Source organism: Haliotis cracherodii, unplaced genomic scaffold (genome assembly GCF_022045235.1).
Source record: "Haliotis cracherodii isolate W230 unplaced genomic scaffold, xgHalCrac1.p SCAF_2, whole genome shotgun sequence".
NCBI lineage: Eukaryota > Metazoa > Mollusca > Gastropoda > Lepetellida > Haliotidae > Haliotis > Haliotis cracherodii.
This window is the reverse complement of record NW_027266275.1, coordinates 18395664-18539842: the sequence shown is the minus strand read 5'-3', so window position 1 is coordinate 18539842 and position 144179 is coordinate 18395664. Positions and strand designations below refer to the sequence as shown.

General features: G+C 38.9%; 2 protein-coding genes and 1 pseudogene across 3 annotated transcripts; all 3 read left to right on the top strand.

The window, feature by feature from the left end:
• The first annotated feature begins 36971 nt into the window (after positions 1-36971).
• On the top strand, positions 36972-40663 carry LOC139469187 (integrase/recombinase xerD homolog). Its single transcript, XM_071251320.1, has 2 exons — positions 36972-37071; positions 39687-40663. Exons 1-2 carry the CDS (start codon positions 36972-36974, stop codon positions 40661-40663), a joined length of 1077 nt encoding a protein of 358 aa, XP_071107421.1.
• LOC139468851 (uncharacterized) lies at positions 37159-38322 on the top strand (annotated as a pseudogene).
• A 16824-nt stretch (positions 40664-57487) lies between the features above and the next one.
• On the top strand, positions 57488-137740 carry LOC139468933 (neuropeptide SIFamide receptor-like). 2 transcript variants are annotated; one of them, XM_071251075.1, is made up of 3 exons: positions 57488-57785; positions 131793-131892; positions 136484-137740. In XM_071251075.1, exons 1-3 carry the CDS (start codon positions 57488-57490, stop codon positions 137175-137177), a joined length of 1092 nt encoding a protein of 363 aa, XP_071107176.1. In that variant the 3' UTR covers positions 137178-137740. The 2 variants fall into 2 exon arrangements, with proteins under 2 accessions (XP_071107176.1, XP_071107175.1); XM_071251074.1 differs by lacking the exon at positions 57488-57785 and adding an exon at positions 112274-112828.
• Positions 137741-144179: the final 6439 nt, after the last annotated feature.

The following is a 144179-nucleotide window of genomic DNA, read 5'->3' as shown; positions in this document are numbered from 1 at the left end:
GTAAATACATTTCGCATCATTCCTTTTCTCCTCCCACTGTTAAGGCTACTGGGGGATGTTCTATTCTGGTGAGGCAGGATGTGATCCACAATCCTGTTCCTCTGAATGTCAATCTACAGGCTGTTGCAGTTCGACTCACACTGCACGTTGTTTTTACTTTGTGCTCATTGTTTATTCCACCCTCTTCAGCTCTTCAGCGATCTGACCTACAATCGTTATATGACCAGCTCCCGAAACCCTGTATCATCATGGGCGACCTGAATGGTCACAATCCTCTATGGGGAAGTGATAGCACAAATTCAAAGGAAAAAGTCATTGAAGATTTTATCACTGATGATAATCTTTGTATATTTAATGATGGCACAAAAACGTACTTACATCCTGCTAGTGGTACTTATTCTGTTTTGGATCTTTCAATCTCAGATTCAAATATGTTATCCGAATTTACATGGTCAGTCCACGATTACATGTGTGGGAGTGACCATTTCCCTTCTCTTCTTACTGCAAACAACCCAGCTGATGAGCCACCTTCAACGAGATGGAATTTTTCAAAGGCAAATTGGCCTTTATATAAATCATTATGTGAGGAAATGTTGACAACTGACATTTTGATAAATGTCCCTGATCCCATTCAGGTGTTCTCTGATAAACTGAATGAAATTGCTGACGAAGCTATTCCTAAGTCCTCTGTAATACCCCACATTCGTAAACCATGGTTTGATACAGACTGTAAAAAGGCCAGAAAGATTAGGAAGAAGGCGGAAAAGTATTTCCATCGACATCCTACGGTACATAATCTTAATAATGTTAAAATAACAAACACCAAGGCACGCCGTACATTTAAACAAACAAAACGCCAATTGTGAAGAAGATATGTATCAAAAATCAATTCCCGAACTCCTATTTTAAAGGTGTGGAACATGATACAAAAAAATCAAAGGTAAAGGTTCAAAGTCTGCTATTCATCATCTTGAAGATGGAGATAGATTACTGACTGATAAGACTGACATTGCAAATAAACTGGGCGAAACTTTGGCCAAACACTCTTCATCATCCAATTACGAACCTAAATTTCAAAAATACAAACAACAAGTAAAGAAAAGTATTTATTTTAGTTCCGACAATGGTGAAGATTATAACGAAATATTTCAATTCATGAGCTATACACTGCACTGGGACAGTCCCATGATACTGCAACGGGTGCTGATAACATCCATTATCAACTTCTAAAACACTTGCCTGAATCATGTTTAGAAGTTCTGCTTTGTATCTTTGATGAAATATGGACTTCAGGGAATTTTCCATCTTCTTGGCATAATGCCATTGTCATACCTATACCAAAGCCTGGCCGGGATCATTCAGATCCTTCAAATTATCGACCTATCTCATTAACAAGCTGTGTCTGTAAAACCATGGAACGTATGGTAAACAATAGATTGGTTTGGTACTTGGAAACCAACAATTTAATCACTAACATTCAATGTGGTTTCCGAAAGAACCGAAGTACCATAGATCATAATTAGTCCGTTTGGATTCATTTATCAAAAATGCCATTAAAAATAAGCAGCATGCGGTATCAATATTTTTTTACCTAGAAAAAGCATATGATACCACATGGAAACATGGTATTTTGACTGATTTACATGACTTTGGTTTGAGAGGCCGTTTGCCTCAATTTGTATCTCAGTTTTTAACTGACAGGCAATTTCAAGTCCGCTAGGGCTCTACCCTGTCTGATCATTATAATCAGGATCAGGGTGTCCCACAGGGCAGTATATTGTCTGTCACTTTGTTTAGTATTAAGATTAACAGTTTAGCAACTGTATTAAATGACTCGATTGATAGGTGATTATTTGTTGACGATTTTAACATTTCGTGTCGTGGCAAAAATATGCGCACTATTGAAAGACAATTGCAGCTTTGCTTAAATAAAATTCAGAATTGGTGTGAAAAAAATGGTTTCAAATTTTCAAAATCCAAAACAAATTGTATTCATTTTTGTCGAAGTTATTAACCTCATAAAGATCCTGAATCGTTTCTTGACTATACTCCAATCAAGGTTGTTGAGGAGGCCAAATTTTTGGGACTTGTTTTTGACCATCATTTGACCTATTTGCCTCATATTAAGTATCTGAAGAATAAATGCCTGAAAGCCTTCGATCTACTGAAAGTCGTATCAAATTCTAAGTGGGGAGGGGATCAGACAACCCTCCTTCACTTATATAGATCTCTTATTCGCTCCAAATTAGATTATGGCTCGATTGTATATGGTTGAGCCTGTAAGAGTAATCTCGAAAAATTAGATACAGTCCACCATCAAGGCGCCTTCAGGACATCTCCTATTGACAGCCTTTATGTAGAAGCTGATGAGCCTTCTCTTCACCAACGCTGTATTAAATTGTCTCTTCAGTATATTGCCAAACTCCGTTCAAATCTATCAAATCCTGATTATGATACAGTTTTTCATCCACAATATGAAGAACTGTTTCAGAAGAAACCCAAACATAGTACTGCTGCCAGGATAGAACTTGATATATACGTATCTCCACACAGACTTTTATCATCTCCTCCATGGCAATTGGTTCGACCGACAGTGGATTTAACGCTTTCTAATAACAAAAAATCAGACACTAATGACTTACACTATCAACAGGATTACATACAGTTGAGGAGCAATTATGATTCTCACCGTTCTATTTTCACTGACGGATCCAAGGACGGTAGCAATGTGTCTAGTGTCACTGTGATTGGATCAAAAACTATCTCTTCCCGATTACCCGACAATAGCTCCATATTCACAGCCGAATCTAAGGCAATACTCACAGCTTTGGAATACATTCAACAGCAGTCCATCCACAAACAATTTATAATATTTTCTGATTCACTGTCCTGTCTTCAGGCGATTAAAAACGTGTCTCCGGGTCATCCATTCATCTTGGATATATTAGAAATGTACAATGACCTTGCCACTGGCCAATACGACATTGTCTTCTGTTGGTTGCCCAGTCATGTCTGCATTGTGTGTAACACAATGGCTGATGCTGCTGCAAAGGCAGCACTCAACAAATCTGTGACACCACTTCTTATTCCATACAGTGATATTAAACCTGTTATTAGATGTTACATCCGGGACCTTATGCAAAAGAAGTGGGACACCCAAGTAGGTGTAAATAAACTACATGCAATAAAACAAACCATCGGTTACACTTACTTGGGTTGTCAGTCCAGATTTGAAGAGCTCATTCTGCGACGATGTCGTATTGGCCATTCTTGTTATACGCACGAATATTTGTTAAAAGCTGAAGATCCTCCATTCTGTATCCCTTGTGATGAGAGAATGACCGTCAAGCATGTTTTGCTTGATTGTGTCGATTTCTCTCTCACAAGGGATAAATATTATCATTGATCTTCATTGAAGGATCTTTTTAATAATGTCAGTACTCATTTAATTCTTGACTTTTTAAGAGAAATAGAACTAATAGATAAATTTTGATAGATGATATACATTTTAAATAAGTTAAATATTAACATCAACTGAGATTGTTGTTGGTGGTGCCACTCGGGTGGTTAAAGTAGCGTAAAAATATTGTCCTCCTGCTAGTGCCACGTAAATCTGTTCTCGATCAAGGTAAGTAATATTGACTTGCGTTTTAGAACTTTAATTGTATTGTCAATTTGTTTTGTGTTTTTTAATATTGGCTAGCATACGGTACACCCACTGGTAACCAAAGTGATGGCATAAATCCTGCTGGGGAGTCATGCAGGAAGCATAGGTACTGTAAGTCCCCATGATCTCCAGTAAGGTGGTCTAACTTTGGTTGTTGGTGGTCTATAGCCTTGTTTTAATTGATAGGACTTAATCTCTTATTACTATATGTTTTTAAAGGAAATTATGATATAACTTGCTATTCTACTGTCCTTTGTTGGCAGATATTTTAGATTAAATACCTAGTTCACATCGCTATATGGCTGGAATATTGCCGATGCGATGTAAAATTTAACTCACTCACGCACTCAAAGTTATGTCATGATGCAGCTGCATGTCATCGGTGTGCTGGATCATGCAAAGACAGTGCTCTCTGTAACAAACCACCTCACTGTGTCAACTGCGCTGGCAACCATCCATCTTCTTCCAAGGAATGTCCTACTTGGAAACTTCAGTCTAAAATTTCAAGGGTAAAACATGAGCAGAACATCTCTTTTTTCGAAGCAAAGAAAGTTGTTCTTGCTCATGAACAACCAGGACCATCTTTTGCTTCTGCTGTTTCTGCTTCTCTGCAGGTCCCTAAGACCAAACCTGTTACCTCTCATCCACAGGTTGTCAGACGGATTACACGTGGACAAAACCCTCTGGCCCTACTTTACTATCTGCAGCAGCCCAGGTGAGACACCCACAAGAGAACTCCAGCTCTCAAACATCACTAGTAATGAAGCAATCCTTGGCCCCCGTGATGAAGATGCAGTTATATCTCAGGACCAGTCATCAGAAAACGTTTCAATCTAAATCAGAAATACCTGTCTCACAACTTGCAAAGAACAAATCTCGACCCAAAACAGAACCTTCTAAAAAGTATCACAGTGGCAGAGCCTCAAAAGGAGCCAATAACAAGATCCAACTTTTTAATAAGTTTGGATCCCTTTAGGACATGGATGTGTCCGACATGAGCCATTACAGGACACATAGCTTGTCGCCCTCAAGGAAGGTGAGGGGCAGGTCCCCAGTCAATCCCCCCAAAAGATAGTTTCTTCAACAAATATTGTACAGTGGAATTGTAGAGGAATTAAGACTAATTTTAATGAATTACATCTATTCAGCAGTCTGACCTTCAAACTATCTATGATCAGCTCCCTCAGCCCTGTATAATCATGGGTGATTTGAATGGCCACAATCCTCTTTGGGGTGGTACAAACACTAATACTAAAGGTAAAGTACTTGAGGATTTTATAACCAATAATGATCTATGTATCTTTAATGATGACACCCATACTTATCTGCATCCAGCAACCGGGAATTACTCTTCTTTGGATTTGTCCCTTACTGATTCAAATCTACTAAACGATTTCAATTGGGCTGTCCACAATGATCTTTGTGGAAGGGACCACTTCCCAACTGTTCTATCAACTGTTAATCCGACTGATGTTCCTCCTTCTACAAGATGGCAAACTGGTCTTTCAAACATTATGCACTGAAAGACTAAAACCTGAATTATTTCTAAATGATAATGATCCTATTCAGGTTTTTGCTGATGAATTGAATATAATGGTTGAATAATGTATCCCAAAGTCCGCTACGGTTCCACATATCCGTAAACTATGGTTTACCATGGACTGCAAACAAGCTAGAAAGGTTAGAAAAAAGGCAGAAAAATATTTTCATCGCCATCCAACAGTCCATAACTTGAATCAATTTAAAATTTCAAATGTCAAGGCTCGTCGCACTTTTAAGCAAAATAAACGACAGTCATGGCAAACATATGTTTCTAAAATTAATTCACGAACGCCTATTTCAAAGGTTTGGAATATGGTTCAGAAAATTAAAGGAAAAGGGTCCAAATCCAGTGTTCGCCATCTCAAGGAGGGTGACCTTCTTATAACAGATAAATCTGATATTGCTAATAAATTAGGTGAAACATTAGCTCCACATTCCTCATCATCCAATTATGAACCTAACTTTCAGTAATATAAGGAACAAGAAGAAAAAAAGAAACTTAATTTTCACTCAGATAACGGTGAGGATCATCATGAAGTATTTTCCATTCATGAGCTCCATACTGCCCTTAGGCAAGCTCACGATACTGCTTCAGGGCCTGATAATATTCATTATCAGCTCCTTAAACATCTACCTGAATCGTGTTTAGAAACAATGCTAAATATCTTTGACACTATTTGGACTTCTGGAAATTATCCATCATCATGGCGAAATGCTACTGTCATTCCTATACCTAAGCCTGGTCGAGATCATACCGATCCCTCGAGTTATAGACCAATATACCTTACTAGCTGTGTTTGTAAGACTATGGAACGTATGATAAATAATCGTTTAGTTTGGTACTTGGAAACCAACAATCTCATCACTAACATTCAATGTGGTTTCCGCAAAAAACGTAGTACCATCGATCATTTAGTACGTTTAGAATCTTTTTATTAAAAATTCCATAATAAATAAACAACATGCTGTATCAATATTTTTCAATCACGAAAAGGTATATGATACCACATGGAAGTATGGTATTTTAAAATCTACATGATTTTGGTTTAAGGGGCCGTTTGCCTCTATTTATATCTCATTTTTTTTAAAATAGACAATTTCAAGTTCGTGTGGGTTCAACCGTGTTTGACCATTACAATCAGGATCAGGGTGTCCCACAAGGCAGTATATTGTCTGTAACGTTGTTTAGCATAAAGATTAACAGTTTGTCGAAGATTTTAAACGATTCACTTGATGGATCATTATTTGTGGATGATTTTAATGTTTCTTGTTGCGGTAAAAACATGCATACCATTGAAAGGCAACTGCAATTGTGTTTAAACAAAATCCATAAATGGTGTATTGAAAATGGCTTTAAATTTTCAAAAGCCAAGACCAACTGCATTCATTTTTGTAGAAAGTATAAGCCGCATAAGGACCCTGATTTAGTTTTGGATGGTGCTCCGATCAAAGTTGTCAACGTTTCTTGGTATTATTTTTGACCATCACTTGACCTTTCTGCCACACATAAATTATTTGAAAACTAAATGCCTGAAGGCTCTTGATATCGTCAAAGTAATTTCAAACGCAAAATGGGGAGGGGATCAGAAAACCCTCCTCCAACTGTACAGAGCACTCATCCGCTCTAAACTTGATTACGGCTCCATCGTCTATGGTGGAGCATGTAAAAGCAATTTGAAAAAAATGGATTCTGTTCTTCATCAGGGCCTGAGGCTTTGCCTTGGAGCCTTTAGAACTAGTACTTCTCCAATTCATAGTTTGTACGTGGAAGCTGATGAGCCTTCACTTAAACAACGTCGCGTTAAATTATCTTTACAATATGTTTCTAAATTACGTTCTTTGAAATCCAATCCAGCCTATGACTGTGTTTTTAACCCTCTTTACGAAGACCTCTATACTAAAAAATCATCACTCACTCCACCCCTCTGCATAAGAATACAATCGTCAATTTCGGCTGCTAAAATAAATCTCGAAAATATAGCCCCAACCCAACTTTTGACTTCCCCTCCATGGCAGTTAGTGAAACCAGAGGTGGATCTAACCTTAACTAAATTTTAAAAATCTGAAACAAATCAACTAATTTTTCAACAAGAGTATAATCAGTTAAGTAACAAATATGATACTTATAAATCTATATTTACCGATGGATCAAAGGATGGTGACGCAGTTTCCAGCGCCACCATCATTGGATCAAGGACAATATCATCTAGAATACCAGCTAACTGTTCCATTTTTACAGCCGAATCAAAGGCCATATTAACAGCTCTAGAATACATTCGTACACAATCAAAGCATAAACAATTCATTATATTTCCCGACTCTCTTTCCTGTCTTCAGGCAATTACAAATCAATCTACCAAACTTTTAATCGAAATACTTGAATTATATAATGAACTTGCTACTGGCCAATACGACATCGTTTTTTCCTGGTTACCAAGCCATGTTGGCATCAAAGGTAACACAATGGCCGATGCTGCTGCTAAAGCAGCACTCAACAACTCTGTGACACCACTTCTTGTTCCATACACTGATTACAGACCTGTGATTGGATCATATATACGAGATCTGATGCAAAAGAAGTGGGACACCCATGTAGGTATCAATAAATTACATGACATTAAACCAAATATCGGTTACACCTACTTGGGTTGTAAGTCCAGATTTGAAGAGGTCATTTTACGACGATGTCGTATTGGCCATTCGCGTTACACACCAATGAATATTTATTGAAAGGTAGGATCCTCCGTTCTGCATCCCTTGTGATGAAATGTCACGGTCAAGCATGTCCTGCTTGACTGTGTTGATTTTTCCATCACAAGGGATAACTATTTCAAGGTTAAATCTATGAAGGATCTTTTTAACACTATTAGTTCTCATTTAATTATTGTTTTTTTTAAAGAAATTAATTTTGATTATTATGTTGTATATATATAATATAGAGTTTTTATAATTGGCAGAATAAATGTGGTAACCGAGATTGTTAGTGGCTGTGTCCTCGAAGGGGATTGAAGTAGTGTAAAATTAGTGTCCCCCTGAGAGGGTATGTAAGACCACGTCTTTCAAAGGATATATTTATTTCGGCCACGTTTTTAATAGTAGTATATATGTTCGTTTAACTTTGGCTAAATTTATCATAATCGCCAACAGCTGACGGGATGATGTAAATCCGGCTGGGGTCCATGCAGGAAGCAAAAGTACTGTAAGTCCCCATGGTGATCTACCTTCAAATGCTGGCGATCTGTAGCCCATTTTTATATTGTATCGTTATTTATAGTGATATCTTTTTATAGTTGTATGCTAGTTTTAAATATTTATATGTGCTATTCTAGTGATTTTACTGTCCATCGATGACAGATTTTAATTTAGTTAAAACATATGTATTTGAAAATGTATAATTTCTCGTCACGATATGGCTGAAATATTGCCGATGTGACGTAAAGCATTAACTCACTCACTCACTCACTCACTCACTCACTCTAATCTAGCAAGCATTCTTATCAAAGTAAGAATTCTTGACAAAAAGAAGTCTATGAACAGAGAATTATCGAATCTGCGTACCAGTGTTTGTTCACTAAATCATGTTGCGACGAGACGGTGTTGCTCTAAGGAGGATGATCACCGGGTATGACGCAAGTTTGTGGCAAATCAGACCCGTGAATAGGTCTTCAGCAACCCATGCTTGGTTTAAAAGGCGACAGTGCTTGTCGTTAAAGGCGACTAACGGGATCGGGTGGTCAGGCTCGCTGACTTGGTTGATGGATGTCATCGTATCCCAATTACGTGGATCGATGCTCATGATATCAATCACTGGATTGTCTGATCCAGACTCGATTATTGATAGACCGCCGTCATAAAGCTGGAATATTGCTGAGTGTGGCGTTAAACAACAAACAACCAACCAACACCCTTTCCATATTGAAAAGAAATCACTGCTCGAAACCGAGTCGATTGTACGATTCAGACTGTATAATGAGCATGTGTAAATGACACTATCACATAGTAATGATACCAGGGGTTCGTGAAATGGTGAACGTACCCTGCCCTACCTGTGGCACCCGTCACACACACACACACACACACACACACACACATGCTAAAGCAAGTCAGTTATTCATCTGATAGAAACATGGGAGTACAGGTAGAAGTCAAAATATGGAATTGCACCGGATATAATTTTTGTCACTGATGCGTTTCATATGTCCTCTACATGTTTAATTTTGAAAGCTTTACAGAGGCCTTATAACCTTGATCAAAGAACTTTTGAACAAGAGTCGTACGACGTTCTTTAAATACGTAGGAGGAGCATGCTCGATTGTACCTGATCAAAAGTGGTCAGATGTTGACACCAAAGACTAGAGTAGCTAGAATATTGCTCGACATGAAGGTAAAGTTGAAGTCATCACTCTTGTCATACAGTCTAGAGGAGAGCTTTTTGTCACTCAGAATCTGTATGCATACATAGATATTGTTATGAAACAGACGAGGCTGTCTCTCTAGTCGCCTGTATTTCTAATTCAGGTGGGTAAATCAGTGGAAGGGAAGTGGGTATTTTATTGTATATCAGGTCATGGATATACCTGAAACTTTTTTTGTACCTTAACCTTAAATCACTTAAACCAGCTTAAACCTGATATTTTAATCTTAAACCTTAAACCACTGAACTAATGAAGCTGATACAGGGGCATACGTCATCCCTGTTTTTAATCACGTTGTTAAATCACGATTCCGCTTAATGTTATAAATCTACGGAAACAGTGTTGGAAGCAGGCAGCAAGTTGATGTTTTCCCAGTATCCCGGGTAAGGTAGCATTGGGTGAGCGGCTTAGTGGGTCAGTTAGTCAGATCATAGGATATCTCGAATTGCCCTCTTCTCGCTCTTACAGGTACAGTCTGCCTTCTGGAACCAGTTACCCGCTGCACTCAGCAATATTCCAGCTATATGACGGCAGTCTGTAAATAAACGAGTCTGGACCAAACAGTCCAGTGATTGATATCATGAGCATCGATTCACGCAATTGGAATCGATGACAAGCAATTCTGTAAGGAGGATGAGTGATATCATGAGCATCGATTTAAGTAATTGGGATCGATGACATGCATCAACCAAGTCAGCGAGTCTGACCACCCGATCTCTGAGACCTGCATCACTTCGGGCTTTCCTCCCACATCAAGCTGACACGCCGCGATATAACTGGAATATTATTAAAAGCGGCGTTAAACCCAACTCACTCACTCACTCACTCACCACCCGATCCCGTTAGTCGCCTTTTACGACAAGCATAAAATACTGGGTTGCTGAAGGTCTATTCTACCGCGATCTTCACGGGTCTTATTACTAACTACACAACTACCAAATTGTATTACAGTTGGAGTATACATGAATGAGAAATTGTGATTATAATCACGATGTCAGTTTGCAAAACAAATCTTTTCCCGCGTTATATATCTATCAAAGAACGACTAGCCAAAGCAATAGGTTTTGATGTTCCACCGCATCTGTAATCACAAATGTTGGTGCTTCCAGATCACAGAGGCAGTTACGTGACGAGAGAACCGAGAAATAGTCCTCTGGATTTTGTAATTACTCCAATGAACCTTTAGGTCTATACAAACATAATAATTGGGTTCCTAAGCTGCAACCAACCACACTATTAATCATGCATACATGTCCCAGAGATGGAAATATATTATGTGAAGTTTATAATTGGTTTCAATCATAGGATATAAGTTTGCAACCGGTACCCGCACCACCATCTATTTGTGTTAAAGTGTCGTTGTTTAACAACTTTTTCTCTATATTTGAGATATGGTAATGGAATATGTTCTTGCTGTAAGAGAATCAAAAAATAGGGATTGGATGTGAATTGGATTATTTGTAATCTTTAATATTTGAGTATCACTATTAATTGCGACTTGAAGACGTTTTCACTCACCAAGGACAACTAGGGCGACAATCAGTCTCTCCGACATCTTATCACAGTGTCCACTGAGAAATTGTAATGGTACAAAATATCATCATCAGTTGATTTCGTTTTACCTCGGTTCGAACACATGCGAGAGTGTTGAAAAAGAGCTAATGGAATGTCATCAAGGTTATATTTTATTTCCCAGTCAGCAGCCAGATGCGAAAGAAGGTGTCGGCATCATGTCTAGTCCAAATTTCCAGTCCGGCTACTTCAGTAATTCCAGAAGTTTTAAGGAAGACATTCAGAGGAATTTACTAAATATGATACGTTTTACTCACATAAGTCAGGAGGTTAGCCTAAGGTATTGGAATGAATTATATGTATTTATAGACACGATTATGCGTACAGAAAACATTATGGATCACAGGAATGTTATGTAACTTTTATGTGTTCCAGAAATGAAGTTAACGATTGTGTCCCCATGGACCCGGACAACTGCCTTTCATCGCGTGTGCATGCTCTGAATAAGGGTAATCATTATGGCCACTGCACTTGCAGAGCCAAAAAGAGAGTTGTCCAGAGTGTTAGTCGCTGTTTATCCCAAAGATGTTAAATGATGTTGAGGTTTATATACACATGTATATAGCTGGCCAAGGCAGTATCTCGATGTTCCAATTCCTATTCCTCCGTGCAAGGGGTACCTCATCCAAATAAGTCCCGATGACAGCCGTATCATCATTGGGAAACCACCATATTGGATGTACTTTCCAGACACGACTGGCCATTGTTAGAAGGAACTTTTTAGCGCAGATGACACACAATTGCCTTGCGCACTGATCTAGTGCCCACTTCATTATTAAGCGTGTGTGATTAGCGGTCTCATACAATGTATATCTTAAATCCTGCAGCTTTACCGATCGCACACATTTCGATTATGTAATCGCCTGTGACTATGATTGGTTGTTCTAATTTTAATAAGTCTCGTCAAAACCAAGCCGCATTTTCACATCACTGGTTTTTACCCAACAGAAGGCAAACTCCAAAACAGTGACATCATCAGCAACTTGTCGAAGTTGAGGTCCCTGTCCATAGCAGTTCTATTCATAGTGTGCAATGTATATCAATATGGGTACCCGTTACGTACACCGACAGACATGCTTTAACATTCAACAATACAGCCCTGAATACTATCGAAAGGAACTGCAATAAAATCCCATTATGTTACTGAGTGAGATAACAATAATCAATCAATCAACATGTAAAAGGGCATTCATTTGATCACTATTTTTACAGCATGTACACGAAATGTATCTGCACTTCACACCAGGAGTATGGTGTATTCCGTCTCTTAAAGTATAACTGGTGGTCAGGCTCGCTGAATTGATTGAAGCATGTCATCGATCCCAATTGCGTGGATCGATGCTTATGATATCAATCACTGGATTGTCTGGTCCAGACTCGATTATTTATATAGCTGGACTATTGCTGAGTGCGGCGTAAAACAACCAACCAACCAACCAACTAAAAGTATAACCATGTATATATACCAACAGTACAACTACGTCGGTTCTAGAAACCATTTACTAATCTCGAATGTCGATCATTGGTTTAGTTCGTGACTGATTCTATTTTCATATTGACGTTTGATATATTTCAATATCGATTGAGCAGATTCAGACTTTACAATTGCAACTGGTGTGATCATTCCCCTCTTGCTACGACGCCACGAGTATATTACCTAATTTGTACTACATTCCCCACATCAGACCTGGATGAAACCCAATCATTCATTGAATTATTAGCCCAGGCAAGGGTTTCAGAAAGTTTCAGTATCTTATTCTTTGTTAGTCTTCCGTAAATCAACTAATTCATTACCCACTGAAGTTAAGAGGAGGTTCAATACACGTGTCAGTGAAAGCGTGTGTCATCTATGTAAATAGAAGCGACACAAACCATTTCCATATTCATAAGAAATGTCTGATAAAAGCAGAACTCATTACACGATTCCGAGCATGTGTGAATGAATCACTCTCAAAGTGTGATTGTAACAAGCTATGTGTTCGTGAAAAGGTGAGCGTATCCTGCCTCACGTGTACCTGTGGCATCCACCACAAACACATGCTAATGCGGGCAAATATGGTCCGAGTTAAAATAGGGAATTGCATCGGACATTATTTTGGTCATCTATGCCTAACATTTGGAAATGTATTCCAAAAGTCCACGATAAAACTTCTTGAAAGCTTTGCTGATGTCCTGTATATAAACAACAGGATCCGTGTGACGATCTTTGAAATCTTCGAATAAAGAGCATTTTCGATTGTACTTCATAAAGTTGTGAAAAGTTGACACCAACGGTTGGAACTGCTGGAATATTGCTCGACGTGAAGGGAATATAGACGTTTGGAAAGTTGAAGTCATTATCGCTCTTGCCATGCGGTCTTCTGAAGAGTTGTTGTTTGTCACTCTAAATTTTCATTCATACATGTAGATACATCTAGATATGAAAGAGATTAGATGCTTTCACTGGTTTCTTTTAATGCTAGTTCAGGTGGTTAAACAGAGAATTGGCTTTTTGACAATCATTAAACGATATCAGAGCCGTGATATACCTGAAGCTTAAATTAAACTTCTTGTCCAAATAAATATTAGTTTTGCCAATCCGAGCAGAAACTGCTATTCATATGCATAAAGAAAAAGATTAGAAAAAAGGGCACGATTTGTGTTCATTGGGATGCCTACTTCTTGTATAAATGCTTTATCCCAAATTTCACATTGATGTTATTAATCAATGATGATAAAGTCCAGCATTTTACAGATTGTTTTCTCAGTGAACCTTCATATGACACTTGGTTTCATTTTTTACAAATTGTCCTGAACCTCTAAAGATAGATATGTACATGTAACTATATTTGTTATCTCCATGTTCAATGACAAATGCAACATGGATGATGGAAATAATGAAAGTTTGTTTGGTTTTTGTTTGTTTGTTGTTTAACGCCGCACTCAGCAATATGACGGCGGTCTGTAAATAATCGCGTCTGGACCAGACAATCCAGTGGTTGATATCATGAGCATCGATCCACGCAATTACGTTGGTTGGTTGTTGTTTAAAATTCCAGCTATACGACGGCGGTCTGCAAGTAATCGAGTCTGGACCCGTGCATTTCACTACTCAAGAATGGGTATAAAAACATGTGCGGGATTCCATATGCATTGTTTAGCATCGTGCTGACAACAACCACTCAGAAAAACAACAAAATTACGCAATTATTCAACATTACGAAATGCCATGCCTGTGAAAATGAGCCTCTGCGAGCCATTGGTTTACTTGAAGCAGGATCGAGTCAACGTGATGTTGCAAGACAATTTAACGTCCACAGAAACACCATTTGGTGTTTATGGCAACGTTGGCAACAGACGAATGCAGTCAGAGACCATCCTCGGAGTGGCAGGCCACGCGTAACCAATAATCGAGAAGACAACTGGATTCGAACAACACACCTACGAAATCGATTCTATCCAGCAACAGTGACTGCAAGAATTTGACAGGAAGCCACCGTCAGGCAAGTCTACGCTGGTGCAAACAGCGTCTACGCTGGACGGCTATGCAGTTCCATTCACTGACGAGTCCCGTTTTCACCTTAGCCACTGCGATGGACGGATTCGAGGGTACAGACGTCGAGGTGAACGTTACGTCAATCATTGTGTCATGGAAGAAGATCGGTTCGGGGGCGGCAGAGTTATGGTATGGATTGGGATTACAGCAAGACAAGAGGACCCGTTTGATAGTGGTAGAGGGAAATCTCGACGAGATCATCGGCCCTGTTGTTCTACCGTTTTGCGTCGTCATGGCCTAGGCATTACCTTTCAACATGACAACGCCCGGCCTCATATTGCTCGACTTATGTTCTCTTAAACAAAACAACGTGAATGTCATCCCCTGGCCGGCTCGCTCCCTTGATATCTCACCAATCGAGCACATGTGGGATTAGATGGATCGGCGCCTTCGACGTCAACCACGTGTTCCACAGACACTCCAGGAACTTCGAAACATGCCCCAGCAGATATGGACATATATCCCACAGGACTTTGTGCGACGCCTGGTCCATTCCATGAGACGAAGATGTGTTGCTTGCATCGCAACCAGAGGTGGACACACAAGCTATTGATTTGTATATTTTTTTTTATGAAATCACGCATTTTCTGAGGTCAGTATGGCAAATTAAACCATTTGAACACTTACAGGAGTCTTGTATCTGTTGCAAACCGAAACTGCTTCAGATTTGGTAAAAAACATAACTTTGCATTCAATCTTATTCAATGTCATAGGAACTTTTGTTGTTCAGTATATATATCCTCGCTGGAACTTTGATTGAAATTGCGTTCCTCAGGGCAATCCGTGTCAAAACGCCAAAAATAAAAAAGACAACAAAAGGTAAAATTCTAAATCTAATTCTTGATTCTCTGAAGGCAAAATGTTAGGTTTGAACAGAAAGAAAAGAAAGTTGGACAAGAAAAATAATTTCATAAAACAAATGAAACTGTTCAAATCTAATGAAAAACAGTTTATTCTCTTTATTAATCAATTAGTTTCTGAAATTGAGGCAAGTGAATGCCGGGGCGTTTTTGAAAGTCAAGTTATTGAAACAATTAAGCTGCTACTCTTTGCAGATGATGTTGTCCTACTTGCAGACTCCGTGATAGAATTGCAAAGAAAATTAGATATATTAGATATATTTATTTTGCAATAAATGGGCAATGGAGGTAAGTATGGAAAAGTCAAATATCATTGTTTTCAGAAATGGTTGGTATCTAAAAAAAAGTGGAAAAATGTTTTTATAAATCTATGGAAATGTCAACAACATTATAAATACCTGGGCATTATATTTTCTTCCAGGTTATTCTGGTCTAAAGCTTGTGAGACTATTTCATTACAAGGTGGAAAGTCATGTTTTCCGTTATTTCAACTTATGAAAACTTATTCAGATATATCTGGGAAGACAATTGTTGCTTTGTTTGATTCAAAAATTGCACCCATTCTATATTATGGTTGTGACATTTGGGGATATACATACAGAGGACCTATAGAAAGAGTACAAAGTTTATTCTTCAAACGATTTTTTAAAACTGGGACAACAAGCACCTTCAAATGCCGTTTTGGGCGAAGTTGGCCTCTATAATCTATGTATGAATTATCTTAGCAGGTGTCTAAAATATTGGTCTAGACTTATTCGTATGAATCCGAAGCGTAACCCCTATGCCTGTTATAAAATGTTGTTACACGATGCGATTGGGGCTTTGAAGTGGGTTTCAAATGTCAGGATGTTGTTATTTCAAACAGGTTTTGCTTATGTCGGACTGCTCGGGATTGTGGTTTAAACAGAGATGTGTAGATATGGAGATACAGAAATGGTTTCAAAAGATTTCCAGCTCACATTTCCTGTCACACTGTAATCCACACAAGTCATTACTAGCGCCAGAGATGAATATCAATCACATCGGATGTGTTAGATAAAGGCTTGATCTGTGTTTTAGCTAAGTTCCGCACATTTTCTCATAGTTTGAAAATACAAAAAACTGCGTTATAGAAAAAAATAATGCGAAAACAAATGTCGATCAGCTGCTGCTATACTGTGACCATTGTGATGAATTAGTTGTTGAGGACGAGTACCATTTTGTACTTGTCTGTTCATATTATAAGCAAAGCAAAAAAAACGTGAACTAATGTCCTCAACAACACATTCAACGATCAAAGGCCTTCAAGAGAAACTTGAAAAAAACAAAAACAAAACAAACATGATGATGTATTATATATTACGTCACACATCATGGAATAATTCTAAATCAATTGTGTGAGATCCACAAATAAATTAGATATAAATGTATTATACTCTGGGCCATGATGCCTCCAATACTGAAATAAAGAATCTTGAAAAACAGTCGAACCAATGGTAGTGATGAGAAACATTAGAAACAGTTGTGGTCTAAACCCGGCAACTACAACCTCGAGGAACCAAGGGAAGCATGTTCCGCCTTGGTTGTGCAAAGGTCGACCTAAACCGTTTCCAAAAGTAAGAGGATATGACTGACCTAAAACCCTTCCGCCCAATTTTTACTTACTAGTATCTGAATGCACAATACAGCATATTTACAGGGTGTCTTACAGATCTTGTGTCATCATACTGCGCTTTCAATGACAATAGACCCTGTGAATGGAATGCATGCTTTTCTGTAGCAGTTGGGTTGTTGTGACTTGATTCCTTACATGTACTACAATATTGAAAACTAAACCTTACTTGTTTGCAAATTACACAAAAATATTGGTGTCACAGGAACTTTTGTTGTTGAGTATATATCTATGTTGGTGATGCTGATTGGACGAAACAAGAAATTCAGAGTATTGACAGCCTCACACGGAAGAATCATGTCAGACAATAGGTCCCTCCATCTTCAATCGCTTATGTTTACCAATTATAATGGGATGACGAGATTTAACGTGGAGGCTTTTCATGATTGAATTGTATCGTGCACATTTTACAAATTTGCTTGTCTGATGACCTTCTTGTGAAGCATGTCATGACTCATGATGAAAAAAGGGCATTCCACAGTGTCCTCAAACGAGCCAAGGATGTGGGACATAATCTCAAAGTCAATGTTTATTTTGTTGATGGTTCTGTACTAGTTTGACAGTACAGTAAATAGAGTCAACCAAGCGTAGTGCCAAATCAGATCGGCCCAGATACCAGGTTTTCAAGGACAGGCTATCTGAATGACCACTGAATTGAGTTTCACGTGCAGTGTGTTCAGAAGATCAGTAACCCTGGGGAGTCCTTCGCTTGAACGAAGTCGGCTGGCCTGAAAAGTGAAACAGAAGGTTTTGTGTTTTCTGCTCAGGACCAGTCAATTCAAACTCGAAACAGCCAGTGTGTGATTTTGCATCAAAATGTAAATACGGAATGTAGATTATGCAATGAATTTAATGGGACAGCCCAACACATTGTCAGTGGATGCCCAGCTTTGGCACAAACACAGTATCTTAAGCAACATGATTAGGATAAAACATGGCCAATATGTCGAAATGTCACGCTCGCATTCCAAATACCAAGTATCCGACTCCCCACTCTCGGTGCCTTAAGTTTGGTACCTCCAATCTGTTGACTGACATTGGGAGAGTACCCGGGTTGGCTGCCAGGAATACAGTCTTTCTGACAATATGGATTATGAAGAAGGCTGCAGTTTTGGAGAGTTTTCACATTCTCCGAAAAGTTCTGGATGGGTTCGACTAGGCAGCGCTGCCCTGGGAGAAGTCCCATCGCTGTCTGGGCTGCGTTTAGAGGGGGCAAGGGCCGTTAGCTCATAATGAGCCTAACAAACCTGACTGTGCCAGGATCACTCAAAACCTCTTTGCACCCCATTATAACTCCGGAGTATACAACCTAAGCTGTCTGTGAGGGACCAGAAGATTTACAGTCATAATCATTTCATCCTGCCGGGTACCGATTACTCCTAGGTGAACAGAAATCATTTGATCAGGAGATACCACGTGCTTCAGTGTGGGACGAATAGGTCTTCAGCAATCCATACTTGCCGTAAAAGGCGACTATGTTTGTCGTAAAAGGCGACTATGTTTGCCGTAAAAGGCGACTATGTTTGTCTTAAAAGGCGACTTACGGGATCAGGTGGTCAGGCTCGCTGACTTGGTTGATACATGTCATTGATCCCAATTGAGTGGATCGATGCTCATGATGTCAATCACTGGATTGTCTGATCCAGACTCGATTATTTTACAGACCGCCGTCATATAGCTGGAATATTGCTGAGTGCGGCGTTAAACAACAAACCAACCAACCTAATTGCGTGGATCGATGCTCATGATGTCAATCACTCGATTGTCTGGTCCAGACTCGATTATTTACAGGCCGCCATAATATCGCTTGAATATTGTTGATTCCGGCGTTAAACATCGAACAAACACTTCAATGAAATTTCCAAAATGGTACAACAATGTTTACTTCAGTATGACATCACCGACTTTTACTAAATGGTGTGTTCACTGACAACAATACCCGGCATTTTCAGAGGAGGATTTTCAATATATGTCATGTAAGTAATCAGTAACAATCAGACAAACTGCGTACTGTTATTTATTTAATGTTTTCCAATGTAACCAAGAGAATTAGTCAGAAATACTGACGTTGATGCGCGTGACTTCGCGTCACACGGGACGGAAACTTTTACGATTTCTGTTGAATGTACCTGAGAATGGTAATGTATATATTTTGGTTAACGACGTGAATTGTGATTTAGTAACGTATCAAAAATGGCGAGATATACCATGTACCCAATGTTCATAGGTCATTCTTAGGAATTTTGCTTCGCCTAAAATGACAATGGATGATATCATCCAATATATATCGGCGTGTGTGTGTGTATGTAAATGAAAGCTGATGCATGTATTATCTTTTACGCTTACGTATATACAATATAGGCAGCTGTATGCCATGGCGTCGCTGATACATTGACGTGTATCAGTAATCATCATCAATTTACTTGACTGACTTATACATCTCCTAATCGTGTTTATTAGTGGCAGACACATAGTAATATGACTCAATATATTAACCCTATTAAATACATTTTTGATACACCTTCTCATGTTCGAGATCCATTAACTGAATTGGCATTCTCATTCTCAGTGACATTGTGTATTTGCTCTAGGTAAGGCAAATCAAAATAACCTGCAAAGGGTCAGTAGTTAATTCAGTTAGTAACAGGAAGACGAAACTGGTTTATGTCTGGGTCATCGTAACTTTACTGATGATGTTCATTCCTTTGGGGTTACTTTTCGCATATATCGGGGTAAACATTACAGTATTATAAAGTCCAATTTGTTATTCTTGTTGCACCTGTATTGGTATTTATTATATACGTACACGTATTCCGTTGAGATGTTTCTTCGGTGGTGATTATTTCTAACGAACGTTAACGTTTGTCCTGCCTACATTGAGAAGGAGGTATGAAAATTCCACGTAGAGGTCACACATGTACCCGGGGATAACATGGCGCATCATCCCAACAAGCGACAATGTCATTTCTAGTATATTTCTCTGTTTACCATATTTGTCAGCACCATACCCGTGCTCGTGGGTTTCACCGAAGTGGTAAACGTCTGAGACATGCATCACTTCGGGCTTTCCTTCCACACTAAGCTGACAAGCCGCAATATAACTGGACTAGTGTTAAAAGCGGTGTTAAACCCAACTCACTCACTCACTCTGTTTACCATGTAATTTATTGAATGATTTGTTGTGGTGAAACCTTGATTGACAAGCTTAAATGTAAGCAACATTTGATACATGGAATGTAAATAACATATACATGTTCTGAAGTGCCTAAGCAACTGAGAAATGTAGACGTCATGGTTGGAGAATATGGTATATTGCTCGGTATAGAAAGGAAATTTACGATTGGAAAATTTAAGAAAAGTAGTAAACAAATCCGATTCGGATGCTAAGAGAAACAGGTCAGCTGGAACAGTGGCACAGTTAGTATCCATGAAAATACCTACTACGTATTTACATTTCTATATAAAGATATTGTCAAGGAGTCTTCAACAAACTGACCACACCCGTCACAAACAATATTAAAACAAAACGAACTCCTTTCTTGGAAACGAAAGCCTTATTCCTTAGAGAATGTAATTTCTCTTTCAGTCTATCACGAGGGTGACAATGAAGTTGCCCTGGAATAATCGATCGTTTTAAAACAAGTGGATTCATCAAAACGTTACTCAAAAATACTTGATGTTGAACTACAAAGAAACGTTTTACATTTTTGAAGATCAACACGAGATGAACCCCACCTATCTCGTACATTCCCTGCCAGTATATACTTCGGTCTTGCTTGATTATTGTCATAATTATTGTTGGTAGTTTAGACAAGGATTTGGTGGTGTATTTGGTAGATCCTGCAGTCCGTCTCTCTTTGATTAGGAATCCAGTATAAAGCTGGAATTGATTTTTGTCCGATCTGTTATAGGAATTCCAAGAAAACGCAGTGAAAATAATGTCACATATTTTTTAATTTCCTTGTCAGACAAAGGGCTTGTTGTATACCTTGTATTATTAGATACCAAATCATTACCAAGTTCCTTCTATAGGTCATACAATGCTACGTATTATGCCCATGTTTGTATGAACTGTTTAGAGGCTTAGAAGCTCAGTATAAATCTGGAATGGGTTTACTCAGACAGACATTCATGCTTTCGTTTCGCCCACGTTTAGGCATCCACTTCAACAGCATCCATACTTAATTGGAATGACAGTGCCAATTGATTTTTCAATTTTGACGGTATTTTGTGTCACTCTGAAATAATTGTTGAGGGGAGTAATGTCAATTATCGAGAGATCTCCAAGCACTGATAATATGTCCAGCAGGTGCATCCTATAAGTAATGAGTTCAAAAGTCGTGAGGTCGAAACTATGTAAGGAGAGTGAGTTAGTGAGTTAGTTTTGTTGTACGCCGCTTTTAGCAATATTCCAGCAATATCAAGGCGGGGAACACCAGAAATGGGCTTCACACATTGTACCCATGTCGGGAATCGAAACCGGGTCTTCGGTGTGACGAGCGAACGCTTTTTAACCACTTGGCTACCCGACCGCTCTATGTCAGAAGAGTACTTGAAACATATTTGTTTCTGATGATATTGCCTACATATATTTAAAGGCAAATTCCAATTGTATGGATGCTTTCACATTATTATAGGTTAACTCATTATTAACCTTGTTTTAGCGCGTACATAGAGTCACATCTAGTATGATGGTCTGAAGTCGATATTGTTTAGTCCCAGAATACGTTTTAATCTGCAGGCATGTAAAGAATAGATGGTTTCATTGGGTAGCCTTAGCATGAAAGTTTGATTTGGCCAATGTACCATAATGTCATTTGTAATCACAAGATTTATAGTTAATCTTAATATTGATTAGCACAATGGGTACAATTTGTTCTAAATTTCGAAATACGTACTAATGTCTCCTACTTACCTAGAACATATGTGGCAAACAAGCAATGAGCTGATCTATTTGACTTAACACAATCCGGACAAAGGGTTTCTGTGGATAACTTTAAACATTGAGGTAAACAGTCATGAGCAGAATGTTTGATATCTTGATTGAAGCCATTTTGGATATTTCTGTTAAAATAGGCTGGTAGTGCAAAAAAAAAATGTATTCAGAGCTGATATTCTTATAGACATCTTATTTTGCTTATTTATGTGCATACGTGTCAACGAGGGTACTTTCTAGAGTCCAGACTTATCTCGACAGACATGCCTGTAGCCATAGACACGTGCAATGTACTAACAAGAAAGGACGAGTTAGAACATCACATTGGTTGGACGGAGAGCCTTACTAAAATAAATACAAGCTGAAATGAACACCGGTTGTCGTGCCCATGATTTACCTATACTCTCCGACCTGTATTATTGCATACATTTAAGTGTGGTAAAAACCAGGACAATGACGTACGTTATCTTCTCTGAAAATGATTTGATACTTACAAAAAGTGAGTTAAGATTTATAGTCACATCGGCAATATTTCAGCCATATCGTGACTAGATACTTAAAGAACATCCTCATTAAGGTATACGAGGGAGGGTCAAAAAGTTCATAGAACTTAATATAAAAACAAGATGTAAGTGGAGTTTCATGTTTTTATTTTTCAATATAATCTCCCTTCACTTGAATACATTTTTTCCATTTATGCTGTAGACTCTCAATTCCCTGAAAATAGAAGTCTTCTGCTTGCCCCCCAAACCAAGCTTCTGTAGCAGCAATGAGGTCGTCATCATTGGCGAATCTCGTTCCACGCAGGTGTGACTTGAGATTTCGAAGCGTCACATCCCTAAGAGTAAACTAGCGATGACCTAGTTAGGGCAATGTAGGTAAGTATGTGCGCAACAGACACACTGAATTCAAAATCATTATGCATGATCCACTTCCAGACAGATCCTCCTCAACTATGACAGGGGCACAGCATAAAGACTGGTGATAACGTTTATAATATGTGCCGGAAACTAAATTTTGAAAAAAATAGGATTATAAGTATTATCTATTTCAGAGAGATGCACACGTAACTGATGAGTATCCAATATTTAGATCCATGCGTTTTATCGCTAATTGCCATGACAGTTTGTTGACATAGTACACGTGTGTTTTGAAGAAAAAATATCTATGAAGCTGAACAGATAATATCAAACAGGGGCGAGATGATAATATATCAGTGTGTGAGTGAGTTGGGTTAAACGCCGTTTTTACAATATTCCTGTTTTATCAGAGAGTGCAGATCTCAGACGTTTTTTTCAGTTTGGTTAAACCCACGAGCACGGGTATGGTGCTGCCAAACCTAGAAACATATTAGAGGCGAACCGGGATTCGACCCCACACTTTCTGCGTGCCCAAGGGGCGCAACTCTGCCCAACGTAAACTCTCCAACATGGTTGGTTTAGAGCTTTAAAAAAATAGGAAGCAGTTCAAAAGTTCAATATCGAGTGAAAATCTCAATTCCTTATTTTAGGGAGGGGTATTAACTCTGCACTGAAAATTGCGACAAGAAACATTAACCTTCTTAGGTTTGTTTGTGTTTGGTGCAGAGAATTGAGGATGTATGTCTGAAAACTTAAGGAATTAATTTTTCCGACATCGAACTGTTCCTGTATGATACAGTTATTATACACAATGAAGGGGAAATTCTAGAATCGGATCTATGGATGTGCAGACATGAACCATCTCTCTTGGTACTTCGGTCATTGTTTGTACCAGGAAGTTCCAATGCATTTTCATATTTGTCTGTGGTGTTTATGAACAACGTTATATTTCACAAAACAGGATGTGATAGGAATCGGATAAAATACAGTAGGATGTTTTCTAGACAGTCATTCCTCAGCGACGAACAGAGACAAAATATGTCATTTTATCAATAAAGTTAAAGAAGCGAGGAAGATGAGGAAGCCATTTTACTGATTGTTGCCCATTATCTGGACAGACGTTTTATATTTCAATGTTGTATAAATGGATGTTATATTAGACTGCAGATAGGAGTACATGTGTACCGGACATTTGTCTAACATCGGACAAATAAAAGGTTAGTCGATACATGCCAACATGTTTCAAGACAAAATATCCTTCAATATCAGATTTCAGTCTTCACACAGTGATGAGATATTTCCAAACAGCGCCATCCGAATAGCGACGGTGATTTCCCCGAGGAAATTGTTTGCATACCTGTTAACGAGACGCTCTGCCACGATACCACGAAGGTACACTAACAGAAGGTGGAGCCAGACCATTTTTTATATTAAAGCAAGCCTTCGAGATATGGAGAGATATAAAGGAGAGGCGCTTGTTGTTACCTTACTTATTTTTATTCGTCAGTCAAAAGGGGTTGCTACTTGCCTTATTCTTCACAGGCTGAGTCCTGACGTATTTTTACAGAAGAGCTACTACATGAATAAAGTTGATTGCCCAAACTCTTTTAATTTGATATTTTGTTCACAGTCCAGAAAAGGATTCCAAAGGTAAAATCATTTTTGATGTAATATTGCATAAACCTGTTCCTGTCTGAGGGGCGGTCGGGTAGCCTAGTGGTTAAAGTGTTCGCTCGGCACGCCGAAGACCAGGGTTCGATTCCCGACATGGGTACAATGTGTGAAGCCCATTTCTGGTGTCCCCCGCCGTGATATTGCACGAATATTGCTGAAAGAGGCGTTAAACCATACTCACTCACTCACTCACTTCTGCCTCCGTGGTCGAGCGTCATACCGAAAAGCGTAAACACACGGTACTCTTTGTTACCTTGCTTGTCGTTAGGACAGGTACCGAAGTGATTATGCAGGACAGAGCCAACATGGTGATGGTGTAATTGATGCACTGTTGCAGAAATAGACACGTGGGTGCAAAACTAGATTTACATAAGAACAAGAATGGAATGAGTTGGGACAAAGCGTCACGCGTATACATTTAGTCTTGCCGAAATACAATACTGAGATCCTCTGTAACTGGATACTAGAAATTAGACCTATTTCAAGGGAATCTCTGGGTACTTCCGATAAGACCCTAATTCCAAAATTGATTGTTGTAGCCCCCGGCTATTACCTGCTGTAGTAACTTCCCCAAAAACGTTCCTTTAGAAACGCCGTTAGTAGCACTGTTCCAGATATATCAAAGGTGCGTGTAGGCTGCCGTCTGTTGAGTCGAACCCGAATCCTCTGCGAGACGTGTGAACGATTTAACCACCAAGCTACCGACACGTTTGTAAAGGATCAGGTACGTAATTGCACGTGGAATTGATATCATGCACTTCAGTATATTTTCTTCCAGTTATGTATTAAGTATAACGTAAAATGTGGATTAAGCTGAGCCGACAGCTAAAAGTATCACTAGTTTTCGGAAATGACATGCGTGACAGTCCCAGGGGAAAACAGCCGACGGCGTCATATTCGGAGTTATGCATGAATATGACCTTTTATAAGCTTGATCAGCTACTTATCATTGTCTAGGAGGTAAATACAACATTCACATGTGCAATGTTTCCATGCCTTTTTAACCAGATGAATCTCAAAATACTTCTTTTCATTAATCGGTTATTATTTCTGTCAAACAAATGTCCAAACAAACTGGAAGAGACAAGCATATCATTGAAACGTTCATGGATGAAACCGGTGAGCATTATATTACGCCTGCCGACAAGTAGCACATGTTATGGGTAAAAGTCGTAGTTCTAGTACAGTTGCCCCTGGAGCCTTTAAAGGACAACCAAACCAAAGAAATCGTTTTAAGCCTTCAGCTTAGAATACAACTGTGCCTAAAATGATGTATTTCTATCCACCTGTGTGGTCTTTTAATATCAAAAGAAAAACTCGACTGTAGTTAATTACAGAAGGAATTTAACATCATAATCGGGTTCTTAATAACACTTCTTTGTACGACACTTCCAATAACACTCTCATCAATCAACATAGTTTGGAGCTTCTGTCCGTGTACAATTGTCATTTAGTGTGTCGAGCACAACAATCGAACTAAAACCGTTGTCAATCATGGTGGCTCTTTTCATCTTTTCGTGGATCAATCTTCGCCCAAGACACATGGCTTACTTGTAAAGCATCTTATGCCTACTATGAGCACCTGATGACAGAAACAGATCATGACGTAAATGTCATCAGTTACATGTCACTGAAAACTGAAAACAGACAGGTTATCGCCAGCCAAGGATGTACGGAAAGGGCGTGTGTGTCAGATATTCGAGCGCAGATATATTTAGGCCTAGGGCTAGCAATCGGATCAATATTCTATATTCAAAATACGTCTTCGGCATCTTCCTCGGAAAGACAAACCTGTTTGCAAGATGGAATCTTCCATATTCATAAGAAATCTTTGGCACAAGAAGAGTCCATTGTGCAATTCAATCTATATCATGAGCATGTGTTAATGAATCACTAAAGTGATGATACCAGGTGTTCGCGAAACGGTGACCATATCCTTCCACACCGGTGACCCCGAATCCTTTTCGTACGTATATATACTCACTTACAAATTTAACAGAGCTTCATATAAAGTTTAAAAAAATATTTTGAAATGAGATAATGCATCTTTCAATAAGTATTCATGAAGACATCTACTGGACAATTCACAAATTGCATGTTCATGTTCATGCACAATTTGTATGTTTGCGTGTTTGTAGAGAGCATTCTACTCATGCACGTGATTTTTTTAATGTGAAAGGCACACAATGGTTGTTTAGCTATCAGATGCTCATTAAAACACTTTGTTGAACCGCAGATAACGCTTACGCAATGGCACTGCATGCTGAACATCAACGTCTACGCAGCGTGGCGTCTACGGGAACATTTGGTAACTCTGTATTAACGAGATGTCATCAACGTTTTTATGTCACTGTGCTATTAACGTTTTTTTCAGGATCTTTAAGACGCTGGCGTTATTTTACCAGTATAGTACGAATGTCATGTTACTATTTACTTTGAGTCACATGTTTATGAAATCGCTTCCCAGCTACCAAGGTGATATCAATAATAATACAACTGCAATTAGCAAACTCGCCATGCAAACACTCACGAGATAAACATTCTGTGTTTTCAATGTAGAGCAAGGTTACCTATAGATTTAACCGCGCTAAATTGAATTTGGAGCTGAAAGCGAAGCGTGAGGTTTCAAATGTTTAATTCTACCATGCCAAATAAAACGCTAACTCTTTGCTGTTAGCAAATGCGTGAAGCGGTATGTTGAGTGGGTTGTCGATCTAAATTACAGAATCACCGACACGAGTCTTTAAACAAAATATGGCGCTGTATATGCTCAAGTTGTTTTCTAACACCGTAATACTTCACTCGAATATATGATAGCATGTGGCACAGCAGCTTTCTAGGCTTACATGAAGTGGGCACCCTTAAAGACTTTCGCATATACAAAAGCGCCAAATTCTGAGCACAGCTGTTGTCCCCAATACTTGAAATACATTCCTTTTGTAGATATCCTTCGTGTTTTCTGAGCAAAATACATTGCTACACATCCTTTGAAAATTATAAAAACCGCAACTGTGCATTTTGTAACCTATAATTGTACATCGTTATTTAAATATGCTTACCGACAATGACTTAAACAGAAGAACTATTTAATAAATATTAGCTTCGCGGGGTTTTCTGCCCAAATTGTTTGCCACATATCCTTTGAAAATTATAATAACCGCAACTGTGCTCTTTGTAACCTATAATTGTACAAATCGTTATCTAAATAAGCTTACCGACAATGACTGAAACAGAAGCACCATGTAATAAATATTATCTTCGCGGTGATGCGGCCGTCAAATCGGCGGTTTCAATCAGAGGGGGTTTATTGTGATTTGATAATCTATGATTAATCTGTCAGAATCGAGTAATTTCCAAATTCATTGTAGATGCACGTAAAAAGTCTGCAGGGCGTGGTCACCCAGTGTACACACCGTGTCAGCATTGTCAGTGTAATAAACTAGTGTCCAAAAGAAACGATACCAACTTATTTTCAAAATTGTTTTTTACTAAGTGAATTGTCTAGTATGAAAGCATGCCAATTCGTATTGCACATCCCAAACACAGCATAGTCGATACAAAATACCGGGAACACGTGATCACTTCCGGGAAAAAACGTAAATTTCGTGAAAGTGACATTTCCCTCTCTAGCATATTCTGCACGTGCATAAAAACTGTATAAAACGGCTGATCAGACACGTTGATATCACAGCAACAAAAAGAACACAAGAAATGCCACGTTTGACAGCCATCGAGAGAGAGAGAGAGCCGTTGGAATGGTCCAACAAGGAGCGTCACACGTCGACGTCGCCAGAAGGTTGGGCTGCGCACGCATCACTATCACAAGGTTGATGCAGCGGTTACGTCAGACAGGTCAGACGTCAGACAGGCCCAGGAGTGGAAGACCACGAGTAACCACGCCCCGTGAAGATCGTTACATCCGGGTATTACACCTGAGGAACCGCACCGTAACAGCGACGTCCACGGCGGCTACAGCACTGGGACACAGGATCAGTCGACAGACCGTCTACAGGAGACTACGGCAGTATGGTATCCGGCCACGTCATCCCTACCGCGGACCGCTCCTGACGCCTCGACACCGGAACAACAGACTGATCTGGGCCAGGCGAGTTCGACGTTGGAAACGGCGGGACTGGGCACGTGTTATGTTCTCTGATGAGAGCAGATTCCTCATCTTCAGAAACGATGGACGGCAGCTTGTATACCAACGATTTGGTGAATCGTATCCAACAGATCCGGCCGTTTGGAGGTGGAGGGTTAATGGTTTGGGGTGGCATATGTGGTGACGTCAAAACGATGCTTGTCGTAATTCGTGGAAACCTGAATGCACAGCGTTATCTTGATGACATCCTACGGCCTGTTGTGGTGCCCTTTATTCAGCAACAGCCTCGTGGACTCCTTCTCCAACATGACAATGCAAGGCCACACACAGCAATATTGACACAGAACTTCCTTGCCAACGCCAACGTACAGGTTTTGCCATGGCCCGCATGTTCACCGGACATGAATCCCATCGAACACTTATGGGACCACCTCCATCGGCAAATCCGACGTCGCCGTGTGCCTCCAGTCAACGTCCAGGACTTGGAACGATGTCTCCTCGAGGAATGGCAACGCATCACTCCCAACGTCATCAGACGTTTGACGTCATCAGTCTGAGGCGTGTTCTGGCATGTATTGATGCTCACGGTGGACATACCCGCTACTGACTTGACTTTGAGACGTGTGGTGTGACATTTCCCGTTGTTTCTGTGATCAGTGCTCTAACGAAATGTTCATTTTTCGACCCCACCCATCTTTAAAGGCTTGTCATATTGGTTGTACAGATTTTATTGAAATGAAATTTTTGTACAGATGTTGTGAAAGGATTTCTCAAAGGCAAAACACCAATCCTAAACTTCTGCATTGTTTAGTTTTTCTTTTATGTCGTTGCAAACAGGTGGTATCGTTTCTTTTGGACACTAGTTTAATTTGAAAAGAGTTTATTATGTTTCGCTTCAGTTTTGTTTGTACTATTATATATATACCAGTCCTGTAGGCATAATTGAAGGATGTACGTCCTTTAATAAATGTCAATGAAATTATAGTAAGTAACCGTAAACAAGATGTTTCGCCATGTGTATATATAGTTAATTTAGAGCATTTTCAGAATTTTCAGAGATCGTGTGGCCTTGCCTATGTATCCGTATATTATGTTTTCAAGATTGCATAAGACCTCTAGAAATGTGAAAACATGATTTCTTGGTATTTCAGAGGAAAATGGCACCTGTGTTAATTTTTGTATTATCGTATTGAAGTTACATTTTGGGTGTATAATTGTGTGATTACAGGCCATTTTCTTCACAATGTAATCATCGACATGCATCTTGGTAATGTTGACTTTGATACCATCATGTAGAAACACAGACTATTAGAACTCCCCCATAAAGGTGTCAGTGTTGGTGCGTAATTCAACCTGAAGGTTGACTACATTTATAATTCATGATCAATTACTGCAATTTTGCAGACGAAGGCACTCGCGTCATTAAGACTCACTAAGCATAAGCCCACTTAATCAGTTTCAGAACCACACCATACATGAAGTATATTCGACACCAAGAGGAACGCTTTGTGTAATATACAATCACTGTTAAGCTTATGTTTGCATCCTTATGTGAAACACCGTATTCCAAAAGTATTCCTCCCTTGTTTGTATCCGTGCACGTCTAATTGTATTCATATGTTACAGTACATAACTTAAACGACCGTCTTCAGCACATAGGCGTTACGCGTATCCGTTAAAAGAAACACTTAACACATACTCGCATACATTTATGTTAACAATCTTAGACTTAAGTGATTGAGAAACGGTAATTTTGTGGCACCAAATGAAGTAAGACTCATCTATTAGACAACTCCAAATATGCCTCAAGATCGTGTTTCTTCATTAAGCTGATAACCTTGACCAGCATTTAAATGGTTTAAACTTTTAGTCTATAGAACTCAAGCAACGAGAAGACTCATTTTCATTTCATCTCACGAAAGTCAGTTGATTTCCTGTCTCATTAAGCAGCTGTGGTTGGTCATTCTGTGGGCCACTAAGGACAAGCTTAAGGTTAAATGTAGGTGTCATCCTGGTAATTTTATCCCAATGAAAGGTCCGCGACTCTTCACACCGTGCCACCAAGGCCTAATTTACAATACAGTGCATTCACAACATCTGCTCAATTCTCATTTCGTGTGAGAGTTAGTGAGTGATTTATATTTAGACAACAACATAATGCCATCTTCGCAGTCTGCTGTGGCATGTTAAAGCTGGATACACATATTACAAGAAACAGTACGGAAAGCAACTTACTGTATTCACATACATGATGTTTCAGAACTACTTCTTTACTCTTCATCAGGTGATATTCCTTGAGGCTTTCTTTCATTTCGTCTGACGAGACACTACTCGTGATCACGTGTTACGAACGATGGTGCGATAACCAAAGGGAGATAATGTAGTCTTCTGTCGATAGATACCTTGGAGACAGCTTTAGACTGCATGCGAGTACAGGCGTGTGTTGTCAGTCGCTTTGTTTATTTATTGTTTTATTTGTTTTTTTGGTTTTGTGTGGGGGGTGGGGGTGGGGAGTAAGGCGGCGGGTGGGGGGGGTGGGGGGTGGGTGGGGGTTAAAATTCCATTCTTTAACGTTTTATCAGGACCCGATATCAAGGTAGGTCTAAATTACTGTCGTCATGAAATATTGGCTCACTCTGTTGCCCTATTTGCTCCCGTTTGGTGTGTGTGTTGTAGCACGTTTCAGTTTTCGTGTGTGTTGTTTTAGCGAGTTTGTTGTCGGGTGTAAACCCCTACTTCAATATGGATTGGAAAATGAGGGGAAAGGGGATGAGGATATTGCAAATGCATTTGACTTGGAAGAAACATCTACTGACGCTGAATTTGATGAAATATTATGAGATAATGGTATATAAAAACGCAAGCACCAAGACATTACTCCGACCAACCAACTCTATTTCTTGTGTTCCAATAAAATTAATGGTGGTGTATTGTTTTCGCCTGTTGACCCGAGATTAAGACTCACAAACTTAAGTCTAATTTCGTTGGCTCGTGATGTTCAGAAAATAACATTTGTGAAGTCGATTTCATGAAAAAAATTTAAAAAGGTGACTTAATGATACATTACAAATCGTTTGATCAATTGAATGTAGCTCCAAGAGTATCCACGATTTGTAACATCCGTGCCAGTGGTTGTGTCCCAAAGAGCTTCAGTTGAATCAAAGGCGTGATATATAACGTTGAATATGGTGTTGATGTTACTTAAATTGTTTATCACAGTAAAGGTCAGAACGTCATACACGCTGAGGGATTATTAAGAGGAAAAGGACAAAATTCTCTACATCTGTTTTGTTGACGTTTGACACTCCCCGTCTTCCTTAAGGCATTAAGATGTAATTTCAATTGTATCGCCTTTACGTGCCACCAGCTACTAGGTCTTACAATTGTCAACAGTTTGTTCATGTGTCTTCGCGATGTATCAATAATAATCTGGTATGGCTGGTGGTGTGTGCAAGTCGAAATTGTGGAGAAAATTACAGTGTTGCTTACCGAAGCTGTAAAAGCGGTAAAGCAGTGTCTTTTCCGCGAGCTCGAGTTGAAAAAAGCCTCGTATGCGGAAGCAACTCGCATTGTTTAGGTCACCCCTGCTTACTCTCACGCGTCTGTCTTTGCGAGCCGTAGTGTTACTTCGCCTCCACTAAATAAGGAGCGCGGTCGGGTAGCCTAGTGGTTAAAGCGTTCGCTCGTCACGCCGAAGACCTGGGTTCGATTCCCGACATGGGTACAATGTGTGAAGCCCGTTTCTGGTGTCCCCCGCCGTCATATTGCTGGAATATTGCTAAAAGCGGCGTAAAACCATACTAACTCATACACTCACCAAATAAGGCTTCAGTAGAGATACGTACTACAACGAGCTGGGTTCCCAAACCACCTACTGTTCCACCTGCTGTTCCTGTATGTTCTTATCAAGTGCATGGGTCAAGTACTGAGCATGCACAGTCAACTCCCCTGTTCCAAAAGGCTGCTGATCCCTTGGTTCAGACCCGTATACTACATTTTGGTACTTCCCCGCAGACCTTCTTGTTCGAGGTCAGAGCTCGAACAGGGGCGGTCGGGTAGCCTAGTGGTTAAAGCATTCGATCGTCACGCCCGGGTTCGATTCGATTCCCGACATGGGTACAATGTGTGAAGCCCATTTCTGGTGTCCCCCACCGTGATATTGCTGGAATATTGCTAAAAGCGGCGTAAAACCATACTCAGTCAGTCAGTCAGTCAGTCAGAGCTCGAACAAATAAATCAAACAAATAAATGGAATAGTCACAGCTGCTAAAACTTATCTCCTGCTTGGTGTCTTAAAAGGTATGTTGAACAGTTTACATGTTGAAAACGAATAATGGATAAAACTCTTGTCTTCCTAACTATCTGCTCTGGAATGATCAAAGTAAGGATCAAAGCTCTCTGCGATAATCTTAAAACATTTCATGTAAACAATTCTCAGCTGTTCTGCCATGGACTTGTCGATTATGTCCTACCCACCAGCTGCTAAATGTAACTGGGATGTATTACAAGACGATGCCCTAGGTAGTGATCACTTTCCAGTATTAACTGAAATTCTTTGTCACACTTTACTTCAATGTGACATAAATGTGTTCAGGAAGAAACGTGTCGCGTTTCTATTTGATAGATAGACTGATATTGTATTTGGTAGTTAAGGCCACATTGTCCATTCTACAGTTGACATTTTTAGTTCTATTTGTATAGGCACGATATATACATGATATATAAACGCTATTTGACAGAAAATATATGTCAATAATATGGATAATGAACGTAAAACAGAAGAAATTTAAATAAGACTGATCATTAACATCTTGCTTTTATGCATATTATTAAACATCAGAATGTACTATCTCTCAGATGTTCATACTTATCACATACAAACAAAACATGAAATTCATCTTCAATCTCTCCTATTTGGCAGTTTTTACAGATACCCATTTCAACTTCCCTTTTTTCACGTCAAGAATTTACATCGAAATTGTGTAATGACACTCTGAATTTTCGTAATCCTCTAGCAAGCGATTTATCTTCTAGCATTCTTGTTTACTTTTTCTGGTTCTACAGCAGTTAGCCTTGTAATGGCTTAGGAATAGTTTACAAGATATATATTATATATGATATATTATATGTTATATTATCATGCCAGTTTTGTCTACATGTCCTGTAACAAAAAAATATACATATACAGACTAGGTATTTGCCCACATTAACATAACATAACACCTGCATAACTGTTTATTCGCGCGTGGTGTGGTAGATCGTAATTGACCGAGAGCAGGTATTGTAGAATCACCTGTAAATAATGTCGACACTGTAATTAGATACAACGTACTAATGAGAATTATCATAAGAAGGCTGTTGTTTTTAACTGAACTGTTACCATTTTCATACCAAAAGTGACGATGCATTTAAAAGTTGCTTTAGAGTCATAATATTCACTCAATCGCCTGTAAACATCGCACCGCATATAATGAAATAATTATTTCGAGATTTCGTTAGAATGTGAGATATTCAGCTAGACGTTATGCAATGAAAGACGAATCGGTTTTTTTCCCCATTAAAATACGCGCACGTGTACCTGTATATTGCATATCTATTGTCACCTAATTTACCAGTGTGATGTATTAACGAGACATAAAATGGGAAGTGAAAAAGAAACAAACTAAACTTTAATTCGTTGAAAAATAACGCCAATGAATTGGAGTACACGCGCATGAATTTGTATGATAAACTGTCAAAACGTTTTGAGAGATAAGGCCGGGTTCATTAAAGATCGTTGCAATATGTAAAAAAGGTAAAATTTGTAAAACTTCTTCAAAGGAAACATCCAACCAAAAGCCCTTTTAAAATAGTAATGTAATGATATAATACAAAGTGTGTTTCACATGATACAATATACTTTGTAAAGAATTAGTTAATTCTTTAAAGGGACTGACGAAAACATGGGCGAAATATTTAAATAACGCCAAAAATTAGTTGAATTAAGTAAAAATGAGTTGAATCATATGTCATGCTTATAATCCCTTAATGTATTTGCGAAACTAAAACTGTTGAGCAAAGGAAAATATGCTCGCCCATGGGCCAAACCTTTTACTCGCCCATGGGCGAAATATTTCAATATCGCTATAAAATCGTTGAATTAAATCGTTGAAATGAGTTAAATTTTGTGTCATGATACTTGATGGAATACAAGTTAAGTATTTGCGAAACAAAAACATGAGTTTTCTGTAAAGGAAAATATTCTCGCCCATGGGCAAAATATTTCAATATCGCTATAAAATCGTTAAATTAAGTTAAAATGAGTTATATTCTGTGTATAATACTTGAAGGAATACAAGTTAAGTATTTGCGAAACAAAAACATGAGTTTTAAGTAAAGGAAAATATTCTGTAAATATTGAGTTTTTAAACTTTTTTTTCATTTTTTCTTCCTTAGTATGTTCCGATGAAAACAGCATGTTTATTCTTGTAAATATCTTTGACCGAGACTGGGAAAAGACCGTAGAGTTTCTGGACTTTTGGGTTTCCAGAATTAAAATGGGACGTGTTCTTCCAATTCCCATTTGTTGCAAAAAGAATGATATGCATTCAATTGTTAATTGTAGACCATTAACAGAGTATGAAAACATTTATAATATCATCAGCAAAATAATAGAAGTAACATTTAATCTCTGATATCTTGTGTGACAAACACAACATAATGAAATTCGTTATTTTTTTCTATGACGACCTCATTAATGAAAAATATAAACAAAATGGACTTAATATACATCCCTGGCGGACATCACTTGATGTTAAGAAGCAGATTCTACCAGATTGTCAACTGTTGAACACTAGTAGTTTGGGCGAAAACCAACCTGACATTCAGATGGAAGATTATTCACATCAAACCAAATTCTAAGACCATTTTCTATGATAAAAAAGTAAACAGCTTTCCAGTTACATATAAAACAGAAATACCCCAGTAATTACTGAGCTCAAACCTTGTTCCCGGTTTGTACAATGGTAATATCATACTAACGTTCCACTACTCCGGAAACACTCCGGTATTTATAAATTTATTAAATAATAATTATAAATATGGCACAAGAATTTTGCCTGATAACGTAAACAGTTAAGGTGGTTAAGATTTTGTAATGCACACTCAGTATCTTTTACAAATTGCGTTACATGACAATGAAAGGGTTTGGATTCTATGTTATTAAATGAGCGGTGAAGTAGATCTTTAAATTAAGTGAACAAGATATCTGGTGGCAAGAGTAACTATATGTATTACCTTTTTAATGAACGCAAGAAAACGTTTACAGTCTCCATGTTCAGGTGCCATCTCTATATATCATCACACAGTTTAACATCGTACGCATTCTTCGTTTTTACAGCAGTTCTTATTCTCAGATTTCGCATTAAGATAAAGGTGTAAATTGACATCACATTTTCTAAAATTGTTTTCTGGATTTTAGATTAGTACAGTCTATATCAAACCAGGTCGGGGGTTCGATCACGGCCGCGTCATACCAAAAGACGTTAAAAGATGGTACTTATTCTTACCCTGTCTGGCGCTCGGCATTAAGGGGCTAAAACAAGGACTGGTCGGCTTGGAGTCAGTATACTGTCTGAGTGGGGTATTCATGTTAAACTGCGGCATGGTATCTCAGTGAGCTAGCACTATAAATCGGCATCAGTCCGGACTAGTACAAGCAGCCACACAAACACACACACGTACATGCACGTCGCTATATAAGTGCAATAATCTTGGACGGGACGCTAATCCCCATTTCACCTCACCTATATCAAACCAGGGGTGGTTGTTGCTTATCGTGTTTTGTAGCTACTGTAACATATGCTTCTGCCTTTTTACCACAGTGAAATAATAGCATTTAGTGATTAGAACTAAATGCCTTTATGTTAGGCTTGGCACAGTTGCTAATATTATTACAGCGAAATACCTTCATTCCGGGCGGCTACGTGCCGTTTTGCATGGTGCCATCGTCTCTGGCCTAGATCCGCTCTTGGCACGTCCGGTACAGGAGCGTTTGTTTGTATTTTCTATGACCTGTTGTAGCGTGACATCAGCTCACGCAGCACTTGCTCTCCAGCTTTCAGCCGTACAACACATAGATATATTCGCGCATTCATCTATAGTTCGTTACCATTAAGAATGCCACCAAAAAGACGGACCGCCTTAAATCACCGTCTCGTAAGGAGCGGGAAAATAGCCAGGAGGGAACCAAGTGCCCGGCAAGCGACATCGGCTACTGGTAAGTCACGGAGATCAGCTAGATCTCCATTGCACGGATCCCCCTTGCCAAGTGTACAAATAGCTACTAACTTGCTAGTTGAAGCAGATGATTCGGACAATTCAAACGTTCTCCCGAGTCGATCACGGAGACATCGAAGAGCCCCAACAAGTAGTGTCGCCCGTTCCGTCGATGCTAGCTATATCGAGCCAACTCAACAGCATACTGGATATGCTAGGCAAACGGATGGCCCAAGATACTTCTCAGAGCTTTACTGGCATGCAAGGGGTAAGTACAAATGATCTGGGGGTAACGGTGTCGGTGGTGTCAAGAAATCCCGATGTGTTGTCATTTAGCAGTGCACACTCGGGCGAGCCGGTAGTTTCCCGTGACGTCACACGAAGTGCAGAGTCAGGAGCGGGGTCAACCAATCAGGGAACAGGGGATTCCCTGACCTTCCAGGCGGATGCTATCAGCGCTCACGTCCGTCAAGTTGTACGGGAGAGAGTATGGAGAGGGGAGTTTGTGGAGTTGACTACATTGTTGCCAGGCGCACAGTCGCATGATGATGACGATGCATTTAAGATGCAGATGCATTCGTCGGGTAATCTGCGATTCTCGCCGGCCAAGCCGGCTAACGCCAGGGCACTAAGCATAGGTCAATGGACGTCAGCTTTCCACATATATATGAGCATTTATGTGGTGAAACATTTTTGTCAGTCCACCATACAGGGCATGTTGGCATACATGGAAACAATCCGTAATGCCGCACTCCGCTCCGGGGTTTTGGGCTGGTCAAACTACGACCAGCAATTCCGACACCGTATGGCACGAGACCCAATACGGGAGTGTCAAGATAGACGATGAATTGTGGTTGAAGCACATGACACCGACTATGTCCCGTGTTCAAGAAAATAAGACTGAACGCTTTACAGTGCCTTTCAGCAGGGGCCGTGACTTAACAGTCAACGCATGCTGGGACTACAACAGGTCAAGGTGAGCCAGGCCAGAATGCAAGTTTATTCATAAATGCTCCAATTGTGGCGAAAAACATCCCGCCTATTCTTGTCTTCGCGCAAAGGGGGGTCGTAGACCCTCCAAACAACTTAACTACACACAGACAACCCATGCTAAAGGCACTGGCCCCAACTCCGCTCATACTCACTAGATTAAAGCCACATTTAAAAATTTGCAACTGTACAAGCATTCTAACCATGCCCATTCCATTTATTTATTACAAGGTTTGGAATCAGGTTTTCAACTCGAATATAGTGGGGCACGCCTAAGTCGTTGGTCTGACAATCTACGCTCAGCCAGGGATCCCATTTTACAAGAGATAGTAGCTGCCAAATTGGAAAAGGAAGTAAAATTAGGTAGGGTGGCAGGTCCTTTCGAAACGCCGCCCCTGCTGAACCTACAAGTTTCACTCATCGGTCTCGTACCCAAAAAGCAAACGGGTAAGAGTCAGTCCTTGCTGGGGACAGACGATTTTCGTTTAATACACCACCTTTCTTATCCTCAAGGCAGATCAATCAACGACAACATAGACTGCGAAGCATGCTCCGTGTCATATGCACGGTTCGACGAGGCTGTCAGTATGGTACAGCAACTTGGTCCAAATGCTCTACTTGCAAAATTTGATGTGAAATCGGCTTTCAGGATTATGCCAGTACACCCTCAGGACTTTGAGTTGCTAGGCTTGTGCTTTCAAGGTAAATACTACTTTGATAAATGCTTGCCGTTTGGCTGATCCATATCATGCTCAGTGTTTGAAAAATTCAGCACCTTTTTGCAATGGTGTGTCCAGCAACTGGAGGAACGAAAGACTGTGGTGACAACCTTGATACATGTCTCAGTACTTTCCATGAGCTGGGCGTACCCGTAGCACATGAGAAGACAGTAGGTCCTGCATCCTGCTTAACATTCCTAGGTCTTGAAATCGACACAGTCAGGATGCAGGTTAGAATACCACAGGAACAGTTTGTAAATATCAACGCAATCATACACGATATGCTGGCCTCAGGTAAGCACAAAGTGACCCGTAAAGCTTTGCAGTCTCTGGTGGGTAAGCTAAATATCATGTGCCGGGCAATACCCATGGGTAGACCGTTTTGACGCAGACTGATTGATGCCTATACAAAAGTAAGTCATCAAGCACACCTTGTTCGCATCACGCGGGGAGTTCGGGAGGACCTAGAGGTTTGGCTTGGGTTCTTGGGGGAATTTAACGGTGTGTCGGTTTTTCAGAATCAAAAGTGGGCTGACAATACATGTCTGCAGCTGTTTACTGACGCAGCCAGCACTGTGGGGTTCGGCGCATACTATAACGGGAACTGGGCAAACGGGCTCTGGCCCCGTGAGTGGGTGGAGGACGGCTCGACTCGTGACATGACACTGCTGGAGTTGTTTCCGATTGTGCTGTCAGTTTGTCTGTGGGGGACAGCCTTTGCTAACAAGAAAGTACTTTTCTTTTGTGATAACCAAGCTTTAGTGTCAATAATAAATAAACAGTCTTCAAAGTCATGTCACTGATTAGGCAGCTAGTGCTGCAGTGCCTCAAACACAACATTTTGTTCAAGGCCAGCTATATAACAACACACGACAATATTATCGCAGATGCACTGTCCAGATTTCAGTGGGAATGATTCCGCAATGCAGCTCCATCAGCCAACCTGCATCCCACACCACTTCCAGACAATATTTGGCAGGGCTAACAATCGAGGCAGAGAGGCTCCTTCAGCGATCATTGGCGGCAAACACGTGGGCAACTTACCAGGCAGGAACCCAAGCGTTGCAAGCATTCAGGGCGTCACAAAACCTGGGAGACGTCTGGCCGGTTCCAATCACTCATCTGGTACATTTCATTGCTCACCTGTCAGTGTCAGGACATGCACCGAGTACGGTAAGGACGTATATGGCTGGTATCTCAACGTACCATAGGCTACACAGCATGGAAGACCGCACCGGCCACTTTCTTATTCCTAAAATGATTACCGGGATGCAAAAGTGTCAGGTGAGGCAGGATCACAGAAAATCAATAACAATAGACCTGCTCAAAGTAATTGTAAACAACCTGCAATTTGTCTGCTCTTCTACCTATGAAGTAAGATTGTTCAAAGCAGTATATTGCTTGGCCTTCTTTGGTTTCTTTCGGGTGAGTGAACTCGTGCAAACAAAACTTTCTCAGCCAGGGTGCGCTTTCTTAGATCTAGCAGTCCAAGACACGACTAAGACAGTAACGGTCGCTCTAAGGCTTTTAAAAACGGACAGGCAGTCACATGGCATAGTTGTTTCCATTTCCGCCATACCTGGCCACCATCTGTGTCCAGTGGCTGCAGTTAAAGCATACCTAACAGTTCGATCACAGGGTCAGACTCAAGCTTTCGTACACTTTGATAAATCTCCCCTGACCAGGTATCAATTTCAGGCCGTGCTAAAAAGAGCACTGGCGCATAGCGGCATCTGCACAGCAACATACTCCTCGCATTCCTTCAGGATTGGCGCAGCAACGACAGCAGCCGGTAACGGAGCGAGTTCAGATTTGATACAGCACTTTGGTAGGTGGGGGTCAGAATGTTATAAAAGCTATATACGCATACCTGCAAACATTTAAATCGCCAACCATGCAAGAACAGTTTTCTCCCTATTGATTCATGTTTTCAGTATGGTTGGTTGGGTCCAGGACAGTGACTTCGGTATTCCAGGGGGATGTCTCTGTTTGGCAAGGGGCGGCATGAGGTGGGAGGAGCTGACCAAGCTTATAGATGCCCAGGTCAAAGCAATGCAGACACCACCAAAGGCGGTGGTGATTCACCTTGGTTCGAACGACCTGGGTTAGGTAATCACGTGTCAGCTATATCATGAGATCAAGCTGGCACTCCTGAGGGTACACCTCCTCTTACCTGGTGCTGTCATTCTGTGGTCAGACATGCTGCCACGGAGGTACTGGCATGTAGCCAGCCGTGCCCGGGACCTGGACGGGGCCAGGCAGAAGCTGAACAGACGAGTGGGGAACAGGGCCCATGAGCTTGGGGGGATACGGGTTCCCCACACAGTATTCAACCGGCAGGGGCAGCAACTGTACCTGCGTGACGGGGTTCATTTGTCACCGGCCGGACTTGATTTATTCACACAAAACATTGGCAGCTCCCTTTCCGCAGTATGCTTGTAGGAAACATTTTCAGTATAGGATAACACGGTGGGTGTACATGAACGCGAATGGTCGTGGTTGTGGGGAAGCACCTTGGTGCTTGTGGCGGGGTGCTGGTGGACTGCATTACAAGTTACATTTGGCGTCATGGGATACATCCCAAATTATAAATTATTTAGGATAGGGTTGCCGCTTTACGGCAGGAACCAATTTATCCATTCTGCTTTACAGCAGATGGCTTAGTGTCCGCTTTAGAGCGGATGGTCAGCTTGGTTTGGCAATGGTACTTGCCTGGCAGAGATAGCTGCATAGCAACATGGGTTGCTTGGCAACGGTAGTTGCGGGGCAGCGGATGCTGCATCGGTAAGCAACATGGGTTGCTTGGCAACGGTTGTTGCAGGGCAGCGGTTGCTGTAGTTGGGGTTGCTTAACAGGGGTTAAGCTCATTTCTGCAGTCCACCAGTACCTCCACATCCGCGACCATTTCATCCAATAATATCTCTTGTCTTAATTTGAAGTTCCGCCATAATGCATGATAGCGGAGCCTGTCATAATGGAGCCATGTCCTTATATAAAACATCATTATTTTGTCATACAGCAGTATCAACGTTATGTCGTAATAACATAGAAAAGTCATTAAACATATCCTTACTAGCATTGCTGTAAAAATCCTTACTAGCATTGCTCAGTTTGCTGAAGAACCGACATATCTATTATATATGTAAAATATCAGAAGAAATGAAAAAATAGTCAACAACGCTAGCTGCGTCCAGAATGTGATACATAATTCATATTGACTATGATATCTGATTTAAATTTCTATTAACTATATGGTTGTCAAATATCTTACACATATCTACATGTAGTTTATTTAAGACATAGGTGTTTATGCCTTTGTCTAAAGATTTCGAGGACGAGAGAAGTTATTTGCTTGATAGTATAATCAATCTGATTTCTAGTCCTGGCATTGAAATCTGAACATCATCATTTACTGTTAAATCAACCTGATTTCCAGTCCTGGGATTGAAATCTCCACATAAAATAAATTGGTAGAATAGGTTTTCAGCAACCCATGCTTGCCGTAAAAGGCGACTTTGCTTGTCGTAAGAGGCGACTAACGGGATCGGGTGGTCAGGCTCGATGGCTTGGTTGATGCATGTCATCGTATCCCAATTGCGAGGATAGATGCTGATGATCGATGCTCGTGATGCTCATGATGTCAATCACTGGTCAATGACTGGATTGTCTGGTCCAGACTCGATTATTTACAGACCGCCATCATCATAGCTTGAATATTGCTGAGTGCGGCGTTAAACAACAAACAGCCACATTCGCATGAATCGCCATAATCATGAAGAATGTTCATAAGTTACCCATCAAGCATGTCAATTCCACTCTGTTCCCTGTTTGCATATACTGGTGAACCCTTAAGGTTGATGTAAACAAACATAAGGAAACTATGTACGGGAGACAACTCATTCTTCAACCTGAAAAATAGAGCATAATCGGACTGGCCGTAAACTCTCTCAAGAAAAGGGGATATATTATGTTGAATAATACTGATATTCCTCCTGAAAACTTCCACGGGATTATAACGTTTTGGATGGCAATTAAAGATATCATAGTTGTTAAATAGATTTTGCTATCTTGTATAACTAATGCACTGTTGTCACTCATAATATCAGTTAAATTCATGTCTGATATTGAGACAGTGTTTACACTAAGTTTTGCCTGATGAAAGTATTGAGTGCTATCTTCATGGCTAATAAACGTGGTTGCATCTGGGATTCGATTTAAGTTCTGTTTAGTTGCACTACAATCTGTAGAATAAAGGTTGGTATCTATATTGATAAACACACCACCACATTTATGTGCTGTTCCAGAATCTATTGTGCAGAGATCTGGTTGTCAAATCTATCACAGTGTGTTAGAATTCGCGTTTGGGTACATATACATGTCCGTTTGTCCATAATTATTGTCTGTGACAATGTAATCATCAGCGCTAGATTTAGTATCTGGGACCATTTTCATATCACTGTACTGATGACTGACTTGGGTCAGCTGGTGATTTGCTAGTCTCTCAGAGGTGGCCCAGTTGCGACGTCTTCCAACACAGTGAATATCAGAGATTTCGTTGTCGTATATAAAACACCGTACCATCAATAACCATATGTTACCTTTCGGCACATTCAATCCGAACTGTTTTCGCGGAGCTAGTGTTCAGTGACGAAGTCATAAAATCCCTTACCGTGTTCTCTGTTTCCCTCAATTTCTCACGCTTTCTTCTGACAGCCCATGAAAAATCATGTTGCAGCACCGGAACTAAGCCTCTAGATTATCAGTTTTTATTTCCATCTCTGACATGTGTTTTTTCAACCTGTCGTTTTCATCCTGTAATAAATCCAGTCTCTCACTTACTCCCTTAAGACAATGATCGAAGCTCGTTTTGAAGGATGTCATTTGTGATTGAATAGTCTAACGTTTAAGTGAGGTCACTAAGTGTGATACCCGTGAAGATCCGGGATAGAATAGGTCTTCAGCAACAAATGCTTGCCGTAAAAAACGACTATACTTGTAGTAAGAGGCGACTAACCGGATCGAGTGGTCAGGCTCGCTGTCTTGGTTGATGCATGTCATCGACCCCAATTGCGTGGATCGATGCTCTTAATGTATATCACTGGATTGTCTGGTCCAGACTGGATTATTTACATACCGCCCTCATATAGCTGAAATCTTTTGCAATGACGATAACGAGACGTAAAATTCCTTCAAAAATAGAACTAGCCATTGGTGACCACAAATTAAAAATTGCATGCGAGTTGGCGAGACTAACAGGGGGTTCTAACATATCTCATCTGTTGAAATCCATAGCCAAAAGGAAGTGGGATATAGATCAATCCTCTATGTTATTGTTTTATAAAGCATTAATAATTCCAAGGTTTGACTATGGCTGCCAGGTATTGATGTCTGCCTGAAAATGACATCTTTCAAAACTTGACCGCATTCAGTCAAAGGCTTTGCAATTACCCAAGTTTCAGCTATCCAGGTTAAATGCTGAGAAATGCCCCGAGGCCTTCGCCATTACCTAATGTCTCACACATATTATCTCAAACTGAAATCTAAAAGCAATCCTTGGTTGCTTCTGAAACCAGGCCTTTGTTATTATTCAACCAATAACAAAAGAATGAGTTCAAATTTTATTAAATCTGTATCTCAGGATTTCATAAATGAAAATTAGGCCAACTTCATACACATTTTTCTGATGCCTCAAAGGATTCGGCCTTGTTCGAACTGCTGGGACAGTGTGTTCAGGCTTAATGACCAGCAAAACCCGAAGGTGGGTTAATGGATTTGATCGCGAGGCAGCTATATATATTTGCTGGTTATGCTAGTTATGCTGACCGACATATGAACACAGTTTGTCCTGTAAAATTATATTGTACATTTCGTTGACGAAAAAACGCGAAGTCTTGGGAACTGTTATGAAAATACTCCCGAGACAGTGAAACATTATTTAATTAAATGCCCAGGCCATAATCTTATCAGATTAAATAAAAGAAATGCAGTACTTGAGAAAGAAAGCTCATTTTACTCTTTTGGGCCTAAACATATTTTATGGTTAAATTTGAATAAAAACTATATCACGAATAAGCTTGGTTAATCATCCCATTTCTATTGCATTTGATGTGATGGGCGCAAATAGACCTTTAATGTTCCAAGTCGCCCTGAAACAGAATACCACACCGTGCGATTAAGATATCATGAAACTAATGAATTTATATTAATGTTTCCTTTTCAAGAAGCATTTTAGTCAGCTTGGTCTTGTTTGTCATCAAACGAGAGAACGCTGGCATCATATGTGTGTGAACTTACCCTCTTATGAATTATATGTGTGAACCATAATGAGATCTTTTAGGGGCAATATAGGTGAAAATTTACATTTTGACTTTTCATTTTATTGTAAAACTAGAGGATCTTCGACACATAAAAATACAATTCAATTCATATTTATTACAGAGATACATGCCATCAAACATTTTGGACTTCTTTTTAGAAATGTTCATGCAATAATTACAGTTTTTAGGCATAATGTCTAATGAATGGAAGGTAAATATGTATGCTCAAAGGTTTTGAAATAATGTTTTTATTACATAACGAACTAACGAGAGAAAAATAAGATATTTTGTACAGTCAGCACACATATGACTTCACAGCAATTGTTGTATCCTAGCACCCATAACGTCACTTTTCTCTTGGTTGGTCACATATATTGTTTCCAATTAAACTTGTTGTAAACCTGATTCATATCACGCCACAGTATGTATTCCTACACATGGAATGTTAATCAATCTCGTCATTTTTGTCTGCGTTGATAAGTACAACCGTTTAGGTTAAACTATTGTAAATTAAACATGCTTTGTTGTCAAATTTAATTTTAAGGATGGAATGTGTATTTTCTTCGGTTCATTGAGATATGAATCGAAAACCTTGAATCAAACTACATAACGAATTGAATGCGAACAGACCAGTGAAAGAATCATTGTAGTGAAAAATATTTTCATTTTGTTACTTTTGTTTCTTTTTATTATATAGGAATGGTCTATCCTGGACTGACCAAGCCGTATTATCGATTACATGTAAACACACACCACTGACATAGTGTTGAATAAGCTTCGGTATGGTGTACTTGACGTTTCGTGTTGGTTAGGCGCCTTGGAGAATGCCAGACATCCTTAATCGAACGTCCTAGGAATAATATTAACATTCCAGGCAGACCTGCTTGTGTTACCTTTTGAGATGAAGTGCTCATGACTCAGTCACTAAACGTTGAATTGTACAATCAGATCCTATGAGCAACGTAACACAACCACGATTGCTCACACCCTATACATTAACTGATAACTTAAAAGACAGCACTGATACAAAATCGGAAGAAACCATCCTGCACGGGTTGTGAGGTTGTCGTCTTGGTATGTGTAGTTGCAGAGATTACTGGTTAAAATAAGTTACTTTTTAAATTGTCACACATCTCTCCTGCACAACGAGGACAACATTAATGCAATCTTCATGGAGTTGTCCTGCTGACCTACAACAATAGTTATGCAATACTCCCGCCTAGCAGTACTACCTTAACAGTGAGAGTCCTACCTGGAATTGTCACTCCTTTAATTGTCCTGCAGACCTACAGCAACAGTCCTGCAGCACTCCTCTAATTGTCCTGCAGAACAACAGCAACAGTCCTGCAGCATTCATGGAATTGTCCTGCAGAACTACAGCAACAGTCCTGCAGCACTCCTCTAATCGTCCTGCAGAACAACAGCAACAGTCCTGCAGCATTCATGGAATTGTCCTGCAGAACTACAGCAACAATCCTGCAGCACTCATGGAATTGTCACGCATACACGTAACTACCATACATTCCTCAGTACCGCCACAGTGTTGAGTACACCCGAAGATGTCCTGCATAACTGTCCAAAAAGTGACGCAATACTACCGCAGAACTCCATGTACGAAAGTCCCGTGGGAATTTATATCGAATGACTTTTCTCTCTAGAAGCCACCATAATATTTTGTAAAAACAGTAGTGGAAAGACTTAAAAAGTAATGCATATGAAAGAGAATCGATACATAAAATTTTCATTTCTGGCTATGAAACTCTTAAGACTAGCGTTAACGTTCTGATATTTTATATCAATTATGAAGATCAATTTCACGCATATATTATTCTGAATTGAATCACTTTCCATTGAACACAAACACGTGGTATCTAAACTTCGAACTTAAAGATAACTTCTTTGAGAGGCATTAAGAAGTTGGTGTAGTAAGTAAGGATAAGATATATGGGATGAACGACGTCCTTATTACAATTAGAACCGACGTTTTGGTGTAGGTTTCAACACCTATATCAAGCAAGTGATGCAACATCACTTGCATTTAGCAATATTCCAGCAATATCGCGGCAGGGGACAACAGAAATAGGCTTCACACATTGTGCCCATTTGGGGAATCAGCGTGACTAGCGAACGCTTCAACCACATGCCTACCCCACCGCCCCTCATTTTGCGTTGATGAATACAGCAGCATGCTGCAAAAGTGATGGAAGTTAGAGATGTACTTAGTTTTCACTTGGAAGCCCTTGAGGTTGATGCAGTCCTTTTGAATTAATTTTATTTGCTTTCTACATTTTCGCAAAATGACTATGCCAGGAAAACATGTCCACATGCCAGTTAAGAATCCATAGATTCTGAACACGCATTGGTTCGAAACACTTTTAGAAATTAGGATTCCTTGACCCAATGATGGGAAAACCAAATTAAGGATCTAAAGACATTTTTAAAGTATATTAAAAAAACACTTTTGTGTTGTCAATTGCCATAGCAATATGTTCAATAGACAATATAATGCTGCCGTCAAGACCTCAATAAATGATGCTAGTATGACGTTATTATGCTGTCTTTAGAGAGAGATTTTTGGTTCTGTCAGAAGACCAAACTTAATAGATAAAATATATACATTCTGACTACGTTCGAAAACCGTTCGTGGGTGTGACGATATCAACATCAGACTCTTGATGAGATAAACAGTTCAGTGGAGAAGATTAACCTAGCTACATATCTGACGTCTGTTCAGATATCATGGCACATTGTTGGCATATATTGGCATATCATGGCATGGAAGTCCGTTGATTACGTAAAAAGTATTCTTGCAAAATTGTCTGAGATGACAAACGTTATACATGTATTTCAGGTAGCCATGAGTGATTAACCATCTTGCAAATAACAAGTACAACTTATAATGTATGTGTATTTTCTAACTTGGACAATATACTTGGATTTGTAATACGGTTTTATTTTAATGAATTTTATGTGATCTCGGTGGTATGATAAAGAACTCACATTTGAATGTTGGTATATCCCGATTACTTACGTCTGCAGTGAGACATTGGTTGTGTGTATATGTGCGTGCGTCCGGCGTTTAACGACGCTTTCTTGTCTAATCCAGGTTAATGATACCCTGTCAACCAAGTCACAGAATCTGAACATCCATCGAGTCGCCAAAAACGATCAACAGGTTGCTGGAGATCAAGTCTAACCCGGAATCCACAGATGTTAAAGTTACTTTGAAATATCGTGATTAGGTGATGCGATGGCACCAGAATAATGTGTAACTGACACTGCTTGAACAAATTCAGATGTAAAGGTTCCATTTTTAAATATCGCGATTAGATGACGAGATGGCTCCGCAATAATTCGTAACTGATACTTAAAAATGTTTTTATTGTTTTGTAAACGAATATGATTGTGTGTAGGTGCCTCAAAGAATAATTATTCTGTCCGTGGTATTTTTCGGTCCTCATGTTACCAAACGTCAATAGAAACATGAACGCATTAGATTGCATCACGTTTCTCTTTAAGGGTAAATGATTATTAACAGTCTAAACGTTTGCATATAAAATCTTACTTTTACGGATTATGAACATTACTATAAATATACTAGTAATTACATTTTATTAAGATTTGTCTGTAAAATCTCCTTCTTGAGGTCATTACAAGATTGTAGCGCAAAACAATTAGAGGTTGTTAAAGTCATGATATATGAAAAGCTTGCTTAAATAAAATTAAATATGTTATAAACATGAAACAAAACGTGCAATTTAAAAGAAATGTGCTTCGGAAGGCAAGCATTTTAAAGTGTCAACCCTTAAAATAGAAAAAAAACGTTCAAATGCTACAACACCGCGTCAAAGTCATTACCAACACAATTGAAGCATAATTATTTAGAATTAGGTGTACACGTAGGGAGTGTTCAACGGACTGTACTTTAAGCAAAGACACTTATGTGTCATTACTCAATGATCAATTACTATAATTTTTACCAATGTTTTGCCTTATACGCCCAGTGGAATCTGTTTCGGCAGATAATCGAGACTGATTAATCTCTGGCGTTGACATTTTATATTTATGTTCATAGAAGTGGTTTCTCGCTTTTATTCTCAGTAAACTTCAGATCAAATTTGCTGTCATTTTTAACAAAGTGTCTTGATCATTTGACTCGATAGAATTCTAAGTATATCTAAGGTCACCGCGCGTTGGACAAACGCCCCATGGATCGATGACCTTTTTTTTCCCATTGTAGGTTTCTCAAGTGGAATAGTGGTGTATAGTGTAGAAGAATTTGGCTGTCCAATGGCGTCACTGATAAGCGTTTCCTTCTATTCTGTTCTTTCATTCTGTGTCTTTTTTTCAACTGATGTCGTTAATGTATTTGGTACAAATCTAAACGCTAATTGTACCATCTTTTAAATTCGTTTAGTGTTCTTGAGTTGTGTTGAAAGTCTGAACATGTTAATATTTACACGTTGTAAATCTAAATGTGGTCTTAATCAAAACGTGTTCGAAATAAGTAATTTTTTGTTTGGTATGTTTAGCAGTTGCGGCAACACGTTTTCCAGGTGGTACAGCTTTTTATGCGATTGCTTTAAGGTAAGACACCAAGGGCTGGATCTGCTGGAATATTGCTCGGCATGAAGGGTAAGTTGACTGTTGGAAAGTTGAAGTTATCTCTCTTTTCTCTTCTCACCTCCAGGGGTAAAAGCCACTGGTGGTTCTTCAATCTTGGTGAGACAGGACATAATCCATAGAGAAATTCCTCTTACCACCAATCTTCAAGCTGTTGCAGTCCGGCTAACATTTCACATCGCCTTCACACTTTGCTCTTTGTATATTCCACCATCTTCTCCGCTTCAGCTGGCTGATCTTCAGTCTTTATTTGACCAACTCCCTCAACCCTGTGTCATCATGGGTGACCTAAATGGACATAACCCTCTGTGGGGAAGTGTTGATACCAACGCTAAGGGCACGGTCCTTGAAGATTTTATAACAAACAATAATTTATGTATATTTAATGATGGTTCAAACACGTACTTACATCCTGCAACAGGAACTTATTCAGCATTGGATCTGTCACTTACAGATGCCAATTTACTGAATGAATTTGATTGGTCAGTTCATGATGACCTGTGTGGAAGTGACCATTTTCCCACATTCCTAAAAACTATTCTTCCAACTGATGAGCCACCTTCAACAAGGTGGAATTTTAATAGAGCAAATTGGCCCTTATTTCATACCCGTTGTTTTGAAACACTGAAACCTGAAATTTTTCAAAACATTCCAGACCCTATTCAGATGTTCTCTGAACAGTTGAAATACATAGCTGATGAAACCATTCCTAAATCCTCTGTGAACACGCACATTCGCAAACCATGGTTTAGCGATGATTGCAAACAGGCCAGAAAGCGTAGGAAAAAGGCAGAAAAGTTTTTCCGCCGACACCCAACGGTCCATAATCTAAATAATTTAAAAATAAATAGTGCAAAGGCTAGACGTACATTTAAACAGACTAAACGTCAGTCTTGGAGAAATTATGTCTCTAGAATCAATTCACGCACACCTATATCTAAGGTGTGGAATATGATTCAAAGAATTAAAGGCAAGGGTTCTAAATCCAGCATTAAACATATCAAAGATGGAAATAATATATTAACGGATAAATCCGACATAGCAAATAAATTAGGTGAAACTTTAGCCAAGCACTCTTCATCATCCAACTACGATCCCAAATTTCAGAAATTTAAGCAACAACAGGAAAAGAAAAAGGTTCATTTTCACTCTGATAATGGTGAAGATTACAATGAAGTATTTTCACTACATGAGCTCAATACCGCCCTTGGGCAAGCTCATGATACTGCAACTGGAAGTGATAATATTCATTATCAGCTGTTAAAACACTTGCCTGATTCATGTCTCCAGACACTTTTAACTATATTTGATGATATTTGGACATCAGGGATTTTTCCTCCTTCATGGCATGATGCAATTGTAGTCCCTATACCAAAACCTGGACGGGATCTTACAGATCCATCAAATTACCGTCCCATATCTCTCACGAGCTGCGTTTGCAAAACTATGGAGCGTATGGTGAACAATCGATTAGTTTGGTATTTGGAAACCAATCATCTCATTACAGATATACAATGTGGTTTCCGGAAAAATAGAAGTACCATTGATCATCTTGTGCGTTTAGAATCATTCATAAAAAATTCCATTGTAAATAAACAACATGCTGTATCTATCTTTTTCGATTTAGAAAAAGCTTATGATACAACTTGGAAGCATGGCATTTTAAAAGATCTTCATGATTTTGGTTTGCGAGGTCGTTTACCTCAGTTTATATCCAGTTTTTTAACCGACAGACAATTTCAAGTCCGTGTGGGTTCAACCCTGTCTGATCATTACAATCAGGATCAGGGTGTCCCACAAGGCAGTATCTTGTCTGTCACTTTATTCAGCATTAAAATTAACAGTCTCTCCAAGGTATTGAATGACTCAATTGATGGGTCACTCTTTGTAGATGACTTCAACATAGCTTATCGTGGCAAAAACATGCGTACAATAGAAAGGCAACTGCAGCTTTGCCTAAATAAAATCCAAAAGTGGTCGCTTGAAAATGGCTTTAGATTTTCTAAAGCAAAGACTAATTGTATTCATTTTTGTCGAAATTATAGACCGCATAAAGACCCAGAACTATTGTTAAACGGTGCTCCCATCAAGGTTGTTGAGGAGACCAAGTTCTTGGGTCTTATTTTTGATCGCCACTTGACGTTTGTCCCTCATATTAAATATCTTAAAACTAAATGCTTGAAGGCTCTTGATCTACTAAAAGTTGTTGCAAATACTAAGTGGGGTGGGGATCAGGCAACCTTACTTCACCTGTATAGATCCCTTATTAGATCTAAACTAGATTATGGTTCAATTGTATATGGTGGAGCTGCTAAAAGTAATTTAGAGAAATTAGATACCATACATCATCAAGGACTGCGGCTCTGTCTTGGGGCATTTAGAACCTCTCCTGTAGATAGTCTGTATGTGGAGGCCGATGAGCCTTCACTTGCACAACGCCGACTAAAATTATCCCTTCAGTATATAACTAAATTACGTACAAACCCATCAAATCCAGCTTATAACTGTGTCTTCCATCCTCTTAATGAGGACCTGTTTCACAACAAACCAAAACTTGTACCGCCACTTGGCATTTGGATCAAGTCTCACATTGCAGATGCAAATATTGACTTAGATTTAATATCTCCATGCCGTCTTTCGTCTACTCCCCCTTGGCAACTAGTGAGGCCTGAAGTAGACCTTTCTCTCACTAATTTTAAAAAATCTGAAACAAATCCACTAATGTATCTGCAAGAATATAATCAACTTCGATCCTCATACAATACCTACAAATCTATATTTACAGATGGATCCAAGGATGGTGACGCTGTTGCCAGCGCCACTGTCATTGGATCCAGGACTATATTAAACCGATTACCAGATAACTGTTCCATATTTACGGCCGAAGCAAAGGCCATATTCACAGCATTAGAATATATCAATAACCAATCAAAACATAAACAATTCATTATATTTTCAGACTCACTCTCTTGCCTTCAAGCTATTAACAATCTATCTTGTACACATCCGCTTTTAATCAAAATTATTGAATTGTTTAATGATCTTGCTACTGGCCAATATGACATCGTTTTCTGTTGGTTACCCAGCCATGTTGGAATCATTGGTAACACAATGGCTGATGCTGCTGCAAAAGCAGCTCTCAACAAATCTGTGACACCACTTCTGATACCATACAGTGATTATAAACCTGTTATTAGAGCTTACATAAGGGATCTCATGCAGAAGAAGTGGGACGTCCAAGTAGGTATCAATAAATTAAATGAAATTAAACCAACTATCGGTTATACCTACTTGGGCTGTCAGTCCAGATTTGAAGAGGTCATTATGCGACGATGTCGTATTGGCCATAGCAGATATACACATGAGTATTTGTTGAAAGGTGAAGATCCTCCGTTTTGCATCCCTTGTGATGAAAGAATCACAGTCAAGCATGTCCTGCTTGACTGTATTGATTTTGCCATCACAAGGGATAACTATTTCAAAGTTTCAGGACTCAAGGATCTTTTTAATCTTAGTTCTCATTTAGTCATCGGGTTTTTAAAGGAAATTGAATTATTGCATAAATTTTGAATTATATATTCTGTACATAATCAGTGTTTTTTATAATTGGTTGAATAAAATTAATAACTGAGATTGCTAGTGGCTGTATCCTCAAAGGGGGTTAAAGTAGTGTAAAATTATTGTCCCCTGAGAGGATATGTAAGTCCATGACTTTCAAAGTCTATTTATTTCAGCCACGTTTTTAATCGCAGCATATATGTTCCTTTAAATTGTGGCTAGATTTGTCAATAATCGCCAACAGCTGAAGGGATGATGTAAATCCGGCTGGGGTCCATGCAGGTAGCAAAAGTACTGTAAGTCCCCATGGACCCTAGCATGGTGATCACTCTTCAGTGGCTGGCGATCTATAGCTCATTTTTATCTTGTATTGTTTCGTATGATGTTCTTATTTATGGCTAACTACTAGTTTTAGATATAATCTGTGATAAATCTAGTTATTTTACTGTCCTTCGTTGACAGGTTTTTATTTCGTATAAATATGTGTATTCTTAATGTACTTCTCGTCACGATATGGCTGAAATACTGCCGATGTGACGTTAAATGTTAACTCACTCACTCACTCACTATCTCTCTTTTCATGGTATTGTGGATATTTTTGGCAACTCTGAATCTTTATGCTCAGATCTAAATATTATAACAGCGGTTTCACAGGTCTCTTTCATTTCTAGTTCATGTGGTTAAATCAGTGGACGGGAATCGTTTTTTTTAAGTTTAGTGAACGATATCAGATAATCGATATACATGAAGCTCAAGTTCCAAGCAGGTGCAACATTTGCTCCTTTAGGATTTAAACACAATTATCAACACTTTCAGAGTGCAGTGTCAAGTGTAATAATTTCATATTCGATAAGAAATCTATGTATTCCATAGCCATGTGTGGACGAAGGTCGAATTGTCATAAAGGAAGAATGTCAACATTCATTCAACTAGATTGTCTACATGACTTGGGGCATCCAGCGCAGTTATTCACTTACATACATGTCCATCTAAGACCCTGTTTGATAACCACGTTCCACCCCTGAAGATAACTGCCCATCTACTCGCCATCACAGGCCTAGTTACATCTTCCTAACCCTTAGCGGTAATTAGAGAGTCTGGACCCAGAGTCTATGCAAGCACCAGACAGTCGAGACTGATCTCTTCATAACCATCCAAATTGCTTGAAGCGCATTCAAAGATAAGCCATTAGCTTTAGACATGGCATTCTTACAAGTATGTGTTTTATGTTCTTTTACACACATACATGTTACATGTGTATTTACACACACGTGTTAAATACCATCATACATAAAGGTACATATACAAGTACTGAAATAACACTTCTGTAGGCTCTGATTAAAGAAGCGCGTTCCTGAAAATGCTTGTAATATGCGATTGACAACCTGGATGTTCTAATACGTAATGCTCGGTGGGGTCCCCAAGAATTGTGTGCCCTTCATGTCAGAGAAGAGATTGCATATTTCGGAGCACTGACGCTAGAAAATATTCAGCCACAAACGCAAATGGTTGACAGCTTATTGCAATAAGACATTTGATTACTCAGAATCCAATGTACCGCCACATTCCCCTGTTATCAATAATTCTAACTTTGCTGAAGGCTTGACCAGATATAGATAATCACGGCTGTCCCTCGTTATCTGACAAGCGATAATCCTAATAAATTACTTGCAGACAATAACATATAAGCTAAATTGTCATCATCAAAAACGTTTAAGATAAAAATGCCTGTATGTATGTTGATTGTTTGTTTGTTGTTTAACGCCGCACTTAGAAATATTCCGGCTATATGACTTCGGTCTGTTAATAATCGAGTCTGGACCAGACAATCCAGTGACTGATATCATGAACATCGATCTTCGCAATAGGGATACGGTGGCGTGCATCAACCAAGTCAGCGAGACGCGACCACCTGATCATGTTAGTCGCCTCTTTCGACAAGCATAGTCGCCTCTATACTAAACCCGTTTCTTCACTGGGCACGCATGTTGTTTTACAGCTACCATCCGGGTAGGGGTAAAGTGCATAGTTGCGTTATATAGTCTTGATTTCATTCTTTAACCCGACATCGTCTTTTGCTGGTAACCAAGTCATGTAGGCATAACAGGTAACTCAAAAGCCGATGCTGCAGCTAAAACAGCTCTTGACAAACCGTTATCTCCACTTCTGATCCCGTACAGTGATTTCAAACCAACCATCAAATCTTACTTGGATCTCATGCAAAAGAGGTGGGACACCCAAGTAGGAAGCAATAAACTACACGAATTGAAACCAACAATCGGTCATACCTACTTGGGTTGTCAGTCAAGACATGACGAGGTCGTTTTACGACGATGTCGTATTGGCCACAGTCGGTTTACACACGAATATCTGCTTAAGACAGATGAGGACGAACATCCTAAGCGTATCCCTTGTGATGAAAGGTTCACCGTCAAGCATATATTGCTTGATTGTGTGGACTTTGCAGTCGCAAGGGATTCACATTATCCAAACGTAAATCTGAAAGATCTCTTTTCCCGTGTCAGCGGGCATCTCATTATCAGCTATTTGAAGGAAATCGGTCTGTATAAGAAATTTTAAATATGTATGTGAATACTTAAATGCTTGTTCTTAAATTTGGTGTGATGCTATTATCAACGGACATTATTGAAGGCTCTATCCAGGAGGTTAACGTAGCGTAAACATATTGTCCCCCTGTGTGACACTCAATCCTATCATAATCGATGTTACTATCATCAACCAGTGTTTTTAAGCCAACTCATTGCTGACAATATTTTGACATTGGCTAGTATTGTTCACAACCACCAGTGGCTAAAGTGATGACGTAAATCCTGATGGGGTATCATGCAGGAAGCCGAGGTACTGTAAGTCCCCATGATCCACAGCGAGGTGGCCCAGCTTTGGTTGCTGGTGGCCTATGGCCCGTGTTTTAAAACTGTATGATATTGTTGTGCTCAAGTATGTTTCGTGAATTGTTTTTAAATTTGGTATGCATGAATTGATTTTAAATTTTCCTTTGCTTAAATGACTCAATTGTTAACATATTAAACTTGGTCTCGTCGCTATATGGCTGAAATAATGCCCATGCGACGTTAAGTTTTAACTCACTCACTCTTTTAACCCACCATTTCTGTAAAAGCACACGTCACTTGATTGTCTAGCTGGTCCCTTGTAGGCGGCTATCGTACGGCAAAGGTACTGCTGTGCCGAGTCAGGCAACAAAAACTAAAAATTGTGTCAAATTTGTGTGCGTGTCGGGTGCTACGGGTAGAGGAAGACATGCTAGCCCGTATCGGGAACACCGAGTGTCATCACCTATTTCTAGTGATCCATTAATATAACTTTCACCACTATGTTGCCTGTTACGCCCAATATCCACAATGGAAGGATGTTTCGGCTGATAGTTCGACTTATTCGTCTCTGGCGTTGACATTATATATAGGTTGAAGACAAGTGAACACTTTCATTCTCTGAATTACCTATTTATTCAGAGACTTAAGATAAAATTCTTCTTTACATGACATGAAAACAGGATTATCGGATCATAGGTGCACAGAAAGTTATTTTAAATAAATAATTAAATTTCCAACAGTTAACATCCGGAGGGGTTTTCGGACTAACCGAGTTACAATCACGCCCAGAAGCCAACGGAATGCATCCATGTATTTATGCAAATAAGCTATGTTATATTTCAGCAGAAGTTTCTCATCAAAGACTTAAGACGGTAATTTTAGACAATCTTGATAGAATACTCATATAGATATTCATATCCTCAAGTTCAGTTCTTCTAAGGTCCGCTAATCTAACATGTGTCCATTATACAACGAAGCCCCATTTGAGACATTTGTTAATTCTGAAGATTTCTTGACCTTTTCAGTAGAGAAGTGCTTAATCGGTTACATTCTCCTGTTTCTCACGAACGCCCGATGTTTGCCCTCAGATAGAACCGCGCCGATGGTGGAGCACGCGGCACATTTATCGAACGCCACTGCTTGCTGATATTCATTATCCTCTTTTGTGTTGCGATGAACTTAAGAATGCCCTGAAGATGGCTTCAAGTTTAGTTAACTTATTCGTTGCCAACAGACATATGTCATGACAAGGGGAAATTAGAAACACGACTGCGCCACCTTCTGGTACCAACCCTGCACAGTGTAACAGGCACGTTCGTGTTTAACAGAACCTTTTCAACGTAGACTGGAGCATCAAAATGTCAGAAAGCAAGTGGGATGAGAACTCTTCATCGGAATATCCCCTGCATAACTATAGTTTGGAATACGCCTACCTCAATCTTGATAGATCCCCGGAATTTAAAAGTGTTTTGTTTTGTCTCTATAGTGCAGTGTTTTGTATTGCAATAGTTGGCAATGCTTTGGTTGTAAGTATCGTTTGTCGCCGACGAAGCATGCGATCTGTAACTAACTATTTCCTCGTCAATAAGGCTCTTGCTGACGTACTCGTTGTCGTCTTTTGTGTGCCTGTCAACGTCCTACAGATTGCTTTTACAGGTAGGTACATTACGAATACAGTCACTTCACTTGCTGTAATATATAGATATTTAGTCAATCATCAGACCCGGTGATGTCTCTGGGACCTTTTTATTCATGTGGACTAACGAACGTTACAGATGTGGTCTCGGAACATTACAATGCTGTTGAGTACTTTTCGCTGTGTGCACATTTTCATCCTTAAATCAAACACACTTATGAAATTATCAGGGGCTGGTGTTAGCAATGTACCTGTTATTTCCATTTATATGGTTCATAAAAAGGTTATTTTTCTAGAGAAAACATGAGCTTAAAGAAAAACTAAGATATAAACATATCTTTATTGAGTATATTGACATTTGTAAAACAAACATAAAATACCTGATGCCGGGCAATATAAAAATCTCAAAAACGTTTTTCAAAAGCAAATGATAAGTATTTATGTCCATTTAATTATTTCTTCTCCACAAAGAACCAGTGAGAGGTAATTATTTGGTAACATCATATTTGTTTCTAACCAGAAAGTAATACATTTCGTATAGGAAGTAAGTAGCACTTTATTCGCAAGATGCACATGTATATAAAGTGAAAAATTAGTTGTTTATACGTTAATAACAGCTAATATGATATCAATACAGTTGGTGTAAATAACATACATGTGCATTACATGTTTTCAGTTACTAGTATATGTACATCTTTATCTACGTTGGAATAAATGAAAATACAATAGTTTGGTTTACTTGATAAATGCATAATTAGATATATGGGCACAACATGTTTACTTTCATGTGACAGTGTTGTGTCACACATCGCCGTCAAAACAGCTCATTTCACCTGTCGGAAGTCATGCTAAACATATATTTCTCGATTGATCACGCTTTAAGCAATCATGTTTCTGCAGACGTTGAGCGAATAATTGCTACAGAGACACAGCTTCTGTTCGTTCATTGCCAACGTTCGTGCCCAGCGTAACTGTTGGTATTCAAATTATGTCTGTACGGTATCCTGATGGTCATGCCAAAAATAGGTCGCATTGTCGAAATCAATTCATCATCTGCTGTTAATATGTAAACCGAGCTTTTGTCTTGATGACACAATGGAAATGTATAGTTCGCTCCTTTCAAACCCCCGACACAAACTATAGAAGATAGGACGTAATATACATATTTGTTTATCGAGCAATGATGAGAATTTACTGATGATCATTGAGCCAATGAAACGAATCGATCGCGATCGGCGATCGATTCTTTCAAAAGGACCAATCCTATACCAGAAAGAGCTTAAACATCATTATCAAAATCGAGATTTAGATATAAGACGAAATGCCTTGAGACGAAAACGTAACAAAAATTAGAATTAGGAAATAGAATTAATATGTGTGAATATTATTTAACCACTAGTCAACTTTATTACAACTATATTGAAACATGGGTTGTTAAGTCGTCTAAGGCGCCCAATGTCACCTTGCAGAGTTAATTTCAACTTAAAATTAATTGTGTCATGATCCGCAGATCGTGAGGCCAGAGTTCGATCCTTCACATGGGTACAATGTGTGGCGGCTATTTTTGGTGTCCCAAGCCGTGATATGGCTTGAATATTGTGGCACAAAACCACATTAACGCTCTTTAACACTCGTTTGAGATACTGAGTATGAATTGTGCCCCAGCATTACACCCAGGCATAATGATTACAATGTATCTACACCCATGTGCTCATAGGTGTATGTCGTCATGTTTAAATGGCAGCAGTGTAAGGTTCGCAACACAGTTGGTTGACTTAAATTCGACTTTTACAGGTACAGATTTGTTTTACATTTGTGTTAGAAATGAAGACACACAACGAATCCCATTAGTACGGAAACTACCTTCCGGATAATTACAATTTTGAATATCTTCATATTCACATTTCTACATTAGGGACATTACTTCATACCTGTGATGCGTTATCCGGGCATATTCGTAGTGAACGATACTGTCCGTATTACCTGCGTGTCACTGCAGACATTGGTTACACTCCCTGGTTAACATCATTTGTGTATGTATAACAGGATGGATGTCAGCCGACATATAAACTAATATCACTGACAATGTATGATTGAAGCATTATAGTTTAATCAAGTTTGAGAGCATATATTTCACCATTATTCAATAATTAATATATATAAATATAAGCGAGGAAAACACTTAATCACAAGAAATATCTGCTAAAAGCTGAGTCCATTATATGATACCAACTTTGTCATAAGCATGTGTTCATGAATAACTATCACATGAATACAAACATGTATGTCGCAAGAAATGACGAAAGAAAACATCGAACGCTCATCGCTGACATGCTTGCTCATATTATCATCTTCTGGTTTAGCCTCGATCAGACTTGATATTTAAGGGTAATCCATTATCTCAGTCACTCACACTTCAGCTATATTTTGTAAGCACAGAAGACAGGATAAGACCCCGAAACACTTTGACGAAACGTTGTCTTTCATTGTTTGATTCCTACCCCTCATAACAAGTGGCACATGCCTCAGTTGGTAATATTGCCTAGGCGAGGGAGTGCCTTGGGCTAACAAGGATCGATGAGATGTAAGAACCGGTCGTTACCAAGACGTGCACTGATTAAAGGCATTTGAAATTACCTCATGATATAATAGGGTCGCAGGAGAACATGTCACCTCTTTGAAATCTACACCAATTACATGTTATAGAAGTTTCTATAACTTTGATGTGAAGATTGGAATTGCTTTCATAAGATTTCTATAAAACCCTAGCTAAAAGTACCAATTAGGACACGAACATTAGGAGACGTTAGTGAAAGTTCAAAATATATCCGTCCTACATTAATCACAAAGGTGGGACTCTGGACGTTCTAATGAAGGAAATGATCATAATGAAAAATTACCCTAAGGGAAAGTAAACTGGATATGATGATACAGTTTGAAAGAAACAGAAAAAATCAAAGTCATATCACTAATTGCGTTGCTTGTGATCAAGTATAACAGATAATCTCATAACAATGTGAAAAAACAACTCATCGTATTCAGGCTACATCCTAATAATTTGGCTCGTAACGACACTGGGATTGCTAAAATATTAAACCGAGGACCCCATATCGTTTCCAGGTTTTAATTTACTTTTTTCAACTTTACGTAATAGGAACTGCTCGTATTAGATATTTGGTAAAGGTCTTGACATCAAGATGGGTTGGACGTACATGTAATTATGCTTTTACTTGACAAAATGGATCTTATTGCAAAAAGATGAATGTGTACATGTATATGTACATTTTCAAAAGTACATACACTTTAAAGCAAGCGACACTTTCCTTTCCATATTTCATAAGAAATCACTGCTACAGTTTTGTCCGGCATTGCATTCAAAGTGCATTATTTGAAGCAGCGACATGGTCTATACGTTAACAATTTCGAATTCCTGCTACAATGTACACTTGCTGAAACTATTGTTATGAAGTTATAAACAAATGAAATTTAACGCCAATATTTAATTGTTTGGGCTTGTACAGGACACGTTGCCGTTTTACGATAGAGTATTAGTCCTGATTCTTTCGCAAATACAGTTTCAAATAACTGATGTATATATTTTGCGGAAGGTAATATACATGCGTTTTCAATTACTCAAATACACACTCCAGTGCAATCAGTCTGAATGAAAGAGTGCTCACAAAAACGTATGCATATCCTGTTTGGAGGAACATTTGAAACGAAATTCCGGAGAACTTTTAAACTAATTATTGACATCACCGACATATTGTGTACAAAATACAGAAAGCGATGCGTGTAGCTTGCAAAGAACTTCCAATGGTTCATCCCTTTAGGAATAGACTAGCAAAAGTCATATATCTCTATTTTCGTTCCCTGTGATATCGATACCCTCGTTGTTAAGTTAAGAAATTATGAGCGTATATGTTCTAAATATATGTTTGTCTGTTGATGATGTGTGTAGAGAAGTATCACGTTCGTATACTTTAACGCATTTCTACAAGTACTATTTTAATGTCAATTTGATCAAGAACTTTGGAGTATGTAACAACAAACGTCAATGATATAACGTTTCAAACTGTAGAAATATACCACTGTTTTGCAGCAGCACCAGATGCTGCAAGTCTGTTCATCCAAGTCCGGAAATAAGGACGATGTCGTTACCTAATCTGATGGCGCTTAACTTGTGATTATGTCATTAAAACATACATTATACAACATTACTTCAATGTACTGCAGCCTACATATATGATACTCAAAATAAGACGTTTCAAGTTTTATATCAATCTACCTGAGCGAAAAACGTATGGTTAGACTTACAGATGTTACAGTCAATGTCTAAATCCAGTCAGTTTGTCGAATGTAACAACGTTCACTCAGTCAAACGATAAATTGCCGGGAAATGTCATTGATTTATTTTACAGATCGATTCACTGTCTTGTGCTACCTTTTTCACCATGTATTTTCACCTGGCATGCTTTTATGTCAAATAAGGACAATTTGGTCTCAATTTCAGATTGGATTTTACTTACCAATAGATTCCATCGGCCTTCGAATAAATCAATGCAGTTTTCAGCCAATGTTGATTATGACTGAGAAAAATAATCTTTTCGTAAATTAACTCATAGTTTTTTTAATTATTTGCAAATTGACTTAATTTAGACTTTGACTCTTACATGCATGCAAACACTAGTACTGTTATGCAAGAAATTGTATACTCGATGAAGAGCGTCAGGATATTATTAGTTATGGTGTCTTCAGTTGCCGTATACGGCGTCATATTACACCGTATACGACAACTACAGACACCCAAACGAATTTATAATGCCGAAAAGTGCTTTATCGCATTATTATAACTAAAATGGATAGAATTATCATAAATATGCCCACATGTTGACAGAAATCTGTGGGCCACAGTAAAGTGATAGCAGTCGGCTTTCGCAGTTCGCTAACAACGGGCTGTTGTCTATTCTGTCATATATACAATATACAATGTAGCTACGCGATAAATTGGAAGCAACTATGAAGTACGAAGCGGGGTTTATTTCAAGATATAACATTGTTCTACCATAATGCCGACGAATCCCTGTTTCATCCCCTCAATGCCGAGCGCTAGTTAGGGTAACAACAAGTACCATCTTCTAACGTATTTTGCCATGACAAGGACGGTTAGCGAATCAGTGACCTTGGAATACACTCCACGAGACCACAGAGGCGGTCTGGTTGAGCTATGGTCCTCCAATTAAATCAATGATTAAGAGTTCAGTACGCACAAACCAAGTATATCTTTTGAATTTTTCAAGTTCGACATGTTATTAACACTTGTTTTATATATAACATGGTCTTTATCACCATTACAATCGTGAATACGTGACTGAATAGGCCCTCCGTTTGCCACGCTGATGGAAACAACTATTAAAGCCAACCTGTGAGTACATTGTACGTAGGATTGTCAAGATGATGCGCAAAGAAATAAAAGCGACAAAACCCTTATCATAATCATAAGCAATCATTTTGACTCGACCATAAGCGTGCATTTATGAATTACTCTCAAATAGTGATGATACGAAGTGTTCACGAAAAGGTGAGCGTATCCTGTCCCACCGGTGGCATGCTATCTCATGCTAAGACCTTTACACAATTTGTACACCTTATTCACTGGCACTGTAACATTGTGTGAGTGGCTGGTGATGACATAAGTGATGGACAAGCCTCCCCTCCTCGCGAACACCTGGTGTCATTACTGAATTTCAGTGATCCATTCATATTGTTTTCATCACACACTTTCATATTTGACGTTTTGAAATCTCGCAGCCTGTATCAAAGTTCTAGCTACATTCCCCGGTGGTGCATACCAGAAATGGTAATCATATAGTTTACCAATGTTGGAACCCGTCCTTACGTGTAAACGCTGTAAACACATGGCTTTTGAAAGATTGCCACTTACAACATTATTTACACGTTCATTTACATCTGGAAATCGGGACTATCAGTTTATTATGGCCTGACCATTACAATAATCATACTCTCACAATCCGTGATTTAATATGCTCTGTACAGGCATCGGATTTCTTAGACAATGTTATATTGTCACTTTATATAAGTTGTGTTAAGTAAATTAACGTCATGATAGTTATACTCATACATATAGGACATGTCTTCAGGCTAGTCTAGGTTTGTCAGCAGCACACTCGTGCTCGTGGGTTTCACCAGTGTAATAACCGTCTGAGACCTGCATCACTTGTCTCCCACATAACTGCAAAACTGTTCAAAGCAGCGTTAAACCTAATTCACTCACTTATGATAGTCTATGAATGACTTAAAAAATCGAGTATGACATGGTGCTCTGAAGCGTTTCACATTTTACTCATACCGAGCCACTGACAACCAGTGCGACCACATGTGTCAGAAGAGATCTCAATAACTAGAAAGTGTGTCACACATAAGCCTCTTTCAGCAGTATTACAGCAATATGTCAGGGCGGAGGAACCACGATTTGGCATCAGACAACGATACAAGGTCCTCTAAGTGACGAATGGGTATTTAGACCACTGTATGTAGATGTAGGCGTTGGTCACATAACAGTTGTGTGAAAGATAATCAAACACATATTCGATCAGTTAAATTACCATACTGTTTCCAAGGGAATAGCCCATGACTGAAAAAAAATACCAGTAGAAATGATGTTAACAAGACAATATACCAAACTATAGCATGTACGAGTAGATGCTGCTGATGCATATGCCGTTCTTGTACACATTTTATGACACTTCAAACAGAAAGTAGACACGAACACAACAAATATTGCTGGATTTGGCGGGAAGCATTTGGCATACAATGGAGGCGTAGTACACCCAGCTGTGTTATCTTGGACGCTCCTTCACTATGAAAACATTTTCACCTGTATGTAAATACAATTTCAGTAATTCATTCATGTACTTTTCACTGCCGTTATGCCTTTTCCGCCCAATGGAATGATACATGTCTCGGTGTATAATTGAGACGGACTATTCTCTGGCTCTGACATTTTATATTTCTTTAATGTTCAGAAAATAAAGAGTATTATAAGTATATATTCACGTAATATTCATACTGTTTAATTTGGTTATAAGATTACTTTTCATTGATTTTCGCGTACTTTATTGGGATGTTAATTCTTCGTTATTTTCGGTATCTAATAATGTCATGATGGTTATGTTTATTAGTTAAAATAATGATAATTTATTCTTTTAAAAGTGAAATACCATGTAACCATAAACATGTACTCGTGCAGGGCCCCGTTTCAAAAATCGATCTTAGCGCTAAGATGATCGTAACCATACTTTAACATCGGCTTATGTCGTAGCCCAAAGATCGCGCTGTGGAACGGCGTTGCTGATGTTAACGGTCTTTCTACTTCAGTATTTGATTCAACTGTTGAATAATTATTATAGTTTGTCAACTTTCGTTAATAATTTGTAACAACAAAGTAATCTCTGACAAGAAAGTAATAGCTAGGAGCGTGTAATCTGTTGAGTGAGTGGGTTATTCTATGTCCAAATTGAGTAGGTCCATTGTACTGTTCCTACGAGCTCATTGTCTACTTACACCACGTACAATGTATGTCTTTCTTGCGTACACGCTATCATGTAAACAGTTACAACGTAAATCAGACAATCAATAAGAGTAAGGATAAAAGGCCAAAACGACAATATGACAATAAATCCACATATAATCTAATGATAGTGATGCTAGCCAAAGTGGCTAAGTCACGAAGAAATGTAACAGGATAAACGAAAATTAATTTCTGTACGACGTGAGCAAAATTGTATTGTGCCAATCGCTGTTTTATCACCCTGTTAATGCCTGTTCGTGTCAGTAACACACGGTTACTGTTGTCTGTGGAATCTCATGCATTATTGATACAATGAAATCTCTTCGGTTGAACATGAAAAAGGTGGATTTGTAGTGCCACTTTATATTAACGATAGAAGACACACACTTGATCGGGCCCTGACAGAAAAATGCCCTCATTCGAAGTGTTACTTTGTTTACACACTTAATATTCCGCTTCCTTTCTCCCCAAGGTACGATTGCGGTATGTATTTCCTGGAAATGGACCACAGATGGTCCGTTTGGTAGGGGTGTCATATTATTTAGGAGATGAACTCTGTGTGTTTTTCGATTCGGAAATTTCATTTTGAACGTACGGCATGTATCAGCATTGTCAAACAGCTATCACTAATTTATAAGTTCCCGATACACGCTCTTACTACGCCTACAGCTGGGACAAATAGGACGTACGACACTCTGGAATGCTACGATGTCATGATACAAAGGATTACATCATATGTTTCCATGACAAGCGAATCCGCATTGTGTGTAGAATACAGAGTACAATCCACTAAATCGAAGGTTTAAACGACATATGCTTCTTCAAAACTTTAGCCATGACATACTTGTATATTGAGGAAAGTATTCATATGCTGGAACAGTCCATAAGGCTTCACACTGCCAGACTGAAGCACGCACTTGTCGAATAAATCCGTGGAAACGTGATGTTGTTTGTGAAAGGTGTACACATTTTTCGCATGTGGGGAAGTAAACCCGAGTCTTTAACCACTATAATATTATAAATACCCAACCGCCCCGTAGTGGCAATATATTTGTCAATGTCAAATGTAAAAATGATTTTATGCATAATATTTACATTCATGATTGTAAGGTCATGAGCTCTGCGTCCTTGTTCAGTATGAATTACATTAGTTTTGTTGTCATTGAACACACGTCTCTTACAATCCTGGCTCTTCCTGGACAGTGGACGCGGTTCGGATATACGTTATATGTAAATAAATACATTACAACTGATTCAATGGGATTTGATTGGCTAACCAAGCAATTCTGTTTGCGGTTATGTTACCATCAACCGAAACACGAAATTTCGGCACTTATTGTCACTGATTCCCTATTATTGTTCAAATTTAAAGTTAATTACAAAATAAGTCTGTAAAGTTGTTTTTCAACATGTGTATGCGTAGTATGGACACCGGTTTTTCCGATCATTCCTCCTTAAACGCAAAACAAAAATTGTCAATTCTTAAAAAAGAGCATGTTGGGTTCTCTTTATTTCATTTAAGAGTTATATACAGGCACACAATGGAGAAAAAAATCAATGTGTAAGATGTTGGGTGACACTGTAACATTATACTCAGATGTATCATATTGCGCTGTGTAAACATGTAGCGTACATGAAATACAAATAGATCAAACCTACGAAGTAGCTCGCCAGATGAAACCCGCAATAATGGCACGAATATGCGAAATATGATAAGTTATATGGTATGTTGATGTCATAATGGTGACTCATTTGTACTAACGATCGAAAATCATTTCCAAGTTCGCTCGATGAAATGTCAGAGTTGTAAACTTAATCTTGCACAAACTATAATGTAAAAAGATTCAAAGTTAATGTAAAGGTTACAGTCTATTGTCTAATGTGTAATATGGTCATTTGCTCATGTTGAATACAGTTGTATCCTTTCAACGCATTGCTAAATGGACACCTTGTAATGCAGTGTGCTTCAGATTTGCTGCACAAGGTATATAGAACAGAAGCTTGTGTTTATATAGAGGTCTTATAACAGTACATTTCGAGGTCATATGTATACAAGTGAAGATACTGTTACAGTGGCTGAACTGAGATGATATCCCAATTATATATGATTTGCCCCCTATGTAAGACTTGGTATTTGGTTTCATATGTCTTATGATTTAGTGGTTAAATTAATAAAAACGGCGTAAAACCTCAATCGCTCAATGACTCTCTGTTGTTGTTTTTTAAGTAGGCATTGTCTTCTCCCCGAAATGCTTGCATGAAATTCTTGGACGAACATGTAATGTTAATCAAACGCTATATGATATCAGAGAATCGTACTTGAAACAATATCGTACCTCGATACTAAAGCTGGCTGATTGTTTAGACATTGGTACATGTAAATGCATTATTCTGCATTTCTCAGCCCCTTAAACCTACATATATACTGCATAACTTAACTATGCTTTGCATAATGTACACTGTTATGATGAGCTTAATGTCTATTTCACAACAACATTGTAATCTGTTAATCTACTGAAGCCAAATTGAATACATTAATGGTATTCATTATTTTCCCATTTTCACAGCCAAACATAAACTGGTGAGTGACTCGCACGTAAAATCAGTATCTTCCTCAAACCTTTGTTTACACTGTCATGTCTTATCGACATGATGTCGACGTTGAACCATTTTCTGTCCATATCAATATTTTTCCCTTTGAGATAACAAACACCAATGAGGCCCGAGTGAAGGGTCTGTCTGCACATCCACGTCAAGAGTGACGAGGAAGTTCTAATTGGAGAACTCGCACGTATCACACATCATCGATCACAGGAACATAGGGGCTAGCAATATAAATAGGCTAACGTGCCTGTAAACCAATAAGAACGTCTGATATACACGATTTGTAGGTCTATCAGTCAGTCACTGCAAATGGACAGTGATATGTATCTGTGGTATTGATACGAAGTTAGACGCACATCATCGACTGTTTCTGTTGCTAATTACACAATTATTGATACAACTCCCAACTGGAACCAGATATTTGTGGTTACAGGATATAGCATTTATTATTACACTGGACGATACTTTATGGGAAAATTACTCTCTTTGCAAGTAAAAGTTGACATTAATCATTTTGCAGACAGTGTTTCTATGTTGATCTATCTCCATCAGGGTAGAGAACTAATTTTCTTACAATATCTTGTAGCAGTCAGGGGAGCCCTTGTAATATGTTTTGCAATAAAACGATCATTTAGTCTGGTTGATCGAGACCATTTTACAATGATTCCTTAAATGAATCTCAGGAAAAAAGGCTATAAATTGCGCTTCTAGTCAAATCGAAACAGGAATCACCAAAGACCAGATATATTTTCCCACGAAAGCAGCTTCAATTTGGTATGGAAAGTATTCAAATAGAGCCAAGTGTTCTATAGTATATCCTCCTCACGTTTGCAAAGTAATCATGTTTAAGACCCAGACTCTACATGTAGAAATAGAGGATAAAGCTAAAATCGGCAAACATGCATTGATCAGTCGTAACGCCATCCCTCTATAATACATGTTGTAATCATGTAATCAATCATACCATTTGGGGCTCATTTATCAAAGGTTTCAAGGGGCAATGCACATTTCAGCTATTTGATAAGATTGTTTGGGAACTACGTGTAGAATAATTATGAAAGCAATAATCAAACTATGTACAGAGAAAGGACTTATTAACAAATATTACAGTTAATATCACACGTAAGGCTGTATTTGTGATCGTGCAAACCTAAAAGGTTTCAGGAGCAGAAAACTTCGTTTCAGAGAACCGTTTATTTATTAAAATCAAATGCTGGAATCCTTTAAAACCTTTAATATAAGAAAGATATGACGTGACAAAAAGGTACCGAAAAGTGTTATCATCTCTTGAGGGTTTAATAATTATTGGTGAATATAACGACATGCATGTTTTCATCAAAAGTGAGTGCTGTCATACCGTATAGCACGTGTGGCACGATGGTTTTGTAATGATAGAGAATCGATTTGACCACTGAGACACTTTCCGAAAATAAATGGATGTTGTCTGTCGTGAAGGAAGACCCTAGATGCCACGAGACGTCATGTTATGTCGCCTACGCACATCCTAGGGGATAATGAATATCGCTCTCATCGTGGCTAAATCTGCTTCAGTTGAAACATGTTTTCATTTGGGTATGATTTGGAAATGTGCGATTATATGTTGCGGTTACCTCTTTAAAAAGCAAATACTGATGTATTGACGTTGTGTTTATGTGTAAAAAGGAAATAATCTGTAAATTATATTGGTGAAAGTTCAACATTTCAGTCGCCATTGGACATTTCCTTACGAAATGTTTATTTTATAACAAATTCAAGGACATTTTAATTGAAGCGCCAGAGCTTAAACGTAGCTAATGTCAGGGGCAAATGAAATAAAGATGCACATCTAATGTAGTGACTTAAGAACTGAAATTGTTAACGCCCCTTTATCTTTGTAGTATCATGCAGGTCTTTTGTGAAAGCCAAGAGCAAACCAGATATCACAATCAGATCAAATCTTGTTCTCTAACCCACAATCCACAAGTGGGAAGCAACTGTCAAACGCGTCGAATGGGCAACATATGCACGTGCAAGTCTTTTGTGTTGAGGACCGCCTCCGTGGTCTAGTGTAGAGTGTCCGCCCGGAGAGCGGAAGGCCCGGGGTTCGATGAGACGTTAAAATATGGTACTTGTTGTTACCCTGTCTGGAGCTCGGCATTAAGGGGCTAAAACAAGGACTAGTCGGTTCGGAGACAGTACACTGTGTCTGAGTGGGATATTCATGTTAAACTGCGGCATGGTATCTCAGTTAGCTGGGACTAATACAAGCAGCCACACACAACCACACACACACGTGCATGCACGTCGCTATATAAGTGCAATAATCTTGGACGCGACTTTAAACCCAATTTCACCTCACCTTTTGTGTAGACATTTATGATCTCTTAATTGTAAACATAGATTACCATAAAAGCGCAAATGTCATTTGAAGTTTAATTAGAAAACAATATGTGAAATATGACTTCCTCATAGATAACATCTATGTGAATTTCGTGACTAGGACGTACATTTATACAACTGTGACAAAAGATTGACAAGATCGTATACACAAGGTTGTATGACAAGACGGATGGTTTCAACTTTCCCGTTATGTCAACAATATTCCAGCAGTTCTACAATTCACAGTTTTTAGATACAATCGAGCTCTTTATACGATGAGTTCAAAGAGCTTCATACAACTCTGCCTCAAAGGTAACAGCATTCATGGTACAAGTAAGGCTTTCAAAACGTTTTATGGCAGACGTGTGGATGGCATTTCTAAGTTTTTGAAGCATCAGTGACAAAAATTTAATTTAATCGTTTGAAGTGTACCATAGGAACAGTATTTGTTTAGGCTACAATCTTGCAACTTTCCTTTGCATGTGTTTGTGACGGAGGTCATCAGTGGGGCAGGATACCTTCACCTTATCAACTTTCTTAAATTGGTAGTGATCCATAAACACATCAAGCTTAAGATATACAATGTAGTCGGAGTTGTACAAAAACTTTCTTAAAGTAATGGAAATGGTCCTTTTCTTTTTTTGTCAGCTGTAGTGTGCTACTTGGACGTACAGATACTGAATATGTCAAGTGTATCATTTCACATTTATATCAATTATATTTCTGCAAAACCTTGTATTACTACTTGCGCCATTAGTTGGTAGTTCATATCCAGCATTTCGGGTCCAACTGTACCATACCCCTGTTCGTAGTCATCGTAGTAGTCAATGTCTCCGATATGTGTCATATTTACCCAACCTCTACGCCGTGATATAAGTTCAATACTGACTCATTTCCGACGACCAGTTTCACTATCTTCAGCAGCAGATTTAATCAGGTACGTTGGTGGAGCCCAGCTACCTTTTGAGTTGCATCTTTGTTGCAAGTAGATCCGCTTATAGATGCCCCGATTATTTCATTTGGTAAGCACTGTGCTCTGGTGAGCTGTGCCGCAGGAAGTATGTTGAGTGTACGGTGTGCACATGTTTCTTTTCAATTATTCTTGGCTTTTGATTGGCCAATTGTGAACCCTGACTTTTTTGGAACATTCATTCGTTCAAATAGCGATCACAAGAACATCGTTTTAGTTTACTCTGAAATGCAACCAAACAAAGGAATACTAACTGAAATAATGTTAGTTTATTGTGAAAATATAATGCTGAAGCACTTTAGCAGAATGAACGTGTGTTCACATGGTTCAGAATGAGGGAAGAATTTGGGATGAATTCGAAACTACACAATGAGACTATTTCGCCTCAACTGACATAATACAAATCTTAAAACTGCAAAGTCAGAAACCAAATTCTTCCGAAAAATGTTCTGAATATAATCAAAGTGCAACACGTGCTGTTTGACAGTCTTGTTTTTGACACTATCGTACCACTGCGGTCGCCGCTAGCGCCAAGCTCAAAGGTCACTAAAACGTTCACGTTCAATTGCATGATCATTGAACACTGAACACAAAATGGAAAACCGCACGTTACCTATACGATAAACTACATCGCATAGTTCCTGATACGTGGTCGTAGTCAACGAGCGTCAACGCCGTTCATGCAGCGATAAAGTCAGCAACTTGTCAGGGTCAGACTTTTAGAGCATTAGTTGACCTTGGCTAAATAAGGCGAATACACGAGCCGTAAATATCCATTAGAACATCCGATAAACTGTCCGGGAAACATTTCCGACAGTATATGTGTGTAATGGCCCTTGAAACATTGTTTTTCATCAGTCTGGACGTGTTGGCATTTTATCAGAAGCACTCGGTAACTAATTGGAATGTTAAAAAACAAACTGGCATGGACGTCCGCTCTGCAGGGTGTACAGAGTTGTTTAATCTATTCCACCTTGAGCATGGACAGGGTACAAGTTCACAGGGCGAAATTAACGATAGATTACCATCTATTTAATTAATTTTATTAAATTAGCACTATCACGTTATTGTATTGTGTAAAACCCGTTACGACCTCTCAGTTGACAACAACATACTATTGATAATTTTCGTTTACCTGAACTGGAGAACAAATGAACGGGGAACTATTTCATAGCACCATGACATCACTTAATTCCGCTGTGGTTTGGATGACAAGCGTTGTAATCTTGACCTTTCTCTCAGTTGCTGAAAAGTCGTTACTGAAACTAATTTTTACTGTGGTGATTAATAGGAAGTTATAATCGCTTCAACTGATATCACGTTAATGTCCCTCGAGAACTATTTATCTCGGTAAACATGGGGCAAACTTAACTTTATTTCACTCGGGATATAAATGTGATATTGAATTGAAGCTTGTATAATACCCTATGACTTTTTCACTCAAGATTATAATATATTGAAATACTCAAAAACAGTTATTGTGACGTTGATTGCTTTCACATTCAAACCTTCATATTAATTTTCTGAAAATGGAATTTGTTCATGGCAAATCTCGAAAATCCTAAATCTCGCGGGCAGTGCATGTTTCTTCGCAAGAAATATCGAATATTCGGGAGAAATTGCTTCAAATGTTCTCTATAAAAGGCCTGATATCCAAGTTGATATCATTGCCACTCTAAACATTCTTCCGAAGTTCAGAATTCAGAAAAAAATCTTTCCATCGTTTGGATGATATTTCACTGTGCTACGCAACCGCCTCCGTGGTCTAATGGTAGAGCGTCCGCCCAGAGAGCGGAAGGTCCAGGATTCGATCCCCAGCCGCGTCATACCAAAAGACGTTAAAAGATGGTACTTGTTGTTACCCTGTCTGGCGCTCGGCATTAAGGGGCTAAAACTAGGACTGGTCGGCTCGGAGTCAGTATACTGTGTCTGAGTGGGGTATTCATGTTAAACTGCGGCATGATATCTCAGTGAGCTAGCACAATAAATCGGCATCAGTCCGGACTAGTACAAGCAGCCACATACACACATATACACGTGCATGCACGTCGCTATATAAGTGCAATAAACTTGGACGGACGTTAAACCCCATTTCACCTCACCTCACTGTGCTACGCGTAATTTGTTTGAATTCGGTACTTCACAGCGTGACGTCGCACGTCAAGTCAACGTCCACAGGAACACCATATGGCACGTATGGCACCAAACAGAACAGCTACGTACTCTGACAAAAACTATCTTCCCGAGGCAATGGGGTTAACTGACTAAAAGTCCAGTTTCCACCCTTGTCGAACTAGCCTGTAATTTCTAGGCTTGATCGTAGCGCCACTAGTGGCTATTGCAAATTATTTCCCTTCTCTGTCCCTCTTATTGACCAATCAGATTCCACATCTGATATCACTTGCATTTTGCTTCAAACAAAATGGCGGCGCCCAGTCAAGACAATCTGATCGATAATCAAAATCGTTATTGTGATAAAACGGATGTTACAAGTCATCAAGTAACATGAGCATCTTGATTAAAACCATGAAAAGATATCAGTTTTCGAACCGAACGTCGATTTTGATTGGACTATGCATAAATTATACTCGTTAGTCAAGTCCACAATTCGAGCCCAGTTCGGCAACGGTCGAAAATGGACTTTCATAGTCAGGTAACTCCCTGCCTCGGGAAGATGGACAAAAGACTGGCCAAGACATAGATTCAAACAAAACTCATTTTTGAAACAGACTCCAGACAGCAACTTTCACAGCCGTACCATTCCAGGCAATAGAGACATTTCTGCGAAGACAGTCCGACGACGTCTACGCATCTACTATATCCGTGCGTGACGCCCAGTCAGACGGCCTATCTTGACGGCTGAACATCAAAGTCGACGTCTCAAGTGGTGCAGACAACACTTGCGGTGGACAGCACGTCAGTAGAGGAGGATCCTCTTCACCGATGAATCACGTTGCCTTTTTCATCGACAAACACATGTGTCCACGAAGACGATAGGTTTGGAGGTGATTGCACTAAGATATGGGATGGAATAACGGCTACACGAAGGATTCGAATTATCGTGATTGATAGGAACTTGAAGGAGGTTTTGCAAACAGACGTTTTACCTTCTTCAGACCAGAACGACCCTGGAGTCACATTACAGCACGATAGCGCCAGACCACATGCTACTATAGCTGTGCAGTCGTATCTGTGTTCAAGTTAATATTCCATGATCTGTTACAAATCGAACATGTAATGGATCACATGGAAAACCGTTGCAGGGACTTTGGCTTATCCTTCCTTAAATACGGAATGCCATTCCCCAGGCCTTTCTTCAACGTTTTGTGTCCTCAATGAAGCGAAGGTGTCTGACCTACATATGTGCCCAAGGTGGACACACTCGCTACTAATTGTTCGAAGTCAATCCTAACCCTCTCGAGTGACATAACTCATTAACATGCGATAACATATGGATTGTTGCTCGTTATCTTCAGACGTTGTTCTTTCAGACATTATGTGACAATACTATCCACTTCAGTAGCATGTTGGATAGATACTTTTAGAATGCCACAACAACTTTGGCCTTTGGGTATCTTTATAACATGTTTCACAGGTGAAAAAGGTTATTCTAAGAAAGTAATATAAATATAACAAAAATCTCTACAGGATGTGTCTCAGTGTTACTAATCTTCATAACACTCTCTCTGGAAATATGAAAATAAATTTTCTACTGCCGTAAATCCAGTTGAATATCTAATCGGGTCATATCAATGTTCAACCTGCATTCTCATTACTATATTCTGTGATCAATTCACGATCTGCCCACAATTCATAATTCTTCTTTGTTAATGCTGTCAATAAATCCCGTCCATTCGTCTGTTAAGGTGTTTTTTTCAATCTTACCCATGCTTAAGCAAGCGCTTTCTTCAGCAATCATTTCTAGACGAGTAATTGGTTGTACTTACATGTAAATAAATGCCCACGTGTTCTTCTATTATGCATGTACATCAATCTGCCCTTGCGGTGCCTACCTATTGTGTACAGCGTGTACCTCGATAACAGACAATGCTGACTATCATTGAAACTTGCATTATTTATTTGTTACATTCTTCAACACTAGCCCTCTGCTAAACAGAGCATACGGAAAGAATTTGAAAAAGCAAAGCGATTTCGAAGAAGTACATGTAGGTGTGCAATTATCCACACAAGTGCAGGGTGACAGCGATGACAGGTGTGGATGCAAGTGAATATTTAACAACAGACACGACGACAAAATGACAATTAAAGTACAGGTTACACACATTTGACTGTCAGGGCACTCGACTTGCTGTCAATCCCACTATCGTGTACAGAGTTCCTTGCGGCCGTCAGGCCAGCGCCATGTGACGATTTCTTCACATCTTACAGTCCATTCAAGATATTGCACGTTTGTTTAATCTGTGTCATTTTTGTATCATTTTTGACAAGTCTACACATTCAAGGCTTGCATTAGGGCTGCATGTCCTGATTGCAAAATTAGCGTGCTTGTTTACAAACAAGAGATATGCAAATTTGCCTGTGGCAGTGGTATTATGCTAAGTCACCACTGCGAAGGAGTGTGGCTTCAATCCCGTAGGTAATAGCAGCCACCACTGGGGGAAATCCCAATCCAAGTGTATTCATAAATTCTATCTTACACATGGTACCCTGTACGAAATTGCGACGTGATCTGTAACGCTGGGATGTGGCGATGCGCGGCTAACTGTGAAAACGTGTACTAGTACCACTCCAGCGTGGCGCTAGGTATTTTTCAGAGGGGTGAACTAATTCGATGGATTGTTGAGGTGTGGCGTTTTTACATGCTATCAACATGTGAGGCACTTAGGAAATATACATAATGTATCGTTTACAGAATTGCAAACATTCAACATGATTCATTTTATTTCATGAGATTCGAAACCCGGAAATCTTCATCGTGAATATTTTCTGCATTAGCACCATTTATGGAACATTAGGCATGACGAGATAAATATTTCATTCATTATAGATTATATTTGATTAATGTTTATTATACTCAGCAATCTGCGAATCGAATCACAGATGTATATGACACCCTACTTTTGATAACGTCATTACATTGCGGAGTGATGTCACAGATGTCCCACGGATACTCGAGTAGCGGTTGAAAGAGGGTACGGTGGAAAACTACATATATATATATATATATATATAGAGAGAGAGAGAGAGAGAGAGAGAGAGAGAGAGAGAGAGAGAGAGAGAGAGATAGAACGGGTATATTATATTATTGGGTATGTAGTGCACAGAACTTTTAACATTGAAAAACTCAATTGGTTTTGTCGGTTTCTGTCTTCAAATTTCATTTAGCAACGTATTTCAAACACTCAGATTGAGTTGCACGCTCCCTCTTTTGCGATGCTTTAATATCCAATCACCAACGCAGTTAGGTGCATAGTTCATTCTCAGACAAATCTCCTAAAATAGTAAATCATTTAAAGTAACCTGACATGATTAATTTCGACTTGCTTGTCATCACAGCCGCGCCGAAGCAAATAATTTTCCTTCGAGGTATCGTGTTTCTAATGACTCTGGTGTCAGCAAAATAGGCGTATTATAATATAATGTTTCTAAAAGAATACGAAGATCTGTAACTGAACCCTAGTGGTTGCTTTAACTGTTTAATGTACATGTATGACTTTGAAGCGATGTTGTCAAATACTATCAACTTTTTATTCTATGTTACGACGTTTCAGAGCTACGTACTTCTTGCTCCTTCATCATGTAAATGCTGAGTAAGTGTACAGACTTTTTACAGATAGATGGATAGATAGATATGTTTACACAACACAACGTTGCTTGAATGTGCAAAGGTAACAATATAATGTCGATGCCAGTGAGATAGGATTAATGTTCAAAGATAACGAGTCTCTGGTGTTGACGTTATACACACACGCACGAACAGACAGACAGGCAGTGAGGCAGGCAGGCATGCATGCATCCATACATACATTTGAATCTAATGATAATACTACAAATTGTATCTGGCAGTTCATTATATACGATTATGTTACTGTAAAGATTATATTTGTGAACATTTAACATTGCAAGCTCGCATGGTAGTCACGGTATTAATTCATCTCGAGATCAGTCATCAAAGCCTGAGCTTAACTACATTATAAAACGGGGTTCTGTATTCTTCGTTCTGACACATCAAAAGCGATCGTTATTACATAAATGATGACGTTCATATTAAAAGCGTTTGTAGCCTTAGGGTAACAGCAGGGATATGCAATTTCACTAACTTCTGTAACCACTCAGGTAACGTCATCGGGTACACGGATGCATCATTAAGGATAACTGTATTAAACGAGTGATAGTTCAAAGTGTATTTGATGACGATCCGCGCAAAATAGTGGAAGAAGTCACTAATGCGACAACCGCTCCAAGCTAAAGAAACCCAAAGACGATCAAACGTGATTCTCCTGGCCGGTGCCACATAGGATCAGAGAGACCTTTAACTCGACACTGCTTCGTTGTTTGCGGCGGTCGAGGGATGATGAGGCTCGCCAGATGGGCATATCAATATAGCACGTAATTACCAAGACAATCCCCAAACGGGGCTATACTTCTTCAGCCCTTCATCGTCGTCACATTCGTGGACCTGCTGTTATGCACCGAACATCTAACTGAGCCGAAGACATTTTTATTCATTGGTCTGTTACTTTTATTGCCTAGACCATTCCGGACCCACAGAACTTACTGAAAGGGAAATCTCAATTCAGAAAAGAATACACATGGTTAATCAGTCTCGTGTGGAAATTAACTTTTGGGTCTAACTCATCGATTCATCTCTGTAATTACCATGTTTGATGTTCGGGAACGGGGGGTGACGATTCAAGTTATCTGCGTGCCTGAAAGTTTATAGTGTGGCCTACTATATCGATTCACGGGCATTGGTAACAAAGCTCAGAATGTTGATTTACCAATAAGCACAAATATCCCATATATCTGGCCTTACCAAGTGGCATCTTCCGGGATTACAGATGCTATCATTCTATCCGGAGAGAGTAGCGACAATCATGTTTTGACCACCATTTGATTTATTAAATTAATCGATGTCAGTTTGCCTTAATCTTGCCTCAGCAGTGAGAAACTCTGTCAAGTTGCCTGAATAGACTTCAACGCGGAGCCTCTTCCACGGTTCGGAACGATTTCGTCAAACAAAGAAACCTAGCTCAGCGGACCAGTTTTCTACCGATGAGCCGTCTGCAGTTTCTTCCATAGTGTGTAAATCATTTGCGGAAAGAATATCATATCAACAATGGCAAATTCAACGCCGGGATTAAATGACACGGATTATTATTTTCCATTGATTAAACAACCGGTGTATATGGTTGTGATCTACTCCTTGGCTTACATTATCGTGTTCCTTACTTCTATGGTAGGAAACATCATGGTGATGGCGGTGGTCTTTAAGAACAAAAGCATGCACTCTGTCACAAATTACTTCCTGGTGAATCTGGCTGTGGCGGATATACTTGTGACAATCGTCTGTGTGCCAGTCAATCTCTTAACGAGCTTGTATAATGGTAAGTAGCTCTCCAATTTCATTCATGTAATAAACAATTTGGTTGGCGCCAACTTGAGTTGCCGTTTTTAAAGATCAGCCTTTACAAAGTAAACACCAGAGGAAGCTGGAATGCAAAACGCTATGTAATTCAAAATAACTCTCAACTTCACACTCACGACCAATTTTCGCCCACACACAATATGAAAAAATAATGTTATGTCAGTCACGTTCGTTCAAGAATTTTTATATCATATTTGTTTAAAACGTTAGTTATTGAACGATGTAATAATAATATAACAGGATAACGTCTTTTTATTCAGATCCAAACTTGATTCATGCAGTGTATGTTGGCCCTAACATGCCATCAAATGTGTTGTTTACCAAACAGGTACTCAACTTGAATTACTTTGGCATTTCAGTCTTAGTCAAAGAATTTCTTCTCTTATGTTTCTCCTGTTTGACAATCGTTTCGATCCCTTGTCATATGATCAGATCAATGAGGTGTTCATTACTGCGAACCGTACCTATGTCTTGTCTGTCACCTTTGCCGGCATGTTCCTCTGAAGGTTTTTTCATGCCGTTTGCTTCGTTTGTCCTCTCGACCTTGACTTCTCTCAAGATATTTCCTCGATCAGTTTACAGAATGGCGACGTACGTGACCTCTTACACATAGACAGCGTTCATTTTTTATACATTCTTTATTTTTCTACAATACAGTTCCTGTCAAATATTCAGACTTGTTTTAGCCAGAAGATGGCGGTATGGAAAGTTTGTTTATTTCCAATCACTTTCCTTCCAATCACTGTCTACACAACTTTCGGTCACCAGCGTGTCTATTTGCAATATGACTCACAAATCTATCAAGACATTTATCACACTTTTTAAAATTAGAAATATTTCTTTCATTCACATAAAATTATGTGAAATTCCGTATCATACGTCCCCATTTGTCTCCAACGCGCATTCATAAGATTGAGATTAGCTACGGAGGACTCAAACTGCAGATTTACTGACTTTTTAGAATTTTGATGCAAGTCGATAGGAGACTCCAAATGTTGTTTGTGCATCCACCGAAGTGAGATTCTAGGAACGTAACAACTGCCACAGCGAGGCGTTCGAATGTAATAACTCGGAAGCTTGTCTTATTTTGAAAGCCTGAAGTCTTTAACATCACACTCACTTTCTCGATTGGATTAGGCAGTTAATTGAATCAGTTTGCCATCGGCAAGGGGACTTACATTAACTATAAGATGCGCTACTAGCGAACTTGATGTCTTTGAAAATCTATTTTGAACTCTCGGTAGTATTAATGAAAGTCTATTTTGAAGACATCATGCTAAATATCAAATACGTCAGGTTGCACGATTTACGTGCCAATGAGGAGTTGGTTTACGCATATGATTTTGTGATATCGAAAACGTTTCTGCCATGCAGACGTCTTGACATTATTGACAGTTTACTGAAATTAAAATATTAGAGCCCCAGTGAAATGCAACTAAAACGATCGGGTGGTCAGGCTTGGTGATATGGTTGGATGCATGTCATCCTAACCCGAAGGGGTAGGACATTGCTCATAATATCAATCACAGGTTTGTCTGGACAGATTATAAGTATGTAGAGGTTACGTTTATTCATGTACAGTGTTTGACCTTACCTGTGACATTTAAGATATTTCATTGCGCCGAATAACTCAAAACTAATTATGACGATATGGATTTAAGATTGATCAATTTGCTGACATTGTACACAACGAACCGCTTCTAACGACAGGCAAAGGTAGCTTGATGTAGATGGGTTAAACAGAAAATTCTTACGTAGTGTTTTTTTATCAATATTTGTTTGTCAACTTCATTACATTTATGAGTGACGCCATGCCTGTTTCACATGTGTTAGTTCATCAACTTAGGAGTAAACATATTGCGTTTTAAGATTTGCTGAACATATGTTATCGAGTACTTTAAGTATTTGAAGATTTTGAAGTGTTAATGTCCTGATATCTGTAAACATCGCTGGAAACATCGCTTGTCCCCTGACAAGTTAGCTCCCCTGATGCGGAATGTAGAGAAAAATGATGAACATGTGAGAAATATACTATATGATGGGTGACATTTAGACTATGAATCTTATATTTCCGGTTTTTGAATCAATTTATCAACGTTCATTAACCGATTAGATTGTGGTACAGATTCTCATTTGTACCATCTCCTTTAATGAACATGCATGGTTGACATTTATATTTTTTCTTTAGAGATGTGTTTGTATCATTGAATTCCGTCAAGATTTATCCGACTCAGTGCTCATTTGCCTCATAACTATGAGCCTCTGACACCTGGCAAAAGGTGAAATGTTCACTCAGTCATTGGTTTTCTCGTTTCAGTATCTCTTAAATCGGCCCCAATAGTCTATACGTTGCCCCAGGGGAAATAACGTGTTTAAGTATTGATAGTTATTACATTCCTTCACTATCATAACTTGAGCGTCTTGATCCATGTATTCATGGCTGGGTATGTTTTAATAAAATTGTTCATCACAATATTTTTAATCGCTTAGCAGACACACTTAAGAACGTCATAACATTATACGCACTATACAATACCGACATAACAAATATTGTGGCTCATATAACAGTCACTATAAATGTTATACATTTTTATGATCAGATAGCCAGCGTAATGAACACGTTTGCTAATAGTTCATATATATGTATGTATTTAATGCACTTCCGGCTGAAGAAAGGCTTGCATTTCGAATTAGTCTTTGGGTACCAGATCCGTTCATCTCCTACATCGGTAACGTCTAGACTGCGTATTGATGCGGAGATGACGAAAGAATCGGTTAGACTGATTAGGTGCTCATGTTGTACCGCTTATTCCTTCCATATCTTGTCAGCGTTGGTGACCACGAATGAGTAGTTAAGTGGAAACGTCCACACTCTGCAAGGGCAGACTGGTCCACTCACACACGCATTGAAAATGGGCTGTTGACAAATCCGGAAGTAACTGGCGACCAATGAATGTTCAAACACACTCATCAAACGGTAGTAATACATAAATACGTTTCTTTGGCGGCTCTAACACTAACACAATCAATATCAATATACTTTCCAGATTGCCTTCAATTAAAAAGAACGTTTTAATATCTCTATGCATGCATGGTGAAATGTGAAATGCAAAATGTAGACCTCGTTACTTTTTATAAGCCTTTAAGTAATATGCAGTAGTCTTTACTTTCTATTTGCCATCATGTGATTTTGAGAACTCGTTACTTTCGGTATTATATTCATTTATCAGGAAGAAAACGTTGCCCTGTACATTGCATGTTGAACTCGTCACTTTTGTATGGCCTTCGCGTAATATGCAGAGCCCGTTACTTTCTATGTTATTATGTACATATTCAAATAAAAAATGCAGCAAAGAGGGTTTGTGTGATCCTGGCACAGTCAGGCTGGTTAGGCTCACAATCAGCTCAGGGCCCTTGCCCCTCTACACGCTACCCAGACAGCGAATGGGACTTCTGCCAGGAAGCACTGCCTTGTCAAACCCAACCAGAACCTTTCGGAGAATGTGAAGACTTCCCAACACTGCAGCCTTCTGCATTACCCAGATTGTCAAACGGGCTGTATTCCTGGTAGCAAACCCGGAAACTCTCCCAAGGCACCGAGAACAATGGGGAGTCGGACAACTTGGTACTTTGGATGATGCAAGCGTGACATTTCGAAAGCGAGGTCTGCATATTTGCCATGTATTTGTTCAATCTTGTCGATCACATTAGCGTCAAAAGGGACAGAAAATTCAACAATATAAATAATTTCATTGGATTTATCAGAAAGGACAAGATCAGGTTTGTTGGCCTGGACACGTCTAAGGCTCTAAACGGGCCTATTCCAAAGAATTTTGTATTTATCATTTTCCATGACGCCCTTTACATGTTCAGGGTCGTACCATGGATGGACCTCTGTGTCAAAACCACAAGCATGGCGAAGACGGTAATAAATGTCGAGCCACACCATCATGTCGCTTAAGATACTGTGTTTGTGCCAAAGCTGGGCATCATCTGACAATGTGTTGGACAGTCTCAATAAAATCATTGCATAATCTACATTTCATATATACATTTTGATGTAAAATCAATCATTGACGGTTTGGAGTGGGAAGTGACTGGTCCTTAGCAGCAAACAGAAAGCCTTCTGTTTCACTTTTCAGGCCAGCCGACTTCATGCAAGCTGAGGACTCTGCAGGGTTGCTGATCTTCCCAATACACTGCACATAAACCCGATGCTGTAGTCGTTCAGATAGCCTCTCTTTGAGTCTTGGTCGATTTGATATGACACTTCGCTTGGTTGACACTCTTTTCTGTACCGTCCAGCAGAAAGAACCACCAACTTACATTATTAACAATTATTGATATCATTGTACATTTATGTACCGCAGGTATCCAGGTATCTGCTCAAATACTATTTTATTGAGGATACAACCCAAGCTGTCTAGGGACTCTAGAAGATTTTTACATCCACCTCACATATCGTGTACCCATTCCCTGCTGGGTGAACAGAGGCACATTTGAACTAATTCGCTTGCACAGGGAGACACCACAAGTTTTGACACTTGTGTTTCGGCTGTACAGTATGTACGAATTCATGTTTCCAACGTCTGGTCATTTACCATCGGACGAGTGGGTTCTTTTGAGTGCGTTGGGTGTATGTACTGTACACTGGGGTTAGTGACAACACTGTAAAGACCAGTAAACATTGTTGGTTCCAAGGATGAATAACAACCCGGTCACTAGTAGGATAGTATCCTCAGCACCTGGCGCTTGCTAGTCCGGCGCTTTAGAACCTCTTGCCGACTCCGCCCACAATTTCCTTCACGTAATATGCAGAACCCATTACTTACTACATTGCCTATTTTATGTGCAGAACGTATTAGGCACACACTGTTACTTTCTATATTGCCTTCACTTCATATATGGTGAACTTGTTACTCTCTTTTTGCCTTACTTTCTATATTATCATCATGTAATATGCAAAACTCTTCACCGATATATTGTCTTAACGCAATATGCAGAGCTAGTTTCTTTCTGCATTACCTTCATGTACTATACACAACCTGATACTTTCTATATAATGCCTTCACGTAATATGGAAAACCCGTTATTTTCTATTCTGAATTCGACCGCATCCGTTGTCCAGTGGAAGAGCGTGGAAATATGGTACTTGTTTTTTACCCTGTCTGTCACTCTGCATTAAGGGGCTAAAACAAGGATTGGTCGGCTTGGCGTCAGTACACTGTGTCTGAGTAGGGGTATTCATGTTAAACTGCGGTTGGGTATCTCAGTTATCTAGCGCCACTATAAATCGGCATCAGTCCAGACCAGCACAAGCAGCCACACACACAGACACACACACGCACACACGAACACGCACGCACACACATACGTGTATGCGCGTAGCTATATAAGTGCAATAATCTTGGGCGCGACGTTAAACCCAATTTCACCACCTATTCCGCATTCGCGTAATTCTATGGAATTCTTAATTATTTTTCATACAATTGGAACATGGCATCATCATTCAAACTCCGTTACGGATGGTCAATTTTCTGAACCGCTCCTCCAATATGTTCTCGAAATGACACCAACGTTCTTAATTGGGTTAGTGTATTATCTGTGAAATACTTAAATGATTGTCGGGCAATCTGCGCGTTAGAGGTTGCACGTGGACGTGTTAATTTTCAATATAAACGTCAACGCCAGAGAACAATCAGTCCAGATTATCTCAAGAATCAGATTTCATTGGGTGACAAAGGCAAAACAGCGGTGAAATCTATTTGAATAGGTCACTGAAAATCAGTAATGACACCAGGTGTTCGCGGAAAGGGTAGGCAACCCTGGCAACTGAGAGCATTAATTTTTGACTGGCCAGTTTAAATGTGAGAGTATCTTGGACCCTAATCCGAACCCACATATATGTCTGACATATATGTGTTTTCCTAAACGGGGTTTCACTCTGATCACAAAATTATCTGGAAGTCACGTTTAACTGAAGACGAAAATGTTGTTAGAATACGATGAATAATCAACACGAACCTTTCGGCAAGACAGGCCTGCAGACTCACGTTGCTTGGACACATGATATCCTCCAGTAATAACGTTGACTTTATATTGATGCAAGATGTTTCCGTCTTCATCATCTACAGTGAGTGAAAGAGGACTCTGTGAACCTATATGCTTGGTGGATCATTAAAGCCAATAGGTTTTGACAGGCAAAATGCAGTATAAAAATAGTAACCGCCATCCTGTTCTCAGAGGAACATGATACAGGAAGGTAATAAAGAGCAAATGGAACCTTCTCACATGGCCTTTCTGTCGTCGTTTATACCATTCTACGAACCGATATGTCTAGAACTTGTTTTTTCGTGATTATGTGTAAACTCATAATATAAAAGCATTGGTATAGAATGATCTTTAGGTTTATGTAATGTGTTGGGCTATTGGTTCTTTGTCATCCCTATTTGTCCAGTAAATTTTGGTTTGATGAAAAAGGGAATAATGACATAAGCTGACTGCTGTGGATGTTTCATGCTTCGCTTTGGAAAGGCTTGATCTCTAATGGGGGTAATGGGTAGTTCAAGATTTTGCAATTAACTTTGAAGCCAGTTTGTACAGTAGTTCAACATCAGTTACATGACAGCGTGAGGTCAGCTTAATTTAAGGGGGAAACTCGCAGTGACGCAGGTCACGTGTTGTAACGTGAACTATTTTTGGTAAGATGTTAACAGGTCAAGACTCACAATAGGGGACTCTCGATAATATATCAGGAAGCGAACTTTTGTATTACATTTACGTATAATGCACGTGTGAAATCCAATCAGTAAATAGAAATTTACAGTGAGATCTCCGATCTACTAGAAGAAGAGTGAATTATTCCTGTTTTAAGTATTCCAAAATTCATATTTTACAGTTAGTACTTTGTTCAATAATACATAAATGCATTTAAGGTTATCGATGATACTGCATCGTCATCATCGCAATCATAGGCCTCGTCACAATAGGTCACGTACATAATCATAATTTTCTACAGTTAATAACGTCTCATATAAGGATACATTAAACTTGTAATAATATACTGTCACGTTTTGAAACGCGAATGTTAACCCAGAAATCAATATGTACAGAACTAAATTGTGAAAAAAGGTTATATCCACAAAAGATCAATGAATAATCAACACATTATTTAATTGAAACACACAGGATTAGATTTAGAAAGACAATACAATGGCTCGCACAGGTGGCAGCAGCAATAGAAAACGGTCTCTATTGTATTGGGCAGTGCACTTACAAAAGTGCGGAATTCGACACAGCCAAATGCCTTGAATTAGGAGCGTGCTTCGATCCTTAATCCAGGAAACAGTGTTGGAAGAAGGCAAAATTGTTTTCAGATACTAATAGATATCCCGTATGCAAAGGGGAAGTAAATAGTTCGAAAGGCAGGTCGTGGCCTCGAACCACCACTCTGTCTTATATAAGTACATGTATACTAGCCATCCTTCTAGAAACTACACCCTAACGGAAAATTTCGAAGAATTAAGTCAGTCACGGAAGTGAGTATAAACAACTACAACCAAGGGATGTAAATAAAGATTACGAGCTTTCATGAACATTCCTCCAAATATGAACCTTGCCACAACAGCTAAAAACGACAATATATGAGTGTTTGATGTGCTGCATCTAACAAATATTATCAAAAATATAGTTGAAATACATACGGCCACATAACAACACTGTCAAAGTCAATATACATGTACTATCACTCAAAACCTCTTAATGATAATACTTTGTTTGGACTTTTAATATTACAATCAATAATTATGCATTGAGGTAGACTACAAACTACAGTCCCACGCGGGGGTGATTTGAAGGCATTATACTTATATGGAGGTATCCTTGTTACAAGAAAGAACAAATAATATAATCTACTCGAAAGTGCTTTCTATAATGCGCTACTCCAAGAGGAAATAATTTCAAATGGTTTGAAAAACACTACCGTGGGATAAAAAGGCAACATATACACAGAGTCGAACCCTGAGCAATTCCAATTACGGACGAGCTATAAACTGGTTGTCTGGCTAACCACATGACCTGAGTGAGTTATGAAGAAAATGATGGCATTTCGATATTTCATTAAATTAATTTGGCGTGCACAGATTGGCAGCTTTGGGAGATGAACATCGATAGTTAACGACTTACATCGGCACGTCTAGCTGAGAGTGCCCTGGTACAAAGCGCAATATCAATAGTTGGAGAGGCGAGTGGTCCACACAACAACAGCCATGCTTATCATTTCATAATGAATTTCTTTCAGCAACGTCCTGTTAACCACTGTAACATTTATGATTGAAAACAGTATTAGAAGTTCGTTAATCAGATTTGGTGAAGAGGTTATACGTTTGCTCTTTGTACCAGCGTCTTTGTCTGATATCGATTCAGGCGATCTTTAAGTGGAAAACTGAAATAGCACCTCTGTCATTGTGGCAGGTCTTGGGTATTGAACAAAGGACGTAAAGCTCGTGACATATGTGAATCCAATCCATACCGTCAAGACGTTTTTCAGTATGCGTTATTGAAACACTACTTGATACTTCTGAAGGGTGAATGGTGTTTTCGTTCGTGTAGGTCAAACTACAGACAATATTGCTCATTGGTTTCAACACACTTAAGGACTTACATATACTATATTATGTTTCTGCACGTATTTTTTAGATTTAGTTTCACTATCAACATAGACGACATTGATAAAAAAAATGGATTTTACTTGTTTGTTTGTTTTCGGATTAAGATCATTTTCATCGCTGTAACACATACCCGTTAAGAGTAACATGATAAGGTTCAACATCGTGACTGTATCTCGTGTGTTTGACGTCGTTGCAAGCAATTTCATAGGTTTCTGTATTAATAAAGCCAAACCTAATAAACCAGAAGTCGGTGTAAGAGCAATGATAAGGGGATATAAAAGCTGTCAGGCCTGAAATTATCACCATCTTGAGAATTGTGTACACGTACCAAGTGCATATCAGTGAGCTGGTTCTAAACCCCTTTAACGATATTCAGTCATATCACTGTGCGTCAGCTTAATGTCGTAGGAGTGTCCAAAGAGACGCGACTCGTTCATGTAGAAGTTTTACTTTCAATGGAGAAACCTACGAGAGCGGGTTTTGCATGAAAATATAACCCTTAAAGCTTCCACATTCAAAAGAAATCTCTGCTAGAAGCCGAATCCATTGTATGATTCCGACTCTATCATTAGCGTGTGTCCATGAATTACCTATAGTGATAGTAAATATTGATGATACCATGTGTTGGCGAAATGGTGAGCGTATCTTGCCCCACTGGTGGCAACTGTCACAAACACATGAAAAGCCAATTCATTTGTTCACCTGAAAAAACACGGTAACATATAGTACAAGTCAAAATGGGGAATTGTATCGTTTTTTTCACTCAAGCGGCAAATTACGATATGTCCTCTACATGTCTTCCATTTAACTTTTTGAAAGCTTGAATGAGGCTTTGAATGTTGTACGATTAATGAAACAACTTGGGCAGGGGATCATATTTCATGTGTAGAATTCGAACCATTTACCAGCGTGGATCTTCAAAGTTAAGGGACATACATGTAACTCAGCATAGTGATTGCTTTCGGCTTGCGTTTTTAGATTCTATTAATCGTAGGAAGTAACTTCTCACAGGAAAAGTGCCCAGTATTGAAAACGAAAAACTTAATTCTTTACCTTTAATGATCATTCCTAAACACAAACAGTCAATTGCATTATTTATTCAATAAGTAAATGGTTACATTTACTAGTAGTTTTGGTGTAAATTGCATTCAATTGTAAATCCTTAGTCTATCACAATATCCATGGTCGTAAGATTAACCAAAATAGTAAATGTCTACGCCCTGTGTCAATTTTTAGTTGTCCTCCATACTTACGCTGACACTGAAATACCGCCAAGAGTGCAATCAAACTACCTCACTCACTCTAATAAACCGTTATTCGTGAATGATCAAACAGTTACAAAGTAGGTATAAAAGTGAACATGTATTGGTAAAATCAAATAACAGTAAATTGGATGGGTTACGCACTCTATTATAGTAATCGCCTGCAAATCATGCCACAGACAAATTATTGAACAGTGAATATTGCGTGTTGACAGCATATAAAATAGATATAATGTATTGATAAGAAGGTAAGTTATCATATCATATTTCAACTTCATGGTAATTACTTTAGAACTTTTTAATGTGTTTTTTTTTATTTGTCAATTAAGTCCATAGTGTCAGTAAGTAAGTGGGGATCTGACAGTATTGATTGATGGGGTTGATCGATGAAAAACCTCTTAACACAACGCCTCTGGTGATACTTCACGATCCGTGGAGTTATTAAATCCATAGGAAGGAATTAGTTTTTGTTGCAGGAGAACGTTCATCAACTCCTACGCGTATCGGGTTACGTGTACATATACATGCGGACCTGCATTCATCTTGTCACAGAAGGATTGGTTCTCGATACTCAACAATATTTATCACACAAAAATTACAGTGTTTCAGAAACTCTGAGACTTAAATTATATACTTGAAACGTAAATAGCAGTATTAATCATGCTCAATCACCGCATTTAAAACTAGCTCCCTGGAAAAGTATACAAGTATTTCAACTAGCATGTTCTCAGTGGGTGTCACATAATGATGTACCAGTGAATACACCCTTCAAAAAAAGAAACGCACAGCTAGGTGTAGTTCATTGAACCTGACTACGTAAAAAATCCGTTATATTAATCAGATATATGTTATGTTGGTGGCCTGATATTCGACAAAAGGTGCGTCCAAACGCATGTCGATTTGCAATGTATTAAACGCATGGTTTTCATACTTCTTAAAAAATGTCATGGAGGAAAACAGTAAATAAAAATGCACGTGCAAGTTAAGGCCTTCGTAAGTCGTGGTAGTAGCTATAAAAGGCAAGCATAAGCCAATAATTTGTCTTTCACTTATCAACATTTTTCAAGTTTGAAAATGCCGCTGCCGATCGGAACATCGCCAAAGGGCGTATCCAAACAGGGGAATCTCAGTCTTCTGCTGTAAGCCACTTCAAGCCCACCACAGCACCATTTGCCGCCTTTGTGGCCGATACAAACAGTTCAATTCCACTGCAGACTGCCCGAGAACCGGCCGACCCCTGCACAGGATCGCTACATTCGACTGTTCCACCTACATCATAGTAATGCCACAGCTACGGAGACTGCATGACGCAGCCCTGGTTTGAGGAGGATATCGGACCAGACTTTCAGAAACCATCTTAGCGAGGCTGGAATCCGACCGAGAAGACCAGTTATCGACCCTGTTTTGGGACAACGACGCTTGCGTTGGTGTCATACCTTACAGCTTTGGAATTTGACGTGCGATAAATCACGATTTCTTACATAAATCAAATTCTTCAACCTCCCCTTCTTCCAATCATTGACCGCCAGAAGGAGCTGTTTGAACAGGACAACGCCCCACCGCACTCAGCTCGTGTGACGGTAGCCTACCTTCATAATGCCAACATCAACGTCTTCCCCTGGCCGTCGAGATCTCCAGACCTAAACCTAATCGAACACCTCTAGGATGAACACGATCGACGTGTACGTCAACGTTTTAACACGCCGCAGACACTCCCACAACTAGCCAACGCGTTACAAGCAGAATGGCGCAGAATTCCGCAGGACAGAATTCGTACACTTATCCAATCAGTGTCGAGGAGATGCTGAGCCGTGAATGCTGCCCGGGGCGGTCACACAAGATACTGAGTTCAGTGCAACATTGTGGCCTTATGTGACACAACAATGAAAAGTTTTCAAGGCCTTTGTACAACGACAACATGTTACTATCGAGCTCCAAATGGCATATTTGTATTTATGATATAAACTTAAATATATCGACTTTATTAGATACATAACATTTACTGAAAATCTACCTGTGCGTTTCTTTTACTTGAGAGTGTATATGTTCAGACATATATTCACGTTTCTAAGTTGTTTTCCCATGCAAAGAAATGGACAGTATATGTTCAAATGTGTACCGCAATGATTACATGATTCTGAACGGCATACATGTATCCATGTACATGTATGTACAATCCAGAGTGACTGTGATGAACAACAAATGCTAAATCTTTCCTCTGGTTGGTTGGTTGGCTTGTTGTTTAACGCCGCATTCAGCAATATCCCAGCTATATGACGGCGGTCTGTAAATAATCGAGTCTGGACGAGACAATCCAGTGATTGACATCATGAGCAACGATCCACGCAATTCGGATCGATGACATGCATCAACCAAGTCAGCGAGCCAGATCGCCTTTAGTCGCCTTTTACGACAAGCATAGTCGCCTTTTATGGCAAGTATGGGTTGCTGAAGTCCTATTCTACCCCGGATATACACGGGTCTAAAGTTGTGGTCAACATTTAAATTGGATCGTTCAAACTTTCTTTAGGTTTCTCTTGAATGGCTTGACTGATTACAGTTGTGCGAAGATGGTCCTGACCTTACTCAAATTTAAGTTTAATTTCAATATGACGGGTGGTTGTTTATGTTAGAAATTTTAGTGTTTATTTATCTAATCAACACTAGCATAACTATATAGATGAAACTATTGTCAATCATTTACATAAAGGCAATAGCAGTTGGAACGTGCGGTATTGAAGGAGTGGGGCGGTATAGAATGATAGGTCTTTTAGTAATCAATTTGAAATGTTACTTATCTCGAGCTCATGAGTGTTCAAATGACAAAACATAATACACTTTTATAGATGAAGCGTTATTGACACTGGTCATGAATTGTTTGTCTTCATTTTCGTATTACGAAGTCCTTAAAGATGTTTTTTGTCATATCCAGGATTTGGCCAAAATCTTGACGTCAATTAGGAGATAAACATACTGTGTTGTCAGTGCAGAACTAGGTTACATGTAGATTAAACTGCGCTAAATTGACTTTTGTACAGCAAGGATAGCATATTAACGTCAGCTAATATGAAGTTGGAACGAAAATGAAGCTAGCCTTGAAATGTTTAGTTCTACATCGCACCATATGAAGTTGGAACGAAAATGAAGCTAGCCTTGAAAGGTTTAGTTCTACATCGCACTTCGTTGCTATTACGTCACGCCGCTCATCGCGGTGTTCGGGAAATGACGCCACAGCCAATACAGAAAGACGCAAAATGTCAAACTCAGTGTTTTCTCAAAAAACGCACTCTGTCGATTTGATTCTTGTTTTCTTGTTTTTCAGAAATACTTTGAATATTGTTGCTACAGAACATAAATCTGCCCTTTGTAACCTATAATGTTCAATACCTATCGACAACGACCGAGAAGTACATGTACATATTTCAAAATGCCAGCCAACAAAGATTGCGAAATTAGTCGTTTTTTCTATCAATATGTCTGCAATGTATGTCTCGTTACAGGCTGGAAACTGAATTCATTTTGGCATTTCATTGATAAAACGCCTGCATTTAACTGTTCATGTAACCTATTGATTCAATTCATGTTGATATTTATAAGCGTCTCTTCTCAGACGATACATTGAGTCCTGATTGGTCGACAGTGGCACTCAGTTTGAGGCATGATCGCATATTAAAACTTTGAAATAAAAACGGTTGCTGTTTCCTTTCATTTCTACCTCGACGTGTATCTACATGTCTCTAAGAAGCCGTCTGATTCATTGATGAAAGCAACTTTCAAAGTTAAAATGTTCTAACGTTTGTTTCTGATCATCACACATAAATCTACAAAGAGTATATACATGCACCGTTCCCTCATCACATGTTTGTTGGTAGACTTGAATGTTTTGGCAATGACCATGCTACTAATGCTTTGTATTACTTTCTCTCGCCTCTATTGTTGCACTTCTTGCACACGTTCCAAGTATATCATAGTTGAGCTTTGTGATAGCACTGACGGTGTCTTGGGTCCTTTGTGAAGTAGGTTTCAGAAAGGTAGCTGTCAAGCAAGAATGCTGTGCCGTGAAGATATGACCCAGCTCAGCCTCAGTCAAAACTGCAAGCTGTACTCTTCTGTGACAGATATGGTGGATATGTGGATATCAGCTTAAACGTCCAGTTCTGGCTCCGACGCCAACCTTTATTAAAAACGGGTTTTTTTCACGATACAGAACACGTGTGTTTTCAAATGAGAGTTAGTCAAAAAGGACATTTCTAGCTTTTGATATAAATAGTTTTGCAATAAGTGCATAGATTCTACGGGGCCTTTTCAGTTCTACATTACCACAAAATAGTACATACGAACTATTATGTTTCATTCTTGTTTCCCCATTTGGGAGTTTGGGTTAGAAGAGGTCCCCAGCAACCTATCCTTGTTGTGAGTGTCGACCAAATGGATTGGGTGACTTGGTTGATTGCGTGCCCTAGGACCCCAAAGCAGTGGATCGTTGCTCACATTATCAATACACGCCACGTTATATCATTAGAGCAGCTTGCCAATTTAATATTTTATCATGTGTTCTGATGTCCACATGTACAATGTACGCTTACATTTATCCCGTAGCACAGCTTGATATCAGGATGAGTGAGTGAGTTGGGTTTAACGAGGCTTTTAACATTATTCCAGTTATATCACGGCGTCTCAGCTTAATGTGGGAGGAAAGCCCGAAGTGATGCAGGACGTTTACCATCTCGGTGAAACCCACGAGCACGGGTATGGTGCTGACAAACCTAGAAACATAATCGGTGCGAACCGGGATTCGAACCCACAGCCATAGGTTTCTGGCGTGCCCAAGGGACGCAACTCTGTACAGCGAATTGCGGCGCCTCAGACGACTGGGCCACCGGTACCCCCTGATATAAGGATGAATTAATTATAAGTAGTGTATATTCTTTGAATGAATCATAAATACATTTACATTAATGGTATATACTTTTCATATTATCACGTAGTTATGTTGTCAAAACATATTATTAATTGAAAAAGTATTTTAATCTCACTTAACGCATCTGGCCTTATAATATGGCCAATATCATATTTGCAATTATTTCCGATTACATGTTCTTATAACTCGTGATGATCCGTTTAAAATATTAGAACTTCGTGATATTGTTTTTCTGCGGGAAAATTTGATTTTATGAAGAGCAGTATAATTAGTTATATATTTCATCCATGCATATTTTATGTCATACATCTAGAGTGACACGCAGAGTTTTGCAACTAAAATGTTCATTGTACATATTGCATTCCATAATCTGCAGATCCTATTAAAAACATATCCTGAAGTATGATATGGTGATGACTTCATATTCAAGTTTCTTTTCATTGTTTACGTAACTAATCATCGTATGATATATTCACTAATCGAATTGGTGACACACGTGCGGTGTGTCAAGAGTGGAATAATTAGAAATTTCAGTAATATATTTTTCATTAGACTAATAGATGCGATGTTTTCCTCACATAATAGACAAGTATGATGCAATTAGCAGTTTGCGTAACACCTTATTTCAAACAATTCTGCAATGAACATGTAGATATTACCGGTCAAAACTGAATTTGGAAAGCTTGGGGGATGGCAAAATAATTTGACATTTAAAGGAACAGTTGAGTCTGAATTTTGCATTTACTTCAACGAAAATGTTGACTGTTAATGGTTGACTGAAATTTCAAAATATCCCACCCTGGTTGGATTAGAAATAATGAAGAAAACATTTCAAATTGGTGGGTAGAGCGAAAATGAAAACAAATTGGTTAAAGGTGAGAAATTAAATGCGGTATGTGATGACATAAACAAAGCTGTTTAATTTCCAGTGCGCAATACATTCTGTGGTCCCTCTTTATAGGTGTATACGCCCCAACACTTGTATTTGTTTAAAAAATCAGGCTAGCTCAGTGTTGCACTTAAGATCAAAGATCCCATATTTGTAGTCGGGGTAAATACTGTACACGCACAACATTTTTTACCTTTGATTAAACAACAGACAAGCTTTCGTTGGTCCCAATCATCCAATATCGGTTCTATCCTCATTTATCTTCTATTTTCGAACTTCTATTAGCAATTCTCTTCATCACACTTCAACTGTATAGCGATAGGCAAAGTACTCTTGTTGTCTGGTCTCCCCAAAGTAAAGGGTTTCACAAAGGTAGCTGCAGGGGCTAATGTCAGACGAGGATGGCGACCCGTGTGTAATTTGCTCCTTCCTTTATCCAAAGTGTAGGCTCTGTTTGTCATTCAGAGTAAGTACCATGGGATTTCTCGTTTAAATTTTTAGCACTGGCTGACAACTCGTGACCTTTCAGATAATATTAGTGAATACGATACTTTTTCGATTAAGTTTTATTTTATATCATAAACTGAGTAACCACTTAAATGAGTTATCCAAAGAAACATGCAATTGGGATTGTAATATTATACACGCATCAAATAAGTCAAATCATATCAGTTGATAGAACAATGGTTTAGAGTATACTGTCTACTTTGCGGTTAAATTGCTTTTTAAAACTCAAATTCAGAAAATGCAAGAACTACATCTGTTCTTATTTATCAATACATCTTTGTTAAACTCTGATATTTCTGAGGAAAACTGGAGCCATAATATATTTTAGCAGTTCTGTTATTTCACTGTACGTTATTAAACTTACATAAAGATTCATGGTAGTGAACCATCAGACATACATAGAAAGTTCAATCATAGGGTGTCTGGAAGTAAGCCATAAAATACCACGAATAGCATACTCTATTCTGCTTTACAAATACGTGTCCAGTCATCGCAAATACCGAATTACCTTTCCAATGTAATGTGTTCATATTTGTGGAAACGCAAAATTGCTGATAGGAATTGTAAAGGGGATTGAAGTGAAATAGTCTGACAGCATGTAAACTTCAATGCTTTCGTTCAAATGGCCTAAGAAGAGTTGAGATTTCTCGACAAGTAGTACCCGGTTCAATGCATATGTATAAATATGCATTCACATCAAATGTATTTTTTTTTCAATATGGCAGTGTCGAAGCTCTAGATCCGATCAGGAGTCATCCTCCATATAATGTCCTCCACTAAGTGTTATATCTGTGCTCCATGCACAGACCGTATACCATCACACACGCACTGTGAGACTCAGTTGCCTCTGGCACCAGTCACGGGTATATGTCCTGGACCCATGATGATTCCATACAGCGATCTTAGCTTCTCAACTAAGAATTACATTCAGGAGGATTTGCTGGATGCAGACACAGAATTTGAATATTAAATGTTGATCATGAAAGGCACATAAATGTATAAGAGATTATAGATATTGATTCACATACTTAATTGAGTGAGCATTTATCAATACTTAAGCAGTACTGCGTCTGGGGATACCCGAAATGGGCTTCACGCATTGTGATCACGAGTGACCAATTCAGGAATATACAAAGCGAAACTGATGTATTGCCTGAAAACCTTTTTTTATATAGCTGTCTTAAGCATATGTGATGCCCTTAGAGCAATACTTATCCCATCATATTAGCATCAGCGCATGAATCTGACTGTAAATATTGAACAATTCACTTAATTACTGCAAATTGCAAAAATGGTATATACCGGCTTCCGGCTATATCGCCAGCTGTAAGAGGCTTACATCCATCCACAGAGCAGCCTGCCTCACAGCATAGGCATTATCAACGTGAAGTGCAATTCTCTGCTTCAACGACCCCTCTGATAGCCGTTCTAGGTGGCAAACGGTACACATACTTCGTAAGTTGTGCTACAATCGATTCCAGGCTTGACAAAGTGTTAGCGCAAAATCAGAACCTATTCAAGTCTTCTACATCCCCACAATGAAACACGTTTTCGCAAAGATGTCTTTCGGTAAAGCTGGTATCGAGAAGCACCCTTCAAGTGTCTTTTAATATTATGCAGTAAACGTATGCAACGCATGTCAACATATAAATCCTGTGTGTGTATTGCGGGGGTGTGGGTGGGTGGGGGTGGAAAGGTAAAACACATCCTACTTCATGCCCACGACCTGACAAATATGAAGGTGTCCGCGTGACTTTCAGTTACAATCTTCTATAAAACTGAACTGAACATGCAACAGTATACAAAAACCTTAGTGATATCACTTTTGCCACTTGACGTGTGATTATGACGTTCATCTACGTTTTGCATATCCATACCTACTGCTATATTAACGTGCCAAGAGGCTGCATTGTGAGTGCACTTTGTTCATTAGTTAAAAAGGAAGGTTTACTCGACCCCCATGTGTCGTTCAATAAAGTATTATTTTGCCGTGAACTATTTTGGTTAAAGCTTTGAATTTATATATTATTCACATTTCACATGGAGGTAGAGCAAACTTGATGCCGAAGTTAAGACTGCCCTTGTGTTTTATTGGAGTTTGGTTTAAAATCAAATCTGTAATGACCTGTGACTTCAGTTGAAAATATTGAATGGGGCTTACTGAGGCGCTCTTCCAACTAATTGCCTGAACCCTTACGTTAAGAGACATTTACGCTTTAAACATAGATCAACACCCTTAAAATGGGTTGATTTATGATTTGTTTGTTTTTTGTTTGTTGTTCGAAGAGACCTTCCACTCTAATATTCCAGCTATATGACGGCGGGCTGTAAATAATCGTGTCTGGACCAGACAATCCAGGTACTGATATCACGCGCATCGACCCACGCAATTGGGATATGATAACATGCATCAACCAAGTCAGCGAGCCTGACCACCCGATCCCGTTTCTCGCCTCTTACGACAAGCACAGTCGTCTTTTACGGCACGCATGGGTGCTGAAGACATATTCCATCTTCACGGGTCGATTTATTATTCAAATAACTCATATTTCATTATGCGTCCAGTGTGTGGTTATCCATAATCCCAGGCAGCAATAAGCAGAATTTCAACTTAAGTTAGTATTTTAATATGCGTCAATTTAATCTCGAAACATCCCACAAGTGCATTGTGGGGCCGGGCTAACATGTAAACGCAGCCGAAGATCGGTGTCGTTGGTTATTGTGAGTTGAGGTGTTTCCACCCTAAACGCTAGAAGACGGTAGCAACTGCAAGCCATGAAATCGTGTACATACCTAGTTGTCTGCGCTACATACCGTAACCGGCGGCCTAAGACGTCGCCGTGGAACGAACATGGCAGGGTAACAGCAACAACAATCGTTGTGTGAGACTGCTGTATATTTATAATTTCCATCCGCTAATGCCATAACTTAAAATGTGTATTTTGTCGCAGGATTAAGTACAGTCGCCGTCCTGATCTTTCAGCATGAGTGATTACTTTTAAAATTACCATTTCTCAGGCATATCACAGAGATATGTTGACTGAGGGACTCCAGGGTTAAAAAGACATATCGCAAATATTTTATATTCCTGTGAAACACACGTGAAACAAAGTTCTGAAAGATAGTCAGAACAGGAGTAAGGCTTGGAATCGAACCCACAGCCAACGTTTCGGTAGCTGCATGTACATCTACACAGTGACACAAAAACTCAGCGACTTGTGACCATCATTAATACGTGATTGTCAAATACTGCTATTGGGTGCGTCCTGAACTTGCTTGTCTATCAGCATCCGAATTGCGCCGTACATGTGCGTGTGATATTTCATTGAGATCAATTTCCGAATCAGTTAATGTTGGTTCAGAAACATGCAGGTTGGAACATGTATCTGACACGGTTCTTGCAATTGACAGCATGACTACAAATCTATAATATAGGAACATGCATATGGAGGACTCTGAATGTCTAAATTAAATGAATTGTTAATACAAAGCTTATATAATTACAGACTGTCAGCATTTTGCATGACACGAAACTGCATTTGCGTGTTTTACATGATTGCACCATGCTCCTTACATGACAGTTCCCATCCTTCACAGCACAACTGACATAAAACTATTTCTGTAAATATGAGGCCTTCGTGATATACAGTAACTTAATCACACACTTATACAATATCATAATTCGTCATGAATGCATGTGAATATATCTTCCTGGGTTCCTTTTTGGTACATAGCTGCGTGTGCACACGAACTGCCCGGCTTGAAAAAGAAGTAGAAGTAATGTACTACTGTATTACATCCGTTGAAGATAACACTGTTGAATAAACATACTGCGATACACATTATGTAAGCATAGTGACATTGTACAAATCCCCTAATCTGCTTCCAGACGGACTACATACTCCCGATTGGCCGTTCTGGTTGTCATGAAAGACCATGCAAAGTGATATTCATCGACGCACTCTGTTACGACATATAGAACTTCCTGTTACTAATCGTGTGCTCCTTATTTGGAGTTGCTTAACGGTAATTACACCAAAGGATTTGCATGGACTTTTGCAATCTCAGAAAATAACCAAGTTCAATTCTGTCAAAACATTTGATTTTTTCAACTTTGTACACCCCTATCCCATACGATAAACTTTCAGGAAAACGTCAATCCTTCATTCATGGGGCATTTATCTGAAAGTGGTGAACATTGATAAGTTATCTCTTGTCAATTTGTCAAACATGAAAGCAAATGTCGTCTGAAGCAAATACTGAGAACGTACCATGTGCAACTTCCTCATAGATAAGATATGCTAACGGAAAAAAGTAACTGAAAACAACAACATAACATTTGGTCATTGGCCTGATCAATGTTTCATCATATCATATCTCGTAACAAAAAGCAGAGCGACACGCCCTTAAAGAGGGGTGGTGTAACAACTCAAAAAACAAAGTCAATATCGAGTATGACTAGCATTTGCGTTAATACACGCGAGTCAGCGGCGGCGCATTGAAGGCACCAGAAGATTGAAAACCGCCTGACCCAACTGGTTCTTGCCCTGTCGTGGACGTCTCTCCATCTCATCCCAGACATGGCAGCAAAGCAATGTTATCCTGCTGTTACAGGACGTTGTGTTCTTGCATTTGCACAAAGGGTAGAATATGATCATGAATGAGGTCGTCCCGGAAGCAGACGTCATGAGTTGGGAGATAACGTCTGCAGAGAGATGATATTGCGTTTCGATGAACATTAAAATGTCTAGTAATTTCGTTTTGCTCCCTACCTGTTTGCAGCATACTCACACCGCGTAGACAATTATTTCAACAAGCCGTGACACTGCGTAAGCGTTATTTACGGTTACGCTAAAGCGTTTTTACAATAATTTGTTTTGTTTTTGTTTGTTGTTTGACGCCGCACTCCACTCTAATATTTCAACTGTATGACGGCGGTCTGTAAATAATCGTGTCTGGACCAGACAATCCAGTGATTGATATCATGATTGATTGATATCCACGCACTTGAGATCGATGACATGCATCAACCAAGTCAGCGAGCCTGACCATCCGATCCCGTTAGTCGCCTCTTACGACAAACATAGTCGCCTTTCACTACAAGCATGGGTTGCTGAAGACCCAGTCTAGCCCGGATCTTCACGGGTCTGTTTTATGAGCTACCGACAGTTATACAATCAGCGTGTGCCGTTCATTTTCACAAACCACGTGCATGAGTATCATGCTCCCAACTAATACGTAAACATCCACATTGTGCGCCTTGTATGAACACGCACGTGCAAATTGTGAATCACGACCTTAAAGTCGAAGAGATGTCTTCGTGAATATGTATTGAAAGATGCAGTTTTTAATTTAAGAATAAAACAATTATACTTTTTTTAACTTTGAACTCTCCTCCCATCCTTTCTTATCTGTTTCATTTTGCAGGCGAGTCGGAATTTCTGTTTGGAATGACAAAATCAAAACACGGGATTTTGGCTAGGAAGTTGAAATTGAAGCATCAGGTATATCAATGATATCTGATATCGTCCACTAATGGTCAAATAGAGAAATAGATTGACCCGCCTGAACTTGAAATATATGTCACCAGTGAAACCGCCTCATCTGTTTCACATTTATATCGATGCTTAAAGATGTGGCAAAAAGGCTATCCACGAGACTGTATGACAAGAGGGACTTTCCCAATGGTCAACTTTCCCTTTATGCCGAGAAATAGTCCAGGAGCTTCAGCCCCTTGTGTCTACTATGCACGCCTTTTCACGTACAATTGACCATGCTCTTTCTGCGAAGATTTCAAACTTTAATATTGTTGCCGTGACGTCCACATTGAAATTTGATTCGAACCTCTTGAACAAATAGTGGTGTCATCATTGGTTGGTAGAATAATGTGAACTTTCAGCTTCATGGGGTTTCTGAGAAAACGTGAACAGGACACGACATAAATTGCTGCAACTATGTGCAATCATTGGGTTTTTTTAAATCAAGCTTTTAGGAGCCACATGACACACGTTTCGTGTGTGCATGTCTTTGGGGGCTCTATAAAACTTGTCCTTTAAACAGAGAATCTCCTTAATGTAGTTAGGGATTATGCCTTAATGTTTTGAGAGTTTTTCCTTTCTGGATGCATCTTTATAGATTTTAAAAGTGTTTTCCCGGAACACTTTGACACGAGCTATTTACGACTATGACGTTGCCATATTAACATACCACAAACGCAAAAGAACGCCATTAAATCTTTGGCAATTTTCCACGATTATGCTTGTCTTTGAAATGCATCCGACAGATACTGAAGAGCACATCTTCTAATTAAATTTTATGATCATTTGGATTTTTTCTTCATGCTACAAATTGATAACTCACAGTGTAGAAAGCATCAACGTCTCTGATGTTCAACACTTCTAGCTGCCCTTTAACTTTAAGTGGTTGTATCTTAATCACGAATACAGCTTCAGAAGTTATAATGATAGCTTTCCCGGCAATTAACACAAATTGCGATCGGAAATATCGATTTCAACATGATGTAGACGGAAGCTCGTTTCGTAATTTAAAAGAAACACACTTCGTATGTGTACCATTCGCTTACCGTTGTACATGCAACATCTTGCCCCATAACGTTAGTTCTACATATACATTTACTTCTTTTGACCTTAAACTATTTACTCAGAATAGTTACCTTGAAACTGGTAAGTTATACACCAACGTCATATTTTTATCCCACAGAATTAATCATAAGTTAGACAATCATCCTTTACATTTTCCAGAAAACTTGCACTCATTAAAGGAGGGATGATGTTTTAACTTGGTGTTGTTTGTTTACAGCAATGACATTGTTTATAGAGTATAACGTATAACAAACAAACTTTAAAATATATCGACAAATCTGTTTGCATATTTGCCATTTCAGTAAATGTCAAAAGCGTTTTGTAGAAGAAAACGCAAATTCGAATAAAATACAGGGAAGGATTTATAATTGAGAAATGATATTGATATAGATGACAATGATATTCTGTGAGGTAAAAACATTATGTTTACCAACAATCCGGGTTCAAATGTCGTTCTTCTTCATGGTACTACACAAATAACACAATTGCGTGTCTGAAACACGTCGCATACATGGTGAAGACCATTGCATGTGTGTGTGCATACCAACAGTTCGACATAACCGTGAAGTCCACCGTGTGCACATGATGGACCGCTTCTGCCTTGCTGTAGTTACAGCTGCCAACAATGGAATGCCTATTCACACAAAAACGGTCATACCATGGAGTCACCGGAATCCAGACTCCAATTCTGTCAACAACAACAACAACAACAACAACCTTTCTGTAAATGTATCATCACACAAACGATTGTATCGTGGGCCAAAGGCTTTACGCTAAATACATCTGTCTGTCCGTCTGTATTATTGTGTCATTCGCTGATGGAAGGGCTTGAGTATACATGAGAACCCGTGAATGTTATGCACAATATGCATTTGTGATAGAGAGGAATCGATTTGGTGGCGGCAACATGGTTTGGGTAGCAATCAACGCCAACTTCCGGCGTGATCTCATCCTTGTGCGTGGAGCTTTGACAGCCAAACGGTACGTCTGCGATTTTTTTTAGACCTGTGCTCAAACCACTTATGCACTGACGTCTGCAAGAACTGTTTCAGCACGATAACGCTCGACGTCACACCGCAAGGATGACTTGAGACTTTTCACAATAAGCAGGGATCAATGTGATGAACTGGACTGCAATATCACCGGACGTTAACCCAAATGAAACCAAGTGGGATGTCTTTTGACGTCGTGTACGCCAGCGCTAACCACCGCCAAATAACGTCATACGACCTCGTTCCGGAGGAACATTCCCGCAGGGGATGTGAGACGTTTGTGTGACTCTTGTCAACGTCCATGTGCGCCGGCCTCTGAAGCTCGTTCAAGCTTCTGACTGTTTCATGGAAGGTTTCTAATTTTATTTGTGGCTGTCATTCGTGAAATGTTATTGTCTGATGATCATTCACTATTTTCACATTAGACATGTACGTTTTGTAACTCCTTTTTCGAAAATGGATTTGTTTGTTTGTAGTTGAACACCGTACTCAGCAATATTCCAGCTGTATGACGGCGGTCTGTAAATAATCGTGTCTGGACCAGACAATCCAGTGCTTGACATCATGAGCATCGATCCGAGCAATTAGGATACGATGACATGCATCAACCAAGTCAGCGAGCCTGACCATCCGATCCCGTTAGTCGCCTCTTACGACAAACATAGTCGGCTTTTACGACAAGCATGGGTTGCTGAAGACATATACTATCCCGGAATTGTCAATGTGTATCAGTGTAAATGTATTGCCGGTGACCTGAACTATCTATCATTGATTCATTTTCAGCTCTTATGTTCTTCTATCGAATCTGAATAATACTGAATTATTTCAACCAAACTATTGGTAAGATTATTATCATATTTATCTTCTTACTGGTATACCCATGTATGGTTAGTTTTTTTCCTGTTTCATTTGCAAGTGTAATTAAATGTGTTTGCTTGTAAAGTAAATCTAGGAACAATTAAGTATTGAAGGAAATGATTATATCCATCATTCCATGTACATTTTAGATGGTTAACACAGAATACGTACATGTATGTATTTAATACATGCATTCCTTGAACCACATCTTGCTTACATCATACACTAGAATCAAAATGCGGGCAAGCGGACGAACAAACTGCATCTGTATTCTTAGTTATAACGTGTAATTAATCTTTTGTAAACGGTTGCATGCGGTTTGTACTTATCCTTCCAAACAAAGTCTTCCTGTCTGGTTCCGAGATTAGTCAATACAAATAAGGCGATAGATCACGCAACAAAGCCCATCGAGACACATTTTTAATCAACTTGAAATCATCTCATTTTATTCTTGTAAATTAGAGGATAATACTTAAACTAACATAATCCAGGTAAACTTGATAACTGAATGAAGGTGGTATGAAGGGGTGACAAGCATGTGTCCCTGTTGACCAGTTGCAACCCGGATTTTCACGGGGTGACAAGCATGTGTCGCTGTAGACCAATTCAAACCCGGATTTTCACGGGGTGACAAGCATGTGTCGCTGTAGACCAATTCAAACCCGAATTTTCACGGGGTGACAAGCATGTGTCGCTGTAGACCAATTCCACCCCGGATGTTCACGGGGTTGACTAGCATGTGTCGGTGTTGACCAATTCCAACCCGGATTTTCACGGGGGTGACAAGCATGTGTCGGTGTTGATCAATTCCAACCCGGATTATTACGGGGTGACAAGCATGTGTCGGTGTTGATCAATTCCAACCCGGATGTTCACGGGGTGACAAGCATGTGTCGGTGTAGACCAATTCCAACCCGGATGTTCACGGGGGTGACTAGCATGTGTCGGTGTAGACCAATTCAAACCCGGATTATCACGGGGTGACAAGCATGTGTCGGTGTTGATCAATTCCAACCCGGATTATTACGGGGTGAGAAGCATGTGTCGGTGTTGATCAATTCCAACCCGGATTTTCCCGATGGATGACAAGCATTTGTCGCTGTAGACCAATTCCGCCCCGGATGTCCACGGGGTTGACAAGAATGTAGACCAATTCCAACCCGGATTTTCACGGGGTGACAAGCATGTGTCGCTTTTGATCAATTCAAACCCGGATTTTCCCGATGTATGACAAGCATTTGTCGCTGTAGACCAATTCCAACACAGGTTTTCACGGGGTGACAAGCATGTGTCGCTGTAGACCAATTCCAACCCGGATTTTCACGGGGTGAAAAGCATGTGTCGCTGTAGACCAGTTCCAATCCGGATTTTCACGGGATGACAAGCATCTGTCGCTGTAGACCAATTCCAACCAGGATGTTCACGGGGTGAAAAGCATGTATTGCTGTAGACCAATTCCAACCCGGATTTTTACGGGGTGAAAAGCATCTGTCGCTGTAGACCAATTCCAACCAGGATGAAATGTCTTTTGTGTAATCAGATAGCAACCAATAGAATAAAAGTGATGTTGAAAATCACTAAAATCTCAGTCATGTATCATATTCAGAGGTAAAAGACTGACTGTTCAGGTAAAAATCTATATTTTATCATAGAGCTTGATTTCCTTTAAATACGCTAAACTCAAGTGATTAGAAACTGTGGTAAAAAGTTCAGATAAGGTACGAACATTACCATAAAAACGTTGTCTGACAAGTGCAAAATCAACACATTCCAGCAGAATGTGCTTCATAGTAAGAGTGCTATGGCAAGGTATACAAAAAGGTGGATCTTCACCCTTCAATAAATATGAATGTGTATAATAACTGTGTCCAATGCGGCATCGCTGCAAAACAACTTCATCATGACGATATAAACCAGAATGTGCGTGACCACCAATCAGTGGTTTGATAGCATGAAGTTTGTTCATAATCTTTGTATTCCAACTTTTTTGCCAATGGTCATTCACATATTGTCTGATGGAAGGTTTTAGATCAGAATATGGGAAGTTTGTGTTGGAAATTGGTTTATTAAGAGCAGCTTTTGCCGAAGAATCTGCTTTACAGTTACCACTGATGCCAACATGACTGGGCAGCCAGGATGTTCACGGGGGTGACAAGCATGTGTCAGTGTAGACCAATTCCAACCCGGATCCCCACGGGGTGACAAGCATTTGTCGGTTTAGACCAATTCAAACCCGGATGTTCACGGGGATGACAAGCATGTGTCGGTGTAGACCATATTACATCCCGGATTTTCACGGGGGTCGTCAAGCATGTAGACCAATCCCAACCCGGATTTTCACGGGGATGAGAGGCATCTGCCGCTATAAACCGAATCCAACCCGGATGTTCACGGGGGTGACAAGCATGGGTTGCTCAAGACAAATTCTAACCCTCATTTACATGTACAGTTTCTGCAGACGACTTCCATTTAATAAGTCAAGTCGCACTCTGTTACAAAAGTATACACCCAAGTTTAACACTTATATACGTACTAGTTTATGTAACTATATATACATATATATAATAAAATAATAAAGTCCACGTTATTTTTTAGTTCATCATCTTCTTTATATCAGTTTCAGACATGGTATATATTTATTATATATTAGGGGCGGTCGGGTAGCCTAGTGGTTAAAGCGTTCGCTCGTCACGCAGAAGACCCGGGTTCGATTCCCGACATGGGTACAATGTGTGAAGCCCATTTGTGGTGTACCATACTCACTCACTCACTCACTATTATATATTACATGTACACCGAGTGAACATTTACCTCATTTTTTTATATATATACGAGTGATTTCTTCAGGTGTATAAGCATCCCAAATACAAAAAAAAAACAGTCCATATTCGTGCTTGTCAAAACTCCTTTATGCACACAAGATCTTTCGCCGTTCAACGCCTCTTCGGGTGTAATGAAACCTTAACGTACATTATTGTCATTGGCGACCTACAACAGTAGTATTTGTGGCGTCATAATGCCTATGGCGTAACAGTGACAATAGAGGGAGAAGTAAAGCGTAGTCGTAGGCTACAGCCAACGTTATGTTTTTGACGTCATAAAGCCTATGACGTCATAGTGATAATAGTGGGAGGCGTAAATACATTATGGTGTGACTGCACAAATACACATTGAGCTATTTGGGGTATTTTTATACATTATACTTTTGAATTAAGTTCAGGTTTCAATGTTTATATTTTGTAATAGCAATCATCATTATATTTTACATGTACAAACATTATATGTGGTGGTGGGGTAACCAAATATGTAAAAACCGCTCGTCAAACCTAAGACCCGGGTTCGATTCCCCACGTGGGTAAAACGTGTGAAGCTCTGGTGTCCTCCTGCTGGATATTGCTAAAAGCAACGTTAAACCATACTTACTCACAAATATAATATAATATATATCAGTCCATTATTCATTGGTTGGTCCCGACTGTATGATAATTGTGGGGAGAGTCGGCCAAAATCTGTTAGTCAGATTCTGTGTCTCATTGTGTGTCATTGTGTATCATTGTGCCCGATAGCGTGTGGTGTTGTTCATGCTTTCATCCATCGATTATTTGCACGTATCCGTGATATCTGGCTCTAGCTGGAATATTGTTGACTCCGGCGTTACACAATTTTTAACGTGTCACTCACATATGTCATTTTATAATGATTCTAGTAGAGAATTTCAGCTCTTGGAATTTTTGAACATGCTTCATTAATGAGATCTGAACATCCGAGAGCCGTCCAAAATGCCACTCTCATTAGTGTAAGTAGACGTTAAGAAGTTGCTACCATTAGCGATAGGGGAAATTCATCGATTTCTACAATCAATATATATCCTGTCTATTTTCCGACTGATATATCTGATGTAGGAGTTCAGTACCGAAATGTCTGGGATTATCGATCTTTCCGAATCAATAGTAAATCTTAAGAATATGTTTAACTTGAAAAGTACATGAATGAAACAGCTATATGTCCCATTTGCTGCTATCACAATTAAATTCAAGAAATATGAAAAACTGAACTTCGGATATTATCATATTGCCTAAATGGAACAGTCGCTCTTTAGCAGAAGCACTATTTCCATTCATGTACTTCAGCTGGTGTGAGTGGACATGCATGTACATTTGTTAAGACAGTTAAGATCTGGACCCTTCACACACGGCCTATCTTGTCAACAATTGGTCTCGTCTCTGTGGGATTTACAGTAATTTCTGATTCAGTCACATTCAACCTGTTAATTATCTCCCGCCCAAACTAGGTTTTACGTTGGATATACAAATGCGCTCAGTCCGTCGATTCTTCCGTCACGTTTCGTTTCTGGAGTATAACTCAATATTTCTTCATGAACCTTTGTCTAAACCTGAGGCATGCCATGAACTGGTGCCTTTTGCTCTTCGTGTGTGGGTGTTTTTCGTTTCGAAGGGAACGCTTTAGTTCACATGAAGCTACATGTAGGGACAATTTCGGGAGCATAACTCATACTCGGTTTATCAACGTTGTGAAACTTTGCCAACACAGCCAAGTGCTGAAGTGCTCCTTTTGTTGATAAGCGAAGATTTACTGTATTCTTTTTGCTTTCCCAAGGCAACAAGTATGACATAGGTTCAAATGAGGTTAGGATTCGTTACCGGAATATAACTCATACATCGTGCAATATTTGTTGTGTGAACTCATCAGATATCATACATAATACAACACTGTTGAAATTCCGGGTACCAAATTAAAAGGTCCAATATACCTATGCTCGTTTTAAAGGGCGACTAAATGGATCGGGTGATCAGGTTTGGTGACTTGGATAATTGTGTACATTGTGGCGTGGCGTTTCTCATTATGCAGTGATGATAAAAAGGCATTATACATCAATTCCGGAATTGTTTTTTTTTCTATTTAGTTATAGAATCTTTACAATAGTATATGTGATTATGTTATAACATGAAAAGCTCTGTCTATTGGAAAATACTACTACTAATTCACGCTGGTATCCAAGGTATTGAAATCATTTACACAACAGAGGGAATCATATGGTTTTGTCATCAATCACTTTGTAAGTTGAACTCACCAGCTTTAGGATTAACCTTGCAATGCCGTATAATACCTTCTCTATGTGTTTGTATGCGAGGGGGAGGGTATGTCGATGACATTGATCCAAAGTTATATCTTTTCTTCAATTTGATATCTTTCTTAAATAAATAATTTCTTCATGTGCAATCAAGTAAGAAGATATCAGATATGTATTATGAATGGTAAAAGTGAAATCCTAACAGTAATTCCCTGCAAGTAATTACTTGTAATATCAATATTGGACATCTAACATCGATGTTTTCCTACTGATCATATTATCTATGTATACACTGTAAGTGTTGTAGATTATATGTTTCTTGAACTACGAGTTGCTGTGTATATTAGACAACATTGTATTTCACATGATAAATATTGTATATTTCATATATAAACTTATCTTCAACATGAAGTTTGGAAATGAGGTCACCACCATATGTTAATTATAATCCATCTTTTCTATTGTAGAAAAGTACAAAAATGCATTTAAGTCATTCCAGAATTACTATCTTGAAGCAGTATTCATGTGTTCTTTGTAAACGGGTTACATGTACATGTATTGGACATGAAGGTCACATGGAAATGTCCGTTTTGTCTTGAATTGCTTCTAAATCGATCTGGGGGCTTTTCATTATCCCCACATGTATGTATGTCCCCCTCAAAGATACAGCTGGAATACAAAAATTCAGCACTTCAGTCAGTTCACTTACCCGTCTGTATATATAATAACCTTCTTCAAGTACTCAACCGTTATAAATCCGCCCATTTCACACAACTAATGCCTTCTCAATGTCGCTCAAAAGAAACGTTACCATCAGAATGTATTCTCGGATCAACAATTTTTGGTTGCTGACAACTTAATACTCCGGTCATGTTGCACAAGAAATCCGTTCTCTATAAAAAAAAAAAAACCATCCAGAAAGAAGAAGCATCTGCATTCATTATCTACTTAACCATTATCATTAGATGCTGACTGGTGATAACATGATAAAACTGGAACTGTCAGTCTTACCAAGTATTGTAACTTAACATTGTGTATTCCAGTTTTTCATGTAATCTGAAATATGTACACATGCCATGTTAGCAGTAATATATGTACACACGAACTAGACAGCTACAAATTCAAAACACTGTTTACTGTATTGTCATCCGCAGTGCCGAATTCTTAACACACACATTGCTTTAAAGCTTTGAAAGAATAAATCACTGTGTTTAAATTAAATGTCACCACGTGTGCAGTTAATACAATTACACTTATCACTTATCACTTATTAATGTCAGTGAATATTTAAAGTGCTTGTAAGATGAAGAACAATGTAGTGTATATTCATATAAGCTAATTCTCGGTAACAGCGTAGATTATATAATCATCACAGCATGTGTGATACTGACAATTGTTACGTGTTGATATCCAACTTAATCCCGAAATCGGTACGTCCAGAACTCAATTTGAAATCGTTAAATAACCACACAATATCAGATAATAGTAATCAAATTATATTTAAACATACAGGGTCAGGTTTCCGATCAAAACAAAAACACAGCAATAAATAACAGGCGCTATTATATAAGTCCATTATGTCCATAATTTGTCACAGTCGATTGTCTTAAATGAGGTACGTACATGTACTCCATCGCCGTTTTCAATTTAGTATTGAGCCCGCACTGGGCAAGTAGATAAGTCCGAAGTCCGGATGTCTAAGGCCTCGAATCACCCGTTTCTGGCTTTCGTAGGTACAGCCAACCTTCTAGAAAACGTTACCTCGCCAAGTGTCTCGAACAAGGTAGTCTGTCCCAGAACCAACAACAATTTAGGGAGACAACTCAATTTACAAAGGCGGACAACTCCGGTACTCTGGTTGTCACATATCACTATTAAATCCCGGGATTATACGAGCGCCTAAATCTGCTGCCACTAACAATCATCATAGCGAGTGGGTGAGTATGGTTGTACGCCGCAATCTTTTACCGAGCAGTCTTCCATCAATATCACGGCGGGGGACACCACAAACGGGTTTCAGACATTGTACTCATGTCGGGAATCGAATCCGGATCTTCGACGTGACGAGCGAACGCTGTAACCACTATGATACCCGACCGCCTCACAATCATCAGCGATTTACTTGAATAATCTTCTGCTACATAACATAGTGTAAAGAAAAATTACTATATCCATGGATGTCAAACAGCCATGCATCTTTATTCAGGATTAATGAATGGGGGCCTATTGGTACCATAGAAGTTACGCCGTTCACTCCTCACACAGAGTACAGCGCGAAGCCGATTTCTTGGGATACGTGCCCTGGTGTTGCTGGAATATTACTAAAACGGCATTCAACCATAATCAACCTGTCAAAAACGGACATATTCTGGTACAGAAAAATAAACTTTCTTGTGATCACAACGCACAATGTAGGTATAACTAGATAAATGATGTCATCGTGACAAGCAATGTCTTATATTATACAAATGTCTTAAAGTACATGTACATGTAATCCACCGTTCACCTTAACATTGTAATATAATTACAATTTGTCTGTGTGTATTCTGTTCATTCTCAGGTTTCGTTTCGATATATCAATGTTTCTGGCAGGTCGCCTCAGACGACTGGGCCACCCGTGCCCCCAGAATATTTAAATATCGTATACGTCAATGTACTGCCGATATAAAGCAGTACAGCCGTCGAAAGTCGCGTTATTTATCAAATGAGAATGATTTAACATCATTTTACGACAGATCACATATTGTTTACATCCTGTGACTGTCATTGTCCCATCGTGTGGTGACTCAAAGTACGGTAACACCTCATGAATAGATATATTTCCACACGTTAGAAATTACATGTAAATGAGAACGATTTAATGGTTTTCGAAAAGCCATGTAGATTAACATTTTATGTGGTCAACCTGTTTCTTAACTTTACTATTAATTATCCTTTTTATCCAAAAGACGGTGAGTGTTTTTTTTTGTACTTGGCATTGTAGTCATTAAAAGTGCCCTGAGCAATAAACTGCACAAATCCCTTCTTTTCCCTTTTGTAAAGTTACAATAAACATCTTAAAACAAAGCTAAACACTCTGAATACAGACAGTGGACATCCTTATGTCAACAGTAATTCGACTGTCTACACCGTAAAAGCTTGCTTAGCCGTATCAGTAATAACCTGGGCAAACAGTTCAGCTAAGACGCCGAAACGACGATTTCAGTTGATGTCATATCCACGGTACTAAATCAAACCCTCAACTGAGGTCTGTTTAAAGCAGTCACGGGGGTAGCCTTATAAAGAAGTTAGTTGTGATCGGAGAAGCATTAAAGTATAATATCGTGTCACTGGGTGTTCTAATTACTTCCACACAAGCGCTAGGTGCGAGACTCTAATAGTTCTGTCAGTGGACTATAATGCAAAATCCAAATCAATCAAAACGCACCAGCTGATGATGAATGGTCATAGCATGGAGGTGGAGTCTAGCTGGAGCGGCAAACCCTCCGTTTCCTTTCTTACCAACTAGAACGCTCTGGCTTGCAGACTCTTATTCGCTTCCAGAAGTGTTATTCTTAAAACACTGGTATTAGATGAAGGAGGGAGAGAGTCTTCTGGACATGCCCACAAGGGGATGTCATTACCTTTTGTCTTGCTTTGAAAGAAAGTATAGATCATGTCCTAATTTGGTGATCCGTCAAAGCATTACCAATGGACAGTTGATTATTTGAGTCGAAATGTGTGTCTCCATGATGGTTGACAAATGGGGTTGCCCTTCGATCATAACGGTACAGTGAACCAGTGGAGTCAGCTTAATCGTTTTCTGGCGAAGGAATTCAAATGAGTGCTTCGTTATCATAAACATTCAGCGATGATCCAGGAAAACTTCTCGGAATCTATGGAGAAAAGTTCCAGCAATTCTTCTGATATTCTGTTTCCTGTGCTGAAACAACCACTGTACATGATAATCATATACTCTTTTGCCTATGCGGTGGTTTTCTTGACATCAGTGATTGGGAATACAATGGTGACTTCCGTTGTTATTAAGAAAAGGAGCATGCATTCTGTCACGAACTATTTCTTGGTGAATTTGGCAGTAGCCGATATTCTTGTCACCGTGTTCTGTGTGCCTGTCAATCTGATGATTAATCTTTATAACGGTAAGTGATTATAGTAATAGAAACCACTGACTGGGTAATGAAATGAAAATGGCAATAGGTCGCACAAAGTAATCTTGTAGGGCTATTTTTCACTATGTAATTGAATTGGTATTCCTTTTTTAATTGCCATTTCTTTCTTTTCATCCGTGCGCTTAAAGAAATGAAATTTAATTCATTTTTTTAAACATTCCACCGTTACAGGAAATAAATGTTCTTGTCCAAAAGATATAATTTCGTTTAACCAAATCCTTTCTGAACTCGATTCTATTAAACTAAACCCTTCCTCAAGCACAATTACTCTGACTCAAACGAACGCCACCTTCATGTGAATCATGCACCGCCACGGTCAAAGTTGGAATTGCTCATTGAAACGTTGGTTTTTCAATATCATTAAATCTGCACCGGTTTCGGTAAAAATGTTTCGATTACAATTCACACTGTGACTAAGGATTCGATTTCTCGAACTGAAATATGAATAGTTATGTCATGATAAATAAACTGTCCCCATTTCACAAAGACTTGTTTGTGAAATAGGTTGCGTGTGATGCAGATTTTGACAGGATTTCAGGCATGGCAGCTATAGCGAATATTATGTAATAAAAAACTGTTCTTAGGTTCCATTGCTGTTCATGTATGTTTTATCTTAGGGGCGATGTGGTAGTTAAATGGTGGTCGCTGGTCACGCCAAAGGCCCGGATTCAATTGCTAGGTGGGAAGATTGTTTGAAACTCATTTTTTGTGCTAGCCGCTGTGATGTTGCTGTGATATCGCTAAACGTGGCGTAAAACCGAACTCACTCACTCCTGTTCTATTTTGGGACCTGCTGGTCTCAAAGAGTTCGGTATATCCGGATTAACCTATATTTAATGAAACATTGAGCATGATGAAAGGATAAATATATAGTCCTGAATATTATGATTGGTCAGGTCGCATATGCCTATTAACGGCACACATAGCAATTAAGGCCAGACACTTCAGCAGGTATTGACAGACCATGTTAGAGATCAATACGGAGTAGCCAAATCTGAGTAGGACTTTCAGCTTATGATGTTCAACACTCATACTTATTCAATATCCAATGCGATAATATGTCACGTTCTGGCTTTGTTACATTGTATACTTTATTTATATCTTTGAGTATCAACATGTGTCAGGTTCGGCATGCAGTGGAATGCCTTGGTCTCGTTCACAAAGCGATCGCGACTCTATTGTCACAAGCTAATGATATAGTAAGAACGTACAATTGACTCTCCTTTTTGTAGAGATTTCTTATGATTATGGAAATGTTTTTGACGATTTGAATTGCACTAAATCTAAAAGGCATTAGCAGTCCTCTTATGGACTTTCGTGCAATTGAGATGTTTGACATTTTCATAGTATTCCAAATATGTAATGACTCCATTAACAAAACAATACCTTCTCCACGATATAAATAAAAGTGACACAAAAAAAAGCAACAAAGACCATTTCAATAATCATAAGAAATCAACTCTTGTCATGAGAAGTTTGACGCTCTTCCAAATCTTGGTAAAAAGAGCATGCAAGTTTCAGTTTAACAATAACAGCGCTTTTTAAACTAATCGCTAATACTAATTGAGGTATGCTTACGTTTCTTTTACAGTACACGAGTAGATGATAAAGAATTATGTACTGCTCATTATGCAGACACTATTATAACTTCATGTTGGACTAGAAACAAGCTTATCAAGGCTGTACGTATGGATATTAAGTTATTCATTAGTCCTACTCTCTACAAACTGGCCACTCCGTCTGCAAATACACCATGCTTACGAGCCACTTCGATCAGTCCCTGCGAGTTATCGTCCATAAAATGAATCCAATATCACTGCCGTCGTAAATCCACGTTATGTGGCGATGACATTAGGCTTCTCCTACCTCTCATCGTGTCGAAGGAATCACGAAATATGCATGCTTAATTCGAACATTATTATGAGAGTCCTACATGTTACCGAAACTGCCAAATACAATAACATAACTCTTCCGTTGATAGCATTGCCCCGTGGTATGTCTGATCCAGACTCGAGTATTTACAGGTCACCATCATATGGCTGGAATAAATATTACTGCACCGTAAAACAACATGCTACCATGAATTTGGAAAATACTCGATTCTGAATGGTCAATCAAAGGTATCAAATCACAATAAACCCGCTCTTATTAATTTGACGACGGCATCACCGCGGAATGTAATATTGTTGGTTTAATACTCTTTTTATAGTCTTTAAATAATTATGTTTACAATCATATGCTACTAAAACTAAGTCAATATACTCCATATCGTGCAGAAAACACAATAGAGATCTACAAGGAGAATGTATTTCAACGAAGAGCTTGCTATTTGGCACTTTTCTATATACGACTGTGCCGTCATATATTTTGCTTCACAATCAATGAAGAACGAAACATTTGGAAGGTTTGTTAAGTTTTTCTTCAGGGGAGCCCATCTCATGTTAGCTTATGAAGTTGCCGTGCTACATGCTTTAAGTGCCTGTCATAAGTTCGAATGATGTATTATGGTGAAAACAAACTGCTTGAGCATATAGAGTGCTGTATTTTGTTTAACGGTTGTTATTGGTGATTCCTTAAATTCTGACCGACAACTCATTCAAAACACTCGACTCAACGCAAGCCGCTTTACTCAATGTATTTTCTATATCATGTTTTCAATGTAGATAAAGGTTACCTGTAGATTTAACCGCGATATATTTAACATTTGAAACCTTTGCTGCGGGTTCGGTTCTAAATTCAGTTTAGCGTGTATGTTTATCTACTAATTTACTGACTCACTCGAAAACAGCTTAAGTCAACTGACAATTTGAATTCGTTCAATTCGTATCAATATTAACAAGATAAGTCTCCTGACATCACTTGAGCATTATTTGGAATTGGAGATGTAAGTGAGTGGGTTGAATATATTCGCTGCATTATCAAGTCACATCAGGTCGAGGGACAAAAAGAAGGGGCTTCACATATTGCTCTCGCATGGGGGAATCGGACTCTGCCTTCGGCGTAACTGGCGATGCTGTAACTACTACGTTTAGCTAAGCTGCCCCACTCACCCCAGCTGGTACTTGAACCACGCACCAGATCATAAGAGTCACGTATTCGTGTTGTGTGTCCTACTATATACTGTCATGTAACACATCAATACCACAACCATACAATGGCAAGATTAAAGCATAGAATAGCAATGATAGCAATGTTACTTTTAGAATAAGTTCACACGTACCATTATTGACTTAAGTGACGTCGAGGAAATCAATAAAATAAATGGGCAAACACTACATTCATGTATGTGACAATATACACACCATCACACTGCAAGACTGTTGTGTTGTTTTAGTTTTCAGTAAAGCTGAAAGTTCTTGAGGATCGAGTGTAGTGTCTTACCGTAAGTGGGGGACGTTTGGTACCTACTACAACCGATAAGTCACAAGGACATGTGCCACCAGGACATGACGCAGGTCGCCATAGGAACCATGAGTCACTGAGTGAATGAGTATGATTTTTCGCCGCTTTTAGCATTATTCCAGCACGACGGGGGACGCAAGAAATAAGCTTCACACATTGTTCCCATGCTGGGAATCGAACCAGTCTTTGGCGTGACCAGCGAACGGTTTAACCACTAGGCTACCCCACCGCCCCGTATTACTATTATGATAAAACTTCTGTTATTCTCATTTGGGACAAAAGTAAGTTTGGTCAACGGTGAAATAACATTGGAAATGTACATTCAACGCCGGATATTTTGCGAATATTATTTGATAATAAACACTGTTCCTAGGTTCCATTACTGTTCATGTATGTTTTATATCTTAGGGGCGATGTGGTAGTTAAATGGTGGCCGCTGGTCACGCTAAAGGCCCGGATTCAACTGCCAGATGGGAAGATTGTTTGACACCCATTTCTAGATCTTGTGCTAGCCGCTGTGATGTTGCTGGGATATCGCTAAACGTGGCGTAAAACCGAACTCACTCACTCCTGTTCTATTTTGGGACCTGCTGGTCTCAAAGAGTTCGGTATTTCAGGATTAACTTGTATTTAGTGAAACATCAATCATGATGAAAGGATAAAAATATTGTCCTAAATATTATGATTGGTCAGGTCGCATATGCCTATTAACGGCACACATAGCAATTAAGGCCAGACACTTCAGCAGGTATTGACAGACCATGTCAGAGATCAATACGGAGTAGCCAAATCTGAGTAGGACTTTCAGCTTATGATGTTCAACTCTCATACTTATTCAATATCCAATGCGATAATATGTCACGTTCTGGCTTTGTTACATTGTATACTTTATTTATATCTTTGAGTATCAACATGAGTCAGGTTCGGCATGCAGTGGAATGCCTTGGTCTCGTTCACAAAGCGATCGCATCTCTATTTTCACATGCTAATGATATAGTAAGAACGTACAATTGACTCTCCTTTTTGTAGAGATTTCTTATGATTATGGAAATGTTTTTGTCGATTTGAATTGCACTAAATCTAAAAGGCATTAGCAGTTCTCTTATGGACTTTCGTGCAATTGAGATGTTTGACATTTTCATATTATTCCAAACATGTGATGACTCCATTAAAAAAAAGCAATACCTTCTCCACGATATAAATAAAAGTGACACAAATAAAAGCAACAAAGACCATTTCAATAATCATAAGAAATCAACTCTTGTCATGAGAAGTTTGACGCTCTTCCAAATCTTGGAAGAAAGAGCATGCAAGTTTCAGGTTAACATTAACAGCGCTTTTAAACATATCGCTAATACTAATTGAGGTATGCTTACGTTTGTTTTACAGTACATGTGTAGATGATAAAGAATTATGTACTGCTCATTATGCAGACACTATTATAACTTCATGTTGGACTAGAAACAAGCTTAGCAAGGCTGTACGTGTGGATATAAGTTATTCATTAGTCCTACTCTCTACAAACTGGCCACTCCGTCTGCAAATACACCATGCTTACGAGCCACTTCGACCAGTCCCTGCGAGTTATCGTCCATAAAGTGAATCCAATCTCACTGCCGTCGTAAATCCACGTTATGCGGCGATGACATTTAGGCTTCTCCTACCTCTCATTTTATCGAAGGAAACATGAAATATGCATGCTTAATGCGAACATTATTATGAGAGTCCTACATGTTACCGAAACTGCCAAATACAATAACATAACTCTTCCGTTGGTAGCATTGCCCCATGGTATGTCTGATCCAGACTCGAGTATTTACAGGTCGCCATCAATTGGCTTGAATAATTATTACTGCACCGGTAAACAACATGCTACCGTGAATTTGGAAAATACTCGATTTTGAATGGTCAATCAAAGGTATCAAATCACAATAAACCCGCTCTGATTATTTTGACGGCCGCATCACCGCGGAAGGCAATATTGTTAGTGTAATACACTTATTATAGTCTCTAAATAATTATTAGGAAGAGCTTATATGGATGTCAACTTCTTGATCGTCAACATTAGGAACTTACTTACTTACTTATATTGGAGATTTAACGTGCGCTTTCCGACTGCAAGCGTATGTCGCACACGGGCCCGGCCAGGCCATTTAATGTGTTTCCAAAAAGGGGAAAAGTGAGTTTGTGCAACCCAGGAGGGGGCTTTAGGGGTTACTTATATAGTAATTTTGAAATTTTGAGATTTGGAAAGAATGCCAAGAGTGGGTGGGGGACGAACTAAGGGAGCTGTGTGTGTTGGGTGGTTATCTAATAAGGTAGTTTTGGTTTTAATATTTTATTTGGGGTTTAAATGCGACTAATTAGTCCTGCTTTTATTAGGTATATGCCTAAGGCTTTGAATTTTTCTAATTTATTTTGTGGATTTAGGATTGATTCTAGTGTAAGTCCGGTTTTAAGATTTAGGGTGGTCTGTAGTGTTGTTCGATGTGTTTGGTAGTGTGTGCAGTGAATGAGTACGTGTTCTGGTGTTTCTTGTTGTTTGCAATGTGGGCAGTTTCCTGTTGTGTGTAGTTTAGCTATTTTACGGTGATTATTTAGTTTGGTGTGGCCTGTTTGTAGTTTGGTAATTATTCTGTCGATTTTTTTGGATGGGTGTAGTATTTTGGGTTTATTTAGGGGTTTTTTGAGTACTTTCCTGATTTGGCTATTTGAGTTTTGGTATATATTTTGCCATTTTTTGTTAATTTTTTGTTTAGTGACACTTTTTATTTCTGATTTTGAGCTGGGTAAGTTTAAGCTTATTTCTGGGAGTTTAAGGGATAATTTTGCTGCTTTATCTGCCTTTTCATTTCCAAAGATTCCTACGTGGGCGGGGATCCAAATGCACTCTATTTGTTTACCTACCTTAGTTAAGTTGTTTGAGCTATTGAGTATTTGATTTATTAGTTTGGGGCGGTTTTTAGTGTTTTTATTTTTGAGGGCTTGTAGTCCACTGAGGGAGTCGGTTAGGATGAGGATTTTTTGGTGTTTTTTAGATTGCTGATTGTGTAGTGCTGAGGCCATGCCCATTAGTTCGGCCGTGAATATGGATTGGTTGTTTGGGAGTCGGTAAGATTGTGTGTCTTTGGTTGGTTTTGGTTGGCCAATTTTCATGTATGTATGCTAGTGTGGTGGTTTTAGCGATGTTAGGATCGGTCTGTTTATTTAGTGTATCGGCTAGTGTTGTGTCTATTTTTGGTATTTTAAGTTTTGGAGTGAAGATATTGGATGATTTATTGTTTTGTTTAAGATTATTTATTTGGTGTTCGTTTAGGTAATTGGTTATTCTTTGGGAAATTGGAGTAAGTAGTGGATGTTTCCGGGCTAGGGCTTGGTTTCTAGGGCTAATATTTTGTTTTATTAAGTTTTCGATTAGTGGGTTTGATTGGGACGCGGCCCAGAAGTTTAGGGTAAGTTGTTCCCTACGTAGTTTAAGTGGCATTTCTCCTGTTAAGGCCTGGAGTGAGGTGGAAGAGGTGCCATGTTGAGTTCGTGTGATTAGTTTTAGGGCCTGATACTGGATTGAGTCTAGTTTTTTAATGAGAGAGTTGTTTAAGGTGTCGTAAATGGCACTGCCATAGTCTAGTTTGGACCTAATTAGTGATATAGAGTGAGAGGAGGGTGTTTTTAGAGGCCCCCCAGTTGGAGCCGGTTAGGCATCTTAACGTGTTTAGGTCTTTGCTGCATCTGGTTACAAGGTTTTTAATGTGAGCATCCCAGGTGAGATGTTCATCGAAGATTAATCCTAAGAATTTGGTTTGTTTTTGGAATTTGATTGGTTTGTTGTTTAGTTGGAGGTTTAGGGTGGCGGGTTGCATATTTTTGTGTTTAAATACTATTCCTGTGGATTTTTCTGAGTTTAGGGAGAAGCCCCATTTGTCAGCCCATTTTTGTATTTTATTTGGAGATTTTTGTAGTAAGTTTTGGGCCATTTTCATGCTTTTAGTGCGGATCCAGAGGGCTCCATCATCCGCGAATTTTGATGTGTTTACTTTGGGGGATAGTCCCTCGAATAGATCGTTAATCATAATATTGAAGAGTGTTGGGCTTAGGATGCTGCCCTGGGGAGTGCCATTTTCTAGGGGACATTGGTCCGATAGCGTTTGGTCTATGCCCACGGTGATTTTGCGGTTTGTTAGGAAACTTTGGATGTAGTTAATTATTTGACCTTTAAGTCCTATTTTTTGTAGTTTTTGTATTAGCCCGTTATGCCAAACCATGTCGAATGCTTTGGAGAAGTCTAGAAAGATGCCTGTAGTATATTGTTTGTTAAGTTGGCCTGTTTTAATGTCCTGCTCTAGTCGGGCGAGGTTATCTAAGGTTGAGCGTCCAGGAGTGAAACCGCTTTGGTCTGGATTTATTATGTTGTTTTGTTCTAAGTAGTGTTGTAACCTGTTTTTGGCCATTGATTCCATTACTTTGCATAAGTTAGAAGTTAGGGAGATTGGTCTGTATGAATTAGCCTGGTCAGCTGGTTTATTGGGTTTGGGGATTGGTTAGGAACACAACGTTTTGGAATATATACTTACTCCTTCATCAGGTGAATGAATGACATGAGGCAGCGAGCATATGTGTGAAAACATGGACATTCACCTCTTAGTGCTAATTACCCCCGGCCTTCTGTTTGTCTATTGTCCATTACCTATTATATATCTATGATACTCACGTACTGGCTTCCATACCATCAGCACTAATTACTGTAAAGTGTTGGCTTCCATTATCTATTGTTAATCACCTATCAGCGCCAAACATCTGTTGACTTCCCATGTTTGTTTCTACCCTTTGTTATTTTCCACCTTTTGTAATCTTATTGATTTTGTTGTCCTTACATGTACATATATATGCCCTCTGCCTCATGGCTTTTCACCTGATGAAGGAGTAAGCATATACTACGTAACGTTGTGTTCCCTTTGATAAAGAAGTTGACATCTATATATTCTCTTCTTTATGTGAAGTATCACTTCTAAATTCCTTTAGATTTAAATAATTATGTTTACAATTATAGGGTACTAAATACTCAGTATCGTGCAGAAAACACGACAGACATCTATAAGAAGAATGTATTTCAACAAAGATCTTGCTATATGGCGCGTTTCTATATATGACTGTGCCGTCATATATTTTGCTTCACAGTCAATGAAGAACGAAGCCTTTGCAAGGTTTGTTTAGTTTTTTTAGGGGTGCCTATCTCATGTTAGCTCATGAAGTTGCCGTGCTACATGCTTTAAGTGCCTTTCATAAGTTCGAATGATGTATTATGGTGAAAACAAACTGCTTGAGCATATAGAGTGCTGTATTTTGTTTAACGGTTGTTATTGGTGATTCCTTAAATTCTGACCGACATCTCATTCAAAACACTGGACTCTACCAATGCCGCTTCACACATGTATTTTCTATACTGTGTTTTCAATGATGAGCTAGGTTACCTGTAGATTTAACCGCGATATATTTAACATTTGAAACGTATGCTGCGGGTTCGGTTCCAAATTCATTTTAGTGCGTATGTTTATCTACTAATTTACTGACTCACTCGAAAACAACTTAAGTCAACTGATTCGTATCAATATTAACAAGATATATCTCCTGACATCACTTGAGCATTATTTGGAATTGGAGATGTAAGTGAGTGGGTTGAATATATTCGCTGCATTATCAAGTCACATCAGGTCGAGGGACAAAAAGAAGGGGCTTCACATATTGCTCTCGCATGGGGGAATCGGACTCTGCCTTCGGCGTAACTGGCGATGCTGTAACTACTACGTTTAGTTAAGCTGCCCCACTTACCCCAGCTGGTACTTGAACCACGCACCAGATCATAAGAGTCACGTATTCGTGTTGTGTGTCCTACTATATACTGTCATGTAACACATCAATACCACAACCATACAATGGCAAGATTAAAGCATAGAATAGCAATGATAGCAATGTTACTTTTAGAATAAGTTCACACGTACCATTATTGACTTAAGTGACGTCGAGGAAATCAATAAAATAAATGGGCAAAGACTACATACATGTATGTGACAATATACACACCATCACACTGCAAGGCTGTTGTGTTGTTTTAGTTTTCAGTAACGCTTAAAGTTCTTGATGATCGAGTGTAGTGTCTTACCGTAAGTGGGGGACGTTTTGTACCTACTTCAACCGATAAGTCACAAGGACATGTACCAGCCATGCAGTAGACATATACTGGACACCACATTTATACATTGAATTATAGTGAAGAGACATGCACAGTTCAGTCTTTGTTTTCCGTACTTCATAATTGAAATTGGATACAGATCTGTCGATTTTACGCGAATACCTGTGACAATGGTAGGCAGGATACCTATTCTCGAACATCTGGTATTATCACTAATTTGACGGAGATTCATAAACACGTGCTTATATTGTCGAAATCGTACAACGGATTATAGAAATGTTTTTGTCGCTTTTATATAATTAGATTTTGTAAGAAGAACCAATGTAAATCCGAAACAATGGCATTGTGTAGTTAGTGCAATAGATAACTGTTTGATGGATCTATGTAACATATTTTGAAGAAAACCAATTTAAAACGAAAATCTGACGAATCAGATTCCGGAGAAATAATATGATGACACAAGGTGTTTGCGAAAGGGTAAGCATGTCAAGGGCTACCGGTGGCACCAATAACTCACAAACTCTAAGGATAAGGGCTAGTAATGGGATAGTATCGCGCATCATGTTGGCACGCGACGTGTCATATTTAGTAAATTCCCTGTGAGTAGACTGTGCGAGTGGCGGGTGCTACTGGTAGAGCATAACCTGCTTACCCTTTTCCTGAACACCTGATGTCATGAATGATTTTTAATTAGTATCAACTTTCATCAATATTTTGCCCTGTACGCCTCCATGGAATCTGTTTCGGCAGATAATCGAGACTGGTTAAAAATATTCTCTGGCTTAGATGTTTGGAATTGAATCAAATTTTCAAGGAGTGATACTTTGTCTATCCAAAAGTTTAATCTGCAAAGATATAGTTTAGGAAAGACATGTCAAACATGCGGTTGGTGCTATTGCATAATTTTTTTAATCTGAAGGCGTGGCAAGTGATGGGAACAATGTATTATATCTATGTATAATAATAGGAAAGTGGCACGTGGAAACGTTCTATTAGCATTGGTGCGTGCCACTATCTTATAGTGATAGTGAACAACATTCAATATCAATTTGCGTCCTCTTAGGAAATAGATACACACCTTTCCATAATCATAAGAAATCTGAACTGAAAGTTGAGTCCATTGTACGATTCCGAGCATATCATTAGCATGTGTTTATGAATCACTATTAAATAATGATGAAACCAGTCCTTTGCTTAATCATTAATCAATGTCATGGAAACAGTGTATGCACAAGTGTATACATTGACTCCTGGTTAAACATTTTCAACAGTCCTTTCTTTATAAAACCAAAGTCCCAGTGTTATCGAATGTTTTCAAAATACGTCAACTCTGTTAACATCCCCTCAGGACGAAGAACCCACAGGAACCCGAGGGAGAATAAAGGTCCCCTAGCAGCCTACATGTTTGTGGGGTGAGGTGACTAAATAGACCAGGTGTTCAGGCTCGATGACTCGGTTGATTGCATTTCATTTGCCACAATCTGGATCAATGTTTATGATGTCAATGACTGGAATGTCTGGCCCAGACCGGCGTCTTATAGCTGGAATATTCTTGAGGACGGCACTAAACAGCAACCTCAGGACGTGGATAACACGTACATATTTTCCACACGTTATTAGTCAAGCTTTTCTGGTGGCCACGTCGATACTCTTTTACCCGCACTTCGTTCCGTCTAGCTCCTGCTATAAGAGTAGGAAGACGATGTGTCTGGAAGCTGCAGCATTTAGAGGTAAAGGTTTCAAGCTAAAACCACTTCAGTGATACCTAAAATAGGTTTTAAAATGACTGTCGCACCATAGTGTCTTAGTTGAATAAATCTTAGATTCCACACAGAGTCAACAATAGTCATGTTCCCGTTTAATGCCTACGTTTCTCCCAGTCAGTGCTAGAATCTATAAAAACACTTCATTACCGTCCCAAGAGGTAGGAGCTGATATAGACGACTTTTGGAGACATCGAACATTTCGTTTAATATATTTCGGAAGTCAGAAAGTGCTTCTACTTCATTTGATTGTCTGTTTGCGTGAGACATCTTGAGTCAAATGTCTGTCAAATTATAAACATCCCATTAAACTATAATTCTATAATTTTTAACGTACTGTTTCATGTGTGTTTGTATCTGGTTTGAAACAATCAAAAGCTACTTTATTACATTACGCACATATTCGTATTTCCCACACAACTTGACTTGAACGCGTTGACCAGTTTCCTAAACTGTTTCAGCGATTCCCTTTGCTATAACAGTTATGATTTGTCGAGACCAATAGTCCTGAAATAATATAACCAGTCCTTGATCAGATCTATAGTTGCATGTACGTCTCTTTTCAGTGTTTGTAGTTACGTTTTATAAGCGAGAGACGGCATCATAGATGTGTATGGTCACACACATTACAGAAAGTAGTACACATTGCCCTTCATGTTTCAGGCTTTGCCAATTGCATTCCAAATAGCTCCAATAACACAATGATTAAGGATTATCATACTTTACAGACGTTGTTGATCTTAACTATATAACAATAACTGTACCACAAATGTTTATTTATCATTTGTTGTTACATTGTAAAGTATACATGCAGATATCTTTAATTATGTTTTGAGGGTTTATGTTATGATTGTATAGATTGTCTTTCGATTCATTATCGACTAACTGGGGCGACGAAAAGAAACACTGAAATCACTTTTCCATATTAATATCAGTTTCTGTTATGAAACCATTCAGTTTGGAGATGCGTTTTGTTGAATATTTGTTTTCACTCTTGAAACTGATTACAATTAAATTCAATGTCAGTCTTAAAAATCTACTGATACATATGCCACAGAGTATAAAATGCCAAATAGTGATAAATAATTAAATTTCGTCGTAAACAAGGGGAATTGCGGCGTCTGAGAGACGGCTGTGCCAACCGTGCCCCCTCAACTTTGTGGAAGGCGCAAAATGCATGTTGTAGAAAGTATATGTTAACGTAAAATAAAATCATGCGTTGTATGTATGGACAGATAATTACTCAATGTGTTGGTTTCATCACAGCACGCTTGGTTTGAACAGTAATCATGACGCATACAGACCGCAGATCATACATTGATATGTCATTACTGAAATCTGAATGATTCCTTCTAGCATTTCTTATTTGAGTTCCTGTATCATGTTCGAGTATTATAGTTTACATGATAAGGTAATGATGTGAATGTCCCCGGAGTACCCCTCCTGTCGTGTTTGTTTAGTACTGAACCACCTCGCGTGCTGCTGGCTATTACTGACAATTTTCTCAGTTAGTGTCAAATATAGCCATTTAGCGCAGGAGTTTGCATCACTTACTGACTGTCTGAGAGATTATTTTACACTTACATGCTTCGAAAGGTGCTGACTTATCCAACGTGCAGATTCCGTAGCATACCCTCTCGTTCTAGTACGTACCACTACCAGGGTTAGGATACATGCACAGGGACAACGGCAAATCGTAAAAGGCGAGTAAATTGGATAAGACGGCCAGGCGTGGTATGTTCTCTTGGCGTGAAATGTTGCTGATAATATAACAAAACTGAATTTGTCTGTCCAAGATTCGATTAAACAAAGACAGCCGTCAAGATATAGCTGGATTAATGCTGACCACAACGTTAAACAACAAACAAACAAAATATTTGTAGATTATTATTACTAAGAGTTGAAGAAGTAGGAGTCAAGAGATAATAAGTTTTGTAAACGATCCTGATTTCTCAGTGTGAGTAAGTTTGGGCGAGGGTGGCCCTTCCCTCATAACAGTCAAACACCTCGTGTCAACTTCCTTCATGTGAAAAACCAGGCTTGACGTTGCCCATAATGATAAATGCGAATCTGTGCAAGACACGCGGATCCAGACAGTTAAGGGCCCTAAATACGTACTGTCTCTTGGTAATTCGTGACCACTTATATCTAATCATATTCCCCATCTTGTACATTATATATTATACTGACTTGTTCGCGTGTAGTTCATTTTCTTCCTTGTCAGATCCCGAATCCGTCATCGTAGATCAAACTTCAATCCGAATACGTGAAAGTATCACTGCACTCGTTTAAAATAAAACAATGATGATTGTGCAGATGATGATGAATTTAAAATTCAGATATTCAAAATGGAATATATGATTTGGTCTTTCTTATGGGACACTGGCTCCAATTGTATGCCTCACAACAAGTGCTAGAAAATTGCATGTTATGAGTCGTTCCTGGTTTTAATTAACTCCATCGAGAAAATAATGTGTTGTTGCCGCCGGTATGTCGTAATAGCTGGCGACCTTTTTACCCTGTGTGTTTATGGGCAAGTATCATACCGGTTATCCATCTCTCGTTTAATGACAATTTGCATGGGGCCAATAAAACAATAATACAGGATTGATGCGTCAAGCGATGGTAAATCCAGCGATGTGTTGACATTTAGTCTAACTGGTGTTTGGATGGAATACACAATCTGTCAGTAGCCTTCCAAGCTAATATTTGCAGTATTGAAATAGCAAATCCCACGTAATACGTTTTGGACATTCCCAACATTTATCGTCTTTTGCCGTCAGTTAGAGAAAGAATGTATTAATCGTGCAATTAGTATTATATACGAACTACGAAATTATCATATAAATTGGGCGTTATGCCAAGCACATGTGATATAGCTTCTTCAATCCCCTTAATATTGAATTACAGCGTACCACAAAGACTATACCAGAAAGGAGTTGCAAATTGCACTGTCAGAAAATGATGTAGTAGCGAATATTCATATTAATAGCCCTTGATCAGTTCGTCCGAGTATATGCGTAAAAATTACTTATGGTTTCAACTAAACTCGTGACAATCATAGGTAAATTGGTTCGTTTTTTATGTGCATGCACCTGTGTACCAGTGGCCCAGCCCTTCATTTTCTTACTAGTTGGATTAAAGCGAAAAAAACAATCAAGCTTTCCTGTGAATTAAATTATATATTTAGGGGATAACATCCTGCGTTTTCAGTGTAGAGCTAGGTTACCTGTTGATTTAACCGCGCTCAACTGAATTTAGAACCGAACGCGCAGTGTGGATGTATGACATTGGCGGAATTATTCAATTTCAGGTTGGTATTTTTTCATAAATGAAACCTCTATCGATATCGATGTACAACAAAGTTTTGGTATAACTCTCTTCAGCATTTTTTATTACAATTGAAATAGAACAAAGAAGGAGAATTTGCAAAGATCGAGCCTTTTTAGACGGTTATGGTGAACGAGGTGCATTTAAGGTTACAAAGGGCGTGTCTAACCGTCGGCTCTGGACAGCAAGCTAGGGTACACAATTGACATATGTATCGTTCCTCATATACGTTGATAAGCACATCGTTCTCAGTAAAGGCGCGTACTTTCATGTGTTTGTACGAAAGTATACAGGTCCATGTTGAAATTATATTGTTGTTGATATCATAACCGGCTCCTCTCCTATTCTCTGTTCTCGCCAAGATTAACTTCAATCACCCTAAAGCAGCGTATGTGTTAGTGCTACTATGCATAAACAATTTCGTTATAAAATTTAGATAAAACTTTACGTTGTACAAGTCGTGGCCCCTTGAACGAGGTTCACTATCTTGTCAATCGCTCATACATATTTTAATACAGAGTTATATATCTACCTGACATTATTTTACATGTACGCACAAATAGTAGATTACCTTCAAGTGCAAGACACACAAATTGACTATACTGATGAGACGATACGTCTGAATGTCTGCCTCTTCAGTGGCTAGTCCCTAATGCAAATTCTCCTAATTCGAGAGGGGTAGCATTTCAAAATAGTAATGCTCCCTAATGTTAGATAATTACCCTATCAGAAGCGATGTCAAAAGGAACGTTCCAAAAGGTATAATTAGGCGAATTCACTACATTTCTAAGGTTAATATGTCAGTACATCCGGTTTAGATGCCCACATTCCATTTTTTTTAAATTTATCGTAATGGCTGTACCGTTGAGTCAAATAGGGCTTAATTACAAACTGTAAAAGGAGTACTATCGGTGAACAGCTGGTCTGCACTCTATTTATGTGTTCGGACCATTTCCAAGACTGTCAGATATCTGTTACATTTCCTTAAATCCAGAGCCGTATTTGCACTAGACAAATATATGTCCTCTAAGTGACGCCTCATATGATTGCAAAATCTCAAGATGCGACCATTACCGAGTTCCTTAATCCATTTTCATCGTTTCAACAGCGCGGTCAGGTCGATTGGCGCCCGTACGCGTTCCAGATAGCATCATTCGTCTTGATTCAATAACGTTAGGGAAAATGTGACTTTATGATTATGTAGTGTGAAAACGTAATTGGTTTTCACCACAGTCAGTTTCCATTTTAAGTCCTTAAGATCAATAGCAAACAATTTACATATGATGAAACTTGTCATCTTTGCTAAGATACAAAATTTGTACATTTCACATCTTGAAAATTCAGAATGTATATGTCATGAGTAATAAAACATACTCCCAATTCTCAGCCATCATTTGTTGCTTTCATCTTTCATCTCCAATTATAAAATCAGAAACCATTCTGGGTTTTTTTCTATGAAAGGAATGACTGCCCAGCCAAAGAAGAACTAACAATGACCATTAAAAAACAAACACCCAAAGTCACTCGTCCTCTCTCTGTACTAATATAATGCAAATGCTTTATTAAATATTATTTTTTAATTACTAAACATGGGAACAAATAGTGACCAGAGGGGAAATAAGGATGATTTGTTAGTGAAAAAGAGATCAGAGTATCTGACAAGGAACTACTTTCATCCAAGACAGGTGAACACATTTAATTCAAATGTTTGATAAATCATATCATACATACAGATATCTTTCGAAAATGTTATTACATTCATGTCCTACAAAAGCATTTAAAACCATTGATACTGTTCTTATTATTGACATGCATGGAATAATTTCGAACTGTTCTCGACAATACAGCTGATGGACATCCTTTTGCATTCGCTAATGTTTGTGACGTGTACCGCCGCTGGAGCAGGATACGCTCACCTTTTCGCGAACACCTGGTGTCATCACTATTTGATAATGATTCATAAACACATGCTCATGATATAGTCGAAATCGTACAATCGACTCTTCTTTTGGCAGAGATATCTTATGAATATTTTCGCTTTTATTTATTATCAATATATTTTAGAATCGCATTTGTACCATCATATGGAAACTTTGGACATCTTCACAACTATCTTGCTCTGCATTTGTCGATTGTGTCAAGTAGCATTACAATTTCATGCTATTTATATAGGGATACGGATATATAATTTGGAGCTACTCTTTACTGCCTTCCTATTTGTTTTAATCCATGAACAGATGACAGTTATCGAACTGTCGTTCGAGAAGACTAATTTGGGCCACCACCGCCGTGTGAGATCAGTATTGGTAGTAATCATTCGATCAGGCCTGTTAGCCCATGCGTCAATATCTCACGTTTAATTACCTGTCTTTGACTTGATACCCTTCAGAAACGACAATAGGAATGTTAAAGGTCTTTGATCTCACCCTGTCTGATTCCACATAATGAACAGTCGGATATGTTTCAGATGTTTGTCCTAAACGAGTTGTTTTTGTCGATGTTATAAATGTGCGGATTTTTAGGAACGGACTTTGAAGTGATAATGGCTTTGAGTCTTTAAAATAGAACAAGTGCATACATTAATTATTTGCCACATCAACCATAAATAATCAAATGATGCTACATTTTTCCCTGGGACTGAAATCACTGTACCAGATTAAACATTGTATAGGTAATACCTAACATTATATCATAATCTCGCATGTGTATAGTTCCCATGTAACAAGGAAATGAATAACATAAAGAATAATGTTTCTCCTTTACAAACAGTCTATTTACTTAAATCATAAACCTTCCGTTGGGAGACCCGTGAAGATTCCGGGATAGAATAGGTCTTCAGCAACCCATGCTTGCCGTAAAAGGTGACTATGCTTGTCGTAAAAGGCGACTAAGGGGATCGGGTGATCAGGCTCGCTGACTTGGTTGATGCATGTCATCAATCCCAATTGCGTGGATCGATGCTCATGATGTTAATCACTGGATTGTCTGGTCCAGACTAGATTATTTATAGACCGCCGTCATATAGCTGGAATATTGCTGAGTGCGGCGTTAAACAACAAACCAACCAACCAACCTTCCGTTGGGTAATGGATAGAGCCTCTGCCTGGAGAGCGGAAGGGCAGTGGTTCAATCCCCTGGCCGCGTTATAAAAGATGTTATCTGCTGTTACCCTACGTGGCGGTCGGTGTTGAGAAGATAGAAATAGGACTGAATGGCTCAGTACAGTGAGAAGCGTTCGTTCGTCACACCGGGTTCGATTTCCCACATGGGGACAATGCGTGAAACTCATGTCTGAGTCATAGTGCTGGAATATTGCTAAACGCAGCGAAAACCATAATCACGGACTCACTAATATTCAGATAGGCAATTGTCCCTGTTAGCTATTTTCAGCACTAACAAGTCAAAATATTGTTTATGTTATAAAAGGAAACATGCACATATCAAATCTTTGTAGTTGTTCGATTGTGTGCATCAGTTCATGTAAGCATAGGACAGTACGACTGAGCTTAATCGTTATTTAGAGCAGATATGCTTAAGTTCTGAACAATGATTGAAACTGCACAAGTAGTTCATAAAGTACAATTTTATCAGTTAATATATGGTAGCCATCTCTTTTTACGCCATTGAAACTGAATACAGATATTTGTTTAACCACATGCATACATCCTGTATATACCTTAAAACAGTTTAACGGAAATAACAACTGCACGATAGTTTTAAAAAAAATGTTCAGACAATGTAACCTACCAGAAATCTTTGTGGAGGTAGGGGTAATATATCTGCGCTCAAACTGCTTGCCGATTCAAATCAATGCACACGAGAACTCAGGAAAACTCCAGCTACACCACGATGACCTGTAAATAATCAGATATGGACTAGACCGACCATTGATTAAATGCATGATCTAAGTCATAGAACCTGACCACAATTCCAGTTAAGTTGTCTCTTAACACAACTGTTGATTTTCTGGCGTTCACGTTTTGAATTTACGACAATACAGATAATATCTTTCTGGTGAGCTGTTCTAGCCCGGTACTCAAACAAGGTGGTTTGAGGTATGCCGAGAAATCTTAGTCGACTCATCAACACGCATGGTATTATTGGGACCTACACGTATTCCGAACCGGAATCTCTACAAGGACATGAATAAATGAAAACGAAATAGACATGGGGACAGTTATAGACAAAGGAGATCACGTCCGGTTACTCAATTGTTACTCAATCGTTGAATAGCACTTGTGTTTCTTTACAGGCTGGCAGCTGGGTGCCTTTATGTGTAAGCTGACGCCCTATCTCCAAGGAGTGGCAGTATGTGCGTCCGTCAATACACTGGCAGCAATAGCATTAGACAGGTAAGTTCCTATCATACTTCCAAAACGAACAGTAAGTTTAATGTGCACACTGCATGTATGTTTTCGAACCACCATATTTCATTGTTTACGAAAGGCACTTCTGTGGTTAGCGTGATTACTCTTAGTCTACAGCAACATATTATATGCTTAATGCGGTTAATTGATTATGCCGACTGACACATTGTATAGAAACACACATAGACATATATTAATGAAACCGTAAAGCGACGTAGTCTGTGTTTTAAATATATGGCCATAGTTCAATCACAGTAAAGGCAAATAATAGATCCTTCCTTATAAGTGAATAGTTACCGGGGATCTTTTTAGTCTGGAACAGGTTTATCCGATGTTATTTATGTAGACAACTGTCTGGAAAGCCAACTCTTCTTCATAATTATTTGCCTTTTCACTACATTTGCAGAGTACACATAAATAACAAACTCAATTAATCTTGTGTCCAACCTGTGAAGGATATTTCCAATTTGTCTGATGTTTTCCAGCAAGCATGCCACATAAGTCCTAAATGTCTTTCATTTTGATCAATAGAAAACTGATGGGAACTTTCGTGTCATGTCGTTTGAAAGACACTGGACGCCAGCTATAACTCGGTGATATATCCCATCTTGTAATCATTGGACCCATGTACCATAACTAGCCGCCAGGCGTCTTTCTCCTTTCAAAATGAGTTGTATTTGCAACTCTTTGGTTTCCCCGCTTCCTTCACAAAGGCCAACTTAAGAAGGTTTTATACCTGAGACCAAAGACACACGTCTCCATTGTCCCGGTAATAAACCTGATATGTTGTGTTTAATCTTGCCTTGACCACTCTCCCGATAAATAGTGTTGAGTAAGTAGCTGGTCAAGAGTGTATTTCAGGACACCGTCTAATTGACCCGGTGAACTGGAAGCCAGGCCCGGACAGTGATTGAATCGTTTAGGTTAAAGTATTCAGATTGATTGCAGTTAGATATCTCATCTGAACGCCCTCAATGTCTTGTGCGAGGCTAAAACATATCAACCATTCTACTTTAGAGCCATCAACATATAACCAATATATTAAATTAAAAGGATTGTGGTGAAATTTAACGCTGCGAAATTTCATTACTTTTGAAAGCATTTTCTCTCGCCTCACAATATTTTCAGAGTCAGTGACATTTGTCAGAAAAGCTGTCATATTGACAGAGAAAAACAGCAATACACTATCCTTCCAAGATGCCAAGTAGTATGGGATCTTTGAGTGAGTGAGTGAGTTAAAATTTAACGTCGCATAGGCATTGTTTCAGCCATATAGAGACGAGACTAAGTGAATATATACACAATTTAGTTATTTATGCAATGTCAAATTTAAAAACAATTTATGAAACATATTGGAGCATACTATGTTAAAAGCAATTCATGAAACATATTTCAGCATAACAATATCATGTATACAGTTTTAAAACACGGGCTATAGGCCACCAGTAACCAAAGCGAGGCCACCTCGCTGGGGATCATGGGAGACTTACAGTACCTCGGCTTCCTACATGATACCCCATAGGGTATTTGAGTACTGTGAGCTCAACTATAATTCTGGTCCAATAATAATAATAATAATGATATCTCGAGTTATGTACAGTGTGTTCAGAAGGTCAGCAGCCCTGCAGAGTCCTTCGTTTGGATGCTTATTTCAAGAAAATAATCGAGTACAAATGTTGACATAAGAAAATCTTGAGATCAGAACTGAACCCTCGCAATAAAATTAAAGCCACATTTATTTATGTTGTACTCTTCCTCTTTCGTATTCTTTTGGTGTTGTTGATTGGACAAACCAAGAAATTCAGGGTATTGACGCCTTCGCACGAAGAATCATGTCAAGCAATAGATTCCACCACACTCGCAATTTCTCTCAATCGCTTATATTTAGCAATTATCAATGGGAGGGCGTGGTTTGATTATCGTGGAGGCTCTTCATGGTAGAGGGGGCACGGGTGGCCCAGTCGTCTAAGGCGCCGCGATTCGCTGTGCAGAGTTGCGTCCCTTGGGCACGCCAGAAACCTATGATTGTGGGTTCGAATGCCGGTTCGCCCCGATTATGTTTCTAGGTTTGTCAGCACCATACCCGTGCTCGTGGAATTCACCGAAGTGGTAAACGTCTGAGACCTGCATCACTTCGGTCTTTCCTCCCACATTAAACTGACACGCCGTGATATAACTGGAATAATGTTAAAAGCGGCGTTAAACCCATCTCACTCACTCTTCATGGTAGAATTGTAATTTTTCCCTTTTTGCACACACTTATTTGTCTGATGATCCTCTTATGAAGCATGTCAAGATAAAAACAAGACATTCCACAGTTTCCTTAAACGAGCCTTAAAGAATGTTGGAGAAAATCACAATGTCAATGTTGAATTTGTTGACGGTTCTCTACTGCTGGATGGTATAGAAATGAGTGTCAACCACGTGCCATCTCAAATCGGCCCTGACTCAAGGAATCGAGTCTATGTGCAGTGTTGAGTAGATCTGCCACCCTGCAGAGTCCTTCGCTTGGATGAAGTCGGTTCGCTTGAAAAGTGAAACCGTCAATGTTTGATTTTGCACCAAAATGTAAATATGAATGTAGATTATGAAATGAATTTAATGAGACACATTGTTAGTGGATGCTCAGCTTTGGCACAAACACAGTATCTTAAGCGACATGATGAAGTGGCTCGATCTATTAATTACCGTCTTTGCCATGCTTGTGGTTTTGGTACAGAGGTCCACCCATGGTACGACCAAGAATGTGTAGAGGGCGTCATAAAAATGATAACAATCAAAGTCATAAAAATTCTCAAATAAAAGCAGAGTCTATTGTACGATTCCGACCTCATCATGGGTACGTGCTTATGAATCACTATCAAATAGGGATGATACTAGGTGTTCGTGAAAAGGTGAGCGCATGAGCCCCACAAGTGAAACCCGTCTCATAAGCTATCGGTCTTACAAGGTCTGAAAACAACTGATGTAACATTAATTACTCCTCATCGTTAGCATTGCCGAATAGGGTTTCTGTTCGTGACATGTTGGCATTGTTTTTGGAGCAAACACACCTGATTTGTCCTTAGTAAACTCAAATAGTTTGAGCCAGTTATGCCCTCAAAGAAAAAAACGGTGAGTTAAGTCAAATCAGATTTTCTATCGAAGGCAGAATTTGCGGCAGAGCATTTAACCTCTCTACTAAGATTGGTTTCGGTGTATTTCCGCTATCTAACGTCAGTAATAACTTAACCTTTGTGTTTTGTCACTTCTATATAATCATCCCACGGTTTTTCCAAATAAACACTGTCATAACAGGTTTTGATGCAATTATGGTTTCCCAGGAGTCCTTATGACATATTTACTTTTAATAAACACAACCTCCAGTAGAAAATTGTGTGTGACGTATTTATCAGACAAATTATGTTATGTTAAAAATACAAATAGCAAATTTAGCACTGCTTCATTTGTATTCAAATACCTTTGTGATGAAGCACTTTCATGCCAAAGACATCAGGAATGACAAACACAGTACACTTACTTTCACCACAAAATCTTTCAATCTTTGTGGAGGTATAGATTGTTGGCATAATTGGCATCATATTTGGTAATGATTTTCCAATTGACATATAAAACGCCATGGCAAGAGAATAAACAAAACAGTGAGTGAGTTTGGTTTTACGCCGCTTTTAGCAATATTTAAGCAATATCACGGCGGGGGACACCAGAAATGGGCTTCACACATTGTACCCATCTCGGGAATCGAACCCGGGTCTTCGGCGTGACGAGCGAACGCTTTAACCACTAGGCTACTCGACCGCCCCTTAAACATAATAGAGGTGCATGATAGTGCATTTATTGATTTTGTTGAAACTAATAAAAACGATATTTTAAGTTTGAATTTTGTCTGCTGTGTACAAGTGCCAAGATCCTGATGCTTGTAAGTAAAGGAAAACGTTTAAGAAATATGTTCCGTTCGCAACACAGTGGGGGGCAGTATTAAATGTCTCGGCCCAAACATTTCTTTTGTAGTTGACATAGATAACAGTTAATGCAACTGAGCATTCTTTTCTTACAAAGTCATGAATAGTCTACTTTTCGTATGGAATATACACCGAGTGATATTTCTTTGATATTTCTTCTCTAGTTTTGCCGCCGATATCGTTCAAGTAACTTTAATCAGGCGAATTTGCTAAACTATACCCATTACAAAATTGTTTCATATGTTTCAATGAATATTCGAATATTTCATTTAAACTAATGCTACCAGTACATTGTTTTTACATTTAGGTAATGCCGAGAAAATATTTTAACCCGTCAATCTGGTCGCAATTGCTCCACTCGAAATAAAGCCAAGAATAAAATGCCAGTGAGAGGAGTTTATGACATCTTTAAACTGTTATCAATACTTTTCAAATATTTCACTCAGCAATAGCATGGTATTTCTTATCTCAACAATTCGTTCCAGCTCTGTATAATGGAGCAACACGTAACATTTTAACATTTTAACAGTTTATGTTCAATGACTTATTTGCGTACAGAACACAATTTAATGTTCTCTATGACTTTATGAAACTTGTCCTTTTTATCATTGCAGGTACTTTGCCATCTGCCACACCCTGGTATTAAAAATCGATACTCGCAAATCTCGACTTATCCTACTTGGAATTTGGGTGACAGCTTTCGCCATAATGGTTCCCTGGCTTGTCTTCTACCAGGAAGTGGAGTACAGCAACAGCAAACAGGTTCTGTACTTCTGTATTGAAGAGTGGCCACGCTTCACCATCCAACAAGCTTACTACATGGGTGTCATCTTCTTCTGTTGCTACACGATCCCACTGGCTATGATCGTAGTTTGCTATGTTCTGATTGGCATCAAGGTTTGGCGACGCGGTGCACTGGGGGAAAGAAACAGTAGTACAGGCGTTATACAAAGATCAAAGGTCAAGGTCATAAAGATGTTGGCCGTAGTCTGCATCCTGTTTGCATTTTCATGGCTTCCATTGTATGGTCTAAAATTTTGGCGAATGATCCAACCGGAAGTGGACGTCAATTCACAGAAAATCGTCAGCGATATTATATTCCCTGTGGCTCAATGGCTTGGATCATCGAATTGCTGCGTTAACCCATTGATATATTGCTTTTTCAGTCGTAAGTTCAGGAAAGGATTCAAGGATCTGTTGACATGTTGTGATGGAAAAGTAAAGTATGTTTCAGGTTCTCCAGAGGCAAGGCAAACAATGAATACTCGATGGACCTCTCGAAGCAGCCACTGTCAGTGTCGAGTGTAGTATTTGTCACTCAGAGAAATTGTTGATGTAAACTTGACGTATTATTGTATGAAACGTGATTGCTTCTGTGTGCATTTTTGTCATATATCAAATTCCGACTATAAATGCAGCTCATTCCCGAGGACTTAAATCATAAACCTTGATCAAATACTCACAATCATTAAGATTAACTCATGCAAACTAAACGCCACCACATACAAATGTATGACATGCTTTTAGGGAATTTTGGTAGAATAATGACACATATGTAACATTCCATACAGAATTAACTGTATACGTGTTGATGCAGTCATCTATCACCGACATCGGCGTTTCGTTGTCACGCAGAATTGCCCGTATTTGATCAAAGCATTGGGGATGCCAAAGCATTGAGCCCCCTGTCCATTTTGCTGCTAAAGTGTTACAAGTGGCCTAAAACCATGCAGCTGAAATAATATAAAAAAAACCATTGTGTTCAGGTACCAGGTATTACAACATGGGTGATCTTTGGATAAAAACAATATTGTCATAAGCTGTTTACCAACTAATTCTCAACTGTGACATAGGCTGATTCAACAAAGATATTTCTTCCGTTGCCATCTCAGATTCATTTGGAACCATTAGTATTCTGCACATGAACAGCCATCACACTGGCATTTGGAGAATCGATAATGGTTAAGGTTCTTCCTTGTTCACAAGACATAATTCACATGTTGTTCAGTACTCTGCAATTGTATTTCAATGAGTCATTATTATATTGGGAAAATGACTATTTTTGCATTCATTGTCGTCCATTTACATTAAGAAGCACTCATTTACTTCACAATCAGGTGCAACAAGTAGGGTAAAGTGTCCTAGTTACCTTCTCCATTTATTGTACTTTCTTCAACATGTAATGTCTCTTGTTAAGCCCTGACTGACTGACTGACTCCACTGAATGCCAGTGCAAACAAAAGAAAATTTTGTCACGTTGCATGAAAGAGCCATACTAATGATTATGAGTAAAATATATCTCTTTTCACCATCCCTCTACATCACATAACGTTTACTTGCCACTTCAACAGATGTAATTATTGTGAGACTAATAAATAAATACATGTTAAAACATTCTCTATTGCTTCCCTTTGTCTATTCTTTAGCAAATGCTAGCAGACGTACATGTACCTTGTGGATCAGCTTGAGAGAATCGGTTTTTAATCGGAAAATACATTCTTCTGAATAAAATGTTCCTCTTCCTTCTCACAATTAACACATGTGTACCTTGAATTTGTCTTGTAAAAATAGACAGTGCAACAAATCATTGTTCATGACAGAACTGTTGCAGTGTGAGAGAGTGCGTTGGTTAAACGCCGCTTTTAACAGTTATATCACAGAGTGTCAGCTTTATATGGCAGGAAAATCCGAAATGATGCGGGTCTCAGACGTGTTTACCACTTCGGTGAAACCCACCAGCACGGGTATGGTGCTGACAAACCTAGAAACATTATCGGGGCGAACCGGGATTCGAACCAACAATCAGGTTTCTGACGTGGCCAAAGGACGGAACTCTGCGTGCCCCCTAACTGTTTCAGATTTACAACTCTACTGCTGTTGGAGGTCGCTTCAATGGCTGCAAAATGTGTATGATCAGAGTCGTATGTATGCAACATGCAGAATACTACATGTACATGCATTTCCTCAATGTTAGCGATAAGAATATTTCGATGAAAATATAAACACTGCTCGCGTTTAAACCAGAAATGATTCAAATCTGTTTGCACATACACTTTAATCCTAACAGTATGGAACCCAATATTATCTAAAATTGAGTACAATGCTAGTTAGCTGAACACAACTTACTACTGTTTTCGGATGTTGGTACTTGCTTTGTCACCATGGGAAGTAGGAATAATAGTTGGCACGTGTGATCCAGACCTCACACTAGCTGCTAGAAGCTGGTGGGAGGTTACGATTCCTAGATTGGGTTCGATGAAGTTCCTTGGCCTTAGAACGCGATGCATGTACTCATTGGTTTCACCAAAATGATAAATGTCTACATTTCTTCACTTTCGGCTTTGTCATATTAGCAAGTGATAGTGCAAAAATGGTGGAATGCCTGACTGCCACTGGTGTAGAAGGCTTTCTTCTGGTCGTGTCAAAAGTCACCCATAGAAGAACGTCATCATTATGTACATAATGCAGGCAGTTCTGTCTTCAAGTGTAATATTTGGAAGAGGTGGAAATCTGACGTTGCCAAATCTTTTGAATAGGGAGGATTTTCAATGAGTTCACAGTCATTCATTGCAGCCTTTGCGACAACAGGCTCATGTCCATTACCAGTTCCCATTAATGGTCTGACCTTTTGGGATGTAAACCACCAGTAGTATATGTTTGGAATCCCTGAAAACCGAAGCCACAACATTGCCAGCTGATGGGACAGACATTAAACTCTTCGAAGGAGGAACCGTTGGATGATTCAAATGTTTTGACTGTTTGACTGTTTAATCTCTGAGAGATAGTGATGATCCAAGACTCATCCAGGCTGCACATCACTAAATATATCCGCTGGGACTGCTTCAAAACGAAGTAAATTCTTACGATAGATGATGAACCTAAAGCGTTTGTGATAAGGAACTCAGCTAGATGAAACCTATGTCATGCCCAGTTCATTCCTCACTTTGATCTCAAAGCTCTCATAAGAGATTCCTTCTGTTGTGGCCATATGGTGAGAAGTCGATCATCTATAATCATAACAAGCATTTTATCAACATTTTCCTTTGTGGTTGCAGTTGAATGTCTTCCTGATCTGGAATCATCTTCTTCTGTCCCTTCCAATCTTGAAACCTGTATACATATCTCTTAACAGTTGTGACAGAAGGAACATCATCAGTTCGAGATACTAAGTGACAGCGTGCAAGGCAATTTTATCTATATGAATATTTACCCAGACACTTTGATGAAATATTGGTTATTTATTTGGTTCAAATGCAGCCTGTAATCATTACATGCAAACTGTTAAAGGTGTACTCTACATCCTTTGTTGTTCGGCTCAGAACTGCTCAGCCGCCTATCTATGCTAGACAAATGACTGTGGCAGCTCAAACTTTTGACATGTCAATTGATCAAGGTTAACTAAATATTATATTTCCTATATTTTTAAGAAAACAAACGAACATTTTTATTGTATCCTGAAAGATTTGTAGCAGTTATACCAAATGCCTCAAGATTACCAATTAAGGTAGGTAATGGTAAATCAGTGACAATTCATTTCCATTGTCAGGAGAAATATCTGCTTTAGCAGAGTCTGTTGAACGATTACTACTATATCATAAGCATATACTGCTGAATAACTATCAAATAGTGATGATACTAGGTATTTGTGAAAAGGTGAGAGCATCATGCCCACTGGTGTCACCAGTGCTATTGATTAGCACATACTATGGCACGGTAATTGTTCTTCTGAAAAAATCTTCCACATGTCTATCATAAAACGTTTTCACAGATTTACAGAGAAAGCAAGAATCTATGACGCTATTGCAATTATTCGTAGATTGCTCCTCAAACGTTGCGAAAGGTGGGCCCTAAAGGGTGGAGCTGCTTGAATACTGCTCGACATGAACGAAATGAAGGTACACTTTTTAACCAAGTCACATCACACTCGTAACACCTTGTTCCAATTCCGAATCATCGGGACATTGACTTCTCTGATGTGAAAATCAGCTTTATGCTCTTTGGGTATTTAGTTGGTCTCTGTAGACGATTTGTTAAAAGTCATATAGTGCAGCGTATGTTCCTTGCCTGTGATTCAGAAGGCATTCCACTTGCAAGTCAATCATTTATCAAAACTAAATAATGTAATGAATATAATCAATGGTAGAGTTGGGCTGTTAATGAACAAAAGGGAACAATCCTAGTCTTGATGACGGGCTTTATTGACATTATTAAGGGAAATGAAATGTGAATAGGGATGAATGATACAGGGTCAAGTAAACAATGAACAAACATGTCGTAAGTTAAGCACAAGACAGATATTTCCGAACACTGAAAATAGTGTCAAAGCTATTGGGATTGTGAACGTCTGAGTGTCGTGCATTCCAACGTCATTCGAGGGTTATTGGAATACTGTGGGTGTGTCATAAGACCATTGGAAATGTTACCAATTTGTATATACTTAGGACGACCAAGTCGTCCTGGGGTCACAACACAGAGGCGGGATTGATACCATGCTAATTTTATCCTACGTAACATATGACGTCACGTCAATAAAGGGATCAACACCTTAATGATCACATTAGCAGAACTACCATAGGGAGCAGGCCCAGGCATTTAACTGGTTTCCATTCTCGACGTCCAGGAATTGGTCAACAATCTCTCATTCAGGTAGGAATTGATGTTATTAGTCACAGATGAGGGGGGGAGGGGGCATACAGTTCCTGATATAGGTCACAGTTGTACGTTGTTGTCATACAAGACCACTGCATATATGAAACCATGATGTCATTGAGGACGATACGTCACAAACGAGATTCACAGATCTTTCAGGGCGATAATGAATGTCCACATCCTGGGAATAGGAATAATGCCTTTATTTGATAACAAGGCATATACAGGATGACTTTAGCACAACTGAACATCTATTACTGAGATGAGTTTCGCTTGTTTACAGAAGCCAACCACAGATTCTTTTATTGTTATTGTGAATCTGGTGGTAACTATGAGTTGTCGTTTCACCGATAGTATCTAAATCAAGAATGTTTATTTGATATACTGACTATACTGGTATAATTCCCTGATGTTGACAAAAGTTTGTGAACAAGATATTACAGGGTGCCCCTTTAACTGCTTCATACCTTGATTTCTATTGACCTGATCACTTTTCATCTGAAAAGACTTTTGGAACAGAAACACAATTCATCATCCCCATAAAGGATAATACATGCTATTTAACTGCAATGAAGCGCTCATGTAGATTACAACTAGTTTTTTTTCATTTGGACACTTAATACAAAAGCTGAAAACTGTACAAAGGTAAAAGAGAAAGCGGTTCCAAAATACCACCTCACATATTTTTATTAATGATGTGGTGTACGGGACATTTATTTGTGCCAAGTGGTTTCCAGCTGACGATCCTGATCATTATAATTACTCCAAATGTTTTTTTCATCCAATTTACATCTTTAACCATTTAGTTATATCGTTTGACTAGTTCAGAATAAGAGTATGTGTGTTCGGGAATATTCGAATACGCCACTTACACAAAATCAAATGAAATTTATGTTTAATCCAACTGAATGGAGTTTATGACAAGATAAAAACATTGATCCATTTCCAAATTTTCAGTCAGTAAAAGTATGTTGTTCCACAAATAAGTCTTAACGATTGCCGAGTCTTGAAAGCAGCACTCGGTGTTCTTTGTGCACTTCTTCAAGCGATAAAGCAGATAATCGCCATTACAAAGATTATATTTGTTAATGTATTTGTTTGGAGGACATTTTCTATCTATTGCAAGACTTGATAAATATTCCTCTTTTGACAATTATAAATACTTTGCAATGTATGCTACATCCTTGAAATAAAGATCCGTACTCGCAAGTCCTTTTTATCCTCATTGGAATGTGGAATTCCTGTCTTCTTCCAGGAAGTCAAGTACAGCAAACATGCTCTGTACTTCGGTATGTTCTTGTCTCCTGTCAAAGTACTGACTATGATACTAAAATTCCTGCTTAATTTGCTGAGGTTTTGTGGATATGCCTCTATGACATCATTTAATGTCAGCAACAAAAGATTTCACTCTAATGCAATTCCTTTTGTGAGGCTTGGAACTCATCAGTCAACCCTCATGTTTCCTTTAACACTAAATAACTACATAATATCATATTGTATGTTGCTCTACTGTTTATGGGAAACGATAAATATTTCTTTTAAGAGTTCCTCAATTGTGAAACATCCAATTGCCAGGTTTACAAAGGTTATACTCTATTGATCAAATCAAGATGAACCAGTCTTCTGATGAATAGTTTGCCTAACATGGTTAAATATTTGTTTATTATTACAAACATTTTACTCAAAGGAAAACGTGATCACTGTGGTAATACACTTAAGAGGATAATCAATGATTATGACATCGACTGGCCTTTTCAGACTTGGGTTGTTCCAATGCCAGACATGGCATCTGATTTCAACGTGACTGAACAGACAAATTCCATTTCAACTAATGTTGATTTCCGATGGAAAATGAGAATATTTACATTTCAGACAGACAAATAGACTGGATTGTTTTCCATGGCCAAATGCACAACTGTACATTATGTCTTTGATATTGATTTTGTTAGCATGTTACATTACACAAAAACACGTACAAAGGTGACACTACAGTGAAGGTACATGAAATGACATTTATGTAGGGAATGCACTGTGTTTTACCAATTCACTAACGTTTGCAGAGAGACTTCATATGAATTCGTCCCTTGACCAGTACTATTCATCTTTCCCATTACACAAATGAGTCTCCTAACAGGTTTTTGGTATATTACCCCTCTCAGATTCAAGCGAAGTTATTGGAACTCTACGCATGGACAACAATCCCATTGGCATTTAGAGAATCGATATTTTGTAAAAGATCTCCCTTGTTCACAAGAGCTAAATTACATGTCAAACAAGATTTTGTGATTTCAAGATTGCCATTATTTTATGGGGACAAATTTCATTTTTCCATCCCATTCGTCAATTAAATTTAAGTACCACTCCTTTCCCACAATTTAACCAGAGGTTATAACAGCAATGATCTTGTCAGAAGTGCCAAAGTAGGGCACTTTTAATGTTAATTAGCCTGCCTATAGTTTGAATATTTATACTATAGGCTGCTCACTGATTCAATCTAGGGGAGTAATGTCAAGACAGCGTCTCTGAAGATATGTATTCTGTTAAATGAACACATATTTGTCTGGTTTGTGTTCGGGCCGCCGTCGCATGGCAGGAGTACAGTCGGGTAACAAACTCTTACTTGTTATGCAATTGAGTGATGGGTGGTAGGGAGGACATGCT

Excerpts from the sequence above, each read along its gene's own strand:
- LOC139469187 (XM_071251320.1), top strand. The coding sequence starts at position 36,972 with ATGCCACCAAAAAGACGGACCGCCTTAAATCACCGTCTCGTAAGGAGC. Across the intron at positions 37,072-39,686 it reads GCAAGCGACATCGGCTACTG|TGGGAATGATTCCGCAATGC; the intron begins GTAAGTCACGGA and ends TCCAGATTTCAG.
- LOC139468933 (XM_071251075.1), top strand. The coding sequence starts at position 57,488 with ATGTCAGAAAGCAAGTGGGATGAGAACTCTTCATCGGAATATCCCCTG. Across the intron at positions 57,786-131,792 it reads CCTACAGATTGCTTTTACAG|GCTGGCAGCTGGGTGCCTTT; the intron begins GTAGGTACATTA and ends GTTTCTTTACAG. Across the intron at positions 131,893-136,483 it reads GCAGCAATAGCATTAGACAG|GTACTTTGCCATCTGCCACA; the intron begins GTAAGTTCCTAT and ends TTATCATTGCAG.